Below are 144,179 nucleotides of genomic sequence, written 5' to 3'. Positions count from 1 at the left end.
CAAAATTTTCGATACGCAACGTGCGCACAATTTTCGGTAATTCAAGGGATCGGTCACAATGCCATACAAAACACTACGAGAAACATTAGGAAAGTCATCCCGCAAGAAGGGAATCGTAAAGCGTCTGTTTCTCTCACCTTGTTGTCCACTTCCAGCACCAAACTTTCATTAACGACCGAAAGACGCCGACTCCGTTGTTCATCATGACCATTTGTGCGACCATCTTTAAATGCTCTCACCCACTTACTTACCATTCCATCACTCATAATGTGTCCTCGGTAAATTGCTCACGATGAATATAGATCGCTTTTAGGCTTTTAGCACTAAGAAATCTTGTAACAACTAGTAGTTCACAGTCGGCATCTTAAACACTCAGTCTACAACGTTAACAAGGAAGAATCAAACTGTAATGGCGTCACTGCGTAGATTAAGGTACAGGCTTTCATGCAAAAATAAAATTATTGAGATATTTTAGGACATACTTTTAAATTTCAAAACGGTACTTACTTAAAAAACACGCCTCGTAACTTGACGTAGAACTACTGTATACGGTCTTTGGTGTGATGGGTGCGATAACTTTTTCCATGTCGGTGACTGTAGTGGCGTGACAACTGGGGACGTAAATGAGGCTGTTCAGTGGTTTTGTAGGATATGTAACAGAGGTTTCTTTCGATAATGGCAGTAGTACAAGAAACCACTAGTGGAAAAAACCTTTCGTCTTCCGCAGTCTATTTACTAACGAGGCGACAGTTTAGTTCGCACTCGGTTTACATGTTGGTTCAGTAGAGGGTCTGAACCACTGTCTTTCCATTCTACAAATGTAGCTAGCGCCACAACCACTGCTCCGTCTCCAGTAACGTAAATGGTTATTGTGTGCCATAATTGTACTGAATTTAAAAGAATCTGCGTTAGTGGAATGTATCATATTATTAAAGGATATAAAGTTAGCAGTCTCAAATAAAATGATGCAAAATCGTAGATAGTTCGACTTTCCTATATACGTCTATACTTTGTAAACCAATGCCAGGTGTTCAGTAGAGAGTGTCTTCAATTTTGCCAGCTATTATGGCAGCTTCCCGTTTCACTCGTGTACAGCGTGCGAGAAGAATGATTGTTTGAATAGTTTTTAGCGAACTTTAATTAGTTTAGCTTTGTCCCTGTGGGAGCATAAAGTCGAGCGTTGTGATATACAGTATTATTTTACTGTATTCCTTGCTTGTTATTACTTTGTATGTAGGATTTCTTAGGATTGTTGGCGTCTATCTCCAACAGTCAGCTGATTCAGCCTTTCATAGCATCTCTGTGACAATCAGTCTTGGGTAAAACAAACCGGAGGCCTTCTTTGTATCCAGTCAGTGTCTCACGTTCGTCCTACTTGCTGTGGGTCCCACACGTATAAACAACACTCTAGGATGGCTCGCATAAGTGTTTTGCAAAATATCAGTTTTGGGGACAAATTACAGTTTACTATTTTCCTTTCACGTCTGTCACTACGATTGAGTCATTATAATCAATTATTTGCATGCCCTTACAGATTGTTGTAAACTGATTCCCCCATGAGGTGAGTGATTCCAGTTGTGTCTCACTGAAATGGTACTGACAATATACTACGTTAATTTTGTATCGTGATTTTCTGTTTCTCGAGGCATCTTTCCAATATCTGCTCCATTCTGAAATATGTCAAAATGTGACTCAATAAATGTGAAGGATTTTTCAGGATGTACTTCACTCTATACAGCTATATAACCCATGAAAAGTCGGAGCACCAGCGGAGTGGATTAGACATAATGGTTCCCGCACTTTTCTTTTATTCAATTGTAACAAAGATTTATTTATTACAAAAGGAACGCACATCATAGAAAATACAAGACACATAAAATAATAGCGAATCAACATAATAAGAGTCTACAATTACAAGCATCAATCCGCAGCAGCATTCTCTCTAACTTGCTAAGCTTCTAAACAAATTGAACGAGACACGAGCTTATGGACCCTATCAAATTTCATAGGATTACAGTACATATCTTCCCTTCTCTTATCTCATGATGATATTCTCTTTGTCCCTTCCTTCACATGTGGCGTGATCGAACATGCTCCTGTAGGAGAAGATATTCATCTCGTGTCATCTCGAACCTGTTCTTTACTGATCAGCTTCATTTAAGTTTCGTTGGAGGATCGAGTTATCTTTCACCAGTCCCAGAGGTGATGTCGTTGTCACTCCTTGGGTTACATCCCTTCTAACTTTTGCTTCTGTACATCTTTTTACCAAAATCAATCGTACTAACATTAACTGTGTAATTTGTCAATAGAACAGACATATACTCACATCAGGTAGCAGAAAACTGTGGCATAGTAGACAAAGGCAAGTCCAGCTGCGCGTCTTGGGTTCTAACGTTGGCTGTTGGTATGCACAAGATATCGCTTCGTGTTGAAATTTTAGCTGCAGTGCGGCAAAGATGTCCGTTACAGACCCAGATTTTTAATGTGCTTCTTCTACGAGGCGACAGCTGCATGCGATCAACACAGTGCTCGTGAATTTCACGGCGGACGCATTAGCTAGCGAGGCCTGCTGCTGACATATGGACACGGAAACACAGTTTTCCTGATATTGCGTTCTGTTAGAGTATCTCTACGAGAGTGAAGCAAAGGTAAATTAATTTGTAGAATTTTTTCAGTTAATACTCCAGTTTTTGTACCAAAATGATAAGAACATCATTGTTTCTGTAACAACAACGTCTAATGAAGAACTACAAACTGAGTGTCTTGCCACGTCGTCTTAACATATCACTGCCCCGGGGATGGGCGCTGCAATTCTGCATATATGTTCAGTTGTTAGCGTATTTTGTATAATGTGTACTGAATTGCCCCCTCTGTTAATTGATTGGATAGCCACTGAATTGCTATTTATTTATTTAATGGGATAATAATAATTATTAAAACGTGGCAATTTTATTTAAGCACTGTTTTCTTGCTCTTTCGATTGTTGCGAGTCAGCGATAGTGCAATGCTGCTCTCTTTGAAGAATACACATTTTATAAGAATTATTTGGTCCAGGAAACACTTTTGCGATCACGGTTGCGATTTAGACGGTATTCGCGTAATTGTACTGATTAAAACTTATCGTTTCCGAAAGACGCAGGTTCGATTAAAGCTGTGTGCACTTTTGCGCGAATAATGAAAATATCCATAACACGTCGCGTAACAAAAATAAAAATGCGAATCACAACCGTGATCAAACGAAGAAAATACATGATAACATAAATGTTCTTCGCTGTTATTCAGGACAGGCTCAGATTAGATCTTGCAATTTTTAGTTATAGGAAATGAGAAGACGTTACACTTGGGAGATATTTGTTTTGAATAACTTGTATTAACTTCTCTCTCTCTCCTTTTTACAGCCTTTCTACCTTCACATCGATTAAGGAACTTTTCCTTCTCTACCGACCAGTGCGAGAACAAAATTCAGACTCGACAAAATGTCTTACATCGAACTATTACATGCTTAACCCTTAACAATCGTATATAGTTTCGTAGTACAAACAATGCTAATATATTCCGTGCACTAGAAAGTCTTTGATGCACTGAGCACAAAAATGAAAATAATAAAATTATAATTACATTTTTAATATCATGAATACTTCTTTAAATCATGAAAATGAGGTTTGACATCGTCGTAATTTTCATCGTTGTAGCACTACAGTACAATGGGTCACGCAAGATGTAAGACCCCTTTTATTTCCTGAACGGTTAGAGATTTCGAAATGAGATTTCCTGCAATTGTTAGCATACTGAGGAGCACATTTTGTTTCCTACGGACAGTGTCTGAAATTTGGAATCAAACCAGTTATTGAGCAAATATGGGTTTTAATGTAATCGCACAGTTTTTATAACTGCATTCAATTGCCCTCCGAAAGGAAAAAGAGTCCAAGAACGCACTAAATTGGAGGGCACTGCTGCTAGAGTCGGATATTGCAGTGTAAACACTGTCAAACAGTCCTCTTATGCCAAGTTACATCGTTACAGGCCGATTGTACAACACAGGCCTACGCTACGAAGGTAAAGCGTCATTTCCTATGCAACATTATACAGGGTCAGCTACTAATTTTATGTATGGAACTGCGCCGAACGCTAACTTCTGGTGCATCAGATAAGGCCTAGGAAAATTATTTCGAATATGCATACGTCTCCAGGTTTTTGTAGAAACAACTACAATTTCGTTAGGGTGCTTTGCAATACCGTTTCGACAGCATATGATTCACATTCCCCGCATAGAATTAGTACCTCTAATTGGTGTAGATGTCTGAATGCAAGAAATGTCAAAGCAGAAACAATTTTCCAATGGACAACATCGTTCCTGCCAGTTCTACAGTGCAGGCAAGTAAACAGTGCATAGGCATGTTACAACAATGCCGGGAATGAGCGTGTTTAAAACGCAATACCCGACTTCGGACGACTTGCTTTTCAATCTTAGAATATATTCCATACAAGAGTTAAGATTCCTTATTACATACCAAAGTATGTGCCCTTTAGCGTACCATCATTTGCCGAATACCTCGTTGCGATATCTATATTCACGAAATGAAAGGGGTGTTACGTGTTTGGTGATTCACCCTGTAAATGATGTCGAGGCGATACACCCACATGCATTTTAATGAGACTAACACCGGCCGCAAAAGCCTACATACATACGATCTCATATTTGTTCCAAATGTTGGTGTAATGTCTTAGTTTTGTAAGGTAATTAGTACCTTGCAATTACCGTTGATAGTTGCGAGTGTGGGGGCGGCGAATTACTAATACTAATAGTTTATAAGTAGTAGGAAATATATGAATATAGTTCTTCGTCTCTTACAAGATCCTGGAATCAATTTCTGTGGTCAGCCTGAAAGCGATGTAGAACACACTGACCATAGTTCCCTGTCTGCAAGTGTCCACATTCTTGCCCAGCCCAGCAAAATAAATGTTTCTATTCTGTATTTACTCAGCGAGATCAAGATTATGGTTATAAATGAAAATTTTGAGTTCTAATTGATAGATATATTCGATAAATTTTCACACGCACAGCATCATAATATTCATTATATTAATACTAATAATAAACTGTCTATCCTAAACAGTACTACGAGCAGTTCAGAGGCTAACTCTGTGGTAATTTCCCATTACTTGGTCTATCGCCCTGACCTCTGATAATCAAAATAATTGCTCGCCACGGAAGTGGAAAATAATTGTCACCACTTTCCAAGCGGATTTGTTAACATTACAGGTGGCACACAAGAAGTTACTTCCACGAAATCTAAGCGATCCAGGACGGTGTACAATCCTCGCGATTTCACTTCCTATTTTTACCGAAAGCATAAGTTTGTTGCGGTCTGGCTGTGATATCATCCGAGACATCGCATACCCCGCCGTTTGAATTACGTGGACCGTACGGAAGCTGGGTGCGAAGTGAAGTCTTTCTCACAAATCTAAACGATCAAGGGCGGTGTACAGTCCTCGCGAGTTCACTTTCTATTATTACTGAGAATATGCGTTTGTTAAAATGCCTGTCTGTGACGTCATCCTTGGTAGCGCATATTTCGGCGTTACGTGGATCGTACAGTAGTTGGGTGTGAAGTGAAGTCTTGCCTCTCAGGCCATATTTATACACGGGCGTAGCCGACGGCCAAGGGAACACCTGCTGTTATCCTCTGTATGGCCCCGGGAGTAGCCTGTAAACGGTAACTTTATCGGACACATAATATCTTAGAACAATGGCATGAATCAATTTAGGATCTTCGCAATTTTTGTATGAATAAAGTTAAGATGGTAAAATTACACAAAAAATATTAACTCGCCTGCCTTTAAACTGTGTCGTCTAGAAATTTTATAACGGAACTGACAGTAGAACATGACCTCTGAACTACAACGTGAAGAGACCTTTTCCTGCTATAATTTACATCCAGGCCTTGAAACGTGATATAGCTCTATTATTTAATAAGTTTCATCACATGCTGTAAACATAACTTTCTAGCATAAATATAAATGATATTTAATATACTACAAATAAGGACATTTTCGCTGGCTCTATGATTTACTTTGTTTTATTATTACTCGCGTAACAACTAATAAATGAGATAGAATATTGCTACGGAAAGAGACCCGAAATACCTTTCAGTGATGCTGTGCTGTGACTTTCTTTGGATCGTTAACTTTCAACAAAATAAAATATATTATGTTCTTATTGTTCTGGGTCTGGCTTTCTATTAAAGAAACATATTTTTGTTACTGTAACTTGCCATAAAGTTCAACGTATCTTCCTTACTTTACAGTTATTGAAAAGGTCAATGAAAATTATTTCGTTATCAATACTAATGTTACGGTACGCAATGTTTGTTCAACATAAAAAATTTCGCAGTGGATTTTTGTTAACAGTAAAACACCAATAAGTACCACGACTAACACAAGAACATGAGACTATTATCACAGAAAACCATGTTTTTACAATAAGGTTTGCCAGACCAGAACTACTCCAGCAAGATTTCTTTTATGTTATGAGGGTAAATTACCTTTTTGCACTGTTAATAATATATTATCAGCAGCACGCGTCAACCTGTAAAACACATCATAAAATCTGCTGCTCTGCTCTGCAATTCCGCAAGCTGAAAGAAATAATTAAGTTCACTATTACCTGCCCGCTTCTTTGCGGTATGATTGATTTCATTTAATGCAGTTTGAATGCGCCGTGGCAGAGGCTCGTTCGTTCGTAGCGCAGGTCTGCACCACGAATAATATTTAAATAACTGAAAATGTCTTGAAGGGATGGAATAAAATACCAGGCAAGCTTATTACAAATCATAATGCAAGTTTTCACTAAGTAACTCTATTCAAAACATTTAAACAGATTAAGTTATTACACACCTTTACATATCAATGTGTAATGGCGTCCCTCTCTCAATCTTGACAAAAGAATGCTACGCAAGCATACAATATAACGTCACAGGCTCTTCCTACTCACGTAACTACAAGAAGACGACATAGAAATTAATGTTCGGTATTACTATTAGTAGTAGTCACATACTCTCATCTTTGTTTGATATGTAATAAGTATCGTCTGTGGCGATTTCAGTAGTCGCTAACACAGATATTATTTAAAAAATCAGTACATGTTTCTACACAAGAACAAAACATGACACATAATGCTTTCTCTTTATTACATAAAGTACACACACTCGTTGTCCACGCAATTACAATCAACCAGTTCAATTATTCTTTTCTCATTTTCTTTTTTACCACATATACTATGCCTTTTGCTAAGAGACGTTACAATGCCCCCTGGCAGCAACTGACTAACGTTAACAATGTTCGGCAATATGCTTCCACTAACGCACGTTTCGTCATTTTTTGTCACCTTATTTGGAATATTTACTATTCTCTTGTTTGCTCTATTGCACTATAGTTTTAATTACACTCTTTATGGTTTTCTCACACTTTGCGAGGTGACCGTAAACCTAGTCCCAGGGTCATTACAGTTTTCTGGCTCCCCCATTCGGGCTATGTGCGGTCAGGAAACCTGGGGAAACTGCGCCGGAGCCATGGTCATCTCGCCTGGTTTGTAGTAAAACGCAGTCTGATTGTTCATCAAAAAAGGTTGGCATTTATCAAATGTTCACAGATAACAAAGGTTATTTATGACAAAATGTTAAACTTTTAGTCCGCTTGTTGAAAATGTGCCTTCTACACTCTTTCACATTCGTGGTAATATTTGTGTTTGTTGTCACACTGAAAGTCAATCATTAAATAGTTTTACAGTAGTGTAATGGATTGTCTCTACAATTACTCGCGACATATGTTCTACCATGGTATGGCATTCGTGTCAGTTTGCTTCACTAAATGACGAAAACATATAACATCTAACAAAATAATATTTTGGATTTATACACAGCAAACTAAAGAAAAAATGTTTTTCACGTAATTTCGTGTTCAATAAATTATTTTCACGTTAGTACAATAACAGCGTAGTTGGTAATGTTTGGTTGAATGTCGACAATGTCGTACAGAGCTGGCGGCGCGAAGCAATTGTTGCATAGCGTAGTCTGGAAAGCGGCGTGCCAACGACCGCTGGGGTCGACGTCCTGCTCGCCGTAACAGCGACGGCATGTTGGGGTGATGCCTGCCCAGTCGCGAACTGCGCTGAACCATTCACCAATGTCGGCGTGTTGCAGTTGTTTCCCGCGACTGTCTGGCGGGGGGCACGGCACCCGTCTCTGCTTCTCCGGATGGCTCCCCGTCACAATGCATGAAACAAATATTCCACCACGATGTACTGTCTTTAATGGTACAGATTATTAGCTGTGGAAGAAAATGCAACTTGGTTAAAAGCGTTTGTTGTTCAGTAAGCCGTCGTTTCGCTGGTCTGCACAGGATGCTTTGGCGTGATAACGGGTTTCTTGTGGCTTCACAACTGAATCGCATTGTGACACTGGTATTTAGGGTTCGTCACACACACGTTGTACTACACACATTCATTTGTTCTCACGGTCGATACGCTGCCAGACCGTCTCTCAACACGTGAAAATGTTTCGGTTCACACCAACTAAATGTTTCCGTCGAGCGATTGTTGTTTGAATCGACTCCGAACAGATCACTAACTACCGTTTTTACACACGGTAAATTTATTGTTCGTTGAACACTGCGCTATGACAGTCACTCAACACTTGACTTATCTCGAAGTATATATTGGTGCAGGTACAACAGTCATATTCTGTCCCTGCTACACACAATATTCCGTCCTTTCCTAGATTGCTTATGCACACAGTTTATTTTTAATGCATATCAACTGTTCTTAGCATAATCACTCTCATCTATATTGAGTTCATCGTGTTTACCATGTCATTACACACTTTTAGTATTGTTACTAGGCATATGTGGCTTTCTTTTGTAATTATTTAAAGGTGTGTGATTTTTGGTACATAGTTTTCTCTTCCTTTTTCGGTGTAGCTTGCCAGGTTATCACCCATCTAGAAAACAGATTTTACCATTTGCATGACAGCTGGACTTGCGCATATTGCTCAATAAATACATCATTTAGTATTAGTATTTTTTTAATGATCTGTCCTACAGGACTACAGTGTAGTCTCCGCATAGATTGACTTGATTCGCGTACTGCGTAAGTAATATTCAAGGACGTGTACCAAGTACACGGGCTTCAATTGAAGCATCGATACATTCAAAGTGTAGGTTACACGGAACGGGTTTGTCTTTGATTGAATTCTGCTCCAGTGTCGTTCTCAGATAACTATTGGCAGTAACATTACATCACATAATTGTTTTATACTATAAAGTCATTTTTTGTCCAGTGGAGACTCTCTCTCAGGTTTTCTTAATTCTAACACAATTACACCTGTTACATTCCTATATGAAATCTCATTATTAATTGTACTTACTTACTACAAATGAAAAATGATTCAAGAAATTATTCATTACTTTGACCACAAAAAGATTGTACATTGCTTGATGAGCATATATTATTTTAATGACACTAATTGTCTGTAAACAAACTCTTCAATTTGCATGCTATTGCCCCGTTTGTTGATTCTACTTTCATGCTATGCTTACTTATTTATGTCTTGCTTTCTCAAAATCTTAAATACACACAAATTCTTTCTTAAAGCTAACATACTTATACTCTAAAACACAAGTGAAATCTTCTTATAACTACTACTATATAAATCTGACAGGTCGTTGGATAAATAATTTTACTATCCCACTCTAAAATCTTTCGAAATTCTTTATCCACTACTTCCCTCCTCCACCAAGGGATGGAGTAAGATGCGCGACAGTATGTTTTGTGGGGCATCACCTCTATGTGGTAGTGGTACCCATAGAGTATACCTGGTCAGTCGGTAAATACCATGGTACAGGGTAATTCAAAAATGACCGGTATATTTGAAACGGCAATAAAAACTAAACGAGCAGCGATAGAAATACACCGTTTGTTGCAATATGCTTGGGACAACATTACATTTTCAGGTGGACAAACTTTCGAAATTACAGTAGTTACAAATTTCAACAACAGATGGCGCTGCAAGTGATGTGAAAGATATAGAAGACAACGCAGTCCGTGGGTGCGCCATTATGTACATAGTCTTTCTGCTGTAAGCGTGTGCTGTTCACAACGTGCAAGTGTGTTGTAGACAACATGGTTTATTCCTTAGAACAGAGGATTTTTCTGGTGTTGGAATTCCACCGCCTAGAACACAGTGTTGTTGCAACAAGACGAAGTTTTCAACGGAGGTTTAATGTAACCAAAGGACCGAAAAGCGATACAATAAAGGATCTGTTTGAACAATTTCAATGGACTGGGAACGTGACGGATGAACATACTGGAAAGGTAGGGCGACTGCGTACGGCAACCACAGAGGGCAACGCGCAGCTAGTGCAGCAGGTGATCCAACAGCGGCCTCGGGTTTCCGTTCGCCGTGTTGCAGCTGCGGTCCCAATGACGCCAACGTCCACGTATCGTCTCATGCGCCAGAGTTTACACCTCTATCCATACAATATTCAAACGCGGCAACCCCTCAGCGCCGCTACCATTGCTGCACGAGAGACACTCGCTAACGATATAGTGCATAGGATTGATGACGGCGATATGCATGTGGGCAGCATTTGGTTAACTGATGAAGCTTATTTTTACCTGGACGGCTTCGTCAATAAACAGAACTGGCGCATATGGGGAACCGAAAAGCCCCATGTTGCAGTCCCATCGTCCCTGCATCCTCAAAAAGTACTGGTCTGGGCCGCCATTTCTTCCAAAGAAATCATTGGACTATTTTTCAGATCCGAAACGATTACTGCATCACGCTATCTGGACATTCTTCGTGAATTTGTGGCGGTACAAACTGCCTTAGACGACACTGCGAACACCTCGTGGTTTATGCAAGATGGTGCCCGGCCACATCGCACGGCCGACGTCTTTAATTTCCTGAATGAATATTTCGATGATCGTGTGATTGCTTTGGGCTATGCCGGCCGCGGTGGTCTAGCGGTTCAGGTGCTCAGTCCGGAACCGCGCGACTACTACGGTCGCAGGTTCGAATCCTGCCTCGGGCATGGATGTGTGTGGTGTCTTTAGGTTAGTTAGGTTTAAGTAGTTCTAAGTTCTCGGGGACTGATGACCACAGATGTTAAGTCCCATAGTGCTCAGAGCCATTTGAGCCTTTGGGCTATCCGAAACATACAGGAGGCGGCGTGGATTGGCCTCCCTATTCGCCAGACATGAACCCCTATGACTTATTTCTGTGGGGACACTTGAAAGACCAGGTGTACCGCCAGAATCCAGAAACAATTGAACAGCTGAAGCAGTACATCTCATCTGCATGTGAAGCCATTCCGCCAGACACGTTGTCAAAGGTTTCGGGTAATTTCATTCAGAGACTACGCCATATTATTGCTACGCATTGTGGATATGTGGAAAATATCGTACTATAGAGTTTCCCAGACCGCAGCGCCATCTGTTGTTGAAAATTGTAACTACTGTAATTTCGAAAGTTTGTCTGCCTGAAAATGTACTGTTGTCCCAAGCATATTGCAACAAACGGTGTATTTCTATCGCTGCTCGTTTAGTTCTTATTGCCGTTTCAAATATACCGGTCAATTTTTAAACACCCTGTATATTCCGATAGCAACAGCGTCAACTGTTGTTTTTGTATGTTGACTAAACCTTCAGATTCCTGTACTTTGTTTTGAAATGGATCAACATTTGTTTCAAAATTTCTATCTTCCATACTACGATAATAAAGATCTCTCACATGTGAATAATCATCTAGGTGTAGTACCCGGGATTTCCTACATTTGATATTAATTCGGTTGCAACATGGCACAAGTACCTCCTTCGATTTCATCATAGACAACTCAATCCTCCTACCTTTAATAACGATGCTTAGTTTTCCCGAGGAGAGGTCGATCACTGCGTCCCTCTCACGGAGAAAATCCACTCCCAGAATGCAGGCCACCTTTAACCCTTTAACAATGAGGAACGAGCTCCCTATGGCTTCCCCCTCCTTACAAATCTCCACCTGCACCTGGTGCTTAACTAATTGGCTCTGTGCACTTATAGCTCCAGACACCTTGCTATTATTAACCGGGAAAGTTGGTACGCTACGAACCCTTCCCCAGCGCTTTAAACAATTCTGTACTCATTACACTCACAGAGGCAACTGTGTCGATGATTATGTTCACTGCAACATCATTGTTCTTCGCTTCTATTATGGCTTGCACATTTTCGCTGCTAGCTTTATTACATTCATGGGGTTCGGTCAGTAGATCTTTATCCATACTGATACCGTCGTTGTATCGCTGCATACGTATTCCAGGCATATTATTGTCATTCGTGTTGCTCTCACTCCACCCCTCGGCCAGCGATGGAGAGCATATCGTGGCCGATTCTAGTTTGTTGGATGGCTTGCTTGCGAAGTACTTGGACGGCTATTGTCCACGACCTCTACTATGAGTACGTTTTGATTTGTAGGCCGCCACGACTGCGCGATTGGCGCGTTTTGCAGTGGTGGTCTGTTGTTATCGTACCGGTCATTACTTTGCCGTTCTGGGCTTAGTCGCTGATTCTGATTCCAATAGCGATTACTGTCGCTGTAATTGCTATGCCACTGACCTCGCGCATTTTTCCTGCGGTTGGTCCCGGGCGGTCCGGAATCGTACCGGTCGTCAAATCGACGCTTTTTATTATGGAACGGCTGCCCATAGCCGTACTGACTTCTACCATTATTACCATTTTGCGAGTGCTCTTGCCGCTTGTTACCGCCCCCACCATTACCATGGTTGTCGTTTTGTGCACTATTATTTCTGTCATGTTTACACCCTGATCCATTGTTCCGTGAGTGATCACACGCTGTTTTTGCGTCTTCTTGGATTAAGTCTATTAAATCTAGGACAGACAGGAAATGTTTCATGTCGTTGTCTGGTACGTGTATTAGTTTCTCTTTAATATGAATGGGTAAATGTGATTTTAGGAGTCTTATTATGTCAATTGGTGACATAGGCTCATCCCAGTAGGGCGTCTTGTTTATATACTTCTCGAAATACCGTCTCAGATTCCCAAGACGGGGTGAATACAGTTCGGGTTTGTATACTTCTTTTCTTAGCCGTTCTTGTATACAAGGCGACCAGTATTTCGACAAAAACGCCCTTTCGAACAGTTCATACGTCATGCAGCTGTCTGCTACTTCCGTAGCCCACAACGCTGCATCACCCTGAATGTATGACATTACGTAATGAATTTTCTGTGCTTCGTTCCACACACTAGACAAGATATTTTTAAAGCTGCTTATGAATACTACTGGGTGTACTGACACTAGTAAACGTCTGAAACTGCCTATTTTTGATCAAACTTCCTTCAACCAATATTTTTGGACTATACTGGTTTGCTCCTGGAACATAGGCTGTGTGCTCTGAACCGAAGTTACAGCTCTTCTCATTATTGCCTAAAGATTCACCATTGTTGCGTCGCATATAAGTTTGTACGTTTCCAAAAACATTGGCTGTTGGCGACATAGTTTCATGTTGAAGATGTTTGCTGCTCTGTGCTAGACCCTTTTCCAAGTCGGATATCGGTTTGATAATATTCACTTGCCACTGCGGAATATCCTCACTGAGTATTTTTTTGATGGTTTGCACGTCGTTCTGTACTTGACTATTTACTGCGGTTCTGAACGATTCGGAATCTCTATCTGCCATGGCTGCTTGTACCTTAGAATCAATATTTTTGTCGATCTCGCTCTCCTTCGCTGCTAACCATGAGTTGAATTCGGTTTCAATATTAGTCGCTTGTTCGTTCCTCTTCTGCTCTACATGCTGTGTGGAATCTATTTTTAGCTTTTCTGATCGGTTGGCCAAGACACCTATCTCTTCTACAATGTTTGTGTTTGCTACTTGCAGGTTGTTGACCTGTACAGTCAATTCCTGCACGGCCTTAGGTATCGACTCATAATTCTGTTTCATACAGGCAATGTCTCTTTTCATATTTTCTAACGATTGCACTAGTTGCTGGTTCCGCTCAGCTTGCTGGCGATCCCGCTCGGCCTGCTGGGCAAGAAATTTTCCTCTAGCTGGCGATCTCGCTCAGCTTGCTGTGCAAGGAAATTTTCCGTTAGCTGGCAATCTCGCTCAGCTTGCTGGGCAAGGAAATTTTCTGTTAGCTGGCGATCTCGCTCAGCTTGCTGTGCGAGAAGGCTCTCAATTTTTTCGTCCTTTTCAGCTAGTTTTTGCGCAAATGTTGATTGGTAATCCAGCACGGGCTCTAATATTGCCTGAAGTGAATACCCACAAGGTAGATTACCACTCTCTGCTTCCTGCTTTTCTGGGGGTTGTACAATTTCTTTATCTACATCTCCTTGTGCACTGGTGGGCGGTAGCACCACTTTGCGTGCCCCTGCCCCCACATTTTCGCATGGTATATACTCAAAGAGAATACTTGTACTGCTTAATGCACCCGCTTCTACATTTTCTGCACTAACTAATGGCTGTACCTCAGTATCCATATTGCTCGGACGTTGACTGCGTAATTTAACCGTATTCATAAGTTACCTACTCGAACACAACATCTCACAGTTTTGCCACATGCACACAAAATGTGGTAATTTATCTACAATACACTGCACACTAAAAATTACTATCTACACTCAATTTTGTCCTGTCATAAATACTGACGTCAACCTACGCACACCACTAGCGATATGAGATCACTTCACTTGAGTTAAGCTTCTACAAACTGTACAACTACACTGTAGTCTTACCTTTAGTTTATCTGATTTCGGGGTTCGGCTGCCCGCGGATTATATAGTCGTTACAGTTTCTCAGTACTATCAGGATCTTTTCCTCTGACTCGCTTGCAGTGGTCCGTTTTAGCATGAAAAAATTTTTGTACATTCATTAATACATGGCATTAATCATGAAACACGTACATACATTTATCACTAAATACATACGTGTATATAACAATAGACACTGAAAGAAAACACACAAAACAGTTGTTGTCTTCGTGGCCACTGCAAATTCGGCCCCACGCTTTTGGGCGACAGTTTCACCAGCTCTACTATTTGGTTTGTTTTACTATTACTCGCGTAACAACTAATATATGAGATAAAATATGTTGCTCCGAAAAGAGCCCGAAATACGTTTTAGTGATGCTGTGCTGTGACTTTCTTTGGATCATTAATTTTCAACAAAACAAAATATATTGTGTGCTTGTTATTCTGGATCTGGCTTTCTATTGAAGGAACATTTTTTCGTTACTGCAACTCGCCATAGCCGGCCGCGGTGGTCTAGCGGTTCTAACGCTCAGTCCGGAACCGCGCGACTGCTACGGTCGCAGGTTCGAATCCTGCCTCGGGCATGGATGTGTGTGATGTCCTTAGGTTAGCTAGGTTTAAGTAGTTCTACGTTCTAGGGAACTGATGACCACAGATGTTAATTCCCATAGTGCACAGATCCATTTAGCCAACTCGCCATAAAGTTCAACATATCTTCCTTACTTTACAGTTATTGAAAACATTAATGAAAATTATTGCGTTATCAATACTGATGGTACGTTACGCAATTTTAGTTCAACATCAAAATTTTGCAGTGGATTTTTGTTGACAGTAAAACACCAATAAGTACCACGACTAACACGAGAACATGAGACTATTATCAGAGAAAACCATGTTTTTACTATAAGGTTTGCCAGACCAGAAGTGCTCCAGCAAGATTTCTTTTATGTTATGAAGGTAAATTATCTTTTTGCACTGTTAATAATATATTATAAGCAGCACGCGTCAACCTGTAAAACACATCATAAAATCTGCTGCCCTACTCTGCAATTCCGAAAGCTGAAAGAAATAATTTTATTTCACTATTACCTGCCCGCTTCTTTGCGGTATGATTGGTTTCACTTAATACAGTTTGAATGCGCCGTGGCAGAGGCTCGTTCGTTCGTAGCGCAGCTCTGCACCACGAATAATATTTAAATAACTGAAAATGTCTTAAAGGGATGGGATAAAATACCAGGCAAGCTTATTACAAATCATAATGCAAGTTTTCATTAAGTAACTCTATTCAAAACATTTAAACAGATTAAGTTATTACACACCTTTACAAATCAATGTGTAATGGCGTCCCTCTCTCAATCTTGACAAAAGAATGCTACGCAAGCGTACAATATAACGTCACAGGCTCTTCCTACTCACGTAACTACAAGAAGACGACATAGAAATTAATGTTCGGTATTACTATTTGTAGTAGTCACATATTCTCATCTTTATTTGATATTTAATAAGTATCGTCTGTGGCGGTTTCAGTAGTCGCTGACACAGATATTATTTAAAAAATCAGTACATGTTTCTATACAAGAACAAAACATGACACATAATGCTTTCTCTTTATTACATAAAGTTCACACAATCATTGTCCACGCAATTACAATCATCCAGTCCAATTATTCTTTTCTCCTTTTATTTTTTACCACGTATAATGTCTTTTGCTAAGAGACGTTACAGCGTGCAATGCACAAGACGCAAAATGCGGTATTTTGAAGAAATAATTGAAGTTTTTACCACAGAACTATGTGTTTTACATCAGTGTTGATGGCTAGGTGTGGATTAATTGTCTGAGAAGTGAAAACTCCGTCATGTTGCCAGAAAATGTTGCTCTGGCTACGGAACAAATGACGTAGACTGGTTTGAACTGGAGGAGAGAAAAATGGCCAGTCTGATTGAATTTCACTAGCGGAGAGAAATTTCATTCGGATATCTTGCCCCAAAACCATCTATCAGCGGGGCTTTCGGAACTGTTACCCGTACGCTCTTGATAATAATAAGTATTACTTTCAGGATGAATTAACCTTAATAACAAGAACCGTGCTGACAATCAAATCCAGAGTAAATAATTAAGAAGGCAATTTCTGTGGTACTGTGATGATAGCAAACAGCCAGAGTGTTTTATTAGCACGACAACAGGGTTCATTATAGTTGCAGGAGACTACGCAGCCGAAATGGTACTAAAATTTATATTCTGATGTAATCAAGAACCTTTGTGAACAGTCCAAAATTTACGAATACGATATACTACATTCTACAGTACAATATCTCCAACTACGCTGGTTATCACTGAGTGAGTGTTCACCCAACCAGCTACCATCTCATAAACATTACGAGACTCTCAACTCCAGCTGTCAGTAGGAGGAGCAAGAGGATAACCGCCGAGGAGAATCAGGTACGTATGATATAGGAGTGCGGTCATAAAATTCCCGAGCCTCGGGCCTATGTTCGTGTAATTTCCTGCAGTATTCGCACGAAAGTATTTAGCTTTTTTTTTTTAACGCACCGGCGTGTTACATACAAACAATGAGAAATTGATCCAAGTATGTATTTCATACCACAACCGTACTTGTCGTTTAAACGCGACTGAAACCTTTTCTCAGACTCCACAAATATCAGCAATGAAAGAACTACTTTTAATATGTCTGCTCACTGTTTTCAGAGTACCTGAAATCATGTTTGCTTTTTTAATTCAGGTGCTCGGCATTTCTATACACCAAATGCTGTACGTCCAGTATGGCAACTTATGTAATAAACGCAGCTTAATTTCTGTACCGTATACACCACGTATGCTTACCAGGAGGGCGACTATAACCCTCATTATGAAATCGATAGAAACTGAGATATCACTGCCAAAAAACCTTATACCACTTGCTGATGCTTATTGTCTTCCCTATTTTGAAGCTGATAACAACCACTCTGGTAGGGTACCTGTCAGAATAATTATTAGAAGTATTATTAGAACTATTATTACTAGAACTGTTTAAGATAAATACTCATTTTCTAAAAAAAATCGACGTACTTGTACACTTCTTTGTTAATACAGGGTATTACAAAAAGGTACGGCCAAACTTTCAGGAAACATTCCTCACACACAAAGAAAGAAAATACGTTATGTGGTCATGTGTCCGGAAACGCTTACTTTCCATGTTAGAGCTCATTTTATTACTTCTCTTCAATTCACATTAATCATGGAATGCAAACACACAGCAACAGAACGTACCAGCGTGACTTCAAACACTTTGTTACAGGAAATGTTCAAAATGTCCTCCGTTAGCGAGGATACACGCATCCACCCTCCGTCGCATGGAATCCCTGATACGCTGATGCAGCCCTGGAGAATGGCGTATTGTATCACAGCCGTCCACAACACGAGCACGAAGAGTCTCTACATTTGGTACCGGTGTTGCGTAGACAAGAGCTTTCAAATGCCCCCATAAATGAAAGTCAAGAGGATTGAGATCAGGAGAGCGTGGAGGCCAAAGAATTCGTCCGCCTCTACCAATCCATCGGTCACCGAATCTGTTGTTGAGAAGCGTACGAACACTTCGACTGAAATGTGCAGGAGCTCCATCGTGCATGAACCACATGTTGTGTCGTACTTGTAAATGCACATGTTCTAGCAGCACAGGTAGAGTATCCCGTATGAAATCATGATAACGTGCTCCATTGATCATAGGTGGACGAAACTAAAATGAGCCCTAAAATGGAAATTAAGCGTTTCCGGACACATGTCCACATAACATCTTTTCTTTATTTGTGTGTGAGGAATGCTTCCTGAAAGTTGGGCCGTACCTTTTTGTAACACCCTGTATACAAGATATACGCTTACCTGATCTCTGGGCGAATCACCCAGTTTTATTCCAAGCACATCTTTAGTGTTTTGTTCTTCACAGAGTAGACTGGCTACAACAGAAATACGAGGAAACTTCGAAAGCAAATCTTTAATTTTTCCGATGTGCACAAAAATATGCGACACAATTGCAGCGAAAGTTTTACGTTGCACGAACCGGCGCGGCTACAAGGCTAGCTTGTTCGGCTGTTATCCAGGCGATGTGGTCGCCACATGGCTCCTGCTGGCCATCGGTCACGGCGGACAGCTGACGCGGCTGCGGGACGGACCCCTGGAAGTTAAGCTTCCAGTAGGGCAGCGGGCTGTGTCAGATGTCAACGGCCAGCTGCTTCAAGGGAACCGCACCCGTAGAATGGCTGTTGGGTGGAGCTGTAAGCCGTCTGACTTAGAACGTCTGTAGCACCAGTGAAAGAATAGACTTTCTTTATTTTAAGATGAGGTTTGTAGTTCCTGAAGAGGTGCCGTACAACAGACAGATTGGATTTTAGTACCTTTTAATTGACGGTGATATTTGATCTTTCAAAACTGGAGTCCAAACACAAGTTCACCGACTACTTCTCCGGGATTTTTCTGAAAATTTACAAAAAAATAGGTGTGTATGAAACATAAAGATATCAGCTGTATTGTGCGTTGCGGCAAAATGCGTCACTCTTCATCGGGGAACGTCAATATGGAATTAAGATTTTCTGGTTTTGTTGGACGTCGAAGATAAAAATGGCGGTGTCAAAGTACACTACTGGCCATTGAAATTGCTACACCAGGAAGATGACGTGCTACAGACGCGAAATTTAACCGACAGCAAGAAGAATGCTGTGATATGCAAATGATAAGCTTTTCAGAGCATTCACACAAGGCTGGCGCATGTGGCGACACCTAATACGTGCTGACATGAGGAAAGTTTCCAACCGATTTCTCATTCACAAGCAGCTTTTGACCGACGTTGCCTGGTGAAACGTTGTTGTGATGCCTCGTCTAAGGAGGAGAAAAGCGTGCCATCACGTTTCCGACTTTGATCAAGGTCAGATTGTAGCCTATAGCGATTGCGGTTTATCGTATCGCGACATTGCTGCTCGCGTTGGCCGAGATCCATTGACTGTTAGTAGAATATGGAATCGGTGGGTTCATGAGGGTAATACGGAACGCCGTGCTGGATCCCAACGGCCTCGTGTCACTAGCACTCGAGATGACAGGCATTTATCCGCATGGCTGTAACGGATCGTGCAGCCACGTCTAGATCCCTGAGTCAACAGATGGGGACGTTTGCAAGACAACAACCATCTGCACGAACAGTTCGACGAAGTTTGCAGCAGCATGGACTATCAGCTCGGAGACCATGGCTGCGGTTACCACTGACGCTGCATCGCAGACAGGAGCGCCTGCGATGGTGTACTCAACGACGAACCTGGGTGCACGAATGGCAAAACATAATTTTTTCGGATGAATCCAGGTTCTGTTCACAGCATCATGATGGTCGCATCCGTGTTCGGCGACAACGCAGTGAACGCACATTGGAAGCGTGTGTTCGTCATCGCCATACTGGCGTATCACCCGGCATGATGGTATGGGGTGCCACTGGTTACACATCTCGGTCACCTCTTGTTCGCATTGACGGCACTTTGAACAGGGGATGTTACATTTCAGATGTGTTACGACCCGTGGCTCTACCCTTCATTCGATCCTTGCGAAACCCTGCATTTCTGCTGGATAATGCACGACCGCGCTTTGCAGGTCCCGTACGGGCCTTTCTGGATACAGAAAATGTTCGACTGCTGCCCTGTCCAGCACATTCTCCAGATCTCTCACCAATTGAAAATGTCTGGTCAATCGTCGCCGAGCAACTGGCTCGTCACAATACGCCAGTCACTACTCTTGATGGACTGTGGCATCCTGTTGCAGCTGCATGAGCAGCTGTACCTGTGCACGCCATCCAATCTCTGTTTGACTCAATGCTCAGGCGTATCAAGGCTGTTATTACGGCCAGAGGTGATTGTTATGGGAACTGATTTCTCAGGATCTATGCACTCAAATTGGGTGAAAATGTAATCACATATTAGTTCTAGTATAATATATTCGTCCAATAAATACCCGTTTCTCATCTGCATTTCTTCGTGGTGTCGCAATTTTAGTGGCCAGTAGTGTATCTTCAGCCTACGTTAGGCGTCCTACACTCATCACCGTAAAAAGGGATGCCCCATGAAGGACCCGATCAATACACTGCATACTGGATGATGATGTTGCACACTATCAGCTATGCCAGTGAGTACTTTTGCACATCTGGGTGAGCGCTCGGGAAGTCTGGGTTGTGCCGTGACCACATGCCCGTCATTTGACATAAGAGGGCCGGTTAGTGCGACAGCGGAGAGCGCCAGTAGCGCGTTATGTGGGCGTGCACTGCGCCCAGACTACATGTCCGTCGGCTGGATGTCCAGATAGACGTGATCAGGAAGAACTGCGTCTTTGGGCAGCGACAGACTGGGTGGTTCTGACGTCATTATTGCTCAGCACACTGGTCGTACAGAAACCATCGATGCCCGTTGTTGACAATGAATATAGGCAGGCTTGTGTGCACAGCGTGTAGGATCTGGACCTTCGACACACATCATATGGAGGGAGCAGCGACTGATTGTCCACCGCGCGTGATCAGATCCAACGGCGACGATAGGGGCCAGTCAGTCAGCCGTCATGTCTTCCATGCAAAATCCTATAGGTGTTAAGAAGATTGCCTGGTAGTTGTATGAGATAGGGCTCCAAGCAAGCCTACTCACACCCATGCAGGTTCGTGCCCAGCTCACCTGGTATGAGCTACGACGAACATGGGACCCTGCAGACTGGAAGTGAGTCATCTGTAATGAGAAGCCCCTCTTCTGTCTTGGAGGCGACGCTAACTGTCCCAGTGTCTGGAAGCGCAGTGGAGAGCACCACGACGAGCAGTTTGCGATCTCCCATCGGACATCTCACCAATCTGTTGTGGTGGTGTGGGAGCTATCGCTACGGTGCCTATTCTCCGTTATTGTTCTTAACGGGATCCATGACAGTTACATGGTACATGGATCATGTTCCTCAAACGATAACTCTGCTCTTCATTAACGACCAGACTCATGAATTGTTTGAACAAGAAAACCCTCGTCCCCATACCGCTGTCATCCCCTGAGCGTGCCTAGCATCTGCGGATACACTTTGCCATTTCCAGTCGCATCGCCCGATTTCTGCCCGATCGAGAATGTTTGGAGTGCCATGGAGCGTGTCATCGGGTCTCTACCTCTACTCTACTATCTGTGGAATGTGTTGCATGCGGCATGGGACAGAGTATCACAGCACTAAATTCGGGACCTGTATGACGCCATGCTGCGACGTCTGGACCCTTGTATTCACAACAGCGAGAGGCCAACGATATATAGGGATGTAGTTTTTGGCAGTTTAGTACTTGCCTTTTTCCAAGTTGGAAGTGCAATCGTTTTTTATATGTAATGCCATCTACCTGTCTGTCAACAATGTTTGAAATCCGCCTTCTCCTTCTGCGTGCAACTCTTTTTATGATTTTGAGTGTAAAGACGTATGTAGCCTACTACGTATTAGAGTATAACTGATGACCAGACTGCACCTACATTACACTTAGTATATTAATTTTGATGTTAAAGTACTTTTTAAGACGGAACTGAAGTCGAGTAAGTCTTAATTTGGACTGCTTCAGGTTTTAGAGTTAGAGAACGGTTCGTATACGGTGATTTTTCTGTCTTTTACGCTTCGTTACGAAAGATGACATGAACATGAGATGGTGCTTTGAGCTATTATTGAATAGTTTCTGGTGTGCACATCGGCGATGTAGATTCGAACTTAATGATAAATGTGAGGATGTGTTCTGAGCATTTCACTAGTGACAGTGACTCACACAAGACAATTCTGCTCTGATGTCATATGAGTGTAATGCACCGTATTCTCCGTACCATCCCATAGAAAAGAAGAAAGAGGTTAAAGATATGAAGATCTTAGTGGCAATGAGACATGCAACCTCTTAACAGACCGTCGATGCGAACGGTCTTGCCACATTGGAAACGGTGGATTACGCCGGGTCACCGAAGTTAAGCGACTTTTAGCCCTGTAAGTACAGGGCTATTACAAATGATTGAAGCGATTTCATAAATTCACTGTAGCTCCATTCATTGACATATGGTCACGACACACTACAGATACGTAGCAAAACTCATAAAGTTTTGTTCAGGTTTCTGCCGCCAGAGCGCTCGAGAGCGCAGTGAGACAAAATAGCGACAGGAGCCGAGAAAGCGTATGTCGTGCTTGAAATGCACTCACATCAGTCAGTCATAACAGTGCAACGACACTTCAGGACGAAGTTCAACAAAGATCCACCAACTGCTAACTCCATTCGGCGATGGTATGCGCAGTTTAAAGCTTCTGGATGCCTCTGTAAGGGGAAATCAACGGGTCGGCCTGCAGTGAGCGAAGAAACGGTTGAACGCGTGCGGGCAAGTTTCACGCGTAGCCCGCGGAAGTCGACGAATAAAGCAAGCAGGGAGCTAAACGTACCACAGCCGACGGTTTGGAAAATCTTACGGAAAAGGCTAAAGCAGAAGCCTTACCGTTTACAATTGCTACAAGCCCTGACACCCGATGACAAAGTCAAACGCTTTGAATTTTCGGCGCGGTTGCAACAGCTCATGGAAGAGGATGCGTTCAGTGCGAAACTTGTTTTCAGTGATGAATTGATGGGGTTATGTGAAAGATTCAGTGTTTAAACCTCCTCTACGAAGAAACGTGCCAGAACTGCGAGCTCGCATCAACGATGCTTTCGATCTCATTGATGGGGACATGCTGCGCCGAGTGTGGGAGGAACTTGATTATCGGCTTGATGTCTGCCGAATCACTAAAGGGGCACACATCGAACATTTGTGAATGCCTAAAAAGCTTTTTGAGTTTTTGTATGTGTGTGCAAAGCATTGTGAAAATATCTAAAATAATAAAGTTATTGTAGAGCTGTGAAATCGCTTCAATCATTTTTAATAACCCTGTACTTCAAGCACTTCGATGTCTCACCAGTTGGGTGCACAGGATGCCATTGACTGAGGAACACGCAAGTCACAAAAATGTCTTCCAGATGAAATAATTGTACCAGCGTGGTACATCGCTTGCTATTATAGTCTGCAGCTCGTTGCCTGGCTGTTAATGTTGGTCCTTCTGTATCCTGGGGTCCTGGTTTCGATTCCGGACGGATCGGAGACTTTCTCCTCTCGGTGGTTGCATATTTGCGTTGCTCGCACGATTTTATCTCATCATTATCGACGGTCAAGCCCCCGAAGTGGCGTCGACCTGGAAGCCTTGCACTAGGCTTCCGAACTCCCCACGACTGTGGATTCTGACGAATAATGCTATACGATCATTCACTGCAGTCCTTCGATATCGGTAAGTGACACCCAGTATACTGATTTAAGCTAAATCTCTGAGAGAGAGGAAAGACCATTTCTAAGAAACATGGGGTACATGCGCTCTTCTCGCATTAGACGTGGCCCAGGGAGCTGACTACAAATTATTCCTGCTCATGAGTTCACAATGAATCTTGATCGATAGATTAAAACACTAGCACCGGCTGGAGTGGCCGACCGGTTCTAGGCGCTTCAGTCCGGAACCGCGCGACTGCTACGATCGCAGTTTGGAATCCTGTCGTGGGCATGGATGTGTGTGATGTTCATAGGTCAGTTAGGTTTAAGTAGTTCTAAGTTCTAGGGCACTGATGACCTCAGATGTTAAGTCCCATAGTGCTCAGAGCCATTTGAACGATTTCTCTCTTTGTACAACGGAAGCAAAATCTGGGCACATCTGAAAGTACATCTTTAGCCCTGAAAACGTTGGAAACGAAATAACTATGCCATACGGTGCAAGCATTCCCATGACCTCAACGTAATTCTTGTACTTTGTAGCATGGCAACAGTCAGGGGAACGTAACCTGTACTTAGTACACAGTGCACAGTCCTGACAGGCGTGAAGGTCCAATACAGAAAACGGAACGGCCTTGTCTAGCCTTCATCGGGATATGCTTTTACCGAACTCTGCATGCAGGCAACTTATATCTCACGATATTTTCAAAATATCGACTATCTGTTCACCAGCCAAAGACTGTGGTATTCCTTGTGGTCGAGGAAAAAAAATTCACGGGAAGTTTTTACAATAACTTAGCAATACACAACTTGCGTATAAAATGGATAGCTTGAAAGCTGACTTTCAGGTAATGGCTTCCATAATAGATCTCATTTATTAATTATTCTCAAATTAATGTCATACTCCACTATTAAATTCCACAAAATGGTTCAAATGGCTCTGAGCACTATGGGAATTAACATCTGAGGTCATCAGTCCCCTAGAACTTAGAACTACTTAAACCTAACTAACCTAAGGACACCACACACATCCATGCCCGAGGCAGGATTCGAACCTGCGACCGTAGCGGTCGCGCGGTTCCAGACTGACGCGCCTAGAACCACTTGGCCACTCCGGCCGGCTAAATTCCACAGTACGTGTAAAATGAGTGTGTAAGTTGACAGACTGCAAACGAAATTCTTCACAACGGACCTCACAGCATTTAGAATGATATGTAACGTTTAACGCGTCGACGCCTGTAGCAATGACGCCATCGAGAGCACTGACGGCAGTGGCGACAAGATGCGTGGGACGGGTAGCCTAGCGGCAGGCGTTAAACCCTACGGAGCATTAATGGACATTTTCGTACAGTGACTGACATTGAGTTTTTATCCTACATTCGTTCCTCAAGACATCCCCTTGGACCCCTCGACGTTGCTCGACAGAATTCACTCCCTAAATTGAAGAGTGTAGCAAAAGCTGGTCTCTGTGGCAGACCATTGTTAATTATATAACTTCCTACACTGCCTGCCAAACAGAGGAGGAGAAAAATGAATCCTCACGGGTTGAGAGGGTATACGATGATTCTTCGGTGATTACAAGGCTCAAGTTTACCAAGCATTGATCAGTATGAGCCCACTTATGTCTATGACGTTGACCCTGTCTGGCCTCGATAAACGCTCTGATTCGTTTTGAAAGAATGTGGTAATGCCGAAGTAATTTTTCCTAGAGCAAGCTGGTGCTCAACTAATTTGGTCCTTCATATCTTCGTTACTGGCTTCGGGACCGAGTTGACTGTCTTGCCGATCCTACACATGCACTTTTTGGAATATATCTGGGGATATAACTGGCCACGGAAGTACCCAAAAATCACGCCGACACGTAATAGGGTCGCATACCATTTATTGACGAGGCTGATGAAAACGGCACTTCGAAAATGTGGCTGGAGAGGTAACATGTGACACTGTATGGTCCCTGTGATGTACCTGAACTCATACCCGATGGTTTCCCACACCATAACGCTCAGAATAACACCACTGTGCCTCTACAAAACATTGTAGTTACTGGAACTCTCCTCAGTTCGCTGCCATACTCGCTAACAATGGTGGTATGCGCAGTGCTCAACCGTGATCCATCGCTGGCCATATTGTGAAACCTTGCATCTCGGTGAGGGCACCACCTCCAAATCGAGCCATTTGCGTTGTGATGTTAATGGCAGCCTATGGGAGGGAAGGTAGGTCCCTAATTTGGCTGCTGCTAGTCTCTCGACTACAGGGTCAATGCTCCAATGTTACACACATGCTGCGGCGAATGGAGCAAATCGAATGGTTCTTTCTGCAACGTAAGTGGTCTACGGTATCGAGGAGTCGAGGGGCATGAAAGGGAAGCTGTGGTTGGGAGGGGAGCGAGACAGGGTTGTAGTCTATCCACGATGCTATTCCATCGGTATATTGAGCAAGCAGTAAAGGCTACAAAAGAGAAATATTGAGTAGGAATTAAAATCCATGGAGAAGAAATAAAAATTTCGATGTTTGCCGATGACATTGTAATTCGGTCAGAGACAGCAAACGACATGGAAGAGCAGTTGAACGGAAAGAGCAGTGCCTTGAAAGGAGGGTATGAGATGAACAACAGCAAAAGCAAAACGAGGATAATGAAATGAAGTCGAATTAATCAGGTGATGGTGAGGGAATTAGATTAGGAAATGAGATACCTAAAGTGGTAGATGAGTTTTGCAATTTGGAGAGCAAAATAACTGATGATGGTGGAAGGAAAGAGGATATAAAATTCAGACTAGCAATGGCAAGAAAGGCGTTTCTAAAGATAAGATTTTTTTAATATCGAGTGTAGATTTAAGTGTCAGAAAGTCATTTCTGAAAGTAATTGTATGGAGTGTAGCCATGGATGGAAGTGAAACATGAACGATAACTAGTTCAGACGAGAAGAGAATAAAAGCTTTCGAAATCTGGTGTTACAGAAGAACGTTGATGAATAGATAGGCAGATCACGTATTTAATGACGACGTAATTAACAGAATTGAGGAGAAGAGCAATTTGTGGCACAACTTGACTAGAAGGAGGGATCGGTTGGTAGGACATGTTTTGAGGCATCAAGGGATCACCAATTTAGTATTCGAGGGCAGCGTGGAGGGTAAAAACCGTTCAGGGAGACCAAGAGATGAATACACTAAGTAGATTCAGAAGGATGTAGGTTGCAGTAGTTACTTGGAGATGAAAAAGCTTGAGCAGGATATATTAGCGTGGAGGGCTGCATCAAACCAGTCTCTGGACTGAAGACCACAACAACAACAGTGGTGGGATTTATGGAGGCACCATTATTTCACAGGTGGTTTGTCGGACAACTCCGAGAAAAAGTTTTTCTTCGCTTTTTCGCCATCACCAGCGTACCAAAACCCAGCTGAAAATTCTAAAACGGCTACGCAAGTAACTGGATGAAAATGGAAAGATATAATCCTAAGGTCCAAATCTCGAACAGCCTTGAAAATTTTCTTAATATCTTTATCCGTTTCCAAAATACAGTGGTTCAAATCTACCATGGTTCTGCAAGTAATATCCGATGTGAGTTGAAATCTAAATAATAAATAAGAGCAGCAAGTTGATCACATATCAATGATTTATTTTTGAAGTATTTGTCTAGGAGGGCTATCTGCCCGTTTTCAAAAATCTTTATCCATTATTGAAAAGTACGCCAAACTTTGATTTTTGAGTACCAAACTCAAGTCATGGATTCCGACACGGCTACAAACAGCAAATGGTTGAAATTTTTACAATGAATTCCTAAGATTGAGATACCGAACAGCCTTGTAAGTTTTCTTCGTACCTTTATCAGTTTCCGAAATACAGAGATTCAAATTTGCCTTAGTTTTACACGTAAAAAGCACACATAAAGTTCGCTCTGAGGCGAAAATGTCGTTTATAAAGTTATATACCCTGGAGAAATATGCTCACAGATTCTCCGTTATCAACTAGGTATCCCGATCTGGGAGCCAGATGTTGTAGTAGTGAGGTGGGTGAACATTTTTTTACGCGTCAAAACCCGCCTGATGTATACAATTAGTATGGCACTATTTCAGTTTGACATAAGTAAACTATCAAAATTTTGCTGAACCGTACGCTTCCTTTCATATGAGTCACATGACTCCTGTAGAAGCCAAAAGAAGAGAACCAGGGAAAAATTGCTCCTAACGGAGATATAAAATAAACGCGAATACATTCCTGTTTATTTAAAAGAGTGTTACTGGAAAGTAGTGTACCAGCTAACTCATTCTATTTAGCTCACCATTTTTTTAAAAAAATGCCCAAAAATTTTTGCGTGTTAACATACTCTCTCAGTTTTGTGTTGAGAGGGAAGAAAACAGTGTGAAGTGGCAAAGAGTCGAAAAAGTATTAAATACTGAAACATAGTAGACAGTGGTTGTGCTATAGGAAGAGCAAAGGAGACAAAAGCAATGTGAGAGGAAGAGAGGGACCTAGTGGCAGATGAACATAGCTGACAGTGACAGAACAGTGTTAGAGAAAGGTTGAAGGAAAAAGTGCCAAGGTCCAGGGGGTGGGGGCTGAATAAAGAGAAAGAGAAGTGGAAGTGGGTGAGAGGCACTGATAATGAGACCCTGAGGATATGGCAATGACAACGAGGAAGAGAGGGATAGTGAGAGTGAAAAGAAACAGCAGCAGTAGAAAGGGAAGTATGAGATACTAGCAGCAAAGGGGAGCAAGAGCGAGACAGTGACAAAGACAGGAGACTGTAGCAGTGTGACAAAACGGAGAGGACTGTGGAGGGACACAGGAAACAATAAGAAAGAGATACAAAGAGGTAACGACAATGAGGTAGGAAGAATGAGTGAGTGAGGAAGGGGAACTCGGAGTGGATAGGTACGAGTGACGTAACAGCGATGGGCTAGTGGGAGTGAATGACTTCAGTTAGGGGAGCTTGTAGGAGTTCGAGGTGAGTTGTATGTTTAAAAAAAATGCGAATTTATTGCGTGCCAAAATTATTGGGGAAATTGTTAAATGTGATGGGGAAGGTAGAATGAGGTAGCTTTTCAGTCAGAGTCTTTTAAATAAACAGGAATACATTCGCGGTTTTTGTGCTCCGACAGTACCATTTCTTCGCTCGTTATCAATTGCGTCCTAAGGACAAGCAAACGCCAAGTTCCTGGGGATGCAGCCATAGCTGTCAGTTCGTAGTATGCCGCTTCCTTGCCGTCGCGGTGCAGCCGGGGCTCGCCGGCCCTGCGGAGCGACATACTTGAGGGCCGCACAGTGGCTGCCGGCCGCTGCCGGATGGCGGGCGGGCACAGTGTTACGCATTCTTTGTTGTCCGCGGTCGGCGCTCCGCCAGGAATGCACCGCTCGCAGCGCAGCGCAGCGGACAGGCGCCGCGCGCACGCACCGTCCGCCCCCGCCGCCCCCACCGCCCCCAGGCGCGGCCGCCTCCAGCGCGCAGTGTTGCGCCGGGGCCCGCCGCGCGCGCACGCACCGCCCGCCTCTGGTGCTGCCTCCCATACTCCGTCACGAAGGTAAGCCGTCAAGCCAGTGTTCCGCCACGTTTCTCGAACAGGACGCTGCGATGAATTGTATCGTTCAGCCAAGATGGAATTATTTCCTCAAGTTGTGTTCAAACCAAGGTTTCAATTATAGCAAAATCAAATGCATAAAATTATAATAATGTTTCCTTTGGTTAGAAAGTGCCTAATCTTAACAATGGCCTCTCTCTCTCTCTCTCTCTCTCTCTCTCTCTCTCTCTCTCTCCTACCACAAATTTTTTTTAATATGTTACGTATCTTTTCTCAAACCATCTTAACACACAGAAAAAAAAGAGTTACTTAAGCTGTAACTGTTGCTGAAGATAGTAACTTCTGGAAATCAAAATATGTTAAAACTGCCGACTGAGTAACATGTAAAACTTAATACATCGGAAGCAATATCCTTTTCGATAGAAAATTATTTTGATGGGCCCATAGACAATAACTTACAATATGGGAATTAGTAGCTAATACGTTACGATCGATATTTTTCGAAACAATATCCATTGGTCTGTGCAAAGGATAAGCAACGTTTCTGAAACATTCACCACAAAAACTGAATTTGTCTTCCATGTGGGAGCCCTCATGTAATTTTATCGTGGTGAATGAAACATGTTTATACTTTACTGTTACAGTGGAATAGCAAGCGCTTTCGAAATACATATTTAGAAATAGTACTGTCGCGTGAAAGCTTCCCGGGGAAATTAAATTACATTAACAAATGACAAGATATTGAAACCAAATATTTGCCGGGCTGTTGTGTAAATAGCGCAAGTTATCATATTACTAGCAAACACCCATATGAACGTACCTGAAAAGTGAATAATCTGGTTACTCTAACAGATTCACAGACAAGGAACTGAAGAAAATGCATTAACCTTTAAAAAACCGTAACTGCTACAGAATTTTGGAAAATTGTCTGCTTAGGCAACAAAGACATGATGTTAAGGAATTAGGAACGAAAGATGATTAATTACATTTATTATATTTCTGAGGGACATTTCATGTATTGGAAAGAAACAAATTAAATTACCAGTGAACTAGCGGAAATATCACATACCTAACAATATTAAGCTTTCTTCAAATGCCCCAATAAAATTCTGGTTCAAACTATGATGTGCGTTAATGAACCCGCAGTTTATCGGTCTAAAACCTTGACTACCACCACCATTATCACAACCACAATCATCGCTCATATACATAACTTAGCAGTAATTTAATATGTACAGCACGTATGGCTGCATGTAGGCCCTATGCATTAATATGTATGTGTGTGTGTGTGTGTGTGTGTGTGTGTGTGTGTATGTATGAGTATGTGTGTGTGTATACATGCGTGAGACAGAGAGACGGAGAAAGAGAATCTGCTTGTGAGACTCGCCATATACTGCGGTGGATTAACACTGAAGTTTCTCTAACTGGAATACTATTGAGATACTTAAAATGAAAGATCACCTGTTAGTTTCCGCTTCTGAAACCTTTGTCCTCTTTATCAATAAACGGATTCAATTTGTTTTTTATCTTCACTCATCTTACACTTTTTCTCCCCTAATCACCGTACAAGTACAAACAAAAGACCACAAGCAAAGGCGACTGTTTAGTTGACATTTTTCTACTTGGTATCTAATTTGAGGCACCGCGGAAATAAAAGTTATTTCTGAATGTGCATGCCCATGGTGTGTTACTGTAATCGTGATTATTTAAATGGTTTTTATACATTTCTACTGATGGACTGACGTGAAAAATTGAAGTAACTTTTGAAGGTACACAACACGTGCCAATATTAGCATTTTGATTTCAAGGTGCAAGTGGCAAAATGTAACAGAAATTAAGACATCATAATGTCTCTCAAATGACAGTTTTGATCCATTTGCTGTATCCTATTCGTCACCCGATTTCCGAACGACAACTGTCGTAAGTGTTTGGTACAATGTCCATACATCGCTGCTTTAGACTCATATTAATATAAAGTAATTTATTTATTTTTTCAATTGCTAACAACATTCTGAGTAATACTAATTTAACACTTCGATGTGCAAATGCCGTTGATTTCTAGGTAGTCAGTTCTTCTTTAGTATCACATATCACAGCTTCGCTATACCTAAAACTTGGGAGTCACCGGATCTTCATTCAATAAAACCTGAATGTAATTTTGTTAAGTTACTTAACTGCTTCATGTTACGCATATGTAACTTATTGATTAAACATACAGTTCTTACCCAGAAGAATCATGCTGCTCTCTAATAGAATGATTAAGGATACCAGCCTCACTGTGTCGAGCGTTAGTGACAATAACACTTGGTGTAACAAATTTTTGCACACCTGCAGGATATGCGTGGTAATAACCTAAGACTATACGTCTAGGAGCCACAGAGTCAACGTGATTTACACACTACTATCTGTGAGAACTGTAATAACCAAAACGAAGCATGTGAATGTTAGATTAAAAGCAGAATACACAAAACGGTGAGTCACTAATAAATATCACAATAAGATGCAAGGGTCGTGCATATACTCAACAGGTCTCTATAAGTAATCATTACTTGTGTTGAACATTTTTAATGGTACCTACACGTTTCAGTTACCTGTTTTAAGAAGAAATGCTCTCCACAGCAGGTTGTTGACACTTACTTTGTGGCGTTCATCAAACAAAATAATGTAAAGTATTTATTAAATACACGTTGGACCCTGTCTTCCTCTTACTTAAAATCATCCACATCATCCGCTGCAACTCAACAGCAGGCTGAGTCCTCTTATTCAACGGTGGGTACCGCCTGTGTCCATCTGAAGTTTCTCTTGCTGTCTGGAGGTAGGTAGTAGTGAGCTGCTGTACTCGAAGTACCACTGTACATGAGGAGCTTGCCTTTATTTTTCCAAAGTTACTGTTTGGGCAACTCTAGCTACACCTCTAGATCAGTCTGGCGTCATTACAGCTCTGCAAAATTTTTTATCGTGAATGGCTGTTTCGAATTTCTGCAGGAAGTTGCGGTTTCCTCCATTTTTTCCACGTGCAGGGTTTCGAAACTGTCTCTATACCATTTAAAGAGTGGCCCGTTTCTGACACATGAGTGGCTACTGCTGATTTGTGGTACTTCTATTAGAGCAATTACTCAACTCATCACTAAAGGAATTATTTGTTAGATTTCTCAATTGCGTGAGCGCTAGCAATTCTTCGTGGGATATTAAATTCATTATTTTCACTTGCGGGAAGCATAGAATTCAGAAGAAAGGTTTCAACATAAAGTGATGAAGACTGAGTCCATAAACTGTCTTCCATAAATCTCTCTCCTCTGTATCAGCAACCCTCAAACAGTCAGCCCTTTTCGGAGATATATTTTTGAAGAGTTCATTAAATTGTGATTACATGTTACTACATATTATGTTCTTTTGTCTGCTATGGACTGAAAACGTATTTTGATGTATTTTGTGTTCTAAGTTATTTTTCAGTTTGTACTTTTTTATATGACTGAAAAGGTCTTCCGGTCTGTCCAACGCATTTGGATCACGGGATGTGAACTAGGTTTTATATATCGAAATTTCAAATGTATTCATCTTGGAATTAGTATTATGTTTCAGACTTTACCTCTCTAAATTGTTTGAGAGGAATGTTACTTTCATGCCGTACAAACGATATCCCTCAACGGCCATGTTAGTCGTACTTTTTGTGTGTGTGTGTGAATTTTGTGTGTTCCTGGCAACAATACATAAATCACACAAGATGTTCACAAAGCTGTACTAATGGTATAACAGAATAGATTTTGCATAAGTAACTTAAAGATGAGCTACAAAATAATGTAGATCAAATAGTGCACAAAATTATTCTTTCACTCCACACAAATAAAAAAAATGACATAGTTACGTGACATAGTTACGTGACACAGTCACAGTTTAATGTACACATTGGAAATATACTTCTGAACACCAAACGCAGTTACACAGAAGAGAGATTTAACTGAAGACAGTTTATAGACTCAGATCATCAGTTAATATAGATACGTTTTTTTTTTTTGTGTTCTCTGTATTTCCCGCAAGCTAAGAAAAAGTACAGTCAACGTTACCCGCCGAGCTGCTGTTGCTGAAGCAGTAGAGAAATCTGACAAATTATTTCCCTAGTAATGGGTTGAGTGAGTGCTCTTGTTGAAGCTCAGCCTAGCAACACTGGATGTTTATTGTATATAGTAGTTAAGGACAGTGAACCATGAGTACGATACGACTGTCAGATGAATGTTTGTTTCAAGCCTTCATTTGAATCAAAATATAAATCTCCATTATTGCGGCCACTGAGGATCTCTGATAGCTTGGATAAATTCCGTAAACGAGAGGTCAATATACAATAATACCTCTTTCGGAGTAGACTCTATAACGTTGTCATCAGCTCGTTCGTTAGCTTCGACATTACGATGAGCTTTCATCTACAAAACGGTGACATAATCTCGCTTAACACGGCTATGGTAGATTCCAATGACTTGCAAGTTGAATTTATTTTGAGATTTTACTGTCTTAGGAGTTCGATATAGATTCCAAAGCGCTTCTGCAGTAGTAGTAATTAGGAATTGAAAGATAGGGTTTCGGAATGTCTAATGGTGCTGATGAGAGTAATAGTTATCGCCAGTGAAACAGAGGCTTTGACTGACAGTTAATAAATTAGAAGCACCAGTTTGCTTTTGTTCTACGGTAATAAAAATTAATACTGTAGAACAAAAGCAAACTGGTGCTCTTCATTTATTATAATGTTGCTCTACCAAGAACCGAGGGAAGATTCTGTTAACATGACGAAATAGTTGATTAGTACATAATTGCGGACATAGTTACGCTCCTCCTCGGTTATCCGCAAAGTTGTGTTGTCTGAATTCAGTTCGGCCGTAGTTACTCCAAATTGTCTTTAATGTCGTTTCCTTTTGCTGCAGTCGATTACTGTGTCATGCATTTGTTTCTTACACTGATTAGACATTATGTGAGAGATCACCAATATTTATGGAAAGAGGTGTCATAGGAGGAGCCTACTATAATTGACGGTGAAAGTGGTTAGATAAACGTGTCGGTGCGAACATAAATGGAACACAAAGTATGACTTGGCATAGGATGAGACGAATATGGTAATAACGATGGTTCCAAACGAAATAAATGTCATACATCCTAAAAAGCGTGTTGAGACAGTTTTCTAACCTATAAAAAGCTTACGAGAATGATAGTGAGCTACAATGGATAATTTGTCTTTGCAGCCCGTTCACCTGTAGATGACTGTTTCGTAAGGTAGAACCGGTTACCTAAAAACTGAAGAGTGAACTTGTTAAATAATAGTAACCGTTTCAATAAAACCTATACGAGCAAATGTGTTCCCTAACATTGTTCCTCGCTACTTGTTTGTGCAACTTCGTGAAATGGAGAGCTGACGCCTTGACGGATATTTTGTAGACATTTTAGAGTTTTTTACTCCACCAGCACCTGTAAATATTTTTTAAATAATTGTATCGGTATACGAAGCAAACACGCTGTGTCCAGTGACAGTACTTGATACAACTTTGTGATTGATCACCAACTTTTATTGTCATTTAATGACTGATCTGGGATAACGAGTTGATAAAACAATATTATTACTAGTATCCACAGGCCCTTGATGTTCTAGTTCTACGTTTTCATTGCATCGGTTGTGAAGCACTGAAAATTACTCAACTATCTTACTCAACTAGATCTGATTTTCGAGTTTGCCTTCAGTGGTCGGTGCAAAGAAGGAAAGAAAGATAATATTTTTTAAAACGATATTGTTTGTACTCCCGTTGCACCAATTCCTGAGCTATGCGCTGACGAAGAAAGAAATAGTTGTGAGACATAAACTAAAGTTTAGTAGGCGTGTTTCTACCGCCTTCCACGTAAGTGGGTCTGGTTTCGATTCCCAGCAGGGTATAGGGTGTTGTGTGTCCTCCACCATCATTTTCATCATCAATGAGACACAAGTCACCGAAAGGGCGTCAACTAAAAAGACTTGCAATATGGTGGCCGCACCCCGAAGGGGATATCCCGGCCAATAAATGCACATACGATCATTTCATTTCATTGCATCTGAAACATGATGGCTGTTCAGATTTCGCACCAATCGCGTAAGAGTGGCGCTAGTAGCGCAACTATGAGGATGGATATCCGGTTTGCTATATACAGGGTGTAAAGTTTACGTTGACAAACCTGAATAATTCGAAATATAAGCTTCACATGAAAAAATGTGTAGAATCCAAAGTTGATTACTTTCGAGGGGGACATTTGCTCGTGCTAAAATTAGCCCGCCACCCCAACCCCCTGGAGGTGGGGCTGGAGGCAAATTTCAAATTTCAAATGGGAACCCACAGTTTTTAATGCAGAATCATATTCTACATAAAAAACTACGTACATTTTGTCTTAAAAATTTATTATGATTCTTCGCTGTTGTCGCTGTAATTCAAGAAAATCCATATCCTCATTCTTGCGTGGAAAGTAACTCTCCCTGTCTCCTCATAGGGTGAGGTCTGAGAGAGAGAGAGAGGAATTAGAGTTTTACAAATATTGACCCAACAACAAACAAAACTCATCCGAATCTGCGGAAAAAATTAATATTTGGGTCCCCATTTGTGTCAAGCGAAAGCTCGCTGGAGGGCACAGTCGAAGACTGTTCTGTTTTCTGATGAAAAGCGGTTCTGTTTCGGCGCCAGTGTTGGCCGTGTGCTAGGAGGAAGTCAGCTGAGGGACTGCAACCACCCCACCACACTCGACGTACGTCTAGAGTTACAGTCTGGTGTGCAGTCTCATATGACAGATGGAGTACTCTCGTGGTTATCTCACACACCCCGACTGCACTCCACCTACTGTTCTGTCGTTCATGAACCGCATTCCGGGGCTTTCTTTTCAACAAGACAACTGTCGCCCACATAGCGTTGTTATAACCCAACATGCTCAGCGTCGACATTTTGCTTTGGCCTGTTCGGTCACATAGACGAGAACCCCAACGTCATCCACAACCACAATTAGTCGTACCTGTATTGACAGACCAAGTGCTACGGGAGCGGAACTCCATCTCACAGAGCGACATTCGGCACCTCTACAACACAATGCATGCATGTTTGTATGCTTGCATTCAAATTTCTGGTCTTTACACGGGTTATTAATGTACGAGCATTTCACATTTGTGGTGGCTTATCTAGCGCTTACAAAAACCTGTGTCGCGCAGGTGTTAATCATTTTCAGGCAAGTATATTCCCGAAATGTCATTACGTAATAATAATTATTTTTTAGTGTTGCGATTTTTTCCGTCACTGTCTATGTTTTCTTATCTCTTCACTGTCATTCAGAGAGTTTGTTACGGTCGCCTTATGAGAAAGGGTTTTCTTCTCCCTAGGCACAATGTCCTGTATCTTTTCGGTGTGTCAGAGTGATACCTTCAGCTATTTCTGTGGGCTATACGACACTGTAATGGCTATGTGTACACTGAGGTGACAAATGTTATGGCGTACCTATTAATATCGTGTCGAATATCCTTTTTCCATGTGCAGCGCAGCGACTCGACTTGACATGAATAGAACAATTCGTTACAAGTCCCCCGCAGGAATATCAAGCTACGCCCTCTCTGCAGCGGTACATAAGTGCGGAAGTGTCACTGGTGCAGGATTTTGGGCACGTACTCATCTCTCGATTTTGTACCATAATTGTTCGATGAGATTCGTGTAGGGTAATGTGGGTGTCACATCACTCGCTCGAATTGTACAGAATGTTCTACAAACCAATAGCAAACAGTTGTGACGTGTTTGAGAACATAAAGCCCATGAATGGCGGCAAATGGTCTCCGAGTAGCCGAACATAACCATTTGCAATTACGATCGTTTCAGTACGACCAGAGGATCCAGTCCATGCCATGTGAATACAGTCCACACCATTATCTAGCCACCACCAGCTTTCACAGTACTTTGTTGGGAACTTGGATCCTCGTCTTCGTGCCGGCCGATGTGGCCGTGCGGTTCTAGGCGCTACAGTCTGGAACCGCGTGAACGCTACGGTCGCAGGTTCGAATCCTGCCTTGGGCATGGATGTCTGTGTTGTCCATAGGTTAGTTAGGTTTAAGTAGTTCTAAGTTCTAGGGGACTGATGACCACAGATGTTATGTCCCATAGTGCTCAGAGCGATTTGAACCATTTGAACCTCGTCTTCGTGAGCTCTGCGCCACACACGAAACCTACTATCAGCTCCTACCAACTGAAATAAGGACTCGTCTGACCTGGCGACGATTTTCGCGGCGTCTACGGACCAACCGATATGGCCACGAGCCCAGGACATGCACGGCAGTTGATGTAGTGCCGGTAGCAAAGGCGTCGGCCGTCTCCTGCCAGACCCCATTATCGCCCAAATTTCCCTTCAGAGTAAAAACGGACACGTTTCTCGTACGTCCCACGTTGATTTCTGCAGTTATTTCACACAGCGCTGGTTGTCTGTCAGCACTGACAACTCTATACAAACGCCGCTGCTTTCGGTCGTTAAGTGGAGGCCGTCAGCTACTGCGTTGTCCGTGGGGAGAGGTAAAGCCTGAAATTTGGTATTCTCGCCAAACTCTCGATATTGTGGATCAGAGGATACTGAATTCCCTAACGATTTGCGAATGGCTCTGAGCACTATGGGACTCAACATCTGTGGTCATCAGTCCCCTAGAACTTAGAACTACTTAAACCTAACTAACCTAAGGACATCACACACATCCATTCCCGAGGCAGGATTCGAACCTGCGACCGTAGCGGTCGCGCGGTTCCTGACTGAAGCGCCTAGAACCGCTCGGCCACACCGGCCGGCTATCGATTTGCGACTTGGAATGTCCCAAGCATCCAGCTTCTACCACCGTTCCGCGTGCAAACACTGTTAATTGCCATCTTGCGGCCATAGTCACAACAGAAACCTTTTCATATGAATCATCTGAATACAAATGACAGTATGCTGTGCTTCTTTATCTTCTGCCCATCCACACGATGCTAACGCCATCTGTATGTGTGCATATCGCCGTCCCGTGACTTCTGTCACCTCGATTTATAGAGTTCCGGCCAGAGTGGCCGAGCGGTTCTAGGCGCTACAATCTGGAACCGCGCGACCACTACGGTCGCAGGTTCGAGTCCTGCCTCGGGCATGGATGTGTGTGATGTCCTTAGGTTCGTTACGTTTGAGTAGTTCTAAGTTCTAGGGGACTGATGACCTCAGCAGTTGAGTCCCATAGCGCTCAGAGCCATTTGAACCATTTATAGAGTGGTGTCATCTTCGTTACTGTGGCCAGAGAAGCGATACGGTGAGACTCGTGCCGGTACGTAGCCAACTCCTCTCAAGGAGGCCACTGAAGTTAATGTCTCCAGCCTACGGACGGAACACCGTAAGAAGCGGCGCGTGTCATCTCTCCCTGAGACACTGCAGAGATGTTTGGACTTTAACCCAGGACAGTGGCGCAAACTCTGTATAATCAGGAACCTTGTACCACCACCGTTCCTTACTTTGACGGCCAAATGACGAGTGCGAAACACCACCACAATTGCAATCGGGTGCCTCACAGTCAAGTTACAAAGCAGGAACAAAAATTAGCGACCTGACCTACGGAATCAATAGTTTTGTGTTGAAGGAAGATTAAGGTTTGACGTCTGCTCACCAGCGCCTTTAAAGATGGAACCAAAGTTCCTGTTGGCGTAGGATAAAGCAGGAAACTGATTGAGTCTTTTTTAGAGGAACTATGTAACACTAAAATCAGAGTGGTTGAGCGGGTACTTGAGGCGTAGTGCACCAGTTGACACTTCTAGTATTTCTCCACTGCATCTGTTTACATGGTTTCGAAAAATAAAGTTCACTCTTGGAGCCGTAGCAAACGAATACGGTCACAGTGAACCTTAAGGAAAATATTATCTCTTTCCAGCATCGCTGTGACGAAGCTTTGCAACTCTGCACATGTCACTCGCTGGCCGTTTAATATTTTGACACGCGAATATGCCTGAAGAGTGTAGAAGTTGTTGGAAACTGCTGCACGGTTTATCTCCTAGGACAATAACCGCGTCGGTATATTTTAATGTGCAGCGCTTGTGCCTACCTGTCTCCACCCGCCTTCACATTTTCTTACAAACTCTCGTTGTCTGTTACTGTACACACGTGAAACGCCATAGAAACTAGACTGTGGCGCTTATGACTTCCTCTGTCGCGGCGACCGCACAGATATGGCACTGACCACACTATCATCACTGGAATTTCTTTCACACGCCCTTTTACCACAGACAGTTTGTCTTTGGAGCAGGCAATGTGGCTTAGCGAGGATCAGCTGCGTCCAGCGACACTTGTTCAATGTTTGCAACCCACTTGGTGGAAGACACAGCAGGCCCTCAAATGAAGGGCCATAGCGATAGTTCCTTGTCAGAATCGTCTGTATTATATGTCAATATATGTAATGATTTATGGCCCCTGTTGATGTAACTTACAGGTTAAGCTACACTTGGCGATGACTGTGGTTCGATCTATGTACCCAATATAGCCAAGTCAGAGACCTTCTGAGCCAACGTACACACATTTAGATCTTCCGACAACAGCCCATTGTTTACCGACCATTAAAAAGGAAACAGCCAATCACTAAGTTTACTAGAGATAGCCGTCCTATTGTCATGGCAGCCAAACATAACTGCAGTTCGTTTTTTTCACAGATTATAAGGAAACGAATTTCAGTCAGGAGGTGAAATGCCTGTTGTGCTACTACTAGTCTTATGAGTAGTGATGTCCTTGGACAACGTTCCACACAAACGAAAGTTCGATCTCAGACCAAGGATGAAAAATTAGTCTCTGTATCAAAGGTAGGCTCGCACTTTAAAGAAACGAAAAATTCTTTGTACCCTTATACATATACGTCAACATTTGTTCTACATCAGTACAGAACTCATGTGGGTCTCTTTATTTACATTACTAGTGTAACTTACAGGTCAGGGCTCACTTCCCGCCTCAACCACGACTGTGGACCCCTTTAGCAATGTAATTTCCTGGTCTCTCTATCTCTCTCTCTCTCAAACACACACACACACACAAACACACACACACACACACACACACACACACACACACACACACACACACTGGTGGTATAGAGAGAGGAAGATCGTGACATTTACCGGGATAATGACGCGTTTCGGAGAGATCTTTAACGTGGTGTATCATGCAAACTGTACATTTTCCTAGTCCGTTAGTATAACTACTAAAGACATAAAATACTTCATGTTAGCATCGTGAACCCTTAGATCAAGAAAACGGCTACTGAGTTTGCATCTCTCAACCAATCACATAACAGGATCTGTGACACAACGAAAACATCGTTCCTTTGTCACTGAAACTCTTAAACACTGTGGATTCTCCACAACATTGTTGTAGATTGCTTACATAGGAATTTTACAGTATGCTTTCCTCATTAGGAAATGAATGCTCACGAATCGTAGTTATTCAGTCACCTTTAAACTGTCTAAATGACATCAACAGATTGATGATGATGTTTGGTTTGTGGGGCGCTCAACAGCGTGGTTATCAGCGCCCGTACAATTACCCAATCTTTGCTCAGTCCAATTGCGCCACTTTCCTGGATGATGATGAAATGATGAGGACAACACAACCACCCAGTCATCTCGAGGCAGGTGAAAATCCCTGACCCCGCCGGGAATCGAACCCGGGACCCCGTGCTCGGGAAGCGAGAACGCTACCGCGAGACCACGAGCGGCGGACATCAACAGATTTACAAATGGTTCAAATGGCTCTGAGCACTATGGGACTTAACAGCTGTGGTCATCAGTCCCCTAGAACTTAGAACTACTTAAACCTAACTAACCTAAGGACATCACACACATCCATGCCCGAGGCAGGATTCTAAACTGCGACCGTAGCAGACGCGCGGTTCCGGACTGCGCGCCTAGAACCGCGAGACCACCGCGGCCGGCAACAGATTTACAAAGAATTTAACCATCGTTTAGTCGAGCTAAATGGACATCGAGGCTTACATAATGATTATACTAATATCGTCTAATGCAGTAAATATCGTAGGATCTATCGTTTGCTGTGATTATACCAGCACATGAATCCCATCCATGGTATATACAATAGTCGTATACAGATTTTTCCATATACTTTCGTACATACCCTAGCGTAGTAGACTTCTGAGATCCACCATTTTCTGTGAATTCTAGATACCCTCGTGGTAACCAGTTTTGGCGCGATTCTGCAGAAAGTGTTGAAGGTACGGTATACTATGACTGTTCATGCCTTCCCACCCGAGACTGCACGAGTTAAGCTAAGGCCTTCTAGGATAATCTTAATGAATCGGCTCCTGGGAAATCTTCCTAACAGTTTCCTGTGAATCTCTCGCTTATATTGTCCATCGAAGCCGTTCTTGCAGTGCACTGTGTCTCTTCAGAAGATGCAAGCAGATGATTAGTGACTACAAGTGGGAGTGAAGGTAGCTAATTTACTTGAAATAAGTCTCAGTACGCTATTACGATGCATTCATTAGCGAAAACCGGAAGATGGTTACAGTTTAACAGTCCTGAAGCCATTCATGTAAAGAAATTAATGAACGCCACTACGGTGCATTTACTAGCGACCAGCGCAAGACGGTTACAGTTTAATAGTCTAAAGCGATTCATCTCAAAAAATTATTCGTCGACTATCACATGTGACAGGACTCCGAGTACATTCTGTCGCCTACAGGCAAGACTGCCGTGCAGCCGATATTTCTTGCTTACATTGTAATACTTCGTAGCTCTTCGTACATCTTCGGTAATTTAAGAGCATTCCTTTGTTTACTAAATTAACCGGTTTACTGCATATTGATACTATTGTATCAAAGCGCTGATGGTCCTAGGCTCCTCCTAGTATTTGCAAAGCTAACAGTGGACTTTGGTAACTAACATTTGATACAGAAAGGTCTGAGATTTGCACCAGAACACTTGTGATTCCCCAGTGCACCGACTGCCTATCAAGTTCGTTCTCAGGCGTCATGTGCTTCTCCCCACTCCCATGATTCTCCTACTGAGTCTTCCCGGCGCTGTTGCAGTGCAGTGCTGCTTAGAGCAGCGAATTACTTCTCATAACTGCAGCATCCGAATAAAATGTAAAATATGGGGAATAAAATGCAGTCCAAACTGCAGGCACCTCACAAGTACTTCAACTAATGGCCATTTTCCATGCTATTCACAGTAAATGCTGATATTTAGTATTCCCCTGTCATATGGTTTTCCCATATAGGTATTTTGTTTAACGTAACTTGTACGACTTCTTTCCACATCTGCAGTCTACGGTAAATTTTCCGATAGCTATTTATGTTCTTCCTTGAGACAACTGTTTTCACTAAACACCCCAGTTTTATACATATGTACAGTCCGCAGCTCGTGGTCTCGCAGTAGCGTTCGCGCTTCCCGAGCACCTGGTCCCGGCTTCGATTCCCGACGGGGTCACGGATTTTCATCTGCCCCAAAATGACTGGGTGTTGTTGTATCGTCTTCATCATCATCATTCATCTCCACTACGGTCGGAGGAATGCAACGGCAAACCACCTCCATTAGGATATTGCCTAGTACGGCGGTGCGGATCTCCCGCATAGTTCCTCTATGCTCTGTCAAGAAGCATGGGACTTCATTTCCATATATATCGACCTTTCCCATTTCCAATATATTAAAAGTTAACTACACAGAAAGTAGTAATTTCTGTAATGGGAAATGATTTAAGTCTGTTTGATACGTTGTACTGTACATATCATTCCTAGATCGAGAGAAGTGTGTTTTTCCAGCAATTCAAATGTTCTTGCTGTTGGTGTCTGTTAATAATTTCCACATTGGCTACAGATTAATAATTACAGCTATAGACAAACAGAACAAATAGCAATTATTTCTCTGTCTCGATTGTCTGGAAGGTGTACGCGTATACCAGTTAATTTCTTTACATTTTTGTACCCCAGTGCACGCATCGCCGAACGTTGTTGAGTATGACACAGATATTGTCCTATAAGCTATATGTTACACATTTCAAGGCACTTCATGGAATTGGCAAGATGGTTATTGATATCATTGTTCACTTCATGGTGTGTGATTTGACATGTAAATTTGTTACACGGATTTATTCCGCCATTGGAACTCATCCAGTTGTCTACTACACTTGTCCCATAGGGGTGCACAGTGTACAATAGCATTGCTATTTACTGGAAACAGCTGCCTTCTAAACTTATGATGCATAACTGGAATCCATGTCATGATTATGTATCATAAGCTCTGCCATCTTGGATCTTTAGGGTATATAATAGTGTTTGATGTTTTCAGCTATTCTGTGCTTCAAGGTAGTAAAATTGTCAACACGGCGTCCTCCAAAGGGCTAAGAAAGATGTTGGGTAGAAGAGGAGACCAACTGATAAACGTTATTGTTTGTGGTTATAATTTGGGGATCTCGACAGTCTTGTTACTGGCGTTGGTAACATAAATCACACCGAAAATATATCACTCGTCAGCAATAAGTATTTAAATGTTCTTGTGCCTGTTTGAAAACCGCTTTGTGACAACATTATTATGGTTAAAATATGTAACAAACCGGACTGCGCAGAACAATTAGAGTATAAGGCCGTAAGGTTATAGAAGAAAATGTGTGGTGCATTTATCAGTGATCTGCGTTCCCTAATTTCATCTCTGCAAGTCATGGTGTCGAAGCAAAATTCTCAAATTATTCTACATGGGGAGAGAATGTAATAAGAAGAAACATACAGAAAAAATATAAGAGGAAGCATTGGAGGTAATTTAAAGGAAATACGTAAATCTTATGGGTCTACCATATAAAGAGTAACTAGCTGATACAAAATGACTGTACTAGTCGATGAGATGCCAGGGATATTCTAGCAGCTCTGGGTAGGTTACGTTTACCTCAGGGATCTGTACAGAACCAAGAGTTTACTAGATATTTTATTAACATGGAGGTTTGTGATTAACTAACATCAAACTATGATATCTGCGGTGAGGAAGATTACAAAGGAAACAGAAATGTGATTGTGAAAAACATAAGACAGTTGAATTTGACTCTTTAGCGTAGATGACGTCCAACTACAGAATAAAGATATATAACAAATTTATATTTCAAATAACAAGGCCAGTTTTATAAAATGCACTGATATACATCTATGAGAAATTCTTACATCTTCCTTCCCTAAACAGTGTGGTATTACCAGGCACAAAGCTAAGACATGGAACTACGGAGTGGATAGGGTGCTAGAAGACTGTCGAAGTCCATTCAGTGTCAACAAAGAACATTTACAAAGAACTCCACTTTAGTCTGTACTATTTTGCTTATATGAGGTGTAAGTTGTCACACAGCTTACAAAGAAGTTGCTGTCATGTTTGACAGTGATACGCAGTGTGCCACCTGGGCGATAAGAATACCTACAAAATTATAACATAGACTCCAACAATGACAACATATGTATTATATTAAAGCTGGAGAAAAACGATTTTCTCAGTTAAGTATATTGTTCTCCACAATACCATGAAATACAGATAATGCCAAACTAGGATTGGTTCAGACAAATGATGTCATTGCACGGGTTTTAAGAAAAATAATAAACGTACCACATGGATTTCAAACGTTTCCATGTTATAGATATTACTCCTTTTAGTCCAGTTACTGCATCATACGTTAAGAAAAGGAAGCTTGAAATAGAAGAAATCAATTCAAAAAAGGCAATCCAGAGCATTTGGTGGAAGCAATTGGCACAAAGAAAGAATATAATCTGCTGTTGGGAAAAGAAGAAAGTATTACAAATATGCAAACAAAGATTAGGAATTATTTTAGACACGGTACCTATACAGAAAAGTCATTATACTGTTGGGGAAAACAGCGTTTGTAGTAAATACCAGTGTAAAAATGGTCATTTGTTGGAGTATTCCCAAAGAATAGTGAATTAGAGAATGTTTACTATATTAAATGATAGAAGAAAACTCTGTTAATAAGCTTCCATTCCCATTTGAGCATCATTAAAAAAGAGAGTTTGTTTGTATTTAAATGTGGTGGGCCGAACATTGTACATGTAGCAACAGTAAGGACATTTGCGGAATTAAAAATTGACGGAACAACTACATTTAACAATCGTTCCTTTGCAAAAGTTGTTAAAATTTTATAGCCAAAATCCGCAAGAATGTGGTGTTGGGGATATTTGTAAGATTCACCAAAGAAGATGTGGTTTACAGGGTGTCTATAATGAAAGTTTCGCTACTTGAAGAGGATCCCAGCAGAGATGAAAGAAGAAAGAGACTTCATGGAAACATTATCAAGTAAATGAGGAAGATAAATAACCAATAAATCATTGAAAGAAACACATTTTTATGCTATCAGTCCCAACTCATTTTCCATGTGTATTACCAGTGGGGGGGGGGGGGGGGGGCAAGAAACTACGGCACCTAAAAAAATTAAAACAAACAGTTTCCATTAATTCTTGTTGCAAATTATCGACAACATACTTTTTAAACAAGTACTGATGTATACGTTTGGCCCAGAACTTGCTAATATCTTTTCTACAGTCTTAATAAACAATACCAATGCATTGTACGTATAATGTGTTCACAAAGGGGATGGTACTTTAAAACCCCACATTCCTTGTAACAATACAAATTTTGTCAATAGTCATAGATTTTTACTCACAAGATAGTTTTATAGCCATATAGATGCGTAACAAGTGTCCCAAACCTGAAAATATGAATATAAAATTTGTTGCAAAAAGTCATTTCACTACGAATACTTAATTCTCGATTCTGATTTACTTAAAAGTTTTACAGCGCCCCTTTTATAAACAATGTATTGCATGTGGGTTCAAATGTGGTGATCTTTGGTGACCATGCAGTTTGGAACAGTCGGCTAATGATTCAGTTTTCCCAGAACTCCTGTAGATAGTTGTTGACTGTGGATACTGTACCACAGACACTGTCCCTGTGACTGTTCAGAGATGTCACTAAACCCGCCCACAAGTGTAAACAACAACGCATGAGCAGCGCCTGTTAGATGGAGGAGGTCCGACAGCCAATCAGTTCCAGTCACTCCACCAGGAAGGAGGTACACAGCTCGTCTTGTCTATAGTTCAACCACGCCTAGACGATCAATACTGCGGATCGATCGCGTCTGCATTGTTACTTTGTGTCAGGAAGGGCTCTCAAAAATGTAAGAGTCAGGCGTCCCGGAGTGAACCAAAGCAATGTTGTTCGGACATGGTGGAGATACAGAGAGAGGATCTGTCAATGACATGCAACGCTTACGCCGACCGAGGGCTAGTACTGCACTGGATGACCGCTATCTACGGACAATGGCTCGGAGAAACCCTGACAGCAACGCCACAATGTTGAATAATTCTTTTCCTGCAGCCACAGGACGTTGTGCTAAGACAGAAACTGTGCGCAATAGGCTGCATGATGGGCAAATTCACTCCCCACGTCCATGGCAACCACGACACCAGGCAACGCGGTACTGATGGGCCCAACAACACACCGAATGGACCGCTCAGGAGTGGCGCATATGGCTTCAACCAGACAAACGTCGGAGACGTGTTTGGAGGCAACCTGGTCAGGCTGAACACCTTAGACATACTGCCTAGAGAGTTCAGCAATGTGTGGGGTCCCTGCTGTTTTGGGGTGGCATTATGTGGGGCCGACGTACGCCACTGGTGGTCTTGGAAGGTGCCGCAATGGCTGTACGATACCTGAATGCCATCCTCCGACCGATAGTGCAACCATATCGACAGCATATTGCCGAGGCATTCGAGCCCCCATCGGGCACATCTCGTGAATGCCTTCCTTCAGGATAGCGACATGCCTTGAATAGAGTGGCCAGCATGTTCTGTAGACATGAACCCTATGGAACATGCCTGGGATAGATGGAAAAGTGCTGTTTATGGACGACGTGACCCACCAATAACTCTGAGGTATCTTCGCCGAATCGCCATTGGGGAGTGGGATATTCTGAACCAACAGTGTCTTGATGAACGTGTGGATAGTATGCCAAAACGAATACAGAAATGCGTCAACGCAAGAGCACATGCTACTGGGTATTAGAGGTACTGGTGTGTACAACAATCTGGACCACCCCTTCAGAAGGTCTCGCTGTGTTGTGGTACAACATGCAATGTGTGGTTTTCATGAGCAAGAGGGCGGAAATGATGTTTACGTTGATCTCTATTCCAATTTTCTGTACAGGTTCTGGAACTCTCGGAACTGAGGTGATGCAAATCATTTTTTTATGTATGTATATCTCAAAATTCTGAAAATATAAGGTACTTGACTAGAGCACAATATTCCAAAGGTTGGAGAAAAATACTCCCATTACTTGGTAATACAGGGGTTAACATTCACGTGAGAAGTTAACGTTTGTTAATTGAGAACCATGTTTCCGTTCCAGGTTACAAAGTTTCACATTGCGACGACCAGCTCCATCGACGACAGCCTGGACTACACTAGTGATTGCATTGCTGTTGTCCAGAACATATGAGGCGCAATATAAGCTACCTTCCTCGCTGTGCTCATCTTCAACCTCAACATGTGTCATTGTCCCTTTTACAAACACTGTCCTGCATGTGGGATAAAATGTGGTGATCGTGGTTACCATGCAGTTTGGAACAATCAGCTAATGATTCAGTGTTCTCCAGATATGTTATGGAGTAATCCTGTGACGTCGCAAGCATTGATACGTGGAGTCTCATGATGGATCAAGACAGTTAAGCCCAAATCACCTCTCTTCTGTAGAGCAGGGTTAACATGTTGGCGAAGGAGATCACAGTAATGTGTGTCATTCGGGTTGCTCATCCTTGGTCCCCCTATGTCGCAATATCAGTACCAGCGCCTAATGACAAGTCATGACACTAAAACTATTAACAAATGCTACAGCGCACAGTCTGAACATCACTCCAATGAAGTATGTTACCTATACGGTAATTAACTTCCCATCTATAGTGTCTCAAGTAGCGAAAGATCAGTTATAACCGTCATGTAACCTGAAACAGTATTGTATCGTACATCTAGCGCTTGCGATCCAGCAACCACTCATACATCAGTGTACCACGAGAGACTGCCTTTGTTGCTTGTTCGTTACATGGGCTCTGGTGATCTCAGCGAAGCTACGCGCCATACACCTGAACTCTTGCGATTGTTTCCAATCGGGTCCTCAGCTGTCGCCACGTTTCCTGGTTGTGCACTATTCACGTGCCTCCAAGCGCTGATCCCAGTAGCCAGTAGCTGTCCTTCTCTGTTCGTGTCTGCTCCGCCGATGCACGACAGTTCACAGCAGGAGCCTTTCTGTAGCCAAGCAGAAGTTGTCCACAGTCCCTCAATAGATGCCTGTCTTCGTTGAGCCCACCAGTCACTCAGGATCAAAGCTAGTGGCACCGACCAAATGTCGAACAGGTGAGCCCTCTCCAAGTGCTGCTTCGGCGGACGTCAGCTCCGTCATCGCATCCGAGATATCACCTTATGGGACACCACCTACTAGACACTCCAAGCAAAACTTAAAACGGAGCAGCACATCACAGCCTGCATGTCTATCCTCTGGGCTGTCATCGAGCGCCTCCTATGGAGCACACCATTGGACGTCACCAACCACATTGTCTCCAAACCCTCTGACTTATGGGACTTCTCCCACTGGCCGGCCGGTGTGGCCGAGTTGTTCTAGGCGCTTCAGTGTGGAACCGCGCTGCCGCTACGGTCGCAGGTTCGAATCCTGCCTCGGGTATGGATGTGTGTGATGTCTTTAGGTTGGTTAGGTTTAAGTAGTTCTAAGTTCTAGGGGACTGATGACCTCAGATGTTAAGTCCCATAGTGCACAGAGTCATTTGAAACATTTCTCCCACTGACTACAGCCACGTACAATCATTCCATGGACATTCCAGTGTATAGTGACTGACTACGTTTCTACAACGTTACACACCTAACGACGGTTGTTATTTGATCATTGACATAGCCTACTTGGGCTAATATCTAGTAGCATGTCGTTCCCAGATAATCACAAAAAATATTCTAATGCTGGAAACAGCACGCAAAATTAAAATCCCTAATCGAAACTTTCTATAACTATTGTACGAAGAAGCTGAGCTAAGTGTTAAGGGTGTAAAGGGGAAGTTTTGAGAAAAAATTAATTATTTTTTGGAACCTGAGAATATACCTTTTGTGTTTATCGAATTCCTTCCTGAAATAAGAATTAGATAATTTGGATGTGGATTTAAGAATTAAGTTAAAAATTATACTGAATACTGTTAAAAACTTCATGACTCATAATTAAAGAAAGAGGTCTTCTCTGTGTGTAATGTATAAGGAATTTGTACAATAACATTTGTTTTCTTATTAATTACCCTGCCAAAATTCGTAAAAAGTCTCGTCTTCGTTAAGCTAAATGTCTCTTTTGTATGTTGATTTTGTAAAATAACTGAAAGTGGGTATTTGGCTGATCTAGAAAATTAGCTGAAATCTGGTAGTTGAAGGCAAGCAACCTTTGTTCCATATCTGTCTGAGGTGAAGTGCTTACTAAGGAACGAAATCGTTGAATATTTGGTTTTGTGCCACGAATGTTTGATGAAATGAACAAGGGCCGGAGAACTTCTGTAAACGTCAGTTGAAGAGAGCTCGATCTTCTACCACCATTAACGTAATGTCATGTAGGTTACATTAGTCCGTCAGTGACGTCGGCTATTTTTCTAGTGTAGAACATGTAGCATTGCCTTCTTCCCCTATTAAATGGTGCTTGCAAAGGCGAAACTTCACCATTTGCTTTGCGGTCCTTGCGTATTATGAAAATATACTGTTAAGTGATATGTTAATTGTTTCCTCAGCTTTAGAACCCATGACATCTAGTGTGTTTTGTATATATATAATTTTTTTCCACACCCCTCTCTTACACACAAACACACACACACACACACAAACGCACACACACACACACACACACACACACACACACACACAAACACACACACACACACAGTGTGCGTGTGCGTGTGCGTGTGAGAGTGTGTGAGAGTGTGAGAGAGTGTGTGAGAGTGTGTGAGAGTGTGTGAGTGTGTGAGTGTGAGTTGATTTTGTAAAATAACTGAAAGTGGGTATTTGGCTGATCTAGAAAATTAGCTGAAATCTGGTAGTTGAAGGCAAGCAACCTTTGTTCCATATCTGTCTGCGGTGAAGTGCTTACTAAGGAACGAAATCGTTGAATATTTGGTTTTGTGCCACGAATGTTTGATGAAATGAACAAGGGCCGGAGAACTTCTGTAAACGTCAGTTGAAGAGAGCTCGATCTTCTACCACCAGTAACGTAATGTCATGTAGGTTACATTAGTCCGTCAGTGACGTCGGCTATTTTTCTAGTGTAGAACATGTAGCATTGCCTTCTTCCCCTATTAAATGGTGCTTGCAAAGGCGAAACTTCACCATTTGCTTTGCGGCCCTTGCCTATTATGAAAATATACTGTTAAGTGATATGTTAATTGTTTCCTCAGCTTTAGAACCCATGACATCTAGTGTGTTTTGTATATATATAATTTTTTTCCACACCCCTCTCTTACACACACACACACACACACACACACACACACACACACAGTGTGCGTGTGCGAGTGCGAGTGCGAGTGCGAGTGCGAGTGCGAGTGTGAAAGAGAGATGTGGAAATAAAATTGTGGCACTTAGTTTGAGTATACATTGTGCCTTCCACCAGTGACAGTAAAAAGTACTTGAAACTTTGCAGTTATAAGCATAGCAACCTTCATTTCTGGAAGGCAGCGGAAAGAAGCTTGTTAAGAGCATCACATGTCTGCCATTCCCCCCCCCCCCCCCCCCCCAACTGCCCCCAGCAACCCGTTTTCTTGTACCAATATGAAAGCAGTTTGGGCATTCCAGTTTGTCATTGTATCATTTTTCTAGATAAGAAATCTTACTTAATGTTGCTTTTCAAAGAACTTACAAATATTCACAGTGGTAATTGAGTTTAAAGCGCGCTGTGTCGTACTGGGTAGTAATTTATATTAGTTTTCCTGTAGCCTTCATAGAGTGTCACACAATGGGGATTACATGGATGATCAATAATTTATCTGCTTCAGGAATATCTACATTAGTATAAGTTGAGGTAACATAAATTGTTTTACCTAAAGGAAATAATTCAAATGGCTCTGATCACTATGGGACTTAACATCTGAGGTCATCAGTCCGCAAGAACTTAGAACTACTTAAAACCTAACTAACCTAAGAACATCACACACATCCATGCCCGAGGCAGGATTCGAACCTGCGACCGTGGCAGTCCTGCGGCTCGGGACTGAAGCCCCTAGAACCGCTCGGCTACCGAGGCCGCAATGAAAATAATTGTTCGCTACCATTAGTTTAACCCACTGTCACGATAAAGCACAAAAAGTCAGCTTCATGTGTTAGAACAATATCTTACTTCAGAACCCTATTTATTTGATTGTGGAATAGGGGTAGCGCCTTTATTAGTAATCATAACGTTCTCGGACCTGTTTTCGAACCCCACCATGACTCATATTTTGAATAATAGTCAGAATTGGTGGCCTCAAACATGTGGCATAAGCAGTCACGCTCATTCTTCCAACAGCACTGTCAAGAGAGTGGAGGAGCGGATAGACGTTCAGGGCACTCCTTTGCTCTTGGGTTGGGAAACTGCCATTAAAGTTGGAAGATTCAGCAATGATGAACGACAGGAGGATGTAGAAGGCATTAAAGACACACACACCGTGTACCCACAGAACATGTGCCCTGTAATAGCAAAAAATTCATGATAATCTCCCCATTGTAAAGGATTCCGGAATAGTCTCCCATTCGGATCTCCGGGAGGATTGCTATAGCGGAGTTGACCATGAGAAAAAGACTGAATAAACAACGAAAAGTCAAAGTCTTACGAGTTGGGGCGCGTAATGTCAGAAGTTAGAAGTGGTTAGGGGAAGTTAGAAAATCTGAAAAAGGAAATGGAAATTCTCGGTCTGGATGCAGTCGGGATCAGTGAAATTAAGTGGAAAGAAGAGAAGGATTTCTGGTCAGGAGCGTATAGGGAAATATCAACAGCAGCAGAAAATGGTATACGAGGATTGGCATTTGTTATGAATAGGAAGGTATGGCACACAGTGTGTTACTCTGAACAGTTCAGCGACAGGGTTGTTTTCATCAGGATCGATAGCAAACCAATAACGACAACTTTAGTTCAGGTATACATGCCGACGTCGCCAGCGGAAGACGAAGAGATAAAATATATCAGGATATTGATCGGGCAATTCAGTACGTAAAGGGAGACGAAAATAATAGTCATGCGGCACTTGGATGCAGTTGTAAGGGCAGCAGTAGAAGAAGAGGTTACGGGAGAATATGGGCTTGGTAAATATCAGATTACATCATGGTCAGGCTGAGATTCCGGAATCAGATACTGGATAGTTCTTTGTACCCGGGAGCATATATAGTCTTAGATGATAATAGTAGAGCATAATAGTGTCGTAGGGTAGGCTGAATTTTAAGAGATTAGTGAGCAAGATCAGTGCCAAAAGAACTGGGATACGGAAGTACTAAGGAATGAAGTGATACGCCTCAAAATTCCGGAGGCTATAGGTAATGCTAAAACGGAAAACTCAGTAGGCAGCTTAGTTTAAGAGGAATGGACGTCCCTAGAAAGGGCAACCACAGAGGGTTTAGAGAAAAACATAGGTACGAAGAAGGTAAATGCGAAGACACCGTGGGTAATAGACGAAATACCTAAGTTGGTCGATAAAGAAGGAATCACAAAAAAGCTCAAGGAAAATCAGAGAGAGATTGCGTGTAGGTGGAAAGAGAACATTGAAGGCCTCTATGAGTGTGGAAGATTTGTCTTTTGTAATAGAAGAAGACACAGGAGTCGATTTAGTTGAAATAGGGGATCCAGCACCAGAATCAGAATTTAAATGAGATTTTGAGTATTAAGATCAAATGAAGCAGAAGGGGTAGATAACATTACATTAGAATTTCTAAAATCAATGGGGGAAGTGGAAAAAAAACGACTATTCACGTTGGTGTGTAGAATGTGTGAGTCCGGCGATATACCATCTGACTATCGGAAAAATATCATCCACACAATCCCAAAGAATTCAAGAGCTGACAAGTACGAGAATTATCACACAATCAGCTTAACCGCTCATGCATCCAATTTTCTGACAAGCATAACATACAGAAGAACGGAAAAGAAAGTTGAGACCCATGTTGGATGACGGTCAGTTTTGGATTAAGCAAGGATAAAGGCACTCTAGAGGATTTATTTATTTATTTTAGTAGCGTGTTTCGTACGGTTATAGAACTAAAGTACAGGCACATTAGACTTGTTAATAACACTGTGACACTTAATTTGAGGTTCTGTTATGCCTTGCACAATCGTGGTTCCTAAAAGCGAACAACACTGTCGCACCAAGTGGTGACCATAGAGGCCAAGATGACTATTTCATTTTGAAAGGTTGGCCATATACTAGCCTGTGATTGGGAGTGCAATATACCCGTGCATTTCTCTCTCTCTCTCTCTCTCTCTCTCTCTCTGTGTGTGTGTGTGTGTGTGTGTGTGTGTGTGTGTGTGTGTGTGTGTGTTTGTGTGTGTGTGTGTGTGTGTGTGTGTGTGTGGGTGTGGGTGGGTGGGTGGGTGGGTGGATGGGTGGGTGGGTGTTGATTTTGGAGCTCTCTAGTCTGTTTCCATGTAACAGGTGTGGCTTAAAAAGGCAGCCAACCAACCTTCCCCTGTATATAGGCAACGCGGGTGTCTCATTTGTGTATGCCGTTGGCCAGAAGCCCTGTAGCTATGGTTGCCAGTGACACTCCATGATATACATTGACTGTATGGAAGCTACCAAAAAAAAGAGACTACTGCAAGCCAGATGTAAAACAAAGGATAGAGCTATAGAGAGGAAGATGATGAACGCAACGACTTTGACAGTAGAGAGGGCAATACGTGGAGCCGTCAACGCGTGTAGTAACTGCATACTTTAGAAGTATCTCTCACAAAACGCAAAAAACTTATTGTCTTATAGAAAGACTGTTAGTAGTACCAACGTTAATGGCCAGGCGTCCGTGAACGAGAGAGGGACTGAAATTGCTATCAGAGCAGAAGCAGCAACACTGATCTGTTTCCAAATGTTACTTTACATATGCAAATCAAGGTTTATTGCCCCAATTTAATTCCCACACCATTCCAAGGATGTGTGATGTATCAATCAGTGCCACTGATGTTGAGAAACAGCGGAAATAGCTAAAACTGAACAGAGCTCCAGAGCCCATTGGAGTTCTTTGAGATTTTACACTGAATTTGTGGCTGAGTTATATCCTGTTGTAACCTTAATCAACCGTGCAACCTTCGAACAAGAACCATGTGCAGTAGTTATTAGGAAGTACAGTTCACGACTGTCTACAGTTAACGAAGCATTAGTGATTCACAAAGCTACTGACCCATATTCTTGATATCCATTTGCTGTAGAATATTAGAAAGTAGTGAGGTATATCAACTCCTCCGTAAGAACCAGCTGGTGTCCGGAAAAATGTACTCATATGGAACCGAAGTCGCACATTTCCCAGCGAGTATACTGAAAATTATGGGTTAAGGCAGGCAGGTGGATTTCTGAGAGCCAGTTAGTCTCAGCACCGCACCTAAGCTCACTATCTAAAGCTCGAGCATATGATTTATCAGCGAAATTTGCAAGTGAACTGAGGATATTTCGGTTGGAGAGACGCAGCATTTTATCTTGGTTGGGAGATTTATTGTCAAATGTAGAAATATCTTCGTATGTTCCTCAGGAGCGTGTATTAGAGCTCTTGCTGCTCGGTTTGTATGTTAATGCCCTTGCAGACAATTTTAATGAGAACCTCTGAATTTTCGCAGATGATGCATTTATCTATAATGAAGCATAGTCTAAGAGACGGTACACTAATATTCAGTCATATCTTAAAACGATTTAAAAGTGGTGCATAGATTCAAATTATGAATTGTGCACTTCACAAAACGGCAAAACGCAGCATCCTATGACTGCTGTATTTGCGAGTCATAAGTGTAATCAGTCGATTCATACAAACAAATTGCATAGGTAACAATTTGCACTTATGTGAAATGAAACGATCAAATAAGCTCAGTTATAGGGAACCAAGATGCCCGTCCTTGATTCATCGGTGTAATACTAAGGAAATACAGTCTAGGAAGAGATTCCTTATGCGACCATTTATAGAATATTGCAAAAGCCTGCCTGACCCATGCCACATGGTATTGCAAGGTTATATTAAACGTATAGAGAGAAGTGAAGCTTGAAAGATCACAGGTTTGTTTGACCCGTGGGATACAGTCACAGAGATACTGAACAAACTGTGCTGGCAGTCACTTGAAAATAGGTGCGAATCATCACGAGAAAATTCCCGTACATGACATCAAGTACCAGTCTTAATTGATGAATCTAGAAACGTACTACCAGTCCCTACGTATCGCTCCCACAATGATCGTGAGGAGAAAACTGCACCGACTACAACGTGTAAAGAGTCAGTTAATTAGTCTTACACCACACCATATGTGAATGGAGCGGGAAGAAGCGCCTATAACTGGTACAATGGTAAGTATAATAAGCCATGCACCTCATAGTAGTTTGCCGAATATTGACATAGATGCAGACGCCGACGCATATCTTTTTTTGGTTTGTAATAGTTTCAAGAGTTAAGTTAGTGATAAGAATTAAGTATTGAGTGCGAGAGAATTTGACAAAGGTCTGAAAGGTCTAAGTCGAAACAACGTCGCGGGCTTTAACGACATTCTGTTGGAATTACTGATAGCGTTGGATAGCCACAATGACAGTAGTAAATATAATTCCAAAGAAAGCAGTTGTTGACAGGTGTGGAAATTACCGAACAATCAATTCAATAAGACACGCTTGCAAAATAGTAATACGAATTCTTTACAGAAGAATGGAAAAAGTGGTAGAAGGCGACCTCGAGGAAGATCAGTTTGAATTCCGGAGAAATGTAGGAATACCTGAGGCAATAGCGACCGTACGACTTACACTGCACGATAGGTTAAGGAAGCAATACTACTTTTATAACATCTGTAGACATACAGAAAGCTTTTAACAATTTTGACTGCAATACTGTCTGTCAAATTCTGTAGGTAACAGGGGTAATATACGGAGAGCGAACTGCTATTTACAACTTGTACAGAATTCGGACTGCAGTGGAAGGACATGAAAGGGAAGCGATGGTTGAGAAGGGAGTGAGATAGGATTCTAGCTTATCCCCAATGTTATTCAATATGTACACTGAACAATCATTAAAGGTAACCAGAGCAAAATTTGGAGAGAAAATGTTCAGGGAGAAGAAATAAAAATTTTGTGGTTTTCCGATGACACTATAATGCCGTCAGAGACAGCAAAGGACTTGAAACAGCAGCTAAGTGGAATGGACAGTGTCTTGAAAGGAGGATATAAACAAAAGCAAAACAAGGATAATTGAATGTAATTGAATTAAATCAGATGATGTTAAGGGAATACCATTAGGAAACGAGACACTTAAAGTAATAGGTGAGCTGTGCTATTTCGGCAGCAAAATAACATGATGGTCGAAGTAGAGAGGGTATAAGATGTAGACTGGCAACGGCATGAAAATCGCTTCGGAAGAAGAGAAATTTGTTAACATTGACTATAAATTTAAGTATTAGGAAGTCTTTTCTGAAGGTATTGGTCTGGAGTGTAGCCATGTATGGAAGTGAAACATGGACGATAATCGGTGTACATAGAAAGAGAATAGAAGCTTTCGAAATATGGTGCTACAGGAAAATGCTGAAGATTAGATGGATCGAACACGTAACAAGTGAAGAGGTACTGATTTGGGGAGACGAGGATTTGTGGCAAAACTTGACCAGAAGAAGGGATCGGTTGAGAGGGCACCTTAATAGATCACCTATTTCATATTGGAGGATAATGTGAGTGGCAAAATTCGTAGAGGCAGTCCAAGAGATGAATACAGTAAACAGATTCAGAAAGATGTAGGTGCAGCAGTTATTCGGACGTGAAGAGGCTCGCACCCAAGACTAGCACGGAGAGCAAAATCAAACCAGACTTCGGACTGGAGACCAGAACAACAACAGTGCTTGTAGAGAATAAAGTGCAGAACAAAACACTCTGACAGAGTAGCCCTTAAACAGTAGGGACCAACGTTAACACAACACGTCTACATCTAAATCTATTTCTGTATGACGATTCTGCAACTCACACTTTAATGGTTGGTAGAGGGTTCACCATACCACCTTCAGACTATTTGTCTACCGTTCCACTCTCGAATAGCACGCAGGAAAAACGTGTCCGTTAATCTCTCTGTGAGACATCTTTTCTCCGTCACTCTCTTTCTCTCCCTCCGTCTCTCTCTCTCTCTCTCTCTTTTTGCTACGGTCATTTCCCTCTATCACTGGTAGGCAATGAAAACCTCGTAACTCCATCTGTCTGTGAAAACCTCGCAATTCCAGGAACCAGTAACTCTAACACCAGAGAGAGGTTTGAAGGCGCATGAAATTCTCTAATCTATCAATAACTAGGCTTCTACTGCATGGTTATACGTTTAGCAACATTATCTATATCACTGTATACAATTTACGAAACTGTTTTTCATTCTCCTGTAAAATTTAACAAAATAGCGTTACGAGATATTCATTGCATACCATCACAATTAATCAAGAAAGTATTTTCGCAATTGAAGAAGGAAGTGTCGTATTGAAAAGTCGCGAAAATATCTGGCCGCAACGAAAAACACTTCTGTTTTAATGATTGCTACCCCAAATCGCAGAACATATCCCTAACATTCTTCCACTATTTCGAGATAATAGAAAACGAACTGTCCCACTCTGAACTTTTTGAAGTCATCTGTAAATCCTGCCTGGTCAGAATCCAATAATGCGCAGAACTACTCCAGAAGAGAACAGAGAAGAGTAATGGAGATAGCCTCTTCAGTGGACTTGTTGCACCTTCTAAGTGTTCAGCCAATAAAACGCAGTCTTTCGTTCGCTTTCCCCTGAGCGTTATCTGTGTGGTCGTTACAATTAAAGTTGATAGTAGTGGTAACGCTTGGAATGTGGTTGTATTGGCAGCCTTTAAATTTGTGGAGTACGCCCTAATCGAAATTTAACGGATCCCTTGTACTAGTCACTTGGATGACCTCACACATTCATTGCAAACTGCCAGTTATTGCACCATATGGGTATCTTGTCTAGATCGTTTTGCCACTACTTTTGATCTTCTGAGGGCTTTATTAGAAGATAAACCATAGCATCATCTGCAAGAAATGTAATAGCAACTTTCAGATGCAATAACAAAATTGTGTAGTTGTTGTGTACCCGATATACGAAAAAAAATTATGCCAAGTCGTGTGGCCCATATCAGTCATCTACGTAAGGATGAGTGACATAAGATTTTTTTTTTTTTGAATGTGCTGACATGAAACGAAGTGTATCCTTCGTTATAAGTTTTCAGTCAAAGAAATAATCTTTATTTACTTTCCATTTATACACCCACAGAAGTCTGAGTCGGACCGGGATGCACGGTCGCATTTTATTATTAATGTTTTGACAGCAACTCATCATGGTGCGAAATATACGAATTTATAGATTTTATTGTATACTATTTTATCTGCAAATAACATTGACAAAGTCTGATATAGATATCTAAACGTAATCCAACCCCGTACTATCTACGGCTGTCTGATATTTTATCTGGATTCCAAAGACATGGTTAGTTCACTCAGACAGAATTCTGTACAACACTTTTACATTAATAACAATCGTTTAATGGTACACAGAATTTAAGTAATGACAATTGAATGTCACTATAGGGTACTGTGAATTGTACTTTATATACTTCACAATTCGAAGTTCCTGGCAACTGCTGATGCATCCCACTAAAATATAGAGGTTCCAGTAGTCGTACTTCCGGAGGACGTATTGTTCAACTGCTAGCCACTGGTCTCGATAACGGGTGGAAAAGTGGTTCGAAACCAGTTGCAGCACACTGTTATGACAATCAGAGAATATGGAAATATTTTTCTCTCTTGAAATGCAGTAAATTACATCCTTGATTCATCCAGTCATCATTCGGCTGCCAACATCGTCTTCATCCTGCGATGGAGGAAACTTTCTTACTTCAGATCCAGCAGTGCGAGTCGTTTCAGAAACCAGAAAAGTGTACCGACGTTTATAATCATCAGCATCTGCCGTCATGGGAAGAAAAATGCGTAATTTTCCTTATCTCCAGAGTGTGGGCCAATATTTTCATTTGAACATGTAAGCTACTTTTTTGTGCAGTGACACGTGGAGAAAAGATAAGTAACACTGTTGATGATGATCCATCTGCCTGACTGGGACGTTATAGTCACGTACGCTATACAATCATCTTAAGACGCAAAACACACGCTTTCAAAAATCTAGGCACCCGCAATGTGCGAAAAAAATTTAATTTCTGGCTGAGCCTCAATAATACAAGGGGCAGTCAAATGAAGACATGGAAAATTCAAAAAGGAACTAAGTTAACTGTTTCTTATTTCAAAACTAAATGCTACAACTGTTAACAGATTTTTTCTCCCTGTGGGAGCAAAAAGTCAGTGCCTTCATGGAAAGATGCTTGCGGATGCCTGCGGAACCATAATTGTGCCCAGGCAGGCACCTATTTGTCCGAAGCAAGTCGACGCCACGAGTGTATTTCTTCAGGGCTCCACAAATACGAATATCGGATGAGGAGGATCGGGACTGTACGTAGGATGTGTACGACGCGGTGTGGTGGTGGGGGGGGGGGGGGGCGGGGGTGACTCGGCTCCGCAGTGGAACTTCTGCAGCGTATTAGAAACAGTCCTGGCCACAAGTGAACGGGCAGTCTCGATGTTTCGCAATGCGATTTCCATATTGTTGGAGCCCTGGAAAAAGACACTCTTCGGACTATGAAGTGTGCACCTGGGGGCAATCACACCTCCGTATGAAACCACAGACACAGACACTGACCATCTTGTCTCACAGTGGAATCAATGTATCAGCAGTTACCATATTTACTTATAAAATACCAAACAGTTCACTTATTTTTACCATGTGTGTCATTTTCATTATTAGGCGCCCAATATACTTACAGTCGTCAACAATAATATACGATACTTACATTATATTTTCTTATGCAAATTCCAATGAGATGTAAAGTTATCTCGTCTCGACAAGCACTACTTTCTTTCGGCAAGAGCTGCTTCTACAACAAGATACACGAGAATGGTAAAAGAAAACTACTACAGAAAATATATCATGGGCATCAATATAAGCAACCCGACTTACATTTTCTGCCCCAGATGCCGCTGGTGTTAATTGAGTTGTTTAAGGCGATGAAATATTTCACGGGCCAAATTTATTTTGTGCTCTCAGTACGAACAATCTGTATGGCACGGGGAAGTTACAGAGTGCGAGAAAGAAGCAACATGAAATTTTCAGACCATCCGTGAAGCGTCAGTGTATTCCACAAGTACCACAGTGCCTCCTAAATCGAGGGAAGGGGGTTCTAGCACCGATTCGTGAAACAATTTCAGCTTGCCTCTCGAAATTTTTTCATCCCTTGAAATTCAGTAAACTACATCCTTGATTCGTCCATTCTTCATTCGCCTGCCTACATCGTTTTCATCGTCCGTTTCTTTGTTGTAACTCTCATACCAACGTTTTCAAGTCTAGTGCGTCCCTTGACTGATTTCTTCTTTTCCTGACTGCTCTAGTTCTTCCCAGCGTGTTTGCCGCTAATGCTCCATGTGTGACTCTCAGTGTACTGAACCGTTTTTTGACTGTTGAAGTCAACCTTTCATTGCCATAAGTCAAAAGCAATATCACCACTTCTTTGTAAGGTCTCTTCCCAGACATATTGGTAGCTTCGTTTTGAAATCTCTATAGAGCTTACCAAAGCAGCCCAAAACATTTAGAAATTGTTTCTTTTTTTTGTCTTTACAGTAGTCCTCAAATATCTAATTCCCCAATATGTCTATTACTTGCATAAATTTGGTTTAAATTTGCACAATTTTCAGTTCAGAATGTTCGTTGCACATTATTGTAGTTGTATTATAACTGAGTTTCAAATTCAACATACAACTTCGGCTACATGTTATCCTATTTTGTGCTGAAGTTTATTAGCTCTACCAACAACCATTGTTGTTGCCACCGGAAGAAAATGGAGGGGATTACATATTAATTCTGCCTTTCATTTGTTTAAAGACGTCAATAAGTCCTCTAGTTAGGATGAGAATAGTTTTGCCAACATGGAACTATTTTATATGGCTTCTCAGTTTTTAACTTCTTTACATCCCAGTAAAATCGAGTAGACGCTGTAGCAGTGAACGTACAAATTCGTCAGTGAATAAAGTTGACCAAATGCCCTGTTTTTCTTTAACTTGGCAGACATTAATGAAAAGTTCTCTGCATTGTTATTGGTTACAGAAGCTTACTAGCAGAATGTTTTGCTTAGCAACATAGACAAATTAAATAATAATGTCGAAGTGATTTAAAATTTACTGCCGTGGATTTAGTAATTCAGTTCCAGCTGTGATTTATGTAACTAGCAAATCATAAATTTAAAACTGGCACCGAGCTTAGACTAAGCGAATATCGTCTTGACGACGTACCGTATTCCCTGACTTGTTTAAAATTTCCCTTACATTTTCAATGAATTGTGAGAATCATGACACAATCATTTCACTGTCTCAAACGTCTGACCGACTCATTGTTCTCACTTTCCTTGCAAACGATTTATATTTTTCATATTAAAACTGATTTGCATACGCTCTAAGGACATTACAAAAAAATCTCTTTGTTAAAGGAGGACTCTTTTTGCGCCCGTTTCTGTTACTCTCAATTACGTCTATTCATGTTATTGTGAAGTAAACCACAGTCTAACACATTACACGTGATCTCCTGGTGATGTCAGATGGTGAATGTGATACTGATCCCGCAAGAATCATTATTGTTCCTGTCAGTGGGGGAATGTTGGTGATATAGTTCTCTTGAACTACGTTCCACCATTGAAGGAAGATAGACTGTACAGTCGGAGCTGGAGAAGCACTCCCTAGAGTGCCACTGCATGACCGCCGCTGTATCTGTGCAGTACTCTCGATTCGCTATGAAACTGGTGGCAGTGGGTGTATTTTATAACACCTCATGTTATGCTTTCTGTTGTGGGTTGGCAGGAGAGCCAGCACCGGGTACTGGAGGAAGCCGAAAGGCACGCGTTTTAGCTCACGCAGGCTGGCGTGAGGTCTGGAACAGGACAAGGAAATTAGAATTTAGATAAACGGACGTAGCTGGTGGAATACTTAACTTTTATCCATAAATGGTGAACGTCGCTCTTGACAGTACATCATTCATAATCTCAATAGTAACTGGTAATGGCGCCTTGCTAGGTCGTAGCAAATGACGTAGCTGAAGGCTATGCTAACTATCGTCTCGGCAAATGAGAGCGTATTTTGTCAGTGAACCATCGCTAGCAAAGTCGGTTGTACAACTGGGGCGAGTGCTAGGAAGTCTCTCTAGACCTGCCGTGTGGCGGCGCTCGGTCTGCAATCACTGATAGTGGCGACACGCGGGTCCGACGTATACTAACGGACCGCGGCCGATTTAAATGCTACCACCTAGCAAGTGTGGTGTATGGCGGTGACACCTCACTTTCATCCTGTTCTGCTTGCTGATGCACCATGAGAAAATTACTTGCTTCATTGCTCGTTGTTACTGCGGTTATTGTATCATCGCGATATCTACGGGGTACATACATAATGAGGTGAAGACTATTTGCAGTTTGCACCTTGAAAGAGATTATTTCGAAATAGTAGTAGTGACAATTTTATTTATCCGTGCGTCACTGTTGCAACGGTATTAGCTATGTCATGATATTGCAAAACAAGAACTAAAACGTAATTCACATGGATAGCATTTACGTATCTAAAGGCCTAGGTTGAAGAGGAAGAGATAGATGGTCGCCCGTGGAGTTATAGTAGGCCTTTTCCGGGAAGGTGTATGAATTAATGTAAACAATGAAAAACCTGAATCAAAATCTCCAGGTGCTGAAAAAAGTCATCCTACCTCCCGAATACATGACCAGTCTATTAACAGCAGCGCAACCGAATTCGAACTGTCTCTAGTGTACAAGTGTGTTCTGCTTGTACAGTCTCTCAGAGAAGTTATTTCATAACGGAAATGCTACATTGCTAATTAACTTCTCTATCATAATTAGTGCACACACAACACACACTGTCAGCTAAGGTCAGGATGATTACGATCTGTTTTCGTTTTCATTTTGTGTCACAAAACTTCCCATTTGCTTCTTGGAAAAACTGAACGTACGTAGACATCCTTCGATAATAAGTGAAATTTTGAGCACAGAGGCAGCATGAGAGGTTTATATTATCTATTGAAGAGTTCTAACGTGAAGTTAAAAAAGAAGAGAAAAGTTAAAGCACGTTTGAAAACGACAGAGGCTTTTTGTTATTATGTTTTGTGTTACATGCTTTTACCAGACAATGCCCTTTCTTATCCAGGTAATCCTTCACTATATAGAACGTATTGCTTCACAAATGCTTTGGAAGAATTTTTGAGTAGGTATGATTTACTAATTTCTTTCATCTCTTTAAGCGTTTCATTGTACAATTTTACTCCGTGGTAGAGTACATTTTTTTGAGGTTCTGTTTTCTATTATTTGGTAAATGTATCTAAGTTTGAATCCCGTTCCACGGCCATAGTTGGACCTGTTTGTACAGTTATTATCAGGGTTTTTTATCGAGTAATTGACTGGTAAGTGAACTCACATGTTCTGAACATATCTTTGCAACGAGCACGACTACTACTTTTGACTGTTGTTTTATAGCCGTTTTTCTTGTTTTGGCAACTTTTCATATAGTCGTGCACTGCCGTTTCCGACAAGTAAGTTTGCTATACCTTCTTCTGAGCTTACTTGACGGGTAAATTTCGTGTCTTCTCAACTTACAATCACTGCACAAGTGAAATTAGCAGAAAATTAATTCTGCGTTACGTGTTACAAGCCAATGTCTTTCTACATATATTGCAAGATGTAACCAAGTATCCTGCATGGTCTGTATCACACACGTCTGACGTCTGCAAATCAAATGTGCTGAAGTCATTGCTTTAACCTTTCTTCATTCTACTACAAAGAAAACATTGATTATATCGCACTAGTCTCAATCATTTATGGTACGCTGGACGTCGGGTTAAACTGCAATCAAAACAAGACGACGACATAATTTGATTTTCTCAAACAAATAAATATTGCGTTGGATATCGTGTTTGCAAGTCGCAGTAACGTTGTCTCACTGATATTTTTCTTACTTTTGGCGTTGAAATCGCGTCCCATGGCGTGAGTAACGTGTTCAACGAAGCATGGCGCCAAATGAACAGGTTCTGCCTACTATATGCACTTTGTCAGAAGTCTCTCAGAATATTTTCTGATGGTAGTACTACCTGAATCAGTCTAACCCGAAAGGCGTCTACCTGTATAAATTGATTTCTAGTCGCTACCAATATTTAATAGCATCATGATGGTCACATCCGTGTTTGGCGACATCGCGGTGAACGCACATTGGAATCGAGTATTCGTCATCGCCATAGTGGTGTATCACCCGGCGTGATGGTATCGGGTGCTATTGGTTACAAGTCTCGGTCACCTCTTCTTCGCATGGACCGCACTTTCAACAGTGCACGTTACATTTCAGATTTGTTATGACCCGTGGCTCTACACTTCATTCGATCCCTGAGAAACCGAAATTTTAGCAGGATAATGCACGACAGCATGTTGCAGTTCCTCTACGGCCATTTCTGGATACAGAAAATTTTCGACTGCTGCCCTGTCCAGCACATTCTCCAGATCTCTCACCAACTGAAAACGTCTGGTCAATGGTGGCCGAGCAACTGGCTCGTCACAATACGCTAGTCACTACTCTTGATGAACTGTGGTTTCGTGTTGAAGCTGCATTGGCAGCTGTACCTGTACACGCCGTCCAATCTCTGTTTGACTCAATGCCCAGGCGTATCAAGGCCGTTATTACGGCCAGAGGTGGTTGCTCTGGGCATTGATTTCTCAGGATCTATGCACCCAAATAGCGTGAAAATGTAATCTCATGTCAGTTCTAGTATAATATATTTGTCCAATGAATACTCGTTTATCATCCGCATTCTTCTTGGTGTAGCAATTTTAATGGCGATTAGAGTATAAACCACAATTTTTTGCCATTAGAACACTGTTTTAATAACACACAAGTCTTACGTCCCTGAAACGCAGAAATCATTACCTTGGAAAAATATAACTTAGGCTTTTTATGTTGTTGTTGTTCTTGTTGTCTTCAGTCCTGAGACTGGTTTGATGCAGCTCTCCATGCTACTCTATCCTGTGCAAGCTTCTTCATCTCTCAGTACTTACTGCAACATACATCCTTCTGAATATGCTTAGTGTATTGATCTCTTGGTCTCCCTCTACGACTTTTACCCTCCACGCTGCCCTCCAATGCTAAATTTGTGATCCCTTGATGCTTCAGAACATGTCCTACCAACCGGTCCCTTCTTCTTGTCAAGTTGTGCCACAAACTCCTCTTCTCCCCAATTCTATTCAATACCTCCTCATTAGTTATGTGATCTACCCATCTAAACTTCAGCATTCTTCTGTAGCACCACATTTCAAAACCTACTATTCTCTTCTTGTCCAAACTATTTATCGACCATGTTTCACTTCCATACATGGCTACACTCCATACAAATACTTTCAGAAACGACTTCCTGACACTAAAATCTATACTCGATGATAACAAATTCCTCTATTTCAGAAACGCATTGCTTGCCATTGCCAGTCTACATTTTATATCCTCCCTACTTCGACCATTATCAGTTATTTTGCTCACCAAATAGCAAAACTCCTTTACTAGTGTCTCCTTTCCTAATCTAATTCCCTCATCACCACCTGATTTAATTCGACTACATTCCATTATCCTCGTTTTGCTTTTGTTGATGTTTATTTCATATCCTCCTTTCAAGATACTGTCCATTCCATTCAACTGCTCTTCCACGTCCTTTGCTGTCTCTGACAGAATTACAATATCATCGGCGAACCTCAACGTTTTTATTTCTTCTCCATGGATTTTAGTACCTGCTCCGAATTTTTCTTTTGTTTCCTTTACTGCTTGCTCAATAAACAGATTGAATAACATCGGGACAGACTACAACCCTGTCTCAGTCCATTCCCAACCGCTGCTTCCCTTTCATGCCCCTCGACTCTTATAAGTGCCATCTGGTTTCTGTACAAATTGTAAATAGCCTTTCGCTCCCTGTATTTTACCCCGGCCATCTTTAGAATTTGAAAGAGAGTATTCCAGTCAACCTTGTCGAAAGGTTTCTCTAAGTCTACAAATGCTAGAAACGTAGATTTGCCTTTCCTTAGTCAATTTTCTAAGATAAGTCGTAGGGTCAGTATTGCCTCACGTGTTCCAACATTTCTGCGGAATCCAAACTGATCTTCCCCGAGGTCGGCTTCTACCAGTTTTTCCATTCGTCTGTAAAGAATTCGCGTTAGTATTTTGCAGCTGTGGCTTATTAAACTGTTTGTTCGGTAATTTTCACATCTGTCAACACCTGCTTTCTTTGGGATTGGAATTATTATATTCTTCTTGAAGTCTGAGGGTATTTCGTCTGTCCCATACATCTTGCTCATCAGATGGTTGAGTTTTGTCAGGACTGGCTCTCCCAAGGCCGTCAGTCGTTCTAATGGAATGTTGGATATCCCCGGGGCCTTGTTTCGACTAAGGTCTTTCAGTGCTCTGTCAAACTCTTCGCGCAGTAGCATATCTCCCATTTCATCTTCATCTACATCCTCTTCCATTTCCATAATATTGTCCTCAAGTACATCGCCTATGTATAGGCCATCTGAGCTCTTGATAATCATACAAGTGGTTCTCTTTTTTCCAAAAGTCTCTTTAATTATCCTGTAGGCAGTATCCATCTTACCCCTGGTGAGATAAGCCTCTACATCCTTACATTTGTCCTCTATCAATCCCTGCTTAGCCATTTTGCACTTCCTATCGATTTCATTTTTGAGACGTTTTTATTCCTTTTTGCCTGCTTCATTTAATGCGTTTTTATATTTTCTGCTTTAATCAATTAAATTCAATATTTCTTCTGTTACCCAAGGATTTCTACTGGCCCTTGACGTTTTACCTACTTTATCTTCTGCTGCCTTCACTACTTCCTCCCTCAGAGCTACCCATTCTTCTTCTACTGTATATCTTTCCCCCATTCTTGTCAATTGTTCCCTTATGCTCTCAAACCGAGCGAGGTGGCGCAGTGGTTAGGCACTGGACTCGCATTCGGGAGGACGACGGTTCAATCCCGCGTCCGGCCATCCTGATTTAGGTTTTCCGTGATTGCCCTAAATCACTCCAGGCAAATGCCGGGATGGTTCCTCTGAAAGGGCACGGCCGACTTCCTTCCCTAATCCGATGAGACCGATGACCACGCTGTCTGGTCTCCTTCCCCAAACTAACCAACCAACCTTATGCTCTCCCTGCACTCTGTACAACCTCTGGTTTTGTCAGTTTATCCAGGTCCCATCTCCTTAAATTCCCACCTTTTTGCAGTTTCTTCAGTTTTAATCTACAGTTCATAACCAATAGATTGTGGCCAGAGTCCACATCTGCGCCTGGAAATGTCTTACAATTTAAACCCTGGTTCCTAAATCTCTGTCTTACCATTAATCTACAGTTCATGCCCAATAGATTGTGGCCAGAGTCCACATCTGCGCCTGGAAATGTTTTACAATTTAAAACCTGGTTCCTAAATCTCTGTCTTACCATTATATAATCTACCTGATACCTTCTAGTATCTCCAGGATTCTTCCATGTATACAACCTTCTTTTATGATTCTTGAACCAAGTGTCAGCTATGATTATGTTATGCTCTGTGCAAAATTCTACCAGACGTTTTCCTCTTTCATTTCTCTCCCCCAAATCCATATTAACCCACTATGTTTCCTTCTCTTCCTTTTCCTACTCTCGATTTCCAGTCACCCATGACTATTAAAATTTCGTCTCCCTTCGTTACCTGAATAATTTCTTTCATGTCATCATACATTTCATAAATTACTTCATCATCTGCGGAGCCAGTTGGCATATAAATTTGAACTACCGTAGTGGGCATGGGCTTCGGGTCTATCTTGGCCTCAATAATGCGTTCACTGTGCTGTTTGTAGTAGCTTACCCGCACTTCTATTTTTTTATTCATTATTATACCTAAACCTGCATTACCCCCATTTGATTTTGTAATGATAACCCTGACTTGACCAAAAGTCTTGTTCCTCCTGCCACCGAACTTCACTAATTCCCACTATATCTAACATTAGCCTATCCATTTCCCTTTTTAAATTTTCTAACCTACCTTCCCGATTAAGGGATCTGACATTCCACGCTCTGATCCGTAGAATGCCAGTTTTCTTTCTCCTGATAATGACGTGCTCCTGAGTAGTCCCCTACCGGAGATCCGAATGGGGGACTATTTTGCCTCCGGAATATTTTACCCAAGAGGACGCCATCATCATTTAACCATACAGTAAAGGTGCATGCCCTCGGGAAAAATTACGACTGTAGATTCCCTTTGCTTTCAGCCGTTCGCAGTACCAGCACAGCAAGGCCGTTTTGGTTAGTGTTACAAGGTCAGATCAGTCAATCATCCAGACTGTTGCCCCTGCAACTACTGAAAAGGCTGCTGCCCCTCTTCAGGAACCACACGTTTGTCTGGCCTCTCAACAGATACCCCTCCGTTGTGCGTTGTGGTTGCACCTACGGTACGGCCATCTGTATCGCTCGGCATGCACGACTACCCACCAACGGCAAGGTCTATGGTTCATTGGGATAAGGCTTTTTATGTGGGAAATTTAATGTACATTGTGAAATACTTTTGCTAGAAGCTGCAGCTTTCGATTTATTCAAGGAAAACTTTAAGAAAATAATCTCTGATCGCCTACCACATCCAAGCTGCCATCTCACTGATCAGGATTTGTGGTATGTTGTTCATGATACTCCCTCCTACCACTGTACATAAAATAACGACTATAAGAATTTTCCCCCCAATTTTCCATTGTTGACTGGACCATACCGATCACATCGCCGAGAGTATTCTTGTGACGCTCATTTGGTTTACTGTGTGTCAAACTGCAGCACTCCTAGGTTGCTATCCGAATTGCCCCCCCCCCACCTTGTATGCTTGAATCTCACTAATATTATCTCCATAACCCTTTCGCGAGGTATACGTAGACGAATGCAATATTTTTGTTTATCTTCTCGGAATGTACGTGCTCGGACCATTAGCAGTAACACACACCGTAATGCAGATCTGCCACTTAAGTTTGTTGATCACATCTGTCACGCTTCTGATATTACAATAAGCATCTTATGAGTAACAGCTAGTTTAGAATACCACATTCAGTAATTACAATAACGCAGATCAAAATACAGAGTACATCCTTTCTTATCAGGTACAATTATAAAATTACAGGCATGTAGGCGAAGAGCGTCATTAGCAATAGATATGGAAGACGGTATTCGAAGAGGGGTTTAAAAAGGAACGTGATCGCACGTAATTAATGAAAATAAGGTAGACGATAGTGCCCTGATTCGTAGAGAAAAGGAGAGAGAAGAAGCCTAATTGGGAGAAAATAGGAACTTTGGCGTTAGTGTTTGACCGTGCACTTTAATTTTTGGGAAACATTAAGAGGGTGAGCCATCTGGCAGCAACACAGAAAGAGTTTGCGAATCTTTTTGTTTCATGAATAGGCGCAAATTGGGTACTACGTGAGTGAGTCCTAGTGTGACTTTGATTAGATGAAGGGCATTTAGTCTCTGATTGAAGTTGTTGACTGTTTCCACACTAAGGAGCCGATGAAGTAGACACAGTGCATCGAGATTACGTAACTTCTGTGTCCGCAACAAACTTATCGAGAGGTATGATGGACAGACATTGTCGTACAGACGAATGCTGCAGATGTACGGAACACAAGCGTTCATGGTTGATACAAACCATCTAGTGTTTCCATTGCTCGTTCCTTTATGGATTGCATCTCACTAATTGAAGTTTGGCAGAGCAAGCGAATGCCTGAGTTCATGTACCACGTCATGTGAAAATGTATTCCACATCTTTTTGTGGGCATGGAAGTCTGCCTGCATGTGGAGCCAGTTTTTTCTGCCCAGCTGAGATGATCATCCAAAATTACACCCAGGTTAAACGAAACAAAAGGTTTACTGTTACCAGTCAGCGTTTTATTTACTTCCACGACGCGTTTCAAAGGTTTAAACCTCCATCAGGTGGATTTACATTAGTTAGTATGACATTTGTGTGTGTGTTGTTACGATTTCTTGGAGGAACTTGTGGCACTGCCTAGTGGATAAACAAGATACTATTTCAGAACATTTGTAAACAAATTAGGCGTCTGGAATCTGCTGGGTGCAAGGTTCGTGTAGCAGTAGACATACTCGCTAAGTGCAAAGAATATACATCGTAACAACATTGTTACAGAATAGTTGTTTAAAGCATTAGGAGGTGTTTGTTTTGAGCTGTCGAATATATGTGTGTGTACTTCAGGTGGCATATAAATCCAATTTTGACAAGTTAAAATAGATTAACATTCGTTACTCGTTTAGAGAAGCAGATGAAATGTTAAAATGACTTAAACTTCATACTTGTTAATTACAGTCAAGTGATATTTTATAGACTTGAAGTACAATAATCATATTGACTACATCAGTAGAATCATACATAGATGACTCTATTTGATTGCCATTAATAGATAGCTGTGAGAGGCTGGAAGCAGAAGGAGAGGAAGGGAGAGAGAAAGTTAGAGAGAGAGATGGGGAGAGAGAGAGAGAGAGAGAGAGAGAGAGAGAGAGTGAGAGAAAGAGGGAGAGAGAGGGTGGAAAGAGTGATTATATGAGAGCAAACATTTAGATGGCAAGGGGTCTTAAGATTACATGTTACATATATTAAATACCTAAAGGATGGGGTAATAACTTGGTTAATGTTATAAAATATGCAGATAGATATACAATTTCTACCAGTAGTTGATGTACATACAGTTTCAAGCTGAGAAGGGTTACAAGCTGTTGGTGTGATGAATTATCTGTAAATGATGTCAATCCCTTGTACTCTTGGCGCTTGTCAATATTTATGGTAAATATTAAGGTGTGTGTGTGTGTGTGTGTGTGTGTGTGTGTGTGTGTGTGTGTCTGTATGTGTGTGTGTGCATTTTAAGAATGTAGACAGTTGCTGAAAGCAGAGATGATACTATTGTAAATATTGTCTTTTAAGATGGATTCCGGTTGTTTCGTTTGTTGTTTGAATATTAGGAGTGTTTCGAGGATGTCTAGTTTTCTGCATTTTGGTTGGATGTGTAGGATGCTAATACTTGCGTTGTTAACATGGTGTTTTGTTTCATGCAGGTGGGTAGCTATTGCTGATGTGTGGTATTTTTTGTTTTTTAGTGTTACCATGTGTTCCTTGAATCAAATCTCAAATTATGTGCCTGTATGGCCTATGTAGAAGCAGTCGCATGACAAACATTTAATTTTGTACACATGGCAGCACTAAAAATCAAAAAATACCACACATTAGCGATAGCACACACCTGCATGAAACAGAACACCATGAGAGCAACACATGTATTAGCATCCTGCACATCCAACCAAAAGGCAGAAAATTAGACATCCTTGAAACACTCCTAATATTTAAACACCAAACGAAACAACAGGAATCCATCTTAATTGAAAAAATTACAAAATTTACAATATTATCATCTATGTTTTCAGTAACTGCCTACATTCTTAAATGCACACACACACACATACATACACACACACACACACACTTAAATATTTACCATAATTATTGACAACGGCCAAGAGTACAAGAGATTGACATCATTTACAGATAATTCATCATTCCAACAGCCTGTAACCCTTGTCAGCTTGAAACTGTATGTACATCATCTACTGGTACAAATTGTATATCTATCTGCATATTTTATAACATTAACCAAGTTATTACCTCAACCTTTAGGCAACTAATATATGTAACATGTAATCTTAAGACCCCTTGTCATGTAAATGTTTGCTCTCATATAATCGCTCTTTCCATCCTCCCTCTCTCCCTCCCTCCCTCCTCTCTCTCTCTCACACACACACACACACTTTCTCTCTCTCTTCCTCTCCTTCTGCCTCCAGCCTCTCACATCTGTCTATTAATCGCAATCAAATAGTGTCATATATGTATGATTCTACTGCTGTAGCCCATACGATTATTGTACTTCAAGCCTGTAACATTTCACCTGATTGTTATTAACAAGTATGAAGTTTAAGTCATTTTAACATTTCACCTGATTTTATAAACGAGTAACGAATGTTAAGCTCTCTTAACTTTAAAAATTGGACACATAAATTCGACACCTCATAACAAACACCTCCAAATGCTTTAAACAATTATTCTGCGATAATGTTTTACGATGTATATTCTTTGCACTTTGCGATTATGTCTTCACTTCTGCTATACGAACCTTGCACCCAGCAGATTCCAGAAGCCATATTTGCTTAGAAATGTGACAGTATACATGTGATGTGTTACGACAGCGAAAGGAACTTGTGACCACTGGAGGTACTCTAGATTACTTATTTTATATTCACCATTAGATATCAGTTCAATTTTTTGTTCTGAAATTGTATCTCGTTTATCCACTAGGCAGTGCCACAAGTTTCTCCAAAAAGTCGTAACACAACACACACAAAAATGTCATACTAAATAATGTAATTCCACCCGATGATGGAGGTTTAAACCTTTGAAACGCGTCGTGGAAATAAATAAAACGGGGACTGGTAACAATATACTTGTTGCTTCAATTAATGTCAATAACAGTCACGGTAATGCCTAACCCAAAATGTTCGCATTTAAAGTACACCCAGGTTCTCCACGGTTTTCTGAAGTAGTATAGAATAACAGACTAGAAGAATAGGTGGCAGTTTTTGGCGGAATCCTGAAGGTATTAATTGCTGATGGGATACTAAGATTACTTGGGCCTTCTTCGCTGATAGTCTGAATGCGGTTGTGGTTCATATAGTAGTTTGAAAAGCAAATGTCAGTTGTCTCTTTGTTATGATATGATCATGTTATTTCTACACATACTCTTCATTTTTTTCTACTTTTAAAGTTTTTTTTCCCCTGTAGTATTAATTACACTGTAAAGATATGGCATCGATGCAGCCGAAGCCGTCAAGACACTTGTCAGAAATAACTTTATATGATGGCGTAAGTAAAAAGTAAATAAAAGAATAACAAGATCACATTGTAACAAAAACACAGCTGACATTTATTCTCCAAGATGCAATATGGACCACGTTATATCATCTAAGACGCAGGCATAACGTGCCCTATGTCGACATATACTAGCATAGACGTAAGAGTAAGGCACAATATTGTAAGTATAATACCACTCCACAGATACACTTGATAATGTGAAAACGTCGAACCGCGCTCTTCATGTAACTTGTAACACCATGAGTAAATAAATAAATAGCGCAGTAAGAAACTTTTGCTTAAAATAAAGTAAAAACATGTTAATTAGCTATACTAGTAAGCAAAAACCTTATGACCACTGTCTACCGCCATGTTGGATACCTCCTGGGAGGTGATGCGATAGCAGAAGTATGTAAGCGGACCAGACACGAATGGGAGAGTGCCCTAGTTAGGATTTGAACTGCAAATTGGGAAGTCCATTGAGATAATCGACTTTGACAAAAGGTAGAATTTTATTACCCAGAGTCTGTGAACGAGTATCTCGAAAACGGTGAAGCCGCACGATTGCTTACGAACTGTCGTGAGCATCCACAGGAAGAAGAAGAAGGACAGTGAAATCTCCACAGGGTGCTAAATACTTGGGCGTCCTCGACTCCTCAAAAAATGTTGCGTTCGGAGGCTTGTCTGCTCTGTGAAGTAGGATAGATGGTAATCTGAGGCGTCTCTACCGAAGGATCACGATGCTGGTACACGCACATGTTTTTCAGAGCACACTATTCATACATTGTTGTACATTTAGCTCCGGAGCACACGACTCCTACGCGTCAATTCCGATTTCATTGAGCACGGGGCTACCGGAATTCTACCTCGATCAATAGAAAAGTTTCGGCTCTTCGGGTGAATCGTATTTTTGCTACGGTAGGTCGATGGCCGTCTTCACAATCGCCGGCATCGAGATCAAAGGCGCGTCGAAACGTGCAGTACACCACGGTCGCAGGCTGGCGAGAGCAGTGTTATGCTGTGGGAGATATTCTCCTCCGCTTGCATGGGACCTGTGGTAGTAATTGAATACACGCTGACAGCTGCGAATCATTTGCACCCCTTCATGCTTGATGTCTTCCCCGATGGCGACGTCATTTTTCAGCAGTATAATTATCCGTGTCTCGGACCCAGAACTGTGCTACAATGGTTTGAGGAGCATTAAACTGAACTCACGTTGATGTCTCGCTGACCAGATTCGCCTGCTCTAGATATTATTGAACTAATTTGGGTCACTATCAGGTGCCATCTACACGTAGGCAAATCAGAGGCCCAGTATTTACGCGAATCGAATGACCTGTGTGCAGAAATCTAATGCCACATACCTTGACAAGTCTACCAAGAAACCAAATCAGTGAAGTATTAAATTCCGAAGACGGACAATCAAGATGTCAAGCAGATGGTCATAATGTTTTGGCTCATCAGTGCACGTACATTCACAACAAAACGGAAGAAATTTTCACATAAACTTCGCTGAGTGGAGTAGATTCCTTTACACGGCCGATCACTGTTGCTAGACGCCGGATAGGGGATGAGCATTTAGCCTCAGTCCCGCACGTCACAGGCTTATGCAAGATATCTGCATGGATACAATATAGCAGACAATTGGTATCTGGAAGCTAGGGGAATTTCTTTCCTCCACGATCAGAGTTCCCCGTCCTTGAAGTGTGGAGGTGCTTAGTTCTGCTCGTAAAAAAGAAAAAAAGAAAAGGGACAACTTTTCTATTGTAGTCATGGTGACGGCGTCGTGTCAGGTCTGTGGAGACGTCTCGTTACCCTGGCAACGAACTCTTGACCTCCTCCATCAGTAAGAATATTTAATGACTTTCATCGCGGATTATTCATCGTAGTAGCTGGAAACGAGGTGTAGCTTTGGAATGGCTACCAGGAATCAAGAGAGCGTCAAGGTGAGTAGTTGCTTGTGTATTTACGTCTTAATAATACATTATAGTCTACCTCGACTCTTTCACTGCTGAAATTACAGTGGTTCACGGTTCGCGTCGTAACATTCTTTTCTACACAATATAAAACGGTTGACAATGTTTCGCTATACTTTCTTATTTACCTTTCTTTGCGTTTATTTACCATTGGTAAAGCAATTACACTTCTATTTTTACTGCTTTTTTTATAATAAAGCGGTTATTTTCCGTAATGGCGCTACGCTGTTCCTTCAGGGAAGGTATCGGTGAAATTTCAACCCTGTCACAAAAAAATCGCAGGGGGCTACAAATTTATTTCATGACATATTTTGGCGTCCTAAAGTCACTGGAGAAATCCAATTTACTAAAAAAAATTCATCAGTTCTGAATTTTAGATTGTTGAAAAATTATATATTTTCTCAAACCCATACGTGGAGTTAGTTATCACGGAACGTATTCACAAAAAAAGTTTGGACCATAATTTTTTAAAATTCAGAGAGGAGTATCATTGTTTTGGTTTTGGCCATTTTGATTTTCTCAAAAAACTTAAGTATAATCACCATTTTCTTTTTAGCACTAGAGACGTAGGAAAAGTGTAGATCAATTAGAAAAATTCTGTGTTCATAACACATGGCAAGAATTTACCGTAAAATAGAATTACTACGACTGTATACAACGTTTGGGCCAGAATGGAGGAAAAATAAATAAAAGACGACTTGATACGTTTGAAATTGTATTCCTTATTATCGATTTAGATGTCACAACACACATTCCCGTCTCCGCTGGCTCCGTAATTGCAGATCGTCGGATGGTCGGCCACGGTTGCACACTGAGAGTGGGTCCCCCTGGCCGCCAGGCGCCGTCCTGTCATCAATCGCGGACCTCCGCGTCGCCTTAGGGTCGGTACTCCGCAAGGGCGCTACATCTGGAGTGTATGTATATGTCTATTGTGGTATGAATAAAATTTGGTGAAGTAACTAAATTATGTTCGAATATTGATCACCTGCTCGCCCTAAGAACCTCACACGCCACCACCACTATTTATGGACTAGAAACCCTTTATAAATATTTACTTTCCAGTTCATAACTCAGCCAGCCGCGAACGTAAATTAACATGTCTGCAAATTGTAATACAGAAAATATAAATTGCAGTTACACCTCTTTATTTACGTCGACTTCGGATGTACATGTAGATTAGGCACAGATACATACACGATTACAGATATACGCAAGGTTCATGTACAGATATTCACACAGCATTAATGATTCAACAAAATTTCTGCACAGTAAATATTTCTCTAGTGATAGCAAACTAGCTCTACTTGAAAATTTTAGAAAAAGATATCAAAATTTCCATAATAATAAAATTCTACTCCTATGTTAATTTTGATCATTTTTGACGCAAACGTTTTTTGCAATTCTATTCCGTAATAACCAACAACTCCACGTATGGGTTTAAAAAACTAACAATTTTTTTCAAAACTTAGAAATTCAAAAGTGACGAAATAAAATTACTTTATCAAATTGACATATCCACAGAATTCAGCATGCTAAGATATGTTGTCAAACATATTTCTAGCCCCCTGCGACTTTTCTTACGACCGAGATGAGATTCCACCGATACCTTCCCTTAATAACAAGAGGCACTTCTAATTTCCACCTGTAAGAGAAATGAGAATACGAAGTAGAGCTGTAGACTCGTCTAACGCCCCAGAGGTCTATCAATTATCTGTTAATTTCAAGCGAGGGGCCCTTTAAAGACACTGTGCTATAGTCGCAGCAGTACTGTGGCACGATATTGTTCGATACCTGGACTCTGACCAGACATTTCAAGACTTTCGAGAGGAAAGTACAACATAAAATTTTTAAATCTGCGAGATATAAGCAGAAGCCAGTTCAAAAATGGCACATCTGAAACAAAGGAACAATGTGACCTATTTACACGTAGTAGTGCACACCATTGAAATTGTCGCACGAACTGTACGCCAGGATCACAGTGCCAAAAATTATTGGTTGTAGACATTGCCTAATATTGAATACAGAGAATGTAGGATATTTTCTAATGAAATAGGACTCTCATGCAGTAAATACATTTTAATCCACCTCTGCCATGTCCATTTCAAAACTAATGAAAAACTGCAATGGGAGCTTCTCAGTGATGTAACATGAAACTGATCCCGTCGTAAGGACTTCATTTGCTGTTTAATGAGATGAAGATGCTATTAATTTAAAATCGTGTTTATTAGAAAAACGCAACGAGGTGTCCTCCATTATTCATTAATCGTTTCATTCATTATTTCCACAATTTTAGAAATTTCACTACAATATTTGTAGGGAACTGTCACGCCTCTTCTGTCAGTGATAGCTGTGTTCCTACAACGTCTATTCTGACTGTGGACCACTATATGTTTGCCATAGCTATCTGAACTTCAGCGGACCGATAAACTCCACTTTGTCCGTAACTGCTGCAGCAACGTCACCTTCAGAATCACTTTCATCTCGAAAGTCACTTAGGTCACACTCACGATTCAGTTCTTTTAATAGTATTTCCCGTATAACATCTTCCGTTACTTGAATATCAACTTGCCATTTTCACATAAACGTACTTCACATTCGGCGACATAATAGTTACATGATGTGAACTCCAGGGTCACATTAATTAAGCGTCCCCTACTGTCTCAATGCTGAATTTACATCGGTGGTAGCGGGCTGTGTATGTCCCGTGACTCATGCACACTGACAAACAAACAAAACCCAGGATCAGAGTGACCCTGGTGTACACTTCTAAGCTTAAAGAACCTGACACTGCAGCAAAAATAAAACCTGTAAAGATGAAATATATTGGACATATAAGTAGACAGAAAGCCAGACTCTTCAAATTAGTGGTAGAAGAAATTCAGTAAGGGACAAGAACAAAATAAGTCCAGAAATGAGATTTTTAGGTAATGTGGATAAGGCGTTACACCGTTACATAATTAAATACTAAAGATACAACACCGAAGCCAGGACGTTTAGAAGAAAAATTGTTACGCCAGCAACAAAGAGATTATATAACACTAATTATTGTACACAAATAAATAAAAAATTGTTGTGGAGAAACTGTCAACATCTGTGAATGATTTAGTTTAATAAATGACATAGACAGTTCTTCCGGAGACTTATTTCGAAGCATGAGCTGAAATGAAAACAGAAAATAAACTATAGAATTAATAAAGCTGAAGGTATGAGTTGAAATATTTATTTTTCTACCGCTAAACCATGCGGCAGTGACTTGCAGTCTGAATCAACTCTTGCTTTCTGTATTTCGCGTCGGGTAAGAAAGTGAAATGGAACCATGAGACGCTTTCTGAGAAAATGAACGTGGGAGGTGAAGTCAGGTTAAAACGGCAGTGGACCTTTTCCTCTGCTGGACAGTAAGGGAGCAGTGCCTGTGAAAGTGGAGAATATTACTCAGTCGGCGCGGTTAACAGCCACAGTGGGAACGCAGGAGGCGGAATAAAGCAGACAGCTGAGGTTACACACGAGACCTCGGTCGTAACGCAGAAAGGACTCGTTTTGCTCCCTTGGCAGTATCCGTAGCAGCCCGAAGAGTGTGCAGTGGTATGGAGCTCCGGTGAAGTACGACGTGTAATTTGTGCTCACACAGGATGTCACGTACATATTTGGTGTAATTTCACCGTCCTGACTAACTGTTGTGATGCCTATAAGTATAAAATTTCAATACTGGAGACAGAATATAACCTGAATCTTCAAAGGATAAATTAGCCGACAGGTCGAATACTCACATCATTCCTTTTAATCTGGTTATTTGTAGATTTAGTCTTTGAAGATAAATACACTGACGGAAAAAATCACAACACAGTGAAGGAGCTGTGCGATATAAATGAAAGTTAGTAGGAGCGTTTCTGCATCTGAAAGGTGACGCCTATCCATATTTCTCGTCAGTCGCATCAGAGTGAAGTTTGTAGACCCACCGTGAGGATGCAATTCAGGTTTGCTTTAAACACGCGCCGTATCTGTTGTGAGCGTTAGTCACCTTCTAAATTGGGCATGGTGAGTCAGTGTTAGTCAAGAAATCGTTCAGGGCGACAAGGGCTCCATTATCAGCCTATTATTGAGTCTCAACGCGGTCGTATAATAGGGCTACGAGAAGCTAGATCTTCATTCTGCAATACTGCAGAAAGACTGGTAGGAATGCAGCCACTGTACATGATTGCTGGCAACAGTGGTCGCGAGTATGTACTGCCGCAAGAAGACTAGTCTCCGAACGGCTGCGTCTCATTGCCGAGTAGGAAGCGTATAGCTGTGGCGCATAGTCACGCATCTGCAATAGAGATGGGCAAAACTGTTCTTTTCAGAGATCGGATCAGAACTGTTCACTCCCTGAAATGAATTAGCTCATTTTCATGACTCACCACTCATTTACAATAGAAAATAAATGGAAGGCACATTGCCCTTTAAACTTGGTTTATTCCAGTACTATACCTGTATTTTGATCTTATTTGATCCTATTTTGAAGTAACACAGATAATGAGTAAGAATTTTGTATTGTTTATTGAAATTTCCACGATATGACAAAGTTTTTGATTATTGATTTATTTTGCACTATCGTGGTTTTTTGGGTGATCAGAAAATGTTGTAACTTTAGATTTACATTAACAATATATTTGGCTACAATGTATTAAAATTTCATTAACCTCATACAAATACATAGCAAGCCATATATTTTTAAAGTGAACGTTTCCTTCCGAAGACGCCTAAAATCGCAAAATCAGTATCAGAATAAGAAAAAAAATATAAATTTGACTGTAAAACGAAAGTGCTGCATATAGCCTTACGCAGAATAAAACAAGGAAAATATTGGTGTATCACATTTTGCGATACGTTTATCGGTTCGCTCGTAATTAAAGCGTAAATTCGAGTGTCCATAATAAAACTCCTATAGCAAGAGGAGTCGTCAGGAACCTAATCTGATCAGTTTAAACAAATAAAAATAAAATAAAAACAAATGACATATACATAACATAATAATGTAATATACGTAGTGGTATTACTACGAAGAACAATATCCAGTAGAGATGAACTCCGATGCAGTGGCGCTGAGTCGGGCAGGTCGAGCCGCGAGCTGTATTACTGCGTGAGCCGAGACCGCAGAGACCAGAATGACACCTGAGTCGCTTTGCTCAACGCTCTGGCTAGAGTCGAGATGGTGGGGTGAGCGTTGAGAGGGCGAGCTCCAAGGGTGGGGGGAGCGGTGAACTCACCCGCTCTGAGACAAATCGTCCGTTCTCTTGCGAGCAGGTTGTTGCAAGTAGTTCCTATGTTATCCGCTAGGTGGCTCTCTGTCCTGTTGCTCGCATTAACTGCCCAGAGGGCAGGACGTGCGACTGAAACGATCGCCGACAGAGTGCGATGCAAAGTCAAGCTGCACCAGACACTGCGCGTGGCAGACGACGCACAGAGACGGCACGGCATATGTGAAACACAAAATCCAATGGGGCACTGCACAATGCAGGCAGCCAAGGTAGAAGCAGGGCAGAGGCCGGCGCTGGCTGTGTTGTGTGGCGTGCACTGTGCTGTGACCAGCAGAGGCGCCGCTGATATGCTCCATCTCTCTCTCTCTCTCTCTCTCTCTCTCTCTCTCTCTGCCATGGAAAACGTTTGGAGCTACCGTTCTTTTTTTCTGAATCACTGATTGTTCACTCCTCTGAAAGATTCAACTCTATGAATTAGTTCAAGAGTGCATCCCCCATCTCTAATCTGCAACAGCGATCTGAGCAGCAGTTGGCACGACAGTGATGCAACGACCTGTTACAAATCGGCTGTTTAAGGACAGCCACGAACCAGATACTCTGTAGCGTGCGTTCCACTGAACCCATGCGACTTCAGTGGTATTAAGCGAGAGCTAATTGGAGGGCAGGGACTGTTGTTTATTCTGGTGAAAGCTGATTCTTCGCCAGTTACAGTGATGGCCGTGTGTTAGAAGGAAGCCAGTTGGTGGCCTGCAACCAACGTGTCAGGACACACTGGACCTACACCTGGAGTTATGGCGTGAGGTGCACTTCTAACAACAACAACGCTGTACTATTGTACATATAAATAATATTTTTTTCTTCTGAATTTTCGATAAATTAGTATAATCGATGTTCTGATGTCATTTCTTTTTTGTTTCAAGCCATTATGTTAAGGAAACTGTAAACAATTTTCAATGTGAATATTAATGTTTATCTCAAATTTCAAGCAAATTGTAATAGAATTGAAGTGTAACAAATGTTGAGACTGTTGTAAGAAGTTAAAATTGTAACTGTGCGTCTGGTCCATACGTAGGCAATGTATTAGGATATGTAGAATGCAAAACCTCGGGTGAATACCCTGTCTGTAAGGGAGCGGTAAAAGGTGGATGGCAGCGAGCGCGGGAAAATGCGCACGGGCGCTGCACGCCATAACCGGCTCAGCAGTAGTAGTCGGAGTTGGCATTGGTCAGAGCAACACGTTCTGGAGCGAGGAGGCTCTCCTGGAAGACGCAGTTTTATGGAGCCTCGGATGTGCAAAATTCCGTAGGCACTAAATGGAAAAGTATTGCGACGCTAAGAAGAAGTAAAGTGCCGAACCATCAAGGGCCATAGCTGTGGTTCAATGTGTGCTCTGCGCCTCGGCATCTCGCCGCCCGCCAACCGCCGCATCGATACGAACAGGTTGAAACTTTTAGTACTGTATTCGTGTGGACCAGTGTTCATTTTGTTCCATACTGTTTAATAACAACTCGAATTTTACCAGAACTGTCCTATCATTTAATTATCCTCACAACTAACCTAGACAGGGTCCTTTCCAAATGTTGTGCAATCCGAGTGTGCCGAAATGAAGAATTAAAGTTTGTGTTAATAACAATTACCTGCAGACCTAGCTATGGTAGAATGATGTTTAAAGAACTGTTTTGTTAATGAACCAATAGAGGATTGACGAAGGTCTGACAAAGTTGGAAGATAATTTTGATATTGATTTAGTAATGAAGTATAATTATGTCGAGACAGATATAATGGTATTTAAATGAGCAGGAAATAAGATGAAAAGAGTAGTAACTCACATATTGGAAATCTTGAGCACATAATGATTTCAGTAATCAAAATTATTAATACAGTCATCATAACAGTTTCAGGGTCCCTTCCCCCCCCCCCCCCCCCCCCACCCCTTTTTTTTCATTTGAATTCTGAAGTGTTCTAAACTGATTTGACCAGCAAAGTTAAAGTCAATATAAAAACCAAAATTTATCAGTGATTTATCTTTATCAAAATTGACATTGTGTGTGTGGTTCGAAAGTGCTATTTCTACGGTAACCTATGCCTGATTTTAATCAGATCAATAGACAGTACGAAGTTTTGTAGTAAACATTATAGTGTAGTGTTGTGTATTTATGGTTTATCCATATCAGTACAGTAAGGAAACTTATCAGTTCAATAGATTTTCTGGGTCTAAAATTTACCATATTACGCAGTGTTACCACGTGTTGTTACGCATGAACGTACATCAACGTGTACAGGGAAGAAACTCAGTTAATGCCTAATTAGGCTGCCGACCGTATTATTAACAAATTGGTAGCTTCTTCTGTGTCGTTTCTTGTCCGTCCTGACGTGTAGTTGCATTTCGAACTTGCTTGACGTATCATTGTTATTACAGAGTGGGTGTAAGTCTGATTTGCCTCCATTCAGGTACACGCGGTCAATGTCTATACCAAAAATTCTTTCTTGTAAGGTGAAGCCCGTCAACTTACCATAGTACAGGCTTTAAAGAGTTTCGTGCCCTACACGCCCACCGTTACACACTGTCGTGGTTGTCCCGCGCACCGTGAGTGCAAATCTGCACGTCGATCCGGTGATTCGATCTGTTGTGCTGCCATTCATGACCAGCATTCCAAGGTGTGTTTTCCATAAGGATAACGGTCGCCCATATACCGCTGCTGTAGCACTACATTCTCCATACAGTATCGACATGGTGCCGTGGGATGATCGATCACCGTATCTGTCTCCAATCAACCACTTATGGGACATCATCTGACAACCACTCCAGTGTCATCCTCAAACAGCGTTAACCGTCCGTGTGTTAACTGAGGAAGTGAAACAGGCAAGGAACTCCATCAAACTGACGTCCGACACCTGTAAATCACATTGCGTGCACCTTTGCCTGTTTCCATTCAACATTCTGGCGGCTGCACCCGTTGTTAGTGTACAAGTATTTCACATTTGCAATGGCTTATCTCGCACTTACATTAAGCTGTGATCTTGCAAAGTTAATCATTTACATACGTTACTTAGACAAATGTGTTCCCGAAGTTTTGTTACTCTACGTTAATTATTTTCTGGTGCTGTGATTTTCTTCCTTCTGTAATTGATGCTACTAGTCACAGACGTACCTCATTTGATTAATCTCTCTATAAAAAGTAGAAACCATTCAAGGAGAACCAACAGGGGACGTTCTTCTGCCGGGTTGCAGCATGTCCCACAGTTCACTGAGATGCTAAACGAATAACACAATATTCTGGCTGCCGCTTGGTGTTTCGATGTTGTAGCTATGACTAACAATTGGTTAAGGTGAGTGCAGGTCAGTAGAATATATACAAATCAATGATGCGAAACATTATAGATAATAGTCTCCAGATTACTAGCGTGCGAAGAGTCCCTTCTTATACCTCGATCTCGTTACTTCTGATTTCTGTCATTGGTCAGATGCGACGTGTTCTACCACCAGTGGTGGCGGCTCTTACATCTGGTTCAAACTCCTTACTGCCTAACAGTTCAACTGTGATTATGTTCTGGTCCACAGTTTGTAAATTTGCACTGGGCTCTGAGGAAAACCACGCCAGGTTGTTTCCGCCGATTCTCAGGTGCCATGCCGTCATCTGTTTCAATCAACCTGAACTGCGTCCAATTCAGGAATTCAATTTCCCTGAACACTGTCTGGTGTCCTGGTATTTGCTCACAAGAAACTCAGCTGTGAAATGGAGAAAGAAAGAGCAGCAGACCATCTTCCTATCATGAGGATGAACAGGCAACGAGGAAGAAACATTCCTCGTCAGTCATTTTGTGGCTTCTTTGCCGAAGACATCAATTCACACCACATGGTATCTATTCATAGCATGAGAAATGTTAAAAGGGTAAGAAATGTAGCATATGTTTGCGACTGTCCACCGGTCGAGATAGTGATGGGATCTGGCTAATCGTCATGAAGAAAATTCGTGGAGTATTTTATGTCTGTCTTGTCGAATGTTTATGGGGAGGAATTTATGATTAACCTATTTAAGGCAGGTCCCACATAACATTGTAGGCACCACATAAAATATTCATGGACGGCACTAGCCGTGTGTGGATAAAAATTTGTGGCCACGTGAACACTTCGTAAACATTGGACCGCGCCATCAAGTCCAAATGCTCATGAATGTTGACGGACAGTATCATTCTGTTGCAGTATAATCCACGCCCACGTGCTGCCAAGGTTGTTTTGAGTACGCTACAGAAGTTCCTCTGGGAAGCTCCTACACATTCGTCGCACAGTCCCGATCTCTTCCCAGGCCATTTACATATTTTTGGAGCCCGGAACAAAGACGTTCATGGAGGTGCACGTCAAGGTGCAATCGTGGTTCCGTAGGGAACGGCAAACAATTTTCCATGAACGCATTGACCGTCTTGTTTCAAAGTGGGCTAATGAAATTAACAGTGAAGCTGTAATTTTTGAAATACACTCCTGGAAATGGAAAAAAGAACACATTGACACCGGTGTGTCAGACCCACCATACTTGCTCCGGACACTGCGAGAGGGCTGTTGTACAAGCAATGATCACACGCACGGCACAGCGGACACACCAGGAACCGCGGTGTTGGCCGTCGAATGGCGCTAGCTCCGCAGCATTTGTGCACCGCCGCCGTCAGTGTCAGCCAGTTTGCCGTGCCATACGGAGCTCCATCGCAGTCTTTAACACTGGTAGCATGCCGCGACAGCGTGGAACCGTATATGCAGTTGACGGGGCATGCGGGAGGCCGGGTGGACGTACCGCCGAATTTCTCAACACGTGGGGCGTGAGGTTTCCACAGTACATCGATGTTGTCGCCAGTGGTCGGCGGAAGGTGCACGTGCCCGTCGACCTGGGACCGGACCGCAGCGACGCACGGATGCACGCCAAGACCGTAGGATCCTACGCAGTGCCGTAGGGGACCGCACCGCCACTTCCCAGCAAATTAGGGACACTGTTGCTCCTGGGGTATCGGCGAGGACCATTCGCAACCGTCTCCATGAAGCTGGGCTACGGTCCCGCACACCGTTAGGCCGTCTTCCGCTCACGCCCCAACATCGTGCAGCCCGCCTCCAGTGGTGTCGCGACAGGCGTGAATGGAGGGACGAATGGAGACGTGTCGTCTTCAGCGATGAGAGTCGCTTCTGCCTTGGTGCCAATGATGGTCGTATGCGTGTTTGGCGCCGTGCAGGTGAGCGCCACAATCAGGACTGCATACGACCGAGGCACACAGGGCCAACACCCGGCATCATGATGTGGGGAGCGATCTCCTACACTGGCCGTACACCACTGGTGATCGTCGAGGGGACACTGAATAGTGCACGGTACATCCAAACCGTCATCGAACCCATCGTTCTACCATTCCTAGACCGGCAAGGGAACTTGCTGTTCCAACAGGACAATGCACGTCCGCATGTATCCCGTGCCACCCAACGTGCTCTAGAAGGTGTAAGTCAACTACCCTGGCCAGCAAGATCTCCGGATCTGTCCCCATTGAGCATGTTTGGGACTGGATGAAGCGTCGTCTCACGCGGTCTGCACGTCCAGCACGAACGCTGGTCCAACTGAGGCGCCAGGTGGAAATGGCATGGCAAGCCGTTCCACAGGACTACATCCAGCATCTCTACGATCGTCTCCATGGGAGAATAGCAGCCTGCATTGCTGCGAAATGTGGATATACACTGTACTAGTGCCGACATTGTGCATGCTCTGTTGCCTGTGTCTATGTGCCTGTGGTTCTGTCAGTGTGATCATGTGATGTATCTGACCCCAGGAATGTGTCAATAAAGTTTCCCCTTCCTGGGACAATGAATTCACGGTGTTCTTATTTCAATTTCCTGGAGTGTAATAATAAGTGTACTTACATTTTTCGATTTGTCTCGTTTTCATTCGATTGCCACTTATACGCACGCTGTATCACAGAAAGAAACAGAAAGTGGGACTTTGATGAGACCTATAAATAACAGCCCTTACCAAAAATGTCGTAAGCCGTATCTACAAACACGTAATGTTAAATATTTTATAATTTCTATCTACAAGATAATTAGATAGTTTCTAAGCGTTATCCTATGATTAGATACGCTTGGGACGTCATATGACACTTGTTCATAGTACCATACAGTTGAAAACGCCTGTGTAACCGAAGCTGGCCATTAGTGGTTTAAATAAACACAATTGATAAACAAGGAGGAAATAAGTCTTTCTGTAATTTAATGTCCTGATCTCGTCAATCACCTTCATTTGTTATGTCATATCAAGTGTAGAGTAGAGTGAACATAGTGCTGTGCTCATATGGCTAAAACCACACGTGTCATTGATGTTGATCTGTTGTTCATATTTTGTGCTGACACAGGAACTTTAACGCTCCCCTAGATTAAGTTAGTCTATGTAGTGTGTAAGTCTACATCTACTACATCTACATACATACTCCGCAATCCACCATACGGTGCGTGGCGGAGGATACCTCGTATCACAATCTAGCATCTTCTCTCCCTGTTCCACTCTCAAACAGAACGAGGGAAAAATGCCCAGATGCCTCTGTACGAGCCCTAATCCCTCTTATCTTATCTTTGTGGTCTTCCCGCGAAATGTAAGTTGGCGGCAGTAAAATTGTTCTGCAGTCAGCCTCAAATGTTCGTTCTCTAAAATTCCCCATTAGAAATTTACGAAAAGAACGCCTCCTTTCCTCTAGAGACTGCCACCCGACTTCCTGAAGCATTTCCGTAACACACGCGTGACGATCAAACCTACCAGCAACAAATCTAGCAGCCCGCCTCTGAATTACTTCTATGTCCTCCCTCAATCCGACCTGATAGGGATCCCAAACGCTCGAGCAGTAATGAAGGGTCCGGTGACCTCAGCAGTTTGGTCCCTTAGGAAATCACACACATTTTAGCATTTTTTAAATGCTCACTTTTTCAGCATGATTTTATACATTTATTTCTGAGTAACAAACGATGGTGAATAATCGTGGATGCCCTAGATGGAAAGAGAGAAAGTTACTCTTCACTGGTAGGTATCACAAAGGTGTGATTCCATTTATCATACCACAAAGAGCCGCTCTATAAGATGAAAATACTGAAATACCCTATAGTAAAGAACTTATATCCTAGGGCCTAATCATGCGACTGTAGGCCCATGTATTTGTGCTAGATAATGTATGCTGCAAGCCAATCTGTTGGCTTTATATTGATTACCAGAAATTTTACCTTGCACGTCAGATTCATCTACGAGTATCTCAGTCATTACCTTCGGATTATAAATATCTCCAAACCACTGTTTTTGTTTTGTAATCATGGCGGATAACTGAGATACTAATATGTATGTAATGGATATTGTGTTTGTACGATTAATAACGTAGTTCTCTAAAACTGAAACGATTGAAGTTATGCTTCATATATGCTTTTGAAGATGTAGCAGTCGGCGTAATTGTAGACAAAATATACCTGATATGAGGTCAACTTATTGTGCAAACAACTGTTTTTTGTATACGCTCAAACGTGTTTCAGTACCTCCGTGGCGTTCTCAGTGTGTACATTTATTTAGTTCTATAAAAGATAATTACCCTAACTGAATTAGACCTAAAGCGATTTTTAACTATTACAAATATAATAAAAACAAGGCACAGAAATGTTTTTGGCCTAATTCAGTTAGAATAATCATTAGAAGTTTACATTTTACAGAACTAAATAAAATATCCTCTGAGGGGAGCACAAAAGCTCGTGGTGCTGTGACACTAACAATGCCCATACTTGTGGCATTAGTATATATTTAAGACACTGAAAGGGATTATATTTAAAAAAACGTTATTTGATTGATAGGATGCCCTGAAATCCAGTCATGAAACTTAAGGCACCAAAGGCAAGAAAATATGGGTATTTTAGCATTTGGTAAATCGCTAGTTTCCTGTATTTCATTGCATCAAATGCGATGTAATTTTGGGACAATTTTGCTTTGGCGTGTTAGGAATGAGATTCACAGCACCATCACAGCTTCATTTATTGAAACAGAAACTCCCCAATATAATCAAGTACGGTACTAAAGCTATAGCGAAACAGGATTCAACCTCTGTGCAGCGACAATTGTCGCAAAGATCCTAAATTTCCTAGTATTCACTTCTTAAAAGAATTACGTCAGTTTCATTCGAGACACTGACTGCATATTATTAAGTTGTATATGAAAAGTTCGAATGTTGGAATCGCTGTATGGCAACAAAAATGCCGCTCTGGACATCTAGATGCTCACTCTGGAGATATTGCGACTCGGTCGTCTCAGCAACTACCCTACGTGCCTCAACTGAACAAAAGCATGGAAGTTAGTAGAGTAAAGATATTAACACATGTTAGCGGGTGCAAGAATTTCAGGAAGGTGCGCGTGTTTTGGAAGTTTCTAGCTTGTGACCTTGTTTGAATGGACATGCACGGACTATTGCATCTAGGAACCATTGAGCTAGTCATTACGGTGTGCTCACGTTTTAAAGAGAAATTGTTTACAGGATCAGTTTTAACGAATGTCTGCTTGGAAATGCTTATCCACATGTATTTTAATGCCATTGCATTCTTTCCATGCTTATTGTTAGTGGAGCTCGTGGCACTGCGATAGTTACAATGTCCATATTCGTGGCATTAGTATATACGAGGGCTATCCACAAAGTACTTTACGTTTCGGAATTAAAATTAAATAAAGTATTGGAAAATATTTTTATAATATAGAGATGGAAGCCATACTTAAATACTACTTTTTCTACATAGTTGCCATTTAAATTAAGGCACTTATCGTAGCGATGGACGAGCTTGGAAATTCCTTCGTCGTAAAACTCGGCCGCCTGCGCCTTCAACCACGTGGTTACCTCTTCTTGAAGCTGTGCGTCGTCATCAAGACGCAGCGTAGCCAACCACTTCTTCATTGGTGGGAGTAAGTGGAAGTCGCTCGGTGCCAGGTCGGGACTGTACGGCGGATGAGGAAACAACTCCCACTGAAAAGATTCGAGAACTTCACGAGTGGCATTTGCCGTGTGGGCCCGGCGTTGTCGTGAATCAGCAAGTTCTTTGAGCACAACTTTCCCCTGCGCTTGTTTTGTATTGCTCTTCTGAGATTGTGCAGAGTTTGGCAATACCTTTGAGAGTTTATTGTAGTGCCTCTTTCCAGGAAACCACAAAAATCACACCTTTTCTGTCCCAAAAGACAGTCGCCATCACTTTCCTTGCCGACATTGTCTGCATGCATTTCTTGGGTTTTTGGGGGGAATTTGTGTGCCCCCACTGCATTGACTGCAATTTTGTCTCGCAGTTCACATGCTTAACTCATGGTTTGTCACCAGTAACGATGCAATCGAGTAAAGAGTCGCCATCTTTCTCATAAGCGTCCAAAAACGTTAACACTGCAGCCATTCGCTGATTTTTGTGAATCTCTGTCAAGATTTTTGGTCTCCATCTTGCACAAAACTTGTGGTAACCAAGCTTTTCGGTAATGATTTCGTGCAACAAACTTCGTGAAATTTGTGGAAATCTCATAGAGAGTTCCGTTATTGTGAAATTACGGTTTTCAGGGACCGCGGCGTCGACTTTTTCGACAAGTTCGGCAGTCACAATGCTGAGTCTTCCACTTCGCTCTTCGTCGTGAACGTTAGTTCGGCCATTTTTAAATTTTATGACCCATTGACGCACTCCACCTTCAGAGATTATGTTGTCCCCATACACTTCACAAAGCTGCCGATAGATTTCAATCGGTGTAAAGTTTTTTTCAGTCAGAAACCTTATTACAGCACGCACTTCACACTTTGCGACATTTTCAGTTAACGCTGACGTTTCAAACTGCCACAGTAACTCAGCGGAGTACAGCACGAACCTCTCACTAGCACGGCAGGATGCCGACTGAGCGGCGGAATGCCATGACACCAAGATGGCCGCGCTAGCCCCGCCCCTAACGAACCCAAACATAAACGTATTGTACTTTGTGGATAGCCCTCGAATTTACGACACTGCAAGGCAATTGTAATAGTTCAGTGTCAATATTAGAGTTGTGTTACTTTTCTCTTATTATATTTTCAACAAGTCTGAATAAAACATTGCGCTATCCATTGCCTTTTAGAGATGTTTATGGAAATGAACTTCAGATGTCTGTCGTAAACGTGACATCTATTGCCTTTGGTAGTTGGTACTTCATAGATTATTTTAATGACTAGAAACTCCCATCTTGTAACGCTTCTGAGGCCTTCAGTGCGAAAACTTCTTTGTGTTGCTCTACACAGTACTCATTCATCTTTGCGTAACTAATGCAACCTACACCCAGTTGAACCTGTTTACTGATATCAAGATTTGATCCTCGTCTTTAACTTTTTTCTTCCGTCCATCCCATTTACTCTGTTAGCAAATAAAGTATTCCTCGAGACCCCTTCTCTCTCCATATCGATGCAGTATCTTTCCATTACTTACTTGATCCACCCAACTCATCATTAGTATCTTGTGAATCCTAACGTTTCAGAAGCTTCTATTTTGCTCTTCTCTATAATGGTTATCATTCATGTTTCACTTCCATATACTTACAGAAAACACTTAATAAAATCTGAATTTATATTCGATGTCACAAAATCTCCCTATCAGAAAATCTATTCACCGATTGCATATAAGCATATTATTTTCTCTTTGCGTAGGCCGTCTTCAGGTTTTTGAGATAATATTTTATGACGAAAAGCCATTCTCTATGTCGTTGTAAGAAACTCATTTGTGAAGTTTCTTTCCAGCCCTTATTGTATTACTTCACTTCCATATAATAGATGATATCACTCCTGTCTTTTAAAACTTTCCAAAGATGCTACTGAAAGTAACTACTAATGCATTCATTAACTTCGTTGCTTTCCTGGACACCACCTGCTTCGTCAACGTTGGACCTTATAGTCTGAAAGGTTATTCTCATGGTATTTATTATTTTCATAACCCAATTTTGCTTTTTGTGACATCTGCGTGCTGGAATATTAATGTGACGCCAAAATATGTACCTATTGCCACCTCATTTCCGCCACCTCCCCACTGTCGGTACCTGTCTCCCGGCAACCCCACGAAATCTTTGTTGTGGAAAGTGACTGAAAGACGGAGTAGCACTAAAATCTAGTTCAACAAAATACTGACGTCACAATTTGGTCGTGAGTTGGTCCATCTGACGAGTGTGAACGGAAGGTAGCTGTTTAACAGAATGTATGTCGCCTATGTTTGCCTTTCACAAAGTTCCATGCATATTCAGTTCAAATAATTTTTGAAGATATAGACATTGTTTGATCATATCTAACTTCGGACAAAATCCGTCATTGTTAAAATTCGATCCATATTTAACACATCTTTTCCATAAATAACTAATTATACCACAACGTAAATTCATAAATATAGTAATGCTGAATTATGAATCTCCAGCGATTATTTTCAGTGTCGGTAATACTAGAGTACAGCAGCAGTGAACAATTCAGGGGAAGGAAAAGAGAGATAGAGAGACGATGTGGTGTAACTCTTACTGCAACTTTCTTAACAGTATTCAGTGTATATGCCCTACTAAAATAATGCCATCTTATTGTGATGTCACGTGAAAAGCGTTGTGTACGACTCGTTCCGCGAATATTGTCCGGACATCTCGCTGCCTGTCAAACAATACAGAGGTCATTCTAATGGGTTGACTGAGTTTTGTGTGATAACCTCATGTCTTCATAGAAGTTCCAGAACTATAATATTGTGAATGTAGCACCTTGTGGAAACTGGTCAAATGAATAACTTACTCCAAAAATATGTACTTGGTTTCTTATCGTCGTTGATAGCATAATGAAAAATGTCAAATACGATCAGTTTTGGATACAACTATCATTTCATTCGTTTACCGATCAAGATTTATTATCTAATATTTCTGCATTTATAGTGCAAGAAAGGCGCTTCTTTTTACATCAAATACTTCCCATAATGTTGTAAACAATGATTAAATTTTCATGGATCATCTGATGCTAAAAGCAAATGTAATGTTTCTAAAGGAAATAAACAAATCCTTGTTTCCGACGTTTTGCATTTACAAACGATTAAAATACTGAATATTAAGTAATTTGCGTATCATTTAACAAAGTTATTGCAGTCACATTTCCGTTAGGTTCAGGGTAATGAGTGTTAACGTTATTGAATTTTAGTGTTTTCTTTTGTATACTTAACTAAAACTTTACATTTATAATGTACTCACACCTTGTGTCATGTCCTCCGTTGTCGTTGCAAAGTTCATTGTAGATTATGCTGTGTACACTACTTGGGAGAAGAAACGGCTATTCCGTTGTAAATATCTCAATATTATTACGTCTTCCGCCGTTCAGACTTGATTTAATGAATTTATACCCACCGAAGTACTTTGGGCATAGGCAAGCATGCAATTTCGAAATTATTTTCTAACTAGCAGAATACACAGCAGGGCCGAAGTACGTATTTATTTGTCTTTGCGTTTAGGACGTCATATCAGCTAAACTGTATGTCGTACAATGCTGTGATTTATATTCATTGCTATATGTAAACAGTGTCTGCAAAATCCGTACATGTACATGTGCATTTACAAGAGTACTCTGCAATTCACAGTTAGTGCCTCGCAGAGGTTCATGGAACCATCTTGAAGCTGCTTCTATACCGTTCCAATCTCGAGCACCGCGCCGGAGAAAACAGTATTTAAATCTTTCCGTACAACCTCTCATTTCTCTAACTTTATTATATTGATCATTTCTCCCTATGAAGGTGAGCACTGACAAATTGTTTTCATCATCTGAGGAAAAAACCGGTTATTGAAACTACATAAGAAGGTCCTGCCGCAGCGAAAAAGGTCTTTGCTTTAATGACTGCCACCTCAGTTCGTGTATCATATCCGTGGCACTCTCTTCCTTACTTCGCGATAACACAAAAGGAACTGTCCTTGTTTGAACTTTCTCGATGTCCTCCGTCAATATTATCTGATGCGGATCTCATGCCGTACAGCAATACTGCAGAAGAGGGTGGGCAGGCGTAGTTTAAGCAGTCTTTTTAGTAGACCAGTTACAGTTAGAGGCGTTCCCCCAATAAATCGCCACTTCTTACACAAAACAGATATATTGTCTAAATGATTTTTTAATTCGTTTTGATCATTCGTTAACCTTACAAGACGGTAAATGACAACATCATCTGCAGAGAATCTAAGAGGGCTGTTCAGTTTTTCTCCTAAATAGTTTATGTAGATCAGGAACAGCAGTGAGCCCATAAAACTTTCTTGGAGAAACGCCAGATATTACTTCTCTGTTATTCGATGAGTTTCCGTCAATTATTAATAACTGTACCGTTAATACAGCTAGTAGGAAAGAAATAATAAGTTCAAATTTCATGCGTCACGATACAGTTTTACTGCATGAACAGCGAAAATATAGTGAGCATTAAGCTGCTTTCCTTTCTTCATTTTGTAGCGGATATCAGTGAGAAGAAGTCCAGTAAAGCTTTGTAATTACGTGTAAAGTCTATTGGAAGTCACAAAGTGCATGATACTCAAATACCGCATGAATAAAATATAGGTATTTGCGCGTCGTTGGGTAACACTTCTTTTTCCCTTCGCCCTTACCCGTTTGATAGGCATGACGTTCTCAGACTCGTAGCGATTCTCTCCGGACAGCAAGTGATACGTGTACCGAGCTTCGTTGAAATCGGTCGAGTGATTTCGGAGATGTGGAACATATTTGCATTTTTATAACATTAATAAATACCTTTTTTTCGTGACCCGGTTTTGATGAAATGTTGTCGAAACGGTGCTTCTAGCTCTGTTGAAGTTACCAGCAAAAACCCCATAAAAATCCGTCTACTGGTTTTAGAGATTAGCATTTCAGACAGGCTGAGGGGTAGACGAGAAAGATATAGTTAAACTTTAAATCATGATATCCTTTTCTCCGTGATCCGGTTTTGATGAACTGATGCCTATGTGGTGTCCCAAACAATTCTTAAGTTACCTGCGGAAACCCCATGTAAATTCATCTAGTAAATTTGGAGATTATGCATGTTCAGACAAGAACAGACACGATGGCTTTACAGATTTATTATTACAATAGATAAAGAAGACGTAGAGTCGATAAATAACGAATCATAAAACTTTCATTAAAAAAATAATATGCAATCGAATTTCATGTATGTATGAAGCATTTCGATAATTCCATAGTCTAGAATTAACTCCAGTGTGACTTTTCCATTTACCTCTACTACAGGTTTCTCAAATTTATGTTTGCGTGACTTGTGGAAATTGGTATCACGAGGTAAAAATATTTTATCTACAGTACAATTATTTTGATGATGGATGACGCTTCGCTGGTACTCCCAACTATGGTGACAGTCATTAGCATGGATTAGGTAAAATGTTTGTTTAAGAACAATATGTATACCATTTATTATGGTGGTAGTATGTTTGCAATTGATTAGAGTTGTAATGCTGATTTACTGGGGAAGTTGCAAGAAGCGATGCTTCTGTGACTTCACTGAAGATTTTCATGTCGCGAATAGATTCCTCTCATTCTAAACGTGCTGTGTGGCGATATATGTTTAAACAGTATTTCATGTGGGGTGCGTGAAATGGGGTCTACATGGCAGAATCTCTGCATATATCATAAATTAATATGTATGGACAGGTAAAACTGACATGCAAATTGGTAGCTACTTTAGAAAATAAATATGTTACTAATACACTACTAAATTTAATTTCGATAAATATAGGTGGATCACTATTCCAACGCGCTTCATTCAAGTTCTACAAAGAGCTATACATAGTTCATAAGTGTCATCACGTTTCGAAAAGCGCACCTCTCTTGCTTTTTCATGCGACGTTCTCCAGTCGTATGATATGATATACATATTCTACGCGTGCATAAATCCTGTGGACAAAAGATTACACTGCCAATACTTTATTGGAGGAAAAAATAGAGCTACGTATCATTAAGGTGCCATCGAAAACAAAATTAATTACGACAATAGCAGTATCGTTACGCAGGGCATATATAATATGTATGTCCAATGCGAACCACCATAATTATACACAGCTTCATTATTTTACAGAGTATGAACAACGTAATTTCGACGACTTTTTCTGTCAAAAGAAATGAAAGGTAATTGCATTTTGCCGCAGGACACCTTTTACATAAAAGTAGGGATCTATGGCCACGTCTAAAGCTGTATCGTGAATCGTATTTAATAGTATCCATATTAGAGTTTAGTTTCGATTTATGAGTAATCAGTGCCATTACAAGTATTAAATTTTGCATCAGAATCAAATTATTCTTTGAGGAAGAAAAGCTAATCAGTGCTATTATGTAAATAAACAACCGGCACTCATTAATATATAATAGCGTTTGACGTTCATAGTAATTATTTGCAGCATTATCTGTAGTTAGTATTGGAAGACAGGAACTCTGTATAGGATTTTGCGACTATGATATACGATAATTTAAAACAAATACGTTACACTAATATGAAAGATACATACGAATAACTACAGAATCAGTACAACGGATTACAAATGTTATATAACTGTACCGGGTACAGACGCTTACTTTTGGTTGCCAAGTCACATATGAGACAGTAAATGGTACGTCCGCCATCAGGTTTCGTTCCAAAGACAGAAAAACGTCACCCTACTTTAAAAGAAATATAACAGGTTTAAACATAAGGAAAATAAAAATAACATTAATTACGTACTTTACAAATGCATACTCATATTTCAGCCAACAATATGTGACATATTTCTGTGGATTAATTAATATACATGCACATAGATCCAGTAAAACTTTAACAAACATGAAGTTACGTAAGGATTAAATCACATTTATAATTATAGAGCTCGTAACGTTTTTCAACAGGTGAGGCAACATAAGGATTACGTAATATGGGACAGCTTTGAATTAAACTAATTAATATGTCAAAGTTAAATAGGGGGCGGAGGAAGGATACCTCCCGTTACCGAAATCTACTGTGCACCACGGTAGTTTTCTGTGATGTGACAGAGCTGTGAGAACTCCAATAAAGGTTTACAGAAAAAGACAGTCCACTTTAAAAAGTTTTCTTCACACAATAAAAGTAGGAAGAAAGACATAAATCTGGTACTGTTACGATTTGTGTCTTTCTTCTTATTTTGTGCCGTAATAACAATAAATAAAATTCGATCTAGGCAGAAAATTTTGTGTATAAATTTATGTATATCGATGTGGTATAACATACTCGAGAAACATCGCACAAACATCTGAGATTTAGCATCTTTTGCCTTTAAAAATGTAACAGCCCATTCATCTGTAGACGACACAGGAAAACAGGACTTGTCTTGGAACAAATGAATCACGGAAGTGAATGTGTGGAGTTTACTTTAATGTCCAAGAATAGCGGTAGTCCGTCTTCATACATCTTATTATTCTGAATGGATGGATGATTTGGGGGAGGGACCAAACAGCGAGGTCATCGGTCCCTATTATTCTGTTTCACCAGAATTTCAATGCATAGAAATGCTACAGAACAAAAACAGAAAGACAAACTTAACTTTTTTCCGAACTGACCTCACATCTATGCCTCAAAATGTACAGATCAATTGTGATTCAAGTGAAATGTATGTAATTCCGACGGTCTCGTAAGAGTATAAAATCACCGTTTCAAGTGAAGCGAAAATTTTTCTGAGAGAAATTTTATCATCTGTAAGTTACTTTTAAGCGTTGTTACTCATAATAATCAATTACCTACGTCAGCATGTTCTCGCTGCGTACCTAAGTCTCTGGTCATGAATTCTGTAAGACGTTATAAAAAATAGTTCAATTGTCTCTGAGCACTATGGGACTTAACATCAAAGGTCATAAGTCCCTTAGAACTTAGAAATATTTAAACCTGACTAACCTAAGGACATCACACACATCCATAAGCGAGGCAGGATTCGAACCTGCGACTGTAGTGGTCCCGCGGTTCCAGACTGCAGCGGCTATAACCCCTCGGCCACACCGGCTGGCCTAAGACGTAATAGATGACAACAAATCCAGCATCAGTATTCAGACGTGATAAGTATGGGCTGAATCCTTTATTACTAGTAGGTTTAATTTCTAATGATATGTGATGAACTCAGTACTCTATTGTAATTGTTGAGCCTATGTGATGAGGTGTGTTGTAATTGTTGAGCCTATGTGATGAGGTGTGTTACTGTCAGGGATGTAAACTGGCGAAACACGCTGATGAAGAAAAATTGTATGATCACATGCTGTAAACCGTATTGGTCTACCTACAGAATTCAAAAGAGCAATGATTTTACGTGGCCTGCAATCTAAAAGTCCTTGTTACGTCTCAGGTGTTATTTGGCACCACATGTATACTAAAATATCACGCAATTCCTATAAGTTTGCCGCCGACTGGTGCAAGCGTAGCTGACGCCCGTTAGCTTCCCAGATGTATTTCTTTGACAACAGATAATGTAAATCAGATGGTCAAGGCATCACCATTGCTTCACTAACAAGTTCCTGAAATCACTGTAGCACTATTCTTGCCTTATGAGAAGGGACAGTTATCTTTCTGGAAGATACCACTGTCGTCGGGGAGAATATGGACTACGAGCGGATGCAAGGGGTTCTCAGTAACGTTAATGTAATCCAGAGACGTCATGGTACTTCGTTTACAACTGAAGGTTCCACGTGATCCCAGGTGTATATCCCATCGTACAGAGCGAGGTGACAAAGTGAATAGCACACTGGACTCGCATTCGAGAGGACGACGGTTCAAATCCGTGTCCAGCCATCCTGTTTCCGGTTTCCAGTGATGTCTGTAAATCGCTTCAGGCAAATGCCGGGATGGTTTCTTTGAAAAGGCATGGCCAATTTCATTACACATCCTTCGCTAATCTGAGCTTGTGCTTCTTTTCTAATGCCCTCTTTGTCGACAGGTCTCCTACCAGGCACTTTATTGTGAATTGCAGAGTAATCACGTAAATCTGGATGTAGATGTAGATATCTCACATAGCGTTTTACCCTGTCGTCAGATATGACACAGATCGCCGTCTATCCTGCTTCACATAGCTCATCTGTGATGAGCCGTGGACGTCGAACAGCTGCTCGTGGTTTGGCTATCCTTCAACCAGTTTCGACAAATGTTCACGACAATAGCAGACGCTCAACTCAACTGCTTCGTCGTTTCCAAAGCGATCATTCTCAAGCACTGGGGCATACCAGCCCGATCTTTCTCAAATTCTCTTACGCCTAGTGTCATTTCTCTTAGAACAGATATAATCAATATGCTCTGGGAAATATTACCAAGTCCCTCTCAGTGGTTCTTAGCCTACATGAGTAACGTTTCAACTGAGATCATTACACCTGAGATTACTGTTTTGCTGAGGTGGATGCTACGTAATAGGAATGAAGGATTTACACAGACCCAAATGTCTCGAAAATAGAAATACCATGAAATAGACTTCAGAGTAATTTCGCGGCCCACAAATTGCCACAGTCGTAATCGAGACGAGCTGCATCGAATACTGGTCGTCGTGTCTGTCGCATAGATGCTCCGTCACACTGGTCGACAGTTGCAGCGCCAGATATCGGTAGACATCTGCACATCTCTCGCACAAGCAGTGTACATTTAAGATAAAATTTCATCTTTCTTCGTAAATATCATCAGTGATATGAAGACATATTGTCAGTCATTTATCCTTAGAGTTTCTCCATCCGCCAAGTACGATTCTGATAGCTCTGAAAACTATCGATCTACAACTGCCATAGTACGTTATCTGGAAGTTAAATGTCTACCTGCAGCATTGCGTTTTGAATGGGAGTTCAGACAGTGTCAGATTTAGTAAATATCGTGAATGATGCAACAGTTCTCACGCAAATCTCTTCCAGTTACTTACTCAAAAAACACTTATAGGCGCGGGTCTGGTCCAGTGATCCGAAAGACTTTATTGCAACCTCAGTTTCTTCTTACTCTTGTTTTCATGCTGTTAGTATGGAAGATGTTCGTGTACTAGTCATAGCTCTAGACCAAAGTCATATGAGATGATATATCAACCTTTCAGGGAAGGGTTCAGTAATTCTTGTTTGTATATGAGAGAGTGGAGGTTATGGTTACATAGGATGAAATGGGGCCCCTGATACGTCTGCACCCATGTCTGATCGTATGTGTCTATTCGTACGGAATGTGCGTTTAAAAAGATATTTCATCTCCTCATCGGCCACGGGCTGTCAGAATGGTCTGAATAATACCTAATGGGCAAGACGAGAGTTTGCTAAAAGCATTCCCTCCTCCCTATGACTCGCTATCACTGCCTGATTAGGTTTATACTCCTTAGTTCATCTGACAAGACAAAAACAGCGAGATCTTCGGGCGAAAGACACAGTTCCTTTTTTAATCTCCGGGAATTACAGGCGTCGGTTGAGCGATTAGAATTTCTTCTCAAAGTTTCGATGTCTCTTTCGAAATGGAGAGCTACAAGACATTATGCAGGTAGGGCAAAAAAAAAATCCTGGTAAATATAAACTTAACGTGCGAAATGATAAATGATCATCCTTACAAGTTCCATTGGTTCAATGGCTCTGAGCACTATGGGACTTAACATCTGAGGTCATCAGTCCCCTAAAACGTAGAACTACTTAAACCTAACTAACCTAAGGTCATCACACACATCCATACCAGAGGCAGGATTCGAACATGCGAACGTAGCGGTTGCGCGGTTCCAGACTGAAGCGCCTAGAACCGCACGGCCACACCGACCGACTCATCCATACAAGTGTAAGTGCTAAAATGAACTTGATATCTTGTAACGCAACAATCACAATTATTAGGATGCAACTGATAACTTTGTTTAGAAAAAGAAAAGGAATCCACCTGTCACCAAAGGTATACTTCGTAGAAACCTTTCCTGGTTTACACGTTGCTATGCACTGTTTCCAAAATCAAAGGTGCACCACAGGCGCTAGTGCATAAAGGTTGGATAAAAATAGTGTCTGCAAGTGCTCCAAATGCTACAGCGTCGCTGGAAGGAAAGACATCTCAATGACACACAAATTAAACAGAGAAACTTTAGAAACTACGTTAAATAAACCAGGAGTAAATAATTTCGGTATTTTAGTATAGCCTCAGTAACAATAATGGGTTGTATAATTAATTACACTCCTGGAAATGGAAAAAAGAACACATTGACACCGGTGTGTCAGACCCACCATACTTGCTCCGGACACTGCGAGAGGGCTGTACAAGCAATGATCACACGCACGGCACAGCGGACACACCAGGAACCGCGGTGTTGGCCGTCGAATGGCGCTAGCTGCGCAGCATTTGTGCACCGCCGCCGTCAGTGTCAGCCAGTTTGCCGTGGCATACGGAGCTCCATCGCAGTCTTTAACACTGGTAGCATGCCGCGACAGCGTGGACGTGAACCGTATGTGCAGTTGACGGACTTTGAGCGAGGGCGTATAGTGGGCATGCGGGAGGCCGGGTGGACGTACCGCCGAATTGCTCAACACGTGGGGCGTGAGGTCTCCACAGTACATCGATGTTGTCGCCAGTGGTCGGCGGAAGGTGCATGTGTCCGTCGACCTGGGACCGGACCGCAGCGACGCACGGATGCACGCCAAGACCGTAGGATCCTACGCAGTGCCGTAGGGGACCGCACCGCCACTTCCCAGCAAATTAGGGACACTGTTGCTTTTGGGGTATCGGCGAGGACCATTCGCAACCGTCTCCATGAAGCTGGGCTACGGTCCCGCACACCGTTAGGCCGTCTTCCGCTCACGCCCCAACATCGTGCAGCCCGCCTCCAGTGGTGTCGCGACAGGCGTGAATGGAGGGACGAATGGAGACGTGTCGTCTTCAGCGATGAGAGTCGCTTCTGCCTTGGTGCCAATGATGGTCGTATGCGTGTTTGGCGCCGTGCAGGTGAGCGCCACAATCAGGACTGCATATGACCGAGGCACACAGGGCCAACACCCGGCATCATGGTGTGGGGAGCGATCTCCTACACTGGCCGTACACCACTGGTGATCGTCGAGGGGACACTGAATAGTGCACGGTACATCCAAACCGTCATCGAACCCATCGCTCTACCATTCCTAGACCGGCAAGGGAACTTGCTGTTCCAACAGGACAATGCACGTCCGCATGTATCCCGTGCCACCCAACGTGCTCTAGAAGGTGTAAGTCAACTACCCTGGCCAGCAAGATCTCCGGATCTGTCCCCCATTGAGCATGTTTGAGACTGGATGAAGCGTCGTCTCACGCGGTCTGCACGTCCAGCACGAACGCTGGTCCAACTGAGGCGCAAGGTGGAAATGGCATGGCAAGCCATTCCACAGGACTACATCCAGCATCTCTACGATCGTCTCCATGGGAGAATAGCAGCCTGCATTGCTGCGAAAGGTGGATATACACTGTACTAGTGCCGACATTGTGCATGCTCTGTTGCCTGTGTCTATGTGCCTGTGGTTCTGTCAGTGTGATCATGTGATATATCTGACCCCAGGAATGTGTCAATACGGTTTCCCCTTCCTGGGACAATGAATTCACGGTGTTCTTATTTCAATTTCCAGGAGTGTATATTGTATTGTTCTATGTTATCTTATATTTATGAATAGTTGATCTGAGATGCCGATAACCTAATAATAGCCTAATATTTCCAAACATAGTGCGACAGAAGTGAAATGACGTTTTAATCTTAATGTTAGATAATTGTTGACAGTGTTGTTGGAAATGCAGCTTACGTTTACTTTTATATTGAACCAGTCGGTGAAAGACAATCGGCTGTAGATCCCCTGTTTACATAGAGAAAGTGTGAATGAGAGGCAAGCTGATTTAATAACTGATGAATCGTGCTTCTGCTATTATTCCACTCTCTTAACAATGGCACCATTTAGCGGTCCCTCGCCTTAAAGAACATGTCTCGTGAAATATCTCCCATGGAAGATGAAAGGGTTTATCGGTCGTTTTAATTCTCTGATTGATGTTCATTTCACTCCAAACAACTCGCTTTTCATTCGGAAGAGGAACAGCAATACCCAGCAAGTGGTTACGGATGCGGTACAGACACCACATTAAATTTCGTGAAACAGGACCAAGCGGTAATAATCAGAAGCATGTATCTTAGAACAGTAAATAACTTAAAGCGAGAGCTACATAAATTTCCACGTGACGATAAATTCGACCTATCTCTGCAAGTAAACACATCAGGCGAGTAATAACTGGAAAAAAGCTTTCTCCTTCAGTAATGTTCACGGTTTTAGAACAATTATAGAACAGGTGCTTTTGTTGTCAAAAACAAAGAGACGGCGCGTTTCAAATTTTCGGCCAATGTGTTATTAAATTGCTTTGGCCGTGACGTCGGCTGGTTTACATTGGACGGTTATTCATCTTCACCTGCGCTTACATTCATTTCGTTCCATAACATGGCGGCGCAGCCGGTGTGGTTTAATTAAAACGACACAGGGCGCGAGGCTCCCAATTCCAATTGGAACAGTCCACCTGCCGCTGCCCTGTTGTTTACATTCGGCGGTTGCGGTGCCGCCCCACCCACACCCACAGCCGCAGCCAGACCCCGGCGCGCCGTCACAAGTCTGCGGGTCGGGTGGGGTCGAGAGGCCGTCGATTGCGTTCATCGCTGGACACACACACCTCTCCAGGAAGGCGTAGAAGTACGCTTGAATTCTCTGGAGAGCCCTGCCTGAAGATTCTGAGTTTTGCGTATAAATACACTGAGCTGACAAATGTTATGGAACAACCCCTAATATCGTGGCGGACTTCCTTTTGCACGGCGTAGCGCAGCGACTCGATGTGGCATGGACTCACGTCATTGGAAATCGCGTGCAGGTATACTGAGCCATGCTGCCTCTGTAGGCATCCACAATTGCGAGTTGCCGGTGCAGGATTTTGTCCATGAGCTGATCTCTCTATCATGTCCCATAAACGTTTGACGGGATTCATGACGAGCCATCTGGGTTGTAACATGCCCGGGGGTACAAATGGGGGAAGGGGGACCCTTAAACTGGTTGTCGATTCGACCTTGCGCCTGTCCACACCACGTACCTCATAATCCCGCGGCGGTCGTAGTGTTCTGCTCCACACTGCTGCTAGCTTGCCTGCAATTATCTGTCGAAATACGCAAGCGAGTTAGGGGAGCCACTCAACGTCAAGCACAACACTGTACTACGTCTGGTTTGAACACCTGTATTCTGAGACGATAAGAAATCACAGGTTACACTATTTACACTCTAAGTCGTAAATGTTTGTTCCAATTGACAGTCTTGATGATTATCTGTCCACAATAACACTTGGACGAGCGTACGCGTACCGAACACGGCGCGGATGATTGTTGATGATGCGAAAGCCGAATAATCGAACAAAAGTTCTTACGCTCGCCACGCGTACACCGATTCTATTTGGTACCAGCCCTCCTTGACACCAGTAATGATATAACACTGTACGTAAAGTTAATTTTTCAGTTCTCAGTTCTCACTTGTGCGAGCGTGCGCGTAACCGTCGCGGCGCAGCTGCTTGTTGATAATGCGAAACGCGATAATTGAACGCACGTCCTCACGCTTGCTACAACACACTGGCACTTAAATGCTCTCTTTTGTGGTAAATAGTATTACTGATTCAAATTAGTTCATTCTGGGAGACCGAACACGGCGCCGATGATTGATACTGAACGGTACGATACACAACGGGAGGATACACAAGTACGTTATCGGCGGCACTGCTCATTTTTAAATTACTTCTTGACGCACTTTCCTCTGAATCACTTCCATATTTAATCACTTTACTGTAACAGCACTTCTAGCAACACTTCAACCTGAATACTAACAAAGCTTCTTACATGCAGAGCTATCCACAACACAACAACAACAATTGCGTGACCCGCGCTCGCTCACTACTGACGCGGCTGCCAGCAAAGATACTCCACAACTAAGCCAGCGATATGACAATACGCTTACAGGGTAGCCAAATCATTCGCTAGAATTTTTGATCAAACCAGTCGCGAATAATTCTGGCCCGATGACGTGATGGATTATCATTCAAAAGAATCCCATCGTAAATGACTGCAAATGATTTCTAACTAACCGAATATAGACTTTTCCAGTCAATGATCGGTTCCGTTCGATCAGAGGACCGAATCAATTCCATGTAAGTATAGTGTCTATTACCGTGCCATGACCAGCTGACAAAGTGACTTGACGACAACTTGACTCCATGGCTTCGTAGGTTCTGCGCCACATTCGAACCTAACCATCAGCTCTTACCAACCGAAGTCGGGACTCTTCTGACCAGCCAACGGTTATGCAATCGCTAGCGTCCGTCCGACATGGTCACGAGCCCACGAGAAAGCCTACGGGCGATGTCGGTCTGTTATCAAAGGCACTCGCGTCGGTCGTCTTCTGTCATAGCTCATTAACGCCATAGTTGGCCTCCTTCTCCTAGAGGATACGTTCATCGTACGCTCTACATAAATTTCTGAGGTTATTTTACGCAATGTTGCTTGTCTATTACCACTGACGACAATACACAAACGCCAGTACTCTGTGACGTTAAGTGAAGGCCACTCATTTGTCCGTGGAGAGAGGTAAAGGCTAAAATTTGGAATTCTCGGCACTGTGGATCTCGGAATATTGAAATCCCTAACGATTTCCGAAACAGAATGTCCCATGCGCCCAGCGCCACCTACCATTCTGCGTTCAAATAATGTTGATTCTCGTCGTGAGGCCATATTCACGTCGGAAACCTTTTCATAAAAATCACCTGAGTACAAATGACAGCTCCGCCGATTCCCTGCCCTATTACACGTTCCATACAAGACGCTATTGCCATCAGTATATGTGCAAATCGCTATCCGAAGACTCACGTCACCACAGTGTCTTTTCTTCTGCCGTGACACTCACGAACCGCATTTTATAACTGATAGCAATACTCCATTTGGTAAGCGTTACGTTGCTGCTATCAGGTATTCGTAATTGTGAATTTTGAATTCCCATCTTCAAATGACGTTAAATTCCTCTGACGACTGCAACGTGAGGGTTCGGTGCACGCAGGGTGGGGAGGGGGGAGGGGGGGAGGCAGAATCTAACTTGTTACAGCACTGAAGGTCTTTTGACAATCTTTGCATTTCAGACTAGGTGTATCAGTCGATTAACGCTATTAATTAGTCTCGATCGATGTGAAAATTTAAAATAAGTCCCATGTCACTAGTTTACAAAACGCTTTATTTCTCAATATTCACAAAGTCTGCCTTTCAAAACTTTGTTTATTTTAATCTCAGAGGTGAATCGGAACTGACAACTTTCGTTTAAAAGTTTCTGCCAATCCCCACTCACCAATACTAATGCTGGGTTACCTCTTAAACGATTAGTTTCCAGAAGGTCTCTGTAGAGGAATTCCATTACTGGAGAGTTGCTTGACATGTCTTTGACGTCCCGAGCAACAAAAGATTCAAAAATAGTGTTGGATTTGTAAATGCATTTAAGAATAATCACCACAAGTCTGGGGACAGGACTACACCATTACCTTATCACACTCCTCATAATATATTCCAACTACGTCCGACTACATTTGTACTGTAGCATAGGAACCTTTCTCTGGGCACAGCAGATTATGTACAACATCTCTTGCATATTCTTGAAACACTTGCAGTATTTATGGTGGGTGCGGAGCCGTTTCAATCCACAGTTCGTACCTGTCGACAGAAATCCGTTACTTGGAGACCAGCATCTCAATACAATAATTTGGATCAGTCATACGTGAGAAATAAATGTAAAGGAATGATTACTTCTCATTAACACCTAGAAATATTTTTATTATTGCAGACTTTGTGCTGGGAAGTAAGAAAGATCAGGGTTTACTATCCTGTCGACGACAAGGCCATTTAACGTGGTGGCGAGGGGAGGTGGACGGAGTCTCTGCCTATGTAAGTGTGGGACGATTTCCGACCTGTGGTTTCTTAAAGCGTCACCCCGGAATTCGCCTTAAGTGTGAAACTAAGGAAATACCTAATGCTCAAAGTTGCAATGTTTCAAAGGGGACACTATTCAGTTTAGCGTGGTATTGATCAGTATACATATTTTGGTGGCGCATTATCGATATTGTCACTTTCTAGTTCTATGACTTCAGTTTGTTCTCTGATATTTTGTTGGTACAATTTTCACAGGAACTGTGAATGTCTATAATTTTTGTTGCATGCAAGGCAACTTTATGTTAATATTTGTATTTTAACATCTTGTAAATTTTGTACGACAAATAGAACTGTTTTAAACTTTTCACATAATATTCAACGTAAATAAGAATATTATTATATTAAAATCCAAAATGTTGCCATAAATCCTGTTAGAAGTAATGTGTCATTCTTTACATCAGTCCCTTGTCACTAGTGTTGGGCCCTCCCATCTCTTACGTCCAATGGAGTTGTGAAGGAGGAGCTGGTTGGGAGATGAAGCTGGAAGCTCCTACCCCTTTGAGACCAGGAAGGACAAGGGTGGGATGATATCTTGGAGTTGCTAGCCTTGGACCCACGGATCTCGGAATGGAAAGCTACTGGACAGTTCTTAGGTAAAATATTTCTTTAACAATTAAGTAGTCCACACATTGTTATTCAGCAATATAATAACCTAATAATCTTAGTGGATAGTCGGCTTATGCGAACTAACCCAGCTAAAGATACACAATAACCTCCATGATACAAATTATCTAATAGGCACTCAGTCACCTGAAACTACTATATATATTTATGGATAAAAATACCTACAAAACGGCAATGACAAAATCCAACATTTGCAGCCACCTGTCAATTTAAGCGAACGAACCCATTCACTGGGCCGGGACTCGATTCCCAGCCTGGTTGGAGATTTTCTCCGCTCTTGGACTGGGCGTTGTGTTGTCCTCATCATCATTTCATCCTCATCACTGGTACGGAAATCGCCCAATGTGGCGTCGACTGAAATAAGTCTTGCCCTCGGCGGCCGAACTTCCCAGGATGGGGCCTTCGGGCTAACAACGCGACACGAGCCCATTTAAAACAGAATATATAGAAACTACTGAAATTCTCCTGCGGAAACCGGAAACCGGATTAACGGCAGGTATAGCTCACGGCACTAGGTCCATCAACACAGTGTGTGCTGCAGGTCGCGAACCAAGGGAGGGGCACTTGGTGTTTTCAGGAAAACTCGCTGAAACAGTGATGCAACCGGGACCCTCACACCGACCCAACAGCCAAAGGTAGGTAACTTCCGTATAACCTCTCTCTGTCTGCCTATGACAGCGGATCATGCCGGGTCATGGCTAGCGTTGCTCCTGTCTCAGTCGGCAATTCAGACAACTTCGGGTTGCTGCAACGAGTCACTTCCGCCGGCTAGACACTCTCAAACTTAACATACGCCGAGGCCGAAGCCCCGTCGTGTGGCAATCGGATGCCCGCATTCACACCGCACTCGTTGGCAACACGCATCCGTTCGATTCCCGTTAACACCGCCTGCCTTTATGAATATTGTTAGAAAGAATATGACATACTTTATACCAATAATTTACCCACAGTCTTGGGCCCTCACATATCGGTCATTCAAAAGCAGTAAAGAAGTGGGTGTAGGTTCGGAGATGGAGCTGTAGCTAAGAGTAAACTGTCGTGAAGAACATACAGTAACATTTATTTATGACGTAAATGCCACTCACGTCCTACGTAATAGTCATGATCCCACTAGCCGACTACTATTTACAAAGCAGTACGAGGTGCTACCTTCACTATATGGTCAAAAGTATCCTGACACCCCACAACATATACGTTTTTCATATTAGGTGCATTGTCTAGCCACCTACTTTCAGGTACTCGGCGACCTCAGTAATCATTAGACATCGTGAGAGAGCAGAATGGATGGCTTCGCGGAACTCAAGGTCTTCGAACATGGCCAGATAGTTGGGTGTCACTTGTGTCATACGTCTGTATGCGAGATTTCCACAATCATAAACATCCGTAGGTACACTGTTGCCGATGTGATAGTGAACTGGAAAGGTGAATGGACGCGCACAGAACAAAAGCTTACAGGCCGACGTCGTCTGTTCACTGACAGAGATTGTCGACAGTTGAAGAGGGTCGTAATGTGTAACGGGCAGACATCTGTCCAAACCATCGCACAGGAAATCCAAACTGCATCAGCATCCACTGCAAGTACTATGAAAGGCGGGAGGTGAGAAAACTTGGATTTCATGGTCAAACGGCTGCTCATAAGCCACACATCACGCCTGTAAATACCAAACGACGCCTGTCTTGACGTAAGGAGCGTAAACATTGGACGATTGCACAGTGGAAAACGTTGTGTTCAGTGACGAATTCCGATACACAATGTGGCCATCCGATGACAGGGTGTGGGTATGGCAAATGCCTGGTGAACGTCATGTCAGCGTATGTAGCGCCAACAGTAATATTCGGAGGCAGTGATGTTATGGTGTGGTCGTGTGTTTCATAGAGGGGCCTAGCACCCCTTGCTGTTTTGCGTGGCACTATCACAGCACAGGCCTAGATTGATGTTTTAAACTCACCTTCTTCCTTCCTACTGTTGAAGAGCCATTCGAGGATGGCGATTGCATCTATCAACACGATCGAGCACCTGTTCCTAATGCACGGCCTGTGGCGGAGTGGTTACACGGCAATAACATCCCTGTAATGGACTGGTCTGCACAGAGCCCGAACCTGAATCCTACAGAACACCTTGAGATCTTTTGGAACGCCACTTCGTGCTAGGCCTCACCGACGACATCGGTATATCTCCTCATTGCAGCACTTTCTGGAAATGGGCTGTCATTCGCCAAGAAACCTTCTAGCATCTGATTGAACGTATGCCTACGGGAGTGGAAGCTGTCAAGGCTGAGGATGAGCCAACACCACATTGATTTCCAGAATTACCGATGGAGGACTCCACGAACTTTTAAGTCATATTCAGCCTAGTTTCCGGATACTTTTGATCACATAGTGTATGCTCGTGGGACATGAGATCAGCATGATACCAAACCCTCAAGCCGTTATTGCCAGTAGATGAATCCTGAAGATCCAGCTTCTTTTGTACTGAAGCCGTTCCTCACTTCGCCTTCACGAGGATGAGTGTATTTCGGACCACTATATCTAAGAAAGAATCTGACTCGTTCCCCGAAACCGAAACCGAGTCCTTCCGCAATGGTTGCAGCGACGCTAACCATTCTGTTACGGAGACATTCAGATGTTTATTTATTGAGAATTTAATACGAATCTGATTATTAACTCTGAAGTAATCACGCTCATGAGATATTTGCTGTTGGCAAAGAACCAGAGATAGCTGTTCAACTAGTAACCATAATGAACTGACGTCTACAACGAGAGAGAGAGAAGTAAACATTTAGTTGTGCTACTTGTTTTAAGTGGCATTTCAGTATTTGAAAAATAAGTGTTCATCGAGGTAAATTGCACTAAACTGGTAGTTTTTCGAGGATAAGTGAGCACGAGTTAGGCTAAAACGGTTGGACAGGTATTTGAACATCCGCCCTCCTGAATGCAAGACCGGCTTGTTCGCCACTACAGACAGCAGTGCCGCATCTCGCTTGGTCCTCCTGCGCGCTGATGGATTCTGTGGATGTTGCCTGCGTGAAACAGGACGGCATGTCAACGTCTAATTCGTGTCCTCCATATTCTTCTGTTTCCGTGTTAACAGAAGATTGTTTGAAGAAAGGATGGGAAAAATTTTAAATGAGTGTCAGCCCATAAATTAATTCCTTTGTATGGTGGCTATAATTTCCACCTTACAAGAACTCATCCACATTCTTTGCCGTGATCTACAAACACAATTAGGTAACATGTGTTTGGTTGTACGTCATGTATATGAATATATAAGGGAAACTGACATTGTCTCGTACGTATTGTAAATAATTGTTAAAGCTTATTGCGTGAAAGGTGATCATCATCATAAACTAAAGGCTATGCCTTGTCAATTTAGCCACGTCCCTCTCTCCATTGTCATCCTCTTCAATTCGTCATACGATTTTATCCCCATATCTTCTTTGATGTTATTAAAATATGTTGCTCTTGGGCTGCCTCTTTGTTTTTTCCCTAAAACGCTTCCTTCAAATACATTCTTTAGGAACTGGTTGTGTCTCATTATGTGCCCTATAATTTTTTTTTCTTCTTCCTATATGATTTAGCAGCGTTCTGTTCTCATTCACTTCTCTTAAGAAGTGTTATTTACTTTTTCTATCTACCCAGCTTGTTTTCGTCATTCTTCTCCATATCCACATTTCCATTGTTTCCAGTCTCTTTTCCTCTACCTTTCCCAGAGTCCACGCTTCACATCAGTATCTTAAGACATATCAGAAAAAAGTTTTGGCAAACTGTTTCCTACGCGTTATTGATATTAGACCTCGCAGTCAAAATAAGGGGCTGAGTTAGGCAAGTGAATAGTAATTTCACTTAGGAAACGTAAACTTCGTAATATAAAGTTTTTTTAAAAAATCTACAGTAAATATATAAGCAGGAACAACGTTTATCATTTCGTAGGATTAGTTGCCTTCATCAATCATTTATGATTAGATTGTAGTTTATAGAATTAAGAGATCCTAAGATCTGCTACAGGGGATAGTCATTCAGGACCAAATCTTCATTTTAGAATTTATTATTCTCCGTTACGCACATTCATTTTACACCCGCCTGGAGTAGCATCTTGGACATTCGTAGTATACGAGGAGTTACTAATAGTGGCTAATATTTATAGCCGGCCGAAGTGGCCGTGCTGTTCTAAGCGCTGCAGTCTGGAACCGCGAGACCACTACGGTCGCAGGTTCGAATCCTGCCTCGGGCATGGATGTGTGTGATGTCCTTAGGTTAGTTAGGTTTAATAGTTCTAAGTTCTAGGAGACTAATGACCTCAGAAGTTTAGTCCCATAGTGCTCAGAGCCATTTTTTAAATATTTCCAAGGAACGAAGTTTGGAATTAACCCCTAGCGACACTCAGTCTGGTCCGCAGGAAGTCAACATCTACAGCTACACCTACATCATCATCTACATACACACTCTGGAAGCCACCGTTTAGTGCTTGGCGGAAGATACCCTGTACAACCACTAGCGATTTCCTTTTTTGATACACTCCCAACCAGAGTGAGGGAAAACCGGATCTCTATATGGCTCCGTACAAGAGATAATATATCAGATCGTATCTTCGTAATCCTTATGCGAAATGCACGTTAGCGGCAGTAAAATCGTTCTGCAGTCAGCCTCAAATCCCGGTTCTCTATATCTTCTCAGTGGCCATCATCTTCATATCCTTCCAAGTATGAGGTGCTGTAGCCACCTTTGTTACGGTCTGTATCATCCATCAATCCATCTCCAACGAGGTCTACCTACCTTTCTTTCTAGTCGGCCGATAATTCATTTTCTTCATTTGCAATCTGTTTTCTGTCGTTTTATTAACATGATCCTCCCATTTCATTCTTTGTTCTTCTTTCTTGTCATTAGCTGAAAAGACGTTTAAATCTGATCTTATTATTTCATTTTATAATTTTGTCCATTTTATTTTACATATAAACATATGTTCACCTCCGCTGGCTGCAATAGTGATTTTTCTTTTCTGTTAATGTTCATGATACGGAATCATATACAAAAGTAAGTACAGTCACAACTTTATAAAATTTCATTTGTGTTCCTTTTCTTTTTCTTCTTGCAAGATAGTTTCCAATTGATCAGTAATAGCTCGGTATTTATTAACTTTCTTCTCAATGATTTTATTATAGTTAAAACTAATATCAAATTCTACACACATCAAAAAAGTTTTGCCTGTATTCGTCGTGGCATACTATCCACATGTTCATCAAGGCCCTGTTGGTCCAGATTGTCCCACTCCTTGACGGTGATTGGGCGTAGATTCCTGAAAGTGTTTGGTGGGTAACGTCGTCCATAAACAGCCAGTCATGTTGTGTAGGGTTCATGTCTGAATAACATGCTGGCCACTCTAGTCTAGCGATGTCGTTATCCTGAAGGAAGTTATTCACAAGATGTGCACGATAGCGGCGCGAACTGTCGTCCATGAAGACGAATGCCTTCCCAATATGCTGCCGATATGTTTGCACTATCGGTCAGAGGATGTCATTTACTTATCGTACACCCATTAGGGCGCCTTCCATGACCACCAGTTGCGTACGTTGACCCCACCTAATGCCACCCCAAAAACTCAGGGAACCTCCACCTTGCTGTACTCGCTGTACAGTGTGTCTAAGGCGTTCTGCCTGACTGGGTTGCCTTCAAACACGTCCCCGTTGTCTGGTTGAAGGCAAATGCGACACTCACCGGCGAAGAGAACGTGATGCCAATCCTGAGCGGTCCATTTGGCATGTTTTGGGCCCATTTTGTGTCATTTACTTATCGTACACCCGTTAGGGCGCCTTCCATGACCACCAGTTGCGTACGTTGACCCCACCTAATGCCACCCCAAAAACTCAGGGAACCTCCACCTTGCTGTACTCGCTGTACAGTGTGTCTAAGGCGTTCTGCCTGACTGGGTTGCCTTCAAACACGTCCCCGTTGTCTGGTTGAAGGCATATGCGACACTCACCGGCGAAGAGAAGGTGATGCCAATCCTGAGCGGTCCATTCGGCATGTTTTTGGGCCCATTTGTACCGCGCTGCATGGTGTCGTGGTTGCAAAGATGGACCACGCTATGGACGCTGGGAGTGAAGTTTCGCATTGTGCAGCCTATTGCGCGCAGTTTGAGTTGTACCACGACGTCCTGTGGCTGTACAAAAAGCATTATTTAATATGGTGGCGTTGAGTCATGGTTTCTCCGACCCGTAATTCGGTAGTAGCGGTAATCCAGTGCAGTATTAGCCCTTGGGCGGCATGAGCGAAGCACGTCATCGACAGATCCTGTTTCTCTGTATTTCCTCAATGTCCGAACAACATCGCTTTGGTTCACTTCTAGACGCCTGACTCTTCCCTTGTTGAGAGCCCTTCCTGGCACAAAGTAACAATGCGGACTAGTGACATCTCAGAACAGTGAAAGGGACTGCGTAGGTACCAGTCATCCCCTGCAGTAGTAGCACTTTGCTTCATGAGTGAGGCATGTAATCGACAGTTCCTGTCTCTCTGTATCTCCGCCATGTCCGAACAAAATTGCTTTTGTTCACTCTGAGACGCGTGGACACTTTCCTTGTTGAGTGTCCTTCCTGGCACAAAGTACCAATGCGATCGCGATCGAACCGCGGTACTGCCCGTCTAGGCATAGTTAAACTACAGACAACACGAGCCGTGTACCTCCTTCCTGATGGAATGACTGGAACTGATCGACTGTCGGATCCTCTCTGTCTAATAGGCGCTTCTCATGCATGGTTGTTTCCATCTTTAGGCGCGTTTGCTGACATCTCTGGACAGTCAAAGGGACTGAGTCTGTGATAGAATATTCACAGCCAACGTTTATCTTCACGAGTTCTGGGAACCGGGATTATGAAAACTTTATTGATGTGTGTAGATAATTGAAGTGGCTTCTCATGCTATAATTTCCTCATTTCTTATAATTTTCGATCGGACTGAATTTTTCCCTTTCAAAGTCATTATATTTGTATTGTTTGCAGATATAGTTAAGCTGTAATACGTCACGTTTTGACTCTGTCTATATTTCTCTCAGTAGTGCTCTCCGGTGAGAATGTGGCTTCCTCTCCAGTGTTTCCGATTTGAGTTCCCCATATATCTCCATCATGCTTGCGTGTTCTTCCAACCTACTGGTAACAAATCTAATAACCCGCCTTTAATTGCTCCGATGTCTTCCGTTACCGATCTAGTGCAGATCCCAAACATTCGAAAGGTACTCGACCATGGATCGTACTAACGTCCTATATGCGGTCTCTTTCACAGATTAACCACACTTTCCAAAATTTCTGCCAATAAGCCGAAGTCGACTGTTCGTCCCCCTACAATAAACGTTACATGCTCATTCCGTTTAAGATTTCTTTGCAACGGCGCGGCTACTTATTTAACCGACGAGTCTGTCAAGCTGCACACTACTACTGATGTACTGGGGCATTATGGGTTTGTTTTTCCTAAACATTCGCATAGCTACCATTTTTCTACGTTCATCATTAGTTGCCATTCATCATTCCAAGTGGAGATTTACTCTAAATTATCTTGTGTCCACTGGCAGTCACTCAAATCCGAAATATTCCTTTTTACCACAGTCGCAGACTGCTGCTTATCCGGCCCGCCATATAATTTATGTGTAAAGAAAATAACAGTCGTCACATCACTTTCCCCTGGGGCACTCCTGCCGATACTCTTGTCTCTGAAAAACAATCGCCGTTCAGGACAACATACTAGTTCTATTACTCAAGAAGTCCTCGATCCACTCACACATCTGGGAACCTATTCCGTTTGCTCATCCCTTAGTTAACAGTCGGCATGGCACCGAGTCAAACTCTTTACGTAAATCTGGGAATAATGAGTCCACCTTTTGCCTTTAATGCATAGTTTGTAAGATATTACGTGAGAAACTGGCAAGATGAGCTCTGGCACGAGCGATGCTTTCTAGAACTGCGCCAATTTGTGGACAGAAGCTTTTCCCTCTCAAGACCATTTATTATATTTGAACTAAGAATATGTTCAAGGATTCTACACCAAACAGATGTTAAGGATATTGGTCTGAAATTTTGCGGCTCTGTTCTTTCACCCTACTGTTATACAGCAGTCACCTGTGTTTTTTCCAGTTGCTAGAGGCTTTGCTCTGGACGAGACATTCGCGATAAATTCAAGCTAAGTAAGGGGGCAGTGCTGTAGGCTAAATTGTTATCTCTCTTTGCGACACAAATATGGACATAATATCTTTTAGTCTATTTTTATGTTTCTAGTTTTCACGACAAATCCGCATGAGCATCTGACAATTTCGGTAGCCAGTGGCCATCTTTAGTCTGTCATTAGTAAGAAATGGATTTTAGGATGCAGCACTTATCCTAAATACAAGTATTTTCACACAGATAGGTCAATACATGCTATAGTGTACACGAAATAAAGCAAAATAAGCACAGTTTGTAACACCCTTTTACACCTTTTTGAGAGTGGACTATATTTTGCACCTTGTCAAAAAAAATGGTTCAAATGGCTCTGAGCACTATGCGACTTAACTTCTGAGGTCATCAGTCGCCTAGAACTTAGAACTAATTAAACCTAACTAACCTAAGGACATCTCACACATCCATGCCCGAGGCATGCTTAAGAACCTTTCCTCACAGTTCTATCGGCGTTTTTTTATGGATTAGACAGAATATTTCTATTCTTGAACAAGATTCTAAAATTCTGTTTCATCAGAGGTCAACAATGGTCAATAAGTATTAAAATATAATGTTCTGAAAACACCAGTTGTTACTTGTTCCCCCAGCTACAGTAGCCAACCTCAGCCACAATAGTCAAACGCAGTAACAATCGTCAGTCTGCAACTTCGAAATCAGATAAAATTTAAACAGTGATGAAGAAGCAGTTGAAATCTAAATTCCGTTAGTGCTCGCATGAACTTAACGGCTCTTGTTGGCGATCAGTTTATGGAAACTGATGCCATCATTCTGCGATGTGCCGTCCATGAAGTAAGCATTTCAATCGATGACGATCATCAAGAGTAAACCAGCGCATCCAGAAAAACCGTTCAAAAACATTGAACTTCGGGATTTGATACCTACACAATTTACCCTGATAAATAGCTTCGCTTCAGTATCTGAAAAGTAGCGGCCACTGAATGAGTTTAGAGTGGATATTGCCATGCCTTTAATCCAGTCAGGAATTCCATTCCACAAGGTAAGCAATCCTGTGTTCTTGAGAAGTACACACAAAGTTCAATACTGGATGAGAGCACTCTGACAAAAAGTTACATACAGCCACCTTATGAGTACGTTTTAGTGAAAATAAAACAGGCGGCCGATATGGATGTAGTTGAATTCGTTTGAGATGAATCTACTGATAGTTTCTAAGATAAGTTTTGAATTTGTTGGTTTTTCCGTTATCTGGTGAATGGGTAAAACCGATTTTGAAAATATTGGTGAACAATTATCTGGTGAATGGATAAAACCTACACTTTTCCAAATGTGTCAACTCGAGAAGACAAATGCCTGGACCATGATGCAATCATTCAACGATAATGAATGAACCTGAGCCCAGGGGGCATACAGTACGAAAACGTTTGTGTAGTGGTAACTGACCAGGCACGCTACATGCTTTTGGCTTTCCAACAATTGAAGGCCATTTACCTCAACCTCAACCATGTGATATGTATTGCGCATGGTCTATACACTGTTTGCGAAAGTATATGGGAGAAACATTTTACGGTAAATGACTTCACTGCAGCTGTGAAGAACATTCTGGTAACGGTTTCCAGTCATCGAATTTTGTATCAGTAAATGACAGGGCTCCTCCTTCCACTGTTTCCTGTCATCACAAGGTGGGGTACTTGGATGACATGCACCATTTTACTGTGCGAAATGAAACACTTCATATATTCTTTAGACTCATTGATCGCAGAAGCCATCAAAGCAGGCTCAAGAGTTAGTCAACAACAAACACGTAGTGTTGTAACTTTTTGCAGTCTGTGGCTACAAGTATTTGCCCGATGTGGTTCAGAGAAGTGTTAGCGACGTCTTTGATGGATTTATTAAAGACAAATTCGAATCAAATTTGAAGAAAAGTGCAGATCTGGAAACCTTTACAACTCTGACAGTACTTGCTTTATGGGCGCTGACAAGATATACTCAGTTGGTGTCTGTAGACATCGAGACGAGTTTTTCTATATATAAGAAGTTGCTAAGCTCAAACACCAACGAATTATTGTCAAAATCATTGAAATAATGTGTGTAATCCAGTATAACAGAACCCTGTGAATGGGACAGAGAAAGTTAGTGAGGCTGGTTTCTCCCAATATAAAGCGCCTCCGCATATATTTTTTGTATTTTCAGAACTTTTGCCCCTCTTTTCTGAACGTTAGTTACATCTAAAAGTCTTTCACCAGTCATTAGATAAAAGGAGGAAAGAATAACTGTATAATCTATAAGAATTTTCCCAGCAAGTACCTGCGTAAAAAGAAGAAAGTATAAAATCGTACGTACAGACACATGATGCAAGTGATTCCATTGTGTAATCAACAATACCGAAAGTAACCGACGGTGGTTGTTGAGGTTTCGTAGGTGGAGTGAAATACTTTCCTTGTTTGTACATAAATGCTTGTTTTCGAAAAATATCTACTATAAAACCTGCAGAGGTAGATACTTTTGTCCCGATAATAGACATTTATCTTAGACAAAAAGAGGATTCCGCCTACAAAAACCGACCGATTCAAATCGTTACTTTCGCTATTACTGACAACAGAGCGGAAACCATGTGCAACATATGACTATAGGTGTGACTTTAATCTTTTCTCTCATTAGGTAGATAGCTACTTGGGAGACCTAGTGGAAAATATACTTATTCCTTTTTCCTGTTTTCATCTACTGACAGATTGAAGATAACCACTGGCTGGTCGAAATCAGTTACAGCAATGTGGACTGCTCAAGTGACTTTTAAGCGAAATGAAAAACATGAAAGAACGGAAGTCAACTACGTTATCTTCAAGACAGTACACAAGTTTGGAAGCTAGGAGGCGAGGTACTAGCGGAATTAAAGCTGTGAGGACGGGGCGTGAGTCGTGCTTGGGTTGCTCAGTTGGTAGAGCAAATGCCCGCGAAAGGCAAAGGTCCTGAGTTCGAGTCTCGGTCCGGCACACAGTTTTAATCTGCCAGGAAGTTTCATATCAGCGTACACTCCGCTGTAGAGTGAAAATTTCATTCTAGAAACATTCCGCAGGCTGCGGCTAAGGTACGTCTCCGCAATATCCTTTCTTCCAGACGTGCTAGTTCTGCAAGGTTCGCAGAAGAGCTTCTGTGAAGTTTGGAATGTAGGAGGAGAGGTACTGGCGGAATTAAAGCTGTGAGGACGGGGCGTGAGTCATATTTGGGTGGCTCAGTTGGTAGAGCACTTACCCGCGAAAGGCAAAGGTCCTGAGCTCGAGTCTCAGTCCGGCACACAGTTTTAATCTGCCAGGAAGTTTCAGTAGGCAGTTTTCTTCTAAGTAATGTTTGCTTCCGCTACAAAAATTGGTACTGGTTGTATCAGTGTGTTAATATTAATTGTAAATCTTTCTCGATGTAGCAAGTTAAGGCAAGAGCATATCATTCACTTAGAACATGTAATTTGTCTCAAGAGTCCTTAGGAAGCAAAACTCTTACGTCGACAGGGAAGAGAGAAAACGTTACATGTTGCTGCATTAAATAGTTATGTGGATGAAGTGAGCCGTGGTGCAGCGGGCGCCGCCAACTCCCTCCGTCCTTTGGCGGCGGCGGCGTGCCGCCCGCCGTAAATGGAACACGCCGGGTGGGCCCCGGCAGCCCGACTAATCAAACACGGCCAAGTCCGGCGCCACGCGGCCAGCCGGGCCACCGCCATATTACTGCCATCCCTACCTGCTCGCTGGACCGCGGCCCGCCCACTGAGTACACAAGAGTTGCCCTCGCAGTCTGCAGCCAGGGCCCGCCGGAACGCTCTTGCTGCCCGCCACAGTCCGCACCTCAGGTGCCGCAGTGTTGACGTTACACGTGCAGCACGACTGGTACACTCGCGAGACCCAGCTAACCTGCGGACTGCGCCTTTTCTTATGTTCCCGCTGGATACCACTTTTTAGCTGAAAGTACCTATATTTTGCGGCGCCTGTCACGTGCGACATGGGTGCTCTCGGTGCTCAGTTTCTATGCACAGTACATTGTTATGTGAGGTCTCGGTGTTGCTTCGGTATGCATTTATCACGATCCTTTACTCGTCCATACCCTCCACCACTTTTCTCTGTCCATTCCCTCCTCCCCAATCTTTCTGCCAATCTGAACCTCGCCCTTCGTCCATTTTCTTTTCCTGATTCTTCTGTCTCCTCCTTCTCCTCTCCCTTTCATTCCTTCCTGTTTTTTTCTCTATCCATCTCCTCTGTCTTTGGTGGCAAACAGCTAATGCACAGTGTTCACTTTGTAGGTTGGGTGTTTTCATGGAGGAGCAATTAGGAACCTGCCTGTCTGTATTTGGATCGAATTCAACGAATTATCACCCACTAACGCTGTAGGACTCAAAAGAATTGATGTTCCCTTGCTGGTGCACTACCGTTTTCCGATGAGTGTCTGATACGTAGTGTCACATTCGCGGCCAGAATGCTTGCCGCAGCAGTGCTAGCACTTTGACTTTCTACACAGCTGTTTTTAAAGCTTCAAGTGTATTAACGCCGCAACTTGCCACTAGATACCATTGTAGTTTGGAATTTCACACAAGCAGTCCTAAAGGAACTCCGACACACTGTGTGTAGATAATTGACAAAAAAGAAGGGGCAAGACACAAGGACGTATGTTAAGATGTCAGGGAATAACTTTCATGGCACGGGGACGGGACTGCGGGGGATGAAAACTATACCAGAGGGTAAGGAAGATTAGTGTTTAGTGTCTCACCGACAACGGCGTCGTTAAATGCGGAGCGCAAACAGGTATGAGGGCAGTATGACGAAAGAAAGCGGCCGTGCTCTTAATGAGGAACCAAGCTAGCTTTTCTCTTAATTGATTTAGGGAAGTCAAGAAAAACTGGATGGTGGGACGTGCATTTGAAGCATTATTTTTCTGAATGTGAAACCAGTTTGCCAACCAAGTCGCCTAATCGCTCGGTATGGGAAGACAGAGATACGAATATATCCAAAAAAATTATTCAGAACCTAGAGTGCCAGTGCTATTCTGAAATGAAGAGATTGGCAGGCAGAGGGATTTGATGATGACTGCATCAAACAAGTCAGAGAACTATTTAATACATATTATTAAAACGAATGTATGTGAATACCCACATACATATGTATGTATGTATGTGTGTATATATGTTCCATATCTCCACCTAAACAACTGTGCTGATTTCAACTAAATTTTGTATACATATCACTTATGGTCTGAGAATCATCGCCGTGCGGTTAAGAACCACCTACATATCAAAGGCGTTGGGAAGGGGGGTGTAAAAGCAGAGTAACCCCGACTTACACAGGGTGGGGCAAATAAAAGTGGACTAGATTAGTGGATACCACTTGTGACAGCATTAACGGAGGAGGAAAAGACCTACAGTTACTCCCAACAGGATGGAGCAACTGCCCATACAGCTGGCCGAACCTTGCAGAACATTCATACAATCTTCACGCCTGACAGAATTATTAGCAGAGGTCAGTCTGCTCTTGGCCCATGCTGGTCGAGCTGGTCACCTGAACTGTCAGTCTAAGGCAGGGGCGGGCAAACGTTGCACGCGGCTCATAAGCGCACAGCGCTGCACGTGTGCTGCTCGCGTGCAATCGTCGAATGGGGCAGTGGCGACAGCCGGCAGGTTGCGGCAGTGTAGTACCAGGCTAAGCTGCGGACGTCGATGCGAAGCCACCTCTACGTAGTGAACGTTGTATTTCAAGAACCGGAAAATGCAGAGTGAAACAAGGAAGCGTAGATTTGCTATCTTTTAAAAAGTAATGGGAGAATAACTTTTTCTTTGTGCAAAAACGTGAAAATTCGAAATGTTTAATATGTGGCAGTTTTCTCGCTGGTCAGCAGAAGTTTAGTATTGAAGGCCATTATAACAAATTTCACAAGGACGAGTACTATATACTGTCGGATTCTGAGCGGATGGTGAAATTGACTGAGCTTAAGAAGAGCGATCTGACGATACTAGATTAATCTGTCGTAGTTGCTGTGGTCACGAGAGATCTGCGACCTCCTTTCGTCATGTCTCGCATCTAACTGATTTAACATTTTATGGAGCACTGTTTTAAATTTTTCAGGACGACTACAATAATAACCCAGCGGTACGTGCAAGTTATAAGATTACGCTTAATATACCGAGATCTGGAAAACCTCCTGCTGAATTAGTAAGTGTTGGTTAAGAGGAAACATCAGTGATGAAAATTTAAGTAACTGTTTGCGTTTGTCTGTATGTAGACATTTTGTTCCACTCCACCTGTGATAATTAAATAAAACGTATCGTAGGTAATAGGTACTCTTTCAAACCACGATATCTTTCAAGTACTTATTCCTACAATCAATAAAGTAAATTAGGAAACAAAACGCATTGCAGGGGAAGGAGCGGACAGAAGATATGGTGAGGAGGGGAGATAAGCGGGTGGCCAGCTTGCCCCTGTGTGCATGTAGAACGACTGTTAACTGCACGCGTGCAAGTGCACCGCACACGTGCAGGATTCCTGCCCGCCCCTGGTCTAAGGTGTATCGCAACAACCCCCACAGTCTTCGAGAACTGCGGCAGAACGTTTCAGACGAGACTGCAGCAGTTCAAACATTCCTGCTGCGAGTTCAAACATTCCTGCTGCGATCCTCCCTCAGCAACTTCGTGAAAAGGGCCCAAATGTGCCAAGAGATGAATGGTGGTCACTTTCAACATGTATGTACTTTCCTCTCCTGTGCTTCTTTCTACTCTGGATCTCTCTTCTCCGACCCATCTTTATTTGCCTACCCTGAACGTACCCTCATTTACAAAACTTTCCGAGCTGACGGCCCCATTAAATGATGAAAGGGGAAGGGTTTATAGCTTAATACGTTTTCTCTCTTCATGCAGTAAAACTGTCACATGAAGCAGGACGTTTTAATTTCTTACATCAATACCACAAACTATATTCGCAACACATTTTGCAGAAACTATTCTCATATACCACAGAATGTAACAGAAAAATTACACTCCTGGAAATTGAAATAAGAACACCGTGAATTCATTGTCCCAGGAAGGGGAAACTTTATTGACACATTCCTGGGGTCAGATACATCACATGATCACACTGACAGAACCACAGGCACATAGACACAGGCAACAGAGCATGCACAATGTCGGCACTAGTACAGTGTATATCCACCTTTCGCAGCAATGCAGGCTGCTATTCTCCCATGGAGACGATCGTAGAGATGCTGGATGTAGTCCTGTGGAACAGCTTGCCATGCCATTTCCACCTGGCGCCTCAGTTGGACCAGCGTTCGTGCTGGACGTGCAGACCGCGTGAGACGACGCTTCATCCAGTCCCAAACATGCTCAATGGGGGACAGATCCGGAGATCTTGCTGGCCAGGGTAGTTGACTTACACCTTCTAGAGCACGTTGGGTGGCACGGGATACATGCGGACGTGCATTGTTCTGTTGGAACAGCAAGTTCCTTTGCCGGTCTAGGAATGGTAGAACGATGGGTTCGATGACGGTTTGGATGTACCGTGCACTATTCAGTGTCCCCTCGACGATCACCAGTGGTGTACGGCCAGTGTAGGAGATCGCTCCCCACACCATGATGCCGGGTGTTGGCCCTGTGTGCCTCGGTCGTATGCAGTCCTGATTGTGGCGCTCACCTGCACGGCGCCAAACACGCATACGACCATCATTGGCACCAAGGCAGAAGCGACTCTCATCGCTGAAGACGACACGTCTCCATTCGTCCCTCCATTCACGCCTGTCGCGACACCACTGGAGGCGGGCTGCACGATGTTGGGGCGTGAGCGGAAGACGGCCTAACGGTGTGCGGGACCGTAGCCCAGCTTCATGGAGACGGTTGCGAATGGTCCTCGCCGATACCCCAGGAGCAACAGTGTCCCTAATTTGCTGGGAAGTGGCGGTGCGGTCCCCTACGGCACTGCGTAGGATCCTACGGTCTTGGCGTGCATCCGTGCGTCGCTGCGGTCCGGTCCCAGGTCGACGGGCACGTGCACCTTCCACCGACCACTGGCGACAACATCGATGTACTGCAGAGACCTCACGCCCCACGTGTTGAGCAATTCGGCGGTACGTCCACCCGGCCTCCCGCATGCCCACTATACGCCCTCGCTCAAAGTCCGTCAACTGCACATACGGTTCACGTCCACGCTGTCGCGGCATGCTACCAGTGTTAAAGACTGCGATGGAGCTCCGTATGCCACGGCAAACTGGCTGACACTGACGGCGGCGGTGCACAAATGCTGCGCAGCTAGCGCCATTCGACGGCCAACACCGCGGTTCCTGGTGTGTCCGCTGTGCCGTGCGTGTGATCATTGCTTGTACAGCCCTCTCGCAGTGTCCGGAGCAAGTATGGTGGGTCTGACACACCGGTGTCAATGTGTTCTTTTTTCCATTTCCAGGAGTGTATTTCCTTTTACTGCCCTCATACCTGTTTGCGCTCCGCATTTAACGACGCCGTTGTCGGTGAGACACTAAACACTAATCTTCCTTACCCTCCGGTATAGTTCTCATCCCCTGCAGTCCCGTCCCTGTGCCATGAAAGTTATTCCCCGACATCTTAACATATGTCCTTGTGTCTTGCCCCTTCTTTTTTGTGAATTATCTACACACAGTGTGTCGGAGTTCCTTTAGGACTGCTTGTGTGAAATTCCAAACTACAATGGTATCTAGTGGCAAGTTGCGGCGTTAATACACTTGAAGCTTTAAAAACAGCTGTGTAGAAAGTCAAAGTGCTAGCACTGCTGCGGCAAGCATTCTGGCCGCGAATGTGACACTACGTATCAGACACTCATGGGAAAACGGTAGTGGACCAGCGAGGGAACATCAATTCTTTTGAGTCCTACAGCGTTAGTGGGTGATAATTCGTTGAATTCGATCCAAATACAGACAGGCAGGTTCCTAATTGCTCCTCCATGAAAACACCCCAACCTACAAAGCGAACACTGTGCATTAGCTGTTTGCCACCAAAGACAGAGGAGATGGACAGAGAAAGAAAACAGGAAAGAATGAAAGGGAGAGGAGAAGGAGGAGACAGAAGAATCAGGAAAAGAAAATGGACGAAGGGCGAGGTTCAGATTGGCAGAAAGATTGGGGAGGAGGGAATGGACAGAGAAAAGTGGTGGAGGGTATGGACGAGTAAAGGATTGTGATAAATGCCACTAAATGAATCACAGTCCTGGATCAGGCACTTTTCCGCAGTACGCAGTACGAAATAGTACTGCAATACTAAACGCAACTCCAAAAAGGTGCTGTAGTTGAAACACTTGTAAAATGATATTGGCTGTGTTTTGATTCAGGAGGATATTATTTTGTGAAAATAATCGATCACTTTTACTTTTCATAGCTACAGACCTAACGGAACTGGGACACACTGTGTATGATCCTTTCTTCTCCAATTCTGTGAAGAACTTCCTCCTTCATTATCACCCCAGCAAATTCTGAACATCTTCCCATAGCATCACAACTAAAATGCTCCGACTTTTATTATCAGCTGTTTTCCCCCATTCCATGGTTCGCTATTGTGCCATACAATGTTGCAGGCGCACGTATACGCAAATATCTTCCATAATTTAAGTCCTACCTTTGATACCATGCAGGCCGTCCCGAGAATAGGCAGCTTAATATCACACCCGCTGCTCGCAGTTTCGAGGCGCGAAGCAATGTGATTCGCCCGCTTTACTGCATTGGTGCCCCATAGACACTGTAGAGATTAAGGAGCTTCAGTGTTCAGTATTCTCGTGTGATATCGTGTGTTCACGTGTGTCCACGTACATAAGGTAATAGCTAAATCTTGTGATATTTCCGAGTCGACTGCATGCCATATTAAAAGTGCGGTAAGTCTGGCCGAATCTCCAGTTGTGAGAACGTTGTTTTTAATCTCCAAGAAAGGGATGCCAAGAAGAATGTAAATCTACGCAGTTTGAAGTGGTAAGAAAAAATTAGAGTGTAGAACAGTTGCGGATCACTATGGCGTATCAGACGGATAGAAAAGAACAGGGTGACGTCCTTGAAAAAATTCTGTATTCCGGCTTGGAGACCACCGTTCTTTTTCTTCTCTACTCACTTGGGTTTCGATTCAGAATATGTAATCATGGACGGATATTTTAAATGTAACAGTGAGACATGCAACGGCAAGAGCATTGTTTTTGCATACAATGAAGCTCATGCGTGCTACGGAAAGTAGACTTGTTCTGTTCGTAGTTAACAACTGTATTTCACAAAAATCGTAAGAATCAATATACGAGGGGTATTTAATAAGTAATGCAACAGTGTTTCTTTTCTGACAATAGGTTTGTATTATTCACTATTCTTATACACTATATTATTCTCCCTTCTTTTGGCTACAAAACCCTCTCTTTGAACATAGTCTCTGTCAATGAGACGACCTTACGCCAACTTGTTGGGAGGGCTTTTATGCCGGCATGGCAGAAATCAACTGGTTGGCCACCGGAGCCAAAGTCTTGCTGCAGCAATAACCTCCCCATCATGAAGATACTACTTCACGCCTAGTGCATTCTTCATTGGGTCAAAGAGAAGGTCTATATTTGCTTTTCCACCTTTGAGTCTGTGAACACACTGAAGTTATTACTTCAGTTTCCTGATGGTAGCACAATACACTTCAGACAAGATCGTAGCACCATGAGGAAGGACATCAACCAGAAAATGTCGCCATGAGATACCGGCTGCAGGTGCTGTTTTCAACTTTTCCTTCGAAACAGAGCTGGTGTGGAGCCATTCCATGCATAGTCGTTTTGTTTCCGGTTCGAAGTGATGAACCCGTGATTCATCGCGTGTGGTGATTTTCGACAAAATATTGACGCAATGAGCCTCGCAACGCCCAAATAATTCCGCACGGATTCTCCTTCGTTTCTCTTTAGGTTCTACTGTTAGGCAGTGAGGAGCCCAGCGGGCACACACTTTTGTGTGCCCGGCTGGTGGATGAGTGCGTCAGAATTACTAACACAGACCTCCAGTTCAGCTGCGAGATGTTTCATCGTGATCCATTGATTTCTTCGAATGAGAGTGTCCGCACGTTACAAAACTGCAGGAGTCACAGCTGTGAGCGAAGGCTGGAACGCTGAAGATCCGACAGTTTTCCGCGATCTTGTTGCGCTAATAACAGAAGCACTCCGTCTGCAGGCCATGAGTGGCCTCCCGGAACCATCCGACCGCCGTATCAACCTCAGAGGAGGATGCGGATAGGAATGGCATGGGGTCAGCACACCGCTCTCCCGGTCGTTATGACGGTATTCTTGACCGAAGCCGCTACTATTCTGTCGAGTAGCTCCTAAAGGGAACCCGTGGTCTAGGGGTAGCGACTTTGATTCATAATCAAAACGTCTTCGGTCCCGGGTTCTATCCCCGCCACTGCCTCAATTTTGATAAATAATCAGCATTGGCGGCCGAAGACTTCCGGCATAAGAAGTCAGCCTCATTCTGCCAACGGCCTTGCCAAAGAGGGCGGAGGAGCGGATAGAAGTTCAGGGCACTCTCTTGTCCTAGGGGTGGGAAATTGCCCCTAAAGGCGGAAGAATCAGCAATGATCAACGACATGAGGATGCAGAAGGCAATGGAAACCACTGCATTAAAGACACGTAACGTGTATCCACAGGACATGTGGCCTGTAATTGAAGAAGTGTCATGATGATCTCTCCATTGGCAAAAGATTCCGGAATAGTCCCCCATTCGGATCTCTGGGAGAGGACTGCCAATGGAGAGGTTACCATGAGAAAAAGATTGAATAATCAACGAAAGGATAACATTCTACGAGTCGGGGCGTGGAATGTCAGAAGCTTGAACGTGGTAGGGAAACCAGAAAATCTGAAGAGGGAAATGCAAAGGCTCAATCTAGATATAGTAGGGGTCAGTGAAGTGAAGTGGAAGGAAGACAAGGCTTTCTGGTCACATGAGTATCGGGTAATATCAACAGCAGCAGAAGATGGTATAACAGGTGTAGGATTCGTTATGATTAGAAAGGTAGGGCAGAGGGTGTGTTACTATGAGCAATTCAGTGACCGGGTTGTTCTAATCAGAATCGACAGCAGACCGACAACGATAGTTCAGGTATACATGCTGACGTTGAAATCGGAAGATGAACAGATAGAGAAAGTGTATGAGGATATTGAAAGGGTAATGCAAGAATGTAAAGGGGTACGACAATCTAATAGTCATGGGCGACTGGAATGCAGTTGTAGGGGAAAGAGTAGAAGAAAATGTTACAGGAGAATATGGGCTTGGGACAAGAAATGAAAGAGGAGAAAGACTAATTGAGTTCTGTAACAAGTTTCAGCTAGTAATAGCGAATACCCTGTTCAAGAATCACAAGAGGAGGAGGTATACTTGAAGAAGGCCGGGAGTTATGGGAAGCTTTCAATTACACTCCTGGAAATGGAAAAAAGAACACATTGACACCGGTGTGTCAGACCCACCATACTTGCTCCGGACACTGCGAGAGGGTTGTACAAGCAATGATCACACGCACGGCACAGCGGACACACCAGGAACCGCGGTGTTGGCCGTCGAATGGCGCTAGCTGCGCAGCATTTGTGCACCGCCGCCGTCAGTGTCAGCCAGTTTGCCGTGGCATACGGAGCTCCATCGCAGTCTTTAACACTGGTAGCATGCCGCGACAGCGTGGACGTGAACCGTATGTGCAGCTGACGGACTTTGAGCGAGGGCGTATAGTGGGCATGCGGGAGGCCGGGTGGACGTACCGCCGAATTGCTCAACACGTGGGGCGTGAGGTCTCCACAGTACATCGATGATGTCGCCAGTGTCGGCGGAAGGTGCACGTGCCCGTCGACCTGGGACCGGACCGCAGCGACGCACGGATGCACGCCAAGACCGTAGAATCCTACGCAGTGCCGTAGGGGACCGCACCGCCACTTCCCAGCAAATTAGGGACACTGTTGCTCCTGGGGTATCGGCGAGGACCATTCGCAACCATCTCCATGAAGCTGGACTACGGTCCCGCACACCGTTAGGCCGTCTTCCGCTCACGCCCCAGCATCGTGCAGCCCGCCTCCAGTGGTGTCGCGACAGGCGTGAATGGAGGGACGAATGGAGACGTGTCGTCTTCAGCGATGAGAGTCGCTTCTGCGTTGGTGCCAATGATGGTCGTATGCGTGTTTGGCGCCGTGCAGGTGAGCGCCACAATCAGGTCTGCATACGACCGAGGCACACAGGGCCAACACCCGGCATCATGGTGTGGGGAGCGATCTCCTACACTGGCCGTACACAACTGGTGATCGTCGAGGCGACACTGAATAGTGCACGGTACATCCAAACCGTCATCGAACCCATCGTTCTACCATTCCTAGACCGGCAAGGGAACTTGCTGTTCCAACAGGACAATGCACGTCCAGATGTATCCCGTGCCACCCAACGTGCTCTAGAAGGTGTAAGTCAACTACCCTGGCCAGCAAGATCTCCGCATCTGTCCCCCATTGAGCATGTTTGGGACTGGATGAAGCGTCGTCTCACGCGGTCTGCACGTCCAGCACGAACGCTGGTCCAACTGAGGCGCCAGGTGGAAATGGCATGGCACGCCGTTCCACAGGACTACATCCAGCATCTCTACGATCGTCTCCATGGGAGAATAGCAGCCTGCATTGCTGCGAAAGGTGGATATACACTGTACTAGTGCCGACATTGTGCATGCTCTGTTGCCTGTGTCTATGTGCCTGTGGTTCTGTCAGTGTGATCATGTGATGTATCTGACCCCAGGAATGTGTCAATAAAGTTTCCCCTTCCTGGGACAATGAATTCACGGTGTTCTTATTTCAATTTCCAGGAGTGTAGATTACATTATGGTCAGACAGAGACTCCGAAATCAGATACTGGATTTTAAGGCGTACCCAGGAGCAGATATAGACTCAGATCACAATATAGTAGTGAAGAAGAGTAGGCTGAAGTTCAAGACATTAGTCAGGAAGAATCACACGCAAGAAGTGGGATACGGAAGTACTAAGGAATGACGAGATACGTATGATGTTCTCTAACGCTATAGATACAGCAATAAGGAATAGCGCAGTAGGCAGTACAGTTGAAGAGGAATGGACATCTCTAGAAAGGGCTATCACAGAAGTTGGGAAGGAAAACATAGGTACATAGAAGGAAGCTGCGAAGAAACCATGGGTAACAGAAGAAATACTTCAGTTGATTGATGAAAGGAGGAAGTACAAACACGTTCCGGGAAAGTCAGGAATACAGAAATACAAGTGGCTGAGGAATGAAATAAATAGGAAGTGCAGGGAAGCTAAGACGAAATGGCTGCAGGAAAAATGTGAAGACATCGAATAAGATTTGATTGTCGGAAGGACACACTCAGCATACAGGAAAGTCAAAACAACCTTTGGTGACATTAAAAGCAACGGTGGTAACATTAAGAGTGCAACGGGAATTTCACTTTTAAATGCAGAGGAGGGAGCAGATAGGTGGAAAGAATACACTGAAAGCCTCTATGAGGGTGAAGATTTGTATGATGTGATAGAAGAAGGAACAGGAGTCGATTTAGAAGAGATGGGGGATCCAATATTAGAATCGGAATTTAAAAAACCTTTGGAGGACTTACGGTCAAATAAGGCAGAAGGGATAGATAACATTCCATCAGAATATCTAAAATCATTGGGGGAAGTGGCAACAAAACGACTATTCACGTTGGTGTGTAGCATATATGAATCTGCCGATTTACCATCTGACTTTCGGAAAAGCATCATCCACACAATTCCGAAGACGGCAAGAGCTGACAAGTGCGAGAACTATCGCACAATCAGCTTAACACCTCATGCATCGAAGCTGCTTACAAGAATAATATACAGAAGAATGGAAAAGAAAATTGAGAATGCGCTAGGTGACGATTAGTTTGGCTTTAGGAAAAGTAAAGGGACGAGAGAGGCAATTCTGACGTTACGGCTAATAATGGAAGCAAGGCTAAAGAAATATCAAGACACTTTCATAGGATTTGTCGACCTGGAAAAAGCGTTCGACAATATAAAATGGTGCAAGCTGTTCGAGATTCTGAAAAAAGTTGGGGTAAGCTATAGGGAGAGACGGGTCATATACAATATGTACAACAACCAAGAGGGAATAATAAGAGTGGACGATCAAGAACCAAGTGCTCGTATTAAGAAGGGTGTAAGACAAGGCTGTAGCCGTTCGCCCCTACTCTTCAATCTGTACATCGAGGAAGAAATGATGGAAATAAAAGAAAGGTTCAGGAGTGGAATTAAAATACAAGGTGAAAGGATATCAATGTTACAATTCGCTGATGACATTGCTATCCTGAGTGAAAGTGAAGAAGAATTAAATGATCTGCTGAACGGAATGAACAGTCTAATGAGTTCACAGTATGGTTTGAGAGTAAATCGGAGAAAGACGAAGGTAATGAGAGGTAGTAGGATCGAGAACAGCGAGAAACTTAACATCAGGATTGATGGTCACGAAGACAATGAAGTTAAGGATTTCTGCTACCTAGGCAGTAAAATAGCCAATGACGGACGGAGCAAGGAGGACATCAAAAGCAAACTCGCTATGGCAAAAAAGGCATTTCTGGCCAAGAGAAGTCTACTAATATCAAACACCGGCCTTAATTTGAGGAAGAAATTTCTGAGGATGTACATCTGGAGTACAGCATTGTATGGTAGTGAAGCATGGACTGTGGGAAAACCGGAACAGAAGAGAATCGAAGGATTTGAGATGTGGTGCTATAGACGAATGTTGAAAATTAGGTGGACTGATAAGGTATGGAATGAGTAGGTTCTACGCAGAATCGGAGAGGCAAGGAATATGTGGAAAACACTGATAAGGAGACGGGACAGGATGATAGGACATCTGCTAAGACATGAGGGAATGACTTCCATGGTACTAGAGGAGCGGTAGAGGGCAAAAACTGTAGAGGAAGACAGAGATTGGAATACGTCAAGCAAGTAATTGAGGACGTAGGTTGCAAGTGCTACTCTGAGATGATGAGGTTAACACAGGAAAGGAATTCGTGGCGGGCCGCATCAAACCAGTCAGTAGACCGATGACAAAAAAAAAAGGCTCCTCAATTGCACCCCGAAAAATGGCAACAGTGCATGGCGGCTGGATGGTCACCCATCCAAGTGCTGTCCACGCCCAACAGCGCTTAACTTCGGTGATATCACGGGAACCGGTGTATCCACTGCGGCAAGGCCGTTGTCGCTAATAGCAGAAGCCTCACCGAAACACTCGCTATGGTTTTCTTCACTGCCAGATGTCCGTAGTCATTATGCAAGCGCCTTTGAATACCTGCAATGCTCTGGTTTATCACAAACAGAAAGTCAACGACAGCTCTCTGCTTGGAACGCACCTCCGCTTTGAAGGAGACGTGTAGTGCTGCCAAATGTCGGAACTCCATGAAACTACAGGGGCCGAATCGGGAATATTCCACGACGTCCCACAACAAATTCCGCATTTTTCAAGCCAAACTGTCCGAGAAAAAAATGCGTTGCGTTACTTACTAAAGGCCCTCCATACGTTGCCCAAAACAGTACAATTTTTTTTTCAAAACCACGTAATTGTCTCCCATTGCCATGTATTAGTTTGAAATATGCATCAGAGGTGTCTACAATCTTCCCCTGTAACGGTGCAACGCGTGAAGCCTGGCGATGTCACCCTGTGGTTGATTCGCTCTTGAGAGAGCCGTGTCGACACATAGGAAGGAAAAACAACAGTTGGGTTCAAATGGCTCTGAGCACTATGGGACTTAACTGCTGAGGTCATCAGTCCCCTAGAACTTAGATCTACTTAAACCTAACTCACCTGAGGACATCACACACATCCATGCTCGAGGCAGGATTCGAACCTGAGACCGTAGCGGTCGCGCGGTTCCAGACTGTAGCGCCTAGAACCGCTCGGCCACCCCGGCCGGAAAAAACTACACTTCAGAAGTTCATGTGAAATATTCAAAAATGGCTCTGAGCACTATGGGACTCAACTGCTTTGGTCATAAGTCCCCTAGAACTTAGAACTACGTAAACCTAACTAACCTAAGGACATCACACACATCCATGCCCGAGGCAGGATTCGAACCTGCGACCGTAGCGGTCGTGCGGTTCCAGACTGTAGCGCCTTTAACCGCTCGGCCACTCCATCCGGCCCATGTGAAATATGAATTAGCTCGATGATACATTGGCACAACTTTTGCCATAATTCCGCCCAACGCCATCCTGGACGTGTCAGATGATGAGAAAGTTGATATAAAAGTTTTCTGAGTATCGTACTGCGTCATAACGTAAACAAAGAAGGTAAACACTGTGCTGGAGAAACTAACGTGTCGGCCCCTGTAACCGTTACCAGATTTGGTTTCTCCAGCTTTTCTTTTGCATTATGTCGCATTACAATACTCAGAATATCTTAACGTGAGCTGATAGGTCACTGAAGCATACGCAGTTTGATAAGAAGTTCCTCACACCCCCTGTAATCCGTTCTTCACCTGTTCATTTGACGCCTCTGTGATGGAGGTAAAGTCCGTGACAATAAGCGTTGAAATCGCACGGTTCTCCTATGGGTGTCCGAGGAAATTATAACAGACACACCGCTGCTCACAACTGTCACGAAAATCCCTCAGGAGGTCGCATAAAGAATGTCAATGGAACCCCTTGAGGCGTTGATTCAGACTCATTACGCTGTCTAAAACAACAGTCCGCAGTGCACTGAACAACAGAATGACCTTCTTGACAACTTCCGACAACCCCTCGGACAATTCGGCACTTTTCTAAGAACATCGTCGTGTTACAAACCTATTGGATGTTATCTGACTCTTTCGGAGTGTAGTGTGAGGTCAGTTTTAGCTCTGGTATAGAGAATGGTCCTACTAAGGACCGTTCAAAACCTTTCACCGAAATTTCGACGCCATCCGGAGCAGTAACGGTTGTTACGCTTTTTCTGCCGTGCTGTTGTGCGCCCTCCTCTGGCCTGATCGCAGAGCAGTGCAACGATGACATATGCATGAATAAAACGGCAAAGGATTCCTCTAAGACCCTTTACTTCGGCAACACCCTCGGCGCCTCTCACGCAGCTTCGTTGAGCACTTAAAAAATATACCTGTCAGAGAATTCGATACCCATTCACCTGAGTGGTGCCTCGTGGCTGCAGTAAGAGCCTGCGGGCCAGCGACACCAACTAACAGGTGTCGAAGGGGTTGCCTGCCTTCTGGAGCTCCCCACGGCACAGACGGACACAAAAGCTACGACTTTGGCGTTTGTGCGACACAAACCCATAATGATATGCCTCTCAGTGGGCGCCCTAAGTTAAAAACAATGGCAGCTGACGATGGCTGACTCTATATTATGGCCCTATATACAACGCAAAGGAGTCTCTATTAAATTTTTAAAGGCAATTGTGTCATAATAGATAGGATGCAATGGCTTCGAGTTCTCTTTTATGGCTCCTGATAATAGTCGTGAAAGAGTGTGGAGGTAGCAATACCATTGCACTTAACGGATTTGAGGTCGAAGCAGCTTAGCCGATAGATGTTTTTGGTTGCGTCAGGTACAATTGTGTATGATAATACACAGACAGAAAAAAGCGCAACAACAACAAGAAATTGTTCGACATAAGCTGAAGTTGATAGGCGTGTTACTACTTCTGAAGGATGTCTACTCTACTTTCGCGCCAATAGCATAAATGTGGTGCTACTAGCGCTACAATGAGGATGCAAATCAGGTGTGCTTTAAATACACGCTGTAACGCTCGTGAGCATGAGCTACCCTTGAGACTGAAGGTGGCTAGTTGACGTTAGTCAAGAATGCCTTTAAGGTGACAAAAACGTCATATCAACACCTCATCGAGTTTGAACGATTCAGTGTAATGTTGCAACGAGAAGCTGGATGCTCCTTTTGTGATATGCCAGATGGACTTTGCTGGAATGCATCTACATCTACATCTACATTTACATCCATACTCCGCAAGCCACCAAACGGTGTGTGGCGGAGGGTACTTTGAGTAGTTCTCCCTTCTATTCCAGTCTCGTATTGTTCGTGGACTGAAAGATTGTCGGTATGCCGCTGTGTGGGCTCTACTGTCTCTGATTTTATCCTCATGGTCTCTTCGCGAGATTTACGTAGGAGGGAGCAATATACTGCTTGGCTCCTCGGTGAAAGTATGTCCTCGAAACTATGACAAAATCCTGTACCGTGCTACTGAGCGTCTCTTCTGCAGAGTCTTCCACTGGAATTTATCTATCTTCTCCGTAACGCTTTCACGATTACTAAATGATCCTGTAACGAAGCGCGCTGCTCTCCGTTGGATCTTCTCTATCTCTTCTATCAACCCTATCTGGTACGGATCCCAAACTGGTGAGCAGTATTGAAGCAGTGGGCGAACAAGTGTACTGTAACCTACTTCCTTTGTTTTCTGATTGCATTTCCTTAGGATGCTTCCAATGAATCTCAGTCTGGCATCTGCTTTACCGACGATCAACTTTATATGATCATTCCATTTTAAATCACTCCTAATGCCTACTCCCAGATAATTTACGGAATTAACTGCTTCCAGTTTGCTGACCTGGTATATTGTAGCTAAATGATAAAGGATCTTTCTTTCTATGTATTCGCAGCACATTACACTTGTCTACATTGAAATTCCATTGAAATTCCCTGCACCATGCGTCAATTCTTTGCGGAACCTGCTGCATTTCAGTACAATTTTTGATTGTTACAACCTCTCGATATACTACAGCATCATCTGCAAAAAGCCTCAGTGAACTTCCGATGTTATCCACAAGGTCATTTATGTATATTGTGAATAGCAACGTTCCTACGACACTCCCCTGCGACACACCAGAAATCACTTCGGAAAACTTCTCTCCATTGAGAATGACATGACGCGTTCTGTTATCTAGGAACTCTTCAATACAATGACATAATTTTTCTGTTAAACCATATGCTATAGCTTTGTTCATTAAACGACTGTGGGGAACTGTAGCCAACGCCTTGCGGAAGCCAAGATACACGACATCTACCTGGGAACCAGTGTCTATGGCCCTCTGAGTCTCATGGACGAATAGCGACTGTACAAGATTGCCGGCACCGGTGGTTCACGAGAATATTCGGTCGTAAGAAGCCCGACTTCCAGACGGCCAAGTGATACGACCGTGAGGAAAGACGATCGTGTTCAACTTGTGCCCCTGACGTATCGTACTGCATCTTCAAACCAATTTGAGCATCAGCTGGCAACACAGTGTCACAACGAACTGTTGCAAATACGTTACTTAAATAACAGCTCCGAGCCAGACGCCTTGTATAGAGCATTCTACTGTCCAGAAACCACCATTATAGAAGTGACAAGGTAGAGCTCATGGGAGGCCAGTGCGGAGGTCTGGAGTGTTTTATGATGGAGGCTGGTTCTGCCTCGGTACCAGTGATGGTCCTGTGTTGTTTAGAAGTAGACCACTTGCGGGCCCCCAATCAACCTGTCCGTCTGCTGGACACACTGGATCTACACCTGGACTTACGGTCTGGAGTGCCATTCAGTATGGCAGCAGGAACACTCTCGTGGCTACCCCACGCATCCTGCCTGTACACTTGTACGCCAGCCTGGTGATTCGACCTGTTGTGCTGCCATTCATCAACAGTAATCTGTATGTGTCTTCCAACAAGATTGCGCTCTGCCACTTACCACTGTTGCAACCCAATACGCACTACCGAGTATCAACGTATGGCCGTGGCTGCTCAATTACCAGATCTGTCTCCTGCCGAGTACATATAGGGCATCATCGGATGATAACTCCAGCGCCATCTACAAACCGCATTAACCGTCCCTGTATTGACCGATGAATTGCAACAGGTATGAACTCCATGCCACAATCTGACATTTGATGCCTGCACGACACAATGCCTGCACGTTTGCAGGTTTTTATTCGTCATTCTGATAGCTGCACCGGTTAATAATCTACAAAAAATTCCCATTTGCCGTGACATACCTCAATCTGTGATCTTGCAGTACTAATCATTTAAATATGTTACCAAGAAAATATATTCAAAAATTTAATTACTATATATTAATTACTTTTTGATGTTGCGATTTTTTTCTCGGCAGTGTGCCTTTGTATGACTCATTGTGTTCTTTTTGATTGTGGTATAAATAAATGTTCTTGTCGATGTGAAAGCAAGCGGAGCGTCTTACCTATTTACTTGAAGCTGCACGGAGCATTCGAGTGCCAAAAGAGGGGAAAGATTCGCCACAATTGACAGGTGGATGAATTTCTCACAGCAAGACTTGCTCCTTTGCAACTAAGGAGGAGCAGCCACGCTATCATATTAACGTATGACGATCAGTATTACGTTCCAGAACATACACTCGCGGAGAGGTACTCTTTCACGCCTGTTATATGCTTGGCGTCGATCTGCATTTCGAATAAAATTACAAGCCCTACAATTACTTCTGTTAATACTGCTATGGGACATTTACTGCGGAGCTTGGTGTACTGGAGCGTTCGGAGAAACACATGCACTGCTGTACTGTATTTATGCGTTGGCACCGCGCAGGGACTTTCAAGTAAAAGTGTCTCCCCTGTACGGGAATATACACAATGGACTACGAGTATAGGTCGTAGACGTATGGTTGACGAAATTTGGGTCTGACTGTTCGTCGTGCTCGGATAGCCAAACGCACAGTGTCGCCTTGTGCGTCGAGCGAGTAAGTTGTCGTTTACTTCCGCCTGTGCCGAAGCGTCGCTTGTGTCGAAGCTACTCAGTCTTGTTGGGGTATCGGCCGGAGTAACAACGTAGTTGCGTAGCGGAATTGGTTGTCGTTTTCCTCTTGGCGCCGGTGTTTCCTGCCCGCGCCATGGTGTCTGTCGAGTCTCCTAAATCAGTTCCTCGTCGAACTACTGTTCGATTCAGTTTTGATAAGAGTACGTGCCGTGTTCAACCTGGCTCTTTAGAAATTCACGATTCATTGGCTGATGTTATCCGTGTTACACCTGATCAGGTAGATATTGCTTACTTCGATTCTGATTTGTATGCATTCTTTGTGAAGTTTTATGATGCCGTTCAAGTAGAAAGACTTCTCGCCGGGGCAGGTTCTAAAGTATTGTTTACACATCGCGATGGTTCCGTTAGTCAAGTTCTCCTTGAAAATGCGGCACTCGAATATAATCCGGGTAGAATTTATAACCTTCCTCCTGAAGTGGACGATTCATTTCTTAAAACAGCGTTGCTTCCGTTTGGTATTATACGACATGTTTGATAGGAACGGTGGTGAGCACCACATCGCTTCCAGTATTATAATGGTATCCGGACTGTGGACATGTGCGTTAAAAAGAACATTTCTTCCCACTTAACTGTTTATGGTTACCGAATCCATGTTACGTATACAGGGCAAGAAGGAACTTTTTTCTCTGTAACGAAAGCGGTCGTCTTAGATCTGATTGCCCGCGCCGTACTACTGTTCTTACATCGTCTTATCAAAACCGCCTTCCTTTAACGTTAGAAGACATAGTACTTTCGCAGTCAGCTGTCAGTCAGTCTCCTCCTTTAAGCGATGTAGGGGCAACATTACCCGCTACTCCTCGCGAATTTCCACCGTTACCGACGCGCACCAGTGCGGCCTCTGTCCACGAGGGGACGATGGCTGCTGCAGCGCACGTCTGAGGCCGACGGACAGAGGACGGTACAGAACTCCCGTCTCGTTCTTCTGACACGACGTTGGCAGAGGGTACACTTTCTGGCGGTAATGAGTTGTTTGCTGACGTTAATTGTGATTCCACTATTACCAGAGAGGATGTAACTGCTTCTGTTGATGTTGAAACGTGTGTTGAATCTGCGTTCCCCACTTCACTCGTCGACGTGACGGTTCCCGTGAGTTCCGTTGTTCCCGCAAAGACGTCGCCTGCTGTCCAGCCTTTACAGTGTTCCAGTGCGGCACCACCCCTCCTCCACGCTGAGACGGCCGAGCAACAGGATTCTACGGGTTCTCTTCGTGATGTTCAGGAGATGCCACCCGACACCGGCACTGCATTACCTGTCTCTTCTGTACCTGATGTTGTTGATAGTCATTCTTAGTTGTGCTCCCCGATTCCCGATAAATGAGGTGGCGATGGCTCCTCTACCAAATGGTTCAAATGGCTCTGAGCAATATGGGACTTAACTTCTGAGGTCATCAGTCCCCTAGAACTTAGAACTACTTATACCAAACTAACCTAAGGACATCACACACCTCCATGCCCGAGGCAGGATTCGAACCTGCGACCGTAGCGGTCGCGCGGTTCCAGACTGACGCGCCTAGAACCGCTCGGCCGCTCCTCTACCAAATCGGAGCTTGACGTACCCCCAACCCCTCCACACCAAGAGTGTATGTTCTCATGGAGTGGTGTGACACATCGTTTTCAACCTGCACTTGCCGCGGCTCGTCGTAAAAAGAAAAACGACGGTTCCTCGGCGTCCGGTGGGGGTTATTAGATTTATATATTCTTTCCCCCGCCTCTGGGCGTTGAGGAGAGACGGACGTGATAGTGCTTTTTCATTACTGTTGTTTTATTGACCTTACATGTGTTAACGGATGCAGGCGTATACATTTCATACCTTCAGTGTTAATAGGATACGTTCCCAATTACGAAAAAAATTGTTCAAATGGCTCTGAGCACTATGGGACGTAACTACTGAGGTCATCAGTCCCCTAGAACTTAGAACTACTTAAACCTAACTAACCTAAGGACATCACACACATCCATTCCCGAGGCAGGATGCGAACCTGCGACCGTAGCGGTCGCGCAGTCTCAATTACGGCTTGCTGCGTTACCCCAGTTTATTTACGATTTCCAAGCTGATATCGTGTGTTTACTAAAGGTATTATTTGATGTGTTTTGTCTTCCTGGATATTCTATGTGTTCCAATGTCGCGCTTGAGAATTCTACCGGTATGGCTATGCTTTATCGAGATGGAATCCCGCTGACGGACTGCGAAACGCTAGATAATGGTCGCGGTATAGGCTGTAGTTTTTATGACCTCACCTTAATTTTTCTGTACGCTCCATCCGGATCCGGTCGTTCATCCAATCGCCCGCGGTTTTATAAGGGAGAAGTTGTTTATTTACTCCGACAGAACCCGCTCAAGCTTTTGTTAGGGAGCGATTTTAACTGAGTCTTACGCCGTGTAGATCAGACCTCCAATTACACATTTTGTCGTGAACTTAATGATATGGTGACGTCCTTGCATCTCCAGGATGCTTGGGTTAGCAGATATCCTACATTGGTGCGGTTTAAGTTTTTTACAGCTACTTCAAGTAGCCCATTGGACCGCTTTTATTTATCTGCCCCAATATGTAGTCAGCATCTATCGATTGATCTAATTCCTGCCAGTTTTACTGATCACTGTGCAGTTTCAATGACTTTTTACCACGTCCTGCAGTGGGTCCATCTTTCCCGCCCTTTATGGAAGCTAAACACTCTGCATCTCACGGACCGCTCACTGGAAGGTATCATCGCAGACGTATAGCAGCGGACAACCCAGTCCCAGACGCGTTATTCCTCACTTCTAGAATGGTGAGTTACCTTTGCTAAACCCCGGATTCGAAATACAATCAAGCATTTTAGAGCTGAAAAAGCGGCTGAAATAAGGTTCACTAGGGAATTTTATTATGCAGTCCTTCGCGATCTTTACGATAATGCTCGTGATGTCCCCTTGCGGGTCGTCGACATCCACCGTGTGAAGGTAAAATTTCTCCAACTCAAACGTAAGCAAATGTATCGTGTCTGACTGCAATCCCGGCCTCGTTCAATCGTACAGGATGAGTAGACCTCTCTCTATCATCTTCTCCGGCTTCAGAAGCGATCTCAAAGGTCGTGTCTTTCTACCATTCGTTCTGTAGATGGGCGTGAGTGGTCCTCCCACTCTGATATCATGCGTGCACTTTACCAGTACTATTCCGAGCTTTATACTGAAGTGGATTCAGACGGTCCACCGTCTGTTTATTTCACCTCCCTCCTCGATAGTGTTGTACGAGTTGCTCTCTGTATTCCATCGCAATCATATACTTGATATTGTGGCTCGTTCTCCTTCCCACATATCACCTGGCCCCGATGGCCTTCCCTTGGGAATTTTATATTCGATTTTGGCCCCTAATAGGAGATACGATAACTTCCATGGTGAATGAAGTGTTCCACGGAGGCCTTCTCTCGTCCAGTTTTAAGGCGGGTAAAATTTTCCTGGTCCCCAAAAAGAAGGGACGTTTGCGTTTGGATCAGGTCCGCCCGATAACCCTCTTCAACTATGATTATAAAATAGTGGCGCGAGCGGTCAATAGCCGACTATCGGTATTGTTGACTACCATCATCGCAAGCCATCAAAGTTGTCCTCCGGATCGTACTCTCCTGACTCACGTTGTTGAATGTCGTGATTTAATTTAGATTGCTTCCAACATTCCCGTGCCAAGCGCTTTGCATTTCATTGATTTTCACCAAGCGTTCGACCACGTTAATCATGGATTCCTTATGCGAGTATTGACGACTGTTGGTTTTAACGATGCTGCACGACGGCAGTTTAGCTCTCTAATCACTGGCATTCGGGCGTCTATTGACTTCCCCCATCGTGGTGTGTCAGGATTTCCTTCAAGGGAGTCCATTGTCTATGTCGCTCTACGTGCTGTTTCTGGAACTCTTATTGCGAACTATAGCTGCTCGTTTGGGTGTCTGGGCGCTGCTGGGAGAAAGGTTTAGCGTTCGTGCATATGCTGATGAGGTTATGGTTCTTCTCGTACTTACTTAACACATACGTTTCCATGGCCCGAACCTTACGAAGCAGTGTTAAGTAAGGCTTACTTTATTGCACAAATCTTTCCACTTCCTGCGATGACGTACCTTAAGTTGCAAAGTTTAACTGGCAGGTTTATCTGGTGCAACTTAATATTTCGCGTGCGTTATGGAGTCATGTCGCGCCCTCTTCTGCTGGCAAGTTTGGGCCTCCCTAACATTCAGCTTAAGACTTCTGCCATATTCATCCGTCGCACCGTTTTAACATGTCAACGTGCCCCCAGTCACTTTATGATTGTATCCGACCGGCAAGTTTAACACCTCCAATAGATATTGATAGGATTAGTTATAAAGTCCGGAATGTTAAGGAATTTTTTCTTCAGGTCAGTTATTTAGGAGTAAATATCCTTTCCTAAGCGAATCTCTCCCTAAAAATGCTGTTAAGCCGCTGGCCAATTCCTCTGTGGAATCCCTGTCGCCTGAAAGGAATTGGAAGATTGTTTGGTCTAACATCAGCCTCCCGACTTTCCCGATGGAAGTGGCGTCCTCGTGGTACCAAGTTGTTTTTGATATTATACCTACCAAACGTGTGACTTTTTCGTATTGGCCTCAGTGTAACGGATCGCTGCAATCGTTGCCATGAAACTGATAGAGTATCTCATCCGTTGTTTTCCTGCGCTCATGGCCATTGGAGATGGCTTCGCCGAAACTGGCTTTTTTCCTCAGGACGTCGGAGGCGGCTATCTTAGTGAAGACTCTCGTGCGTCCCGATTCAACCTTCGTTCCCCGATTGAAGAGCAATACCATCATGTGGCTTGTGGAACATTATGTCCACAACTTGATGGTGAGTGGATATGACGCAGATCCGTGTGCCTTTTCCCAACATATGGCCACCACACATAGGACATGCCTCAGGATGCCCCATTATCGTGCTTTTTTTCTAATATGTTGTATCTTGTTTTTCATCTATAAGGCGTTGGATGAGTTTCCATCCCCCCCCCCCCCCCCCTGATTTTGTGGACACTTCTATGGATTTAGATGTTCCACGATGTAGAAGTGACGGAGGAAAGAATGTGTGGGCACGTTAAAATTAACGCCCTATTCCTTCATATACGGCCGGCCGTGGTGGCCGAGCGGTTCTTGGTGCTTCGGTCTGGAACCTCGCGACTGCTACGGTATCAGGTTCGAATCCTGCCTCGGGCATGGATGTGTGTGATGTCCTTAGGTTAGTTAATTTTAAGTATTTCTAAGTTCTAGGGGACTAATGACCTCAAGATGTTTAGTGCCATAGTGCTCAGAGTCATTTTTCCTTCATATAGCCAACGTTTCCTGATTTCACCCTTTTGTTTTTGTTGAAATGACTTGTTTTGCTTTCTTTTAATTGGTGGCCTTCAGTATGTGCTTTGGAAAAAAGAGTGAATATTTTCGTTTTTTGAAGGAATACCCTACCATTTGAGTGTATGATTCGGTGTGTTTCCTCCGTAAAAAAAAAAAAAAAAAGGAGAGGTGACCGGTCGCGATAAGTGGAAAATCCTGTTTCGTGTACCGATCCAGCATAAGTTCTTATTGTCATCATTTCATTACACAGCTGATGGTTGTCGATATTTCTTGCATTTCATGAAGACTGTAGTCGCCGCAGTGCCTGTTACTACAAACATGCATGCGTGTCCCGAGGGAATATTCCATCGTAATGCGGAATAACACAGGCATTGCATTATCGTAGGTACTCTAGACATGTCGAAAGAAGATCTGAACATATCGATGAGGAAGCGAACTCGTCAGAGATTGATGTTGCTCCATTCGTCAACACGTTTAGAGAATCCTCAGCTGTGACACCGCTCTCAGTACTTAAGATACCACAAGGATCGTTTGGAAGAAACGTTGAAAACTGTTAAGTGCTCCACGAACAAACACACGACCTGTCATAAGAAGAGGTGTACAACAGTGATATAACTGTGTACGAGGATGATATAGATAAAGTGAGAACCGTTGCACGCTTTTAGATCTAAGAGATCATTTACTTACAGCAAAGAGAGGAAGAACGTTGCGAGTCATGCAAAGATATACAACTAGCCATTGAAATTGCTACACCAAGAAGAAATGCCGATGATAAACGGCTATTCATTCGACAGCTATATTATACTAGAACTGACACATGGTTACATTTTCATGCAATTTGGTTGCATAGATCCTGAGAAATCAGTACCCAGAACAACGGCCTCTGGCCATAATAACGGCCTTGATACGCCTGGGAATTTAGTCAAACAGAGCTTGGATGGCGTGTACAGGTACACCTGATCATGCACGTTCAACACGATACCACAGATCATCAAGAGTAGTGACTGGCGTATTGTGACGAGACACTTGCTCGGCCACCATTGACCAGACGTTTTCAGTTGGTGAGAGATCTGGAGAATGTCCTGGCCAGGGCAGCAGTCTAACATTTTCTGCATCCAGAAAGGCCCGTACAGGAGCGGCAACATGCGGTCGTGCATTATCCTGCTGAAATGTAAGGTTTCCC

At 42.7% G+C, this 144,179-nt stretch overlaps 1 protein-coding gene across 1 annotated transcript; it reads left to right on the top strand.

Moving 5' to 3' along the window:
* The first annotated feature begins 29,429 nt into the window (after window positions 1-29,429).
* Window positions 29,430-119,779, top strand: LOC126095653 (sterile alpha motif domain-containing protein 1-like). The gene is made up of 2 exons (XM_049910412.1): window positions 29,430-29,605; window positions 119,497-119,779. Exons 1-2 carry the CDS (start codon window positions 29,430-29,432, stop codon window positions 119,777-119,779), a joined length of 459 nt encoding a protein of 152 aa, XP_049766369.1.
* The last annotated feature ends 24,400 nt before the right edge of the window (window positions 119,780-144,179 follow it).

Source organism: Schistocerca cancellata, chromosome 8 (genome assembly GCF_023864275.1).
Source record: "Schistocerca cancellata isolate TAMUIC-IGC-003103 chromosome 8, iqSchCanc2.1, whole genome shotgun sequence".
Lineage (NCBI taxonomy): Eukaryota > Metazoa > Arthropoda > Insecta > Orthoptera > Acrididae > Schistocerca > Schistocerca cancellata.
Note: the sequence above shows the minus strand (reverse complement) of the source record. Positions and strands in the feature narration are given on the sequence as shown.

What these genes read in the sequence shown, in the direction of transcription:
- LOC126095653 (XM_049910412.1), top strand. Translation starts at nt 29,430, where the DNA reads ATGCACCGCTCGCAGCGCAGCGCAGCGGACAGGCGCCGCGCGCACGCA. An exon ending in TCCCATACTCCGTCACGAAG is followed by an intron (nt 29,606 to 119,496) that starts GTAAGCCGTCAA and finishes GCCGTGGTGCAG; the next exon opens with CGGGCGCCGCCAACTCCCTC.